General features: G+C 35.0%; 4 protein-coding genes and 3 pseudogenes across 4 annotated transcripts; 3 read left to right on the top strand and 4 right to left on the bottom strand.

Moving 5' to 3' along the window:
- Positions 1 to 30,270: 30,270 nt before the first annotated feature.
- Positions 30,271 to 31,375, bottom strand: LOC116139334 (protein PLANT CADMIUM RESISTANCE 2-like). Its single transcript, XM_031425015.1, has 4 exons — positions 31,149 to 31,375; positions 30,932 to 31,003; positions 30,616 to 30,828; positions 30,271 to 30,507 (listed from the first exon to the last, which is right to left on the bottom strand). The coding sequence occupies exons 1-4, from the start codon at positions 31,288 to 31,290 to the stop codon at positions 30,422 to 30,424; spliced, it is 513 nt and encodes a 170-aa protein (XP_031280875.1). The 5' UTR covers positions 31,291 to 31,375; the 3' UTR covers positions 30,271 to 30,421.
- Positions 31,376 to 43,181: 11,806 nt separating this feature from the next.
- LOC116139282 lies at positions 43,182 to 45,845 on the bottom strand (annotated as a pseudogene).
- A 6,703-nt stretch (positions 45,846 to 52,548) lies between these two features.
- LOC116139281 (protein PLANT CADMIUM RESISTANCE 2-like) lies at positions 52,549 to 65,265 on the bottom strand. The gene is made up of 5 exons (XM_031424961.1): positions 65,114 to 65,265; positions 53,426 to 53,646; positions 53,044 to 53,115; positions 52,749 to 52,961; positions 52,549 to 52,634 (listed from the first exon to the last, which is right to left on the bottom strand). The coding sequence occupies exons 1-5, from the start codon at positions 65,263 to 65,265 to the stop codon at positions 52,549 to 52,551; spliced, it is 744 nt and encodes a 247-aa protein (XP_031280821.1).
- A 20,206-nt stretch (positions 65,266 to 85,471) lies between these two features.
- LOC116139333 lies at positions 85,472 to 87,482 on the bottom strand. Its single transcript, XM_031425014.1, has 4 exons — positions 87,141 to 87,482; positions 86,996 to 87,055; positions 86,875 to 86,913; positions 85,472 to 85,657 (listed from the first exon to the last, which is right to left on the bottom strand). Exons 1-4 carry the CDS (start codon positions 87,452 to 87,454, stop codon positions 85,618 to 85,620), a joined length of 453 nt encoding a protein of 150 aa, XP_031280874.1. The 5' UTR covers positions 87,455 to 87,482; the 3' UTR covers positions 85,472 to 85,617.
- Positions 87,483 to 97,671: 10,189 nt separating this feature from the next.
- LOC116139332 (peptidyl-prolyl cis-trans isomerase FKBP17-1, chloroplastic) lies at positions 97,672 to 100,586 on the top strand. Its single transcript, XM_031425013.1, has 5 exons — positions 97,672 to 98,017; positions 98,402 to 98,524; positions 99,719 to 99,835; positions 100,002 to 100,172; positions 100,285 to 100,586. The coding sequence occupies exons 1-4, from the start codon at positions 97,691 to 97,693 to the stop codon at positions 100,083 to 100,085; spliced, it is 651 nt and encodes a 216-aa protein (XP_031280873.1). The 5' UTR covers positions 97,672 to 97,690; the 3' UTR covers positions 100,086 to 100,172; positions 100,285 to 100,586.
- Positions 100,587 to 104,144: 3,558 nt separating this feature from the next.
- LOC116139280 lies at positions 104,145 to 108,011 on the top strand (annotated as a pseudogene).
- A 5,700-nt stretch (positions 108,012 to 113,711) lies between these two features.
- On the top strand, positions 113,712 to 131,223 carry LOC116139279 (annotated as a pseudogene).
- The last annotated feature ends 8,276 nt before the right edge of the window (positions 131,224 to 139,499 follow it).

The raw sequence follows: 139,499 nt of genomic DNA, 5'->3' as shown, positions 1-139,499 counted from the left end.
AATAATATGCAAAAGATATAACAAGCATATATAATACATAGAACACTAAAGACGTCATTAATCTCTTGAAGCAGGATCCATCCCAGCTGAATACTCCTGGTGCTTCACATTGACGCCGTGTTGCTCATTATTAAATTTTAATGATGGAATCACAATGTAAAGCATAATATAAAATGAGAAAGTAAATTAATATTGGGCACATACATAAAATAAATTACCATCTTTTGAATATCTTAACTAGAAATCAAAACATTTAGACCACTAGCATAAAATCTCACATTGACCATAAGTCCATAAGATTTATTGTAACTTAAGGTTATAATGATTTTAATCTCACATTTCTAAAGCAAATAAAGCATTTCAATCCCAAAAATTAATAAATTTGTTATGTCTTTTTTTTTCTTAATTTTTCTACACATAAATATAATTAGAAGATTTGACTCTCTCCCTAGAATTAGTTGTAATGAATCGGGCCCTGGTAAACAATCGTGGCATTAAAAACTAAATATTGTTACTACCAGTTTGAGAGGGACAATAATCCCAAGAAAATGAAAGAAAAGGCAAGAAAATTATAGGGAAGAATCTGGCACAAGAAAATTTGTATATTTTTTCTCATTAAGAAACATAGTAGAGTTGCAGTCTTTTATACACACAATAGAATAACAGACTAACTGTTAGAGTCATGAAAGTGACTCTACTTTGGTGACAAAAAGACCCTATGTGTAATTGAATTGAAGTTATATTAAGACAATGAAGAGAAATTATGAATTTATGTTTAAAAATCATATTTTGAGTTTTTCTTACTAATTTGGCATGTTTGGATTTAAATTTGAGATTGTGTAAGTTGATATTAGGATGTGATTTATTTTCTAGGGTTGATGTTATCTCATTTATGCCATTCAGGGGTCAAATTGTCATAATCTTGGGGTTGATTTTGTCACTTTCAAACATGTAGGGACCAAAGTGATATTTTACATTTTGTTCTATAAAAAGAAGATGAAAAGTTTTCCGGCGAGCTCTGGCGACCCTTCGTCTCCCTCCGGTGATGATTCATCTCCCCACGCACCGATCCGTCATCAGCCACCGCAAACCGCCACCGTGAAACATAACGCAGCCGCGACGATTCGTCTTCCACCACCGTGACGTTAAGCCTTCCAGGCGATATTTCGCCATTTCTCGATGACGTTTCAGCTCCCCAAGAGTCGATCTTCACTCCCTACGGCTGGATCTACACTTCCCAAGCTTCAGCCGCAGCGAAAACCGCCGGAATCCGTGATTTTGCCGCTGCGCCTCTTCATCTTCCAACCCAGATCCTGCTCATTTCCGATGAATTCTCACCTCCTCAAAACCTGATCTGAACTCCCCATCACTAGCGCTTTCCATCGGTACCTTCGGATCCCATTTCCGCCATCGTTTTCTGGAAGACCTACCGGAAAATTAACGTTTTCCGGCGAGTGCGGCTGTTCGTATTCCGGGCTGTCCGTGGGTCGTTTTCACCCCTTCTTCACATCATATCGCTGTCGGTTACCTCCTCTCCGCCATAATCAGCTTCGTTTCCACTGTTTCAGCCTCCGTCATCACCACCATGAGCGGCTAAGTTCACGGTTGTCTGTTACGGTGTAGGCGAGATTGAGATTGACTCCATTGATCTCCTCATCAGCTCTCGACTAGTTGGATGAGCCCGAATGTTGGACATTGGTTAAGTTTCTTGTATTCAGATTATATTTGTTTTTGTTTCAGTTTGTTTGCGATGCTTTAATATTATTCTGATGCTCGACGTGTTGAATTGATAATGTCCATTGAGAACGTTTATTGATATATAACTTTTCGCATAATTGAGTGTCGGTTTGAGATTATTGAATGTTGATTATGACTTTAAATTGCTTCGATACTGATTGCAATCAAGTTGTAGTAGCGTTTAATATCATTTCTACTAGGAATGCATTTGTTGTGTAATTAGTTGATTGGATGATACAGGTTGATAGGTTATACTTGTTAACGTTGTACCAACTAGTGGTGTTTAAGGGTTTAGCGTTTTTTGGTTAGTCGATGATAGTCTTTAACCAATCGATCTGTAACTAAGACGACGGGGAGACAAGATAGATTATACCTAGATTGCCGAAAGCCATTTTATTGTTTACCTAGCTTTGTAGGTTTAGGAAATTGAAGAGCGAGGAGAGGAATTGTGAGAGTTTGTCTTAAGTCAAACCGAACCCGTAGCGGCAACACTTTTAATATTGTGTTTTAGTTAGCAATTTATTTAATGCTTTTAATTTCCTGCAAGTAATTAGTTTCCTTAGTTTTAATCAACCATTTTGTCAATTTCTCTTTCGTTAGCTCAAATATACATTAGGTCGTTAGTCTTGCTCTCTGTGGATTCGACCCTTCTTACCGCTAACTACAGTATTTAGGTTTAATTTTGTGACTGTGACGACCGGTCCGACACTAACTGGACTTAATGAACTTCAACAGTAACCGTTAGAGGTCAACTGAGTCAACTAACAGTCAACAGTCAACAAGTTTCATGTTCCAACATCTTGCCTTGAATTAGACCTCCTTGACTTCAATGTATTTCAGCTCTTTCTAATAGCTTTATATTCTAATATCTTGCCGTAAGTTGAACTTCTCTAACTGCGTTGCACTTCAAAACTTCTCTGCCTGCAGTACACTCCAGCTTCCTTGATAGGTTCATATCACAACATCCTGCCTTAAATTGAACTTCTCTAACTTTGGCACTTATAGTAACTCCCTCTCCTTTACACTTACAATGATAAGTAAAGACATTGGAACTGCTCAGCATCTTCAAAATATGATCAGTAGATAACTTTACAATGTACCCAACAGAGGTACCAAAATAATGGTAGCAAGAGCAAAGAACTTCAACCAAACTAAAACAACTATAAATTTCTTTAAAATACAAGTAGCAATTTGTACAACTCCAAAAATGCAATGCAGATAGCAAGCAGGTAGTAGTCTACACAATTCACCAACTAAACCAGCTGTATAATTTCAAGATGCAACTAGCAATGTTATACAACTTCAAACTTTCAAAATATAATGCAGACATCATACAGGTAGCAAACTTCACAATATAAAAGCTCAGACAATCAAATTATTGCACAGAAGCAGAAATAGAAGCATTTATAGTGAGTTTGTCTCTTAATTCAACAAATCTGAAGGCTGACAAAGCTTTAGTAAAAATGTAAGCCTTTTGATAGTCAGTTGGCACATATTGAACTTTAAGATTATTGGAGGTGACTTGCTCCTTTACACAGTGTGCATCAAGTTCAATATGCTTTGTTCTCCCATGAAAAACAAGATTAGAGGCAAGTGAGCCAACACTTTTGTTGTCACACCAAATAATTGGAATTTTTGATATGGTGACACCAATTTCAGAAAATAAACTACAAAATCACACCAATTGAGTGGACCCTTGAGCAAGAGCTCTATACTCAGCTTTAGTGGAAGATAATGCTACAACTTTTTGCTTTCTAGAAGTCCATTGAATCAAATTAGAGCCCAAAAAAACACAACAACCACTGGTGGATCTCCTATCCTTAAGACTACTTGCCTAATCAATAGGTGTAGCACTCTGGATTAAGTCTATGACTTTTGGTGAAGTGTAGGCCACAATTTGAGGTACCTTTGATGTATCAAAGTAAGTCTTTTGCAGCCTGCTAGTGTTATTGTGTAAGGGCTTTGAGGAATTGACTTAATTTGTTAACACTATAAGCAATGTTTGGTCTTGATAAGGTTAAGTATTGTAAAGCTCCTATCGTGTTCCTATAAAGAGTTGCATTGTCATAAGGTTTATTATCAGCAAGAGTTAATCTAGTTCCAATAGCCATTGATGTTGCACAGGACTTGCAATCTTGCATGTTAGTTTTGATTAGGAGATCTTTGGCGTATTTCTCTTGATTCAGGTAAGTTCTAGTGTGAGTTTTAGTAACCTCAAAGCTGAGAAAGTACTTAAGAGAACCCAAGATTTTTAAGGCAAACTGAGTATTCAACTTGTGGACTATTTCTTAGACCAACCTAGTGTCACTTCCAGTGAGGAGCACATACTAACCTGCTTTTGATGTTGATAAATGAGGAGACTAAAGTCTACCATTGAATGTATGAAACCGCACTACAGGAAAGCTTTCTTAAGCTTATCAAACTAGGCTCTTGGGGCTTGTTTTGAACCGTGGAGAGCCTTTGTTGATTTACAAACATGATGGGGAAGTTGGGAGCTGACAAACCCTTTGAGTTAAGTCATATAGACTTTTTCCATGAGATCCCCATTTAGGAAGACATTATTTATGTTAACTTGCTGGATATCCTAACCATTATTCACTACTAGACTTAAAATCACTCGGATAGTAGGTGATTTGACCACAAGGCTGAATGTCTCTAGATAGTCAATGCCTGGAGTTTGTTGAAAACCCTAAGCTATTAGCCTAGCTTTGAACCTTTGTATCGATCCATTAGGATTATACTTGATCCGAAATACCCATTTATAGGTGTAGCCAGAGTTAATTCCCAAGTATGGTTAGCCATAAGTGCATCAAATTTTGATAGCATGGCAACCCTCCAAGTAGGGTAAGAGAGTGCTTCTGTGATAGTATCTGGTTCTTTATTATTAAGAGACTAGGATACTATTAAAGTGGTGTTGTGAGCTTTGGTTTTGGACCTAGTTAGCACAGGATGAGTGTTTGATACAGAGACAAATTTGGCCAAAGGCAAGTCAACCATGAGAGGAATAGAATCATAAGACTTATTTAAAGTTATAGATACAGGTGAGAGGATAGGTAACTGAGGTAAGGTAGGCTGGCAGGACACTGCTGGTGTATTAGATATGTTTGTAGATGGATTGGACAATAAGTGTGCTAGAGGGATTGTAATTGGGCTAAAAGATAATATGTCCTGAGAATTTAATTGATCAAGTGTGATAAGACAACCAATAAATGTAGATTCAAACTCTTGTAAGGGAAGAACAATGCTAGATTTTTGTACAAAATTACCAAGAATAGCTAAACCAGATTCTTGTATAGAGTAATTAGGAAGTGCAAAGTTAGCCTCTTGTACAAGAGGAATATAATTAGACTCTTGATTAGGAAATGAATTAGAAATAGTAAAATGAATATGCCAAATTAAAGGAACAGAATGAGAGGATGACTTAGATTGTGTTGTCCTAGGTGAAGGATTTGAAACAGAACCAGTAGGTGAGTGATAAGGAAAATCAGTTTTATCAAACTTCACACTTTGACAAATGTAAATTCAACCTGAAGGNCTGATTTATATTAAGGAAAAAAAAAGCACGAATATTGATAGAAAATTAAAGATTGAAAAAATAGATGTGAAAATTAAGATTCTAAGTGTTGGAATTCAAAATAAATCAGGATACGGTCATATAATTTGATGTTTTTATTGCCAAGAATACCAGTTCAAAGTGTAAATTTATTATTATATTAGGGAAAAGAAAACCAAAATTGAGAGTATTTAATTAAGAGTTAGAGCTGTCAGAATCGAGTATAATTATTTAAGAGTTAGTCTGGTAAATTAGCTTAATCTTTGATTCACTTTATATATGCGATTTTTGTAATAACTTATGACTCTACTGAACTTTGACCAGAATGTTATTTTTATTTTTTATCTTTTTGTCATCTATGACTTTTCTCTTTAATACTGTAACGAAGTTTCCGAACTAATAATCACCTTCACCTGATATATATATATATATATGTTATTTTATATATTTAACTTCACTTTTTCTAATATTAAAGTTTGTTCTTTTTTTAATTTATCATCACTCTTTTACATAATTTTTATTACATCATGATGTGACATATGTTACAATCACACAAATTTTTAATTATTTTTAATTTTTAATATTATAATAGAATTTGTATGGTTGTAGCATATGTCACATCATGATTTTTACAAAATGGTATAAAAGAATAGTGTAAGTATAGCATTACTCGGAAAGGTAAAACTATCCTCATGAACTCAATTATTCTGGTGGAACTGTTGTTCCATTGGTGCTTGACTTGCCAAAATGTGTTACATGGTCATGAGGAGTAACGTGTGGATAAAGTTAGATTAGGCTAAAAAAGAAGAAGAAGAAGAATTTATACTAATATCTAGACATTATGGTTTGAAAATTCACTAATACGGATGTCTTAAAATTTTTTACATGCAGATCAAAGGTGAACGTCTAATAGCTTACTTTTGATTGTAAGAATTGTAAAGTGAGCGACTATACACTTACCTTTGATTTATACATTGAAAATTTCGGAACATTTGTATTGAAGAATAACTATATTATGGTGGATTACATTTTTTAGTTTTTACATGAATATTCTTCTTAAATTTATACATTAATCTTGATTAATATAAACACATGTGTGGGAATATTAATCTCACATCATAATAATATAATAAGAATGTTGTGCCTAAAAAGTCACGCTGATGTCAGCTCAACAAGTGTCAAAAGACAGAGTGTACTAGCTACCAAGCCCATACCGTCTCAAAGATATTTATACCAACCCTATCTCATTTTAATAGATGGATGGTGTGCTGTCGTAGGCAACCAAGATTAAAAACCTTCCTAACCTAACTACTGAACTGTAAATAGGGCAAGCAAGGGTTGATCCCACGAAGAGTGTTTAGCCGAATTTTTTTATGATGTGAATAAGGCTGGGAGTTTTTGAGTAAAACAGAAAACAATATTAGCAAAAAACAAAACAAAAACAACTCAAATCGAAATCAATTAATATAACGAAACTTGGTCTCTGTCAACATCCACCATCGGAATCTTACAACTGATCATTGATGCAAAATTAAATCAATTCATACCTGAATATTCACCGTTGGAACTATTTTCCTATCTCTCCTTAATTGTAATTAATTAGGAAACAAGCGATCTTAATTAATCTTATCACTAAACAACCCTAGACAAGTGCTCAAGATTTAATCTAATGGCAGCCTTAAGAATTAGAGAAATCGATGAAGCTAAACAACACAAACACAAGCGGTTGTATTTAATTTAGTTGAATATTCTTCTTAAGATTATTAATTTCTGACGCAGCAAATTATTAACCCTAATTGCTTCACAAGTTAGAGGGATCAAACAATTATAGATTTGATATCTAACTTAGCGGTAGATTGCAACAATTAATAAACTAGTAGGCCTCCCTAGTAATTAAACGAAACAATCATAAAATTAGGCACAAAAAAGCATCCAATACTCAAACACGAAAATTGAACACTAAGAAAAATATATTAGATCTCGCAGTTGGTTGATTCCGAGGTCTCCGTTTCCGACGACCAAGTTACAAAAGTTTTAGCCGCTCATGACCATTAACCAAAAAAACTCAAAAAGAAAGAAAAATTCCAGAGAAGAGAAGAGAGAGGCGTGGTCCCCCCAAACCTAATATGATCTCCCTCACAAAATATCCAGTTCCAGTCTTTTAATCCCACTCAATCTCCTAAAAGATATTCTAATATCCTAAAATAACATTAATCCTAATCTAATTCTAATTAATTGAAAATGCAATAAAGTCCTAAAATAGAAATAAGAAAGTGGTGTGTCCAGCTGTAACTTGTGTGCCACATGTCTTCAAATCTTCCAATGATAAACTGCCTCTTGGACTTGCATTACAAGGCGGAATGTTCCAGAACATCGGCAATGCAGATGTGTCCACTTCAAGCCCGATTACAACCTTGATGCAGCAAGTATCTCTCAAATCATAAAACTTGAAAGTTGTAGATCTCTTTCTTAGCGTTCCACAGCATTTTGAATCATCTAAATCGGAGCTCAGATGAGATAGTTATGCCTAGATTACAAAACAATGTCGAAACTGCTGAATTCACTTAATTAGTTCCGTTTTGCAATTGACGCTCCCATTTGCTTCCTAAACCAAAATAGCATAATAATCAGTACATTTTAGGCAGAAAATAGGTATAAAAGACTAGACATTAAGGGGGGTAAATATGACATTTTGCATTCTCATCAATGGACGGATGAAAGCTCTCCATGTGTCAAGGCAACTTGCAAAACACTCATTACATTGACCTCGAAGGTGTATAAATGAACACCTCTCTTCATGAAAAAGGAAGGTTGGGCAGATGAGAGCTAAACATAGATTTGAGCTTTATCATCTTTCTCTGTAAACAAAGTTTTTCTCAATCTTTGTATGCCTTATGGGTAATATCATAGAAATAGCCAGAGAATAATAAAATAACAGTGGATGTAGGATTCACTTTAAGCATCCGAACCACTTTAAAAACCTCTCTTGCCAATCTTTTATTTATGTTTTCTGCAAACATATATAATCTCAGCACCATATTCAAATCTTATGAATCCATCACGTGTGATTTCTAAGACTCTCTTAGTACTTTGCATGTGTGAGTCGTTGGTGTCAAAATCAAACATCAACAGTTTGGTGGCCCATGCAGGTCTCGAACCTGCATCCAAGTTCCCCGATTGCATGGCTCGATTACAGATCGCACGCATCAGAGCCCTCAGATCGCGTGGCCAGATCACAGATCACATGGATCAAAGCTCTCAGATCGTGTGATTAGATCGCAGATCGCATGCATCAGAGCCCTCAGATTGCATGGCCAGATTGCAGATTACACTCATCAGAGCTCTCAGACCGCGTGATCAGATCGCATATTGCATGCATTAGAGTTCTCAGATCACATGGCCAGATCGCACGCATTAGAGTTCTCTGATCACGTGGCCAGGTCGCAGATCGCACATATCAGAGTTCTCAAATCGCGTGGCCAGATCGCAGATCGCACGCATCAGAGTTCTCAGATTGCGTGGTCAGATCGTAAATTGCATGCATCAGAGCTCTCCAATTGCGTGGTCAGATCACAGATCGCAGATCGCACACTTAGATCGCCCAGATTGCGTGGCTAGGTCGCAAATCACGCGTTCAAGATCGTTGAGATCACGCGTTCAAATAATTTAGATTGCGCTTCCAATCAGCTAGATCGCGCTTTCGAGCGCTTAGATCGCTGATCTCAAGTTGTCACACAAGCTCCACGCTTTCTGATCAAACTTCTTCTGTTCTCAGATCAAGCTTCGCATTTTCTGATCAAACTTCTTGTCTGGTAGAATACCTGTGGCATTACGACTTGGCTACATGTCATAGCATGAGCCGTCCCACGCCACTTTACATGGGCACTCCCACAAAAGTGCAAGGCGGGGAGATTCCCAATATCGTCGAAATGATGACCTCGACCGTTGTCTTGCGAGAAATCCTCGTCGTCCACTGGTCAGTTTAGACCATCGTGAAGATCAGAAAAATTCCCCGAATCACTCAATGCCATCACACGGCTCCAGCTAGGGTGTGTCAAGGTTTTCTGGAGCTTCTGGTTGACTTGAGGAAGAGCCCAATTTGTTGTCTTGCCTTAACCACAACCGTGAGGGTTGAACCCATGTTGCGGAAAGTGATCCCCAGGCAACTCCACTACCTCAGATTGAGGAACTACAACCAGTGTTGGATCAACTTAAGGCTTAGCAGAATGAGCGTGGGAAGGTCGTAGAGACGTCTCCCTTTTCTCCAGCAATTTTAGCTACTTCTCTCCCATCGAGGTTCAGAATGCCCGACATGCAAGCATTCGATGGGAATTCAAACTCGCAAGATCACCTATACGAGTTCAATGACCTCATGAAACTCCACCAAGTTTTCGACTTGGCCAAATGTTGTTGCTTAGGAGTAACCCTGATTGCCCATGCCAAGCGCTAGTTCAGGTCACTTCCCGTGGGATCAGTCAGCTCATGGCCTCAAATGAGCTCGTCGTTCCTAAGACTCTTCCAAGCGAACATGAAGTTCTCCATGCCATTGAGCTATCTGAGCAACATACGGCAGGAGAGGGATGAATCCCTCTAATCTTACATAGAGAGATTCCACAGGGAACTCCATAAAGTGGCTTATACTCCCAAAGAGTCCGTTCAGACTCTTATTATCGCTGGAGTTCACCCATAGACAGATTTGTAGAAGGAACTACAATCCGAGGATGATGTTTTCCTCACCTGCTTCTACAACCTCACCCAAAAATACCTCCGAATTGAAAATTCTGTGGCCGCTCTCAATCGCCACGACCTCGATCCCTCGAGTGGTGCTCCCAACCAGAGGGGAGAATAGAAAGACTGATTGTAGATGGGCTAGTGATGATCAATGGAAAGGAAAGAAGCAACGATTTGAGCCCAAGAAATCTTATGTCACAGTTCCTCGTCACGATCGTGACAAGAATCAATACACTCCTCTGAACGCCTCAGCATCAACAATTTTGGATAAGTCAGAGGAGGCCAGCTTGCTCGGAGAGCCAGAGCCCATGAAGATCCCCCCCTCAGCTAGAAACAATAAAAAGTACTGCTGCTACCATAGGGATAATGGGCATCACACCGATGAGTGTCGAGCTCTCAAGCAGGCAATCGAAGACCTCATCAAGCAGGGGCACTTCAAAGAATATGTTAATGGCCCGACTCCCGTTTAGGAGAAAGATCAAGAGGAACCAAGGAAGAAGCACCGTGGTCGCAAGGGACTCTATTGTGCAGGGATCATTTTCGGAGGACCACACCTCACGGGGAATTCTCGAGGTGCCTAGGAGAGGTACACTCGGGAAGCCTATTATGACCTCGTGAGTGTAATGAGCATGGCACCGCTACCCGCTAAGGTTCGCAGGGAGGAGGAGATCACCTTCTTTGAGAAAGATGCGGTGAGATTGCATCATCCCCATGAGGATACTCTCATCACTGCGCCTGAAATAAGTCGATGTGAAGTCCATAGAATGTTGGTGGACAATGAAAGCGTCGTGAATATCCTGTTTCAGCGAGCTTTCGAGAAGATGCAACTGGATGAGGCAGACTTGAAGCTTGCCTCCATCCCTCTTTATGGTTTTACCGAGGATCATCTGATTCCTAAGGGAATGATCTCGCTCCTGGTCACGTTGGGAGAAACCGACGAAGTGACCAAAATAACAAAGTTTTTGGTGGTAGACTATCTGTCCGCCTTTAATGGAATTTTGGGACGACTTCTACTGAGAAATTTCAAGGCAGTCACCTCCATCTACCATCAGAAAATGAAGTTCCCCACCCCGACGAGGATAAGGGAAGTAAACAGATCTCAACACGAATCTCCCAACTGCTACATAAGAGAAGTGCAGATGACATGCAAGGAAAGAGGAATGCCAGTTGGCATCCCCGAACAGGCAATGAAGATCAATAGGATCGAGCCATAACCCGGCTTGGTAGAGGATAACATGGATCCTCGCATCCAGGAGTGCCCTCATAGCAAGCCAGTCGAGAATTTATCTGAGGTATCAATTGATCAAAATGAGCTGGCCTGAGTATTGAGAATCGAGAGTAATCTCAACCCTCAGCTCGCCAAAGACCTGACAAGTTTCCTCAGAGAGAATGTCGATGTGTTTGCATAGACTCATGCTGACATGATCGGGATCAGCCCGAATGTCATATGCCATGCATTGAATATTGACAGTGCGGTCAGGCCTATTCACCAGAAGAGAAAAGCAATGGACCTTGAATGCTATGCTACCCTGAAAATCGAGGTAGATAAGCTCCTTTTGAACGGGTCCATTCGAGAGGCTTTTTACTTGAGTCGGTCTTGGTAAAGAAGCATAACAACAAGTGGCGAACTTGTGTTGACTTCGCCGACTTCAACAAAGCCTGTTTGAAGGATAGTTTTCCCTTACCAAGAATCGACTAGCTCGTCAATGCCACCTCTGGACACGAGCTGCTGAGTTTTATAGACGCCTACTCGGGATATAATCAGATTCTAATGTATGCGCCAGATGAAGAGCATACCTTGTTTGTTATAGATCGAGGGCTGTATTGTTACAAGGTCATGCCCTTTGGCTTGAAAAACGCTGGGGCAACTTACCAGCAGCTGGTTAACAATATGTTTTTTGAGCAGATCAAAAAATCGATGGAAGTCTATGTTGATGACATGTTGGTCAAGTCGCATGTCACTTCAGATCACATAGCACATCTCGTTGAGATGTTCAACGTATTCCGAAGGTACAGAATGATGCTCAATCCTCTCAAGTACTTGTTCAGAGTATCCTTGGGAGAGTTCCTAGGGTATATGGTTAACTAGAGGGGGATAGAAATCAACCCTGAGAAGATCCAAGCTCTTCTTAATATGAAAAATCCCACCAACCGAAAACAAGCTTAGAGTCTAAATGGGAGAATAGCAACTCTTAGTCGCTTCATATCCAGGGCAATAGATCGCTGTTTGCCATTTTTTAATATACTCAGGGACAACAAAAAGTTTGAATGGACTCCGGAGTGCGAGCAGGCTTTTTGGAGCATAAAAGAGCACTTCGGAAAGCCACCTCTCCTGTCCAAGCCTCTCATCGAGAAAATTCTACTCCTGTACCTGTCCGTCTCTTAGCATGCAGTCATCGCAACTCTCATTTGGGAGGAAAGCAGAGTCCAATGGCCAATATATTACGTGAGCAAGCGACTGTTGGATGCCAAGATGTGGTATCCAGAAATAAACCGATTAGCTTATGCCCTGCTGATCACCTCCATAAAGTTGCGACCTACTTTCATACCCACACAATCCATGTTTTGACCAACTATCTGCTTAAGCAAGTCCTTCAGAAGCCAGAGGCTTCAGGTAAGTTACTCAAATGGGTAATGGAACTGAGTCATTTTGATCTACACTATAAACCGAAAGCAACCATCAAAAGGTAGGCTGTTGCTGATTTCATTTCGGAGTTCTCGTACCAGCTGAATCAGGAATCCGAGCAGCGAGCCAGCAAAGTCACCCAGGAAATTGTTCGAAACTTATCGACCTGGAGCCTCTATGTCAATGGTTCCTTGAATAGGAAAAGAGCCGGGGTAGGTCTTCTCCTCCCCAGTCCCAAAGGGACTCGTACCCATAGAATTCTTCAATTTGGGTTCCAAGCTACGAACAACAAGGCTGAATATGAAACGCTATTTGCTGGCCTACGATTGGCAAAAGAGTTGGGGTCAAGCGCGATTAGTATTCACAGCTACTCCCAGCTAGTTGTCAATCAGAGCTTGGGAGAATATCAAGCCAAGGAATAGAACGTGATTAGTTATCTGAAGAAAGCTAAGGCCGCACTCGAGTCTTTTAAGCATTTCACGATCAGATAGATTCCTAGAGACAGTAACTCTGTCGTAGATGCCTTGGCAAGAATAGCCTCATCGCTAGACTCGGATGTGTCGGAAAATATTCCTGTTTGATACATAGAGATTCCTAGTATCAGCTCACCCGAGCAGGCCGTGGCTACAACATAGTCAATTTCCTAGATGACTCTAATTATTCAATATCTCCGAGATGAGACTTTGCCCAATGACAAGACTGAGGCAAAAATCCTGTGCACCATAGCTGCTTGTTATACACTTATACAAGATTAGTTGTACAAGCGAGGGTTTAGTGCCTTTTTCTTCCGATGTGTAATTGATGAAGAAGTAGACTATGTCATAAGGGAGATACATGAAGGGATCTACGGTAATCACACTGCCGCGCGATCCCTTGCCAACAAAATTGTTCGCCAAGGGTACTATTGGCCCCTACTTCAGGAAGACACTTTCAACTTTATGAAAAAGTGTGACAAATACCAGTGGTTCGCGAACATACCGCGAGCTCCTTCCTACCAACTAACAACCATGACCAGCCCTTGGCCATTCTCCATGTGGGCAATTGATCTTATGGGGCCCATGCCAGCCAGAGAGGGAGAGGTCAAGTATACCGTGGTCGCGGTAGATTACTCCACCAAATGGGCGAGGCTGAACCATTGGCCGTGATCACTACCAAGAAACTCAAAGACTTTGTCTTAAAAAATATAGTGTGCCATTATGGAATTCCTCATACACTTATCTCTGAAAATGGGAAGTAGTTTGACAATGAGGAATTCAAGCAGTTTTGTGATGAGCTGGGGATCCATAAAAAGTTCGCCGCAATCGCAAGACCATAAGGCAATGGTCAGGTTGAAGTTGTCAACAAGACCATTAAGCACACTCTGAAGGCTCAGCTTAGCGCTGCCAAGGGTAATTGGGTCGATGACCTCCCATAAGTTCTATGGGCATATAGAACAACTTCGAGAACCTCTACTTGAGAAATGCCCTTTTCGCTAGCATATGGCTGCGAGGTTATGATCCCAGTGGAAGTAGGAACTGGTTCGCTTTGAAGAGACCTATTCAATGAAATAGACAATGAGGCACTTCTACTTGCAAGTCCGGACTTAGTTGAAGAGCACCGTGACAAGGCTCGGTTAAGGATAACATCCTACCATAAGCGTGCAAAGAGGTTCTTTGACTCTAAGGTCAAGAGAAGAGACTTTCAGGTCGGTGACCTAGTTCTGAAAGAAGTCCTTCTCGGTACAAGGGAACTGAGCGTGGGGGTACTAGGACCTAACTGGGAAGGCCCATACTGCATCGCCAAGGTAATACGACTAGGAACGTATCACCTTAAAAGGCTTAGCGGTTCCAAAGTACTGCAAGCTTAGAATGCTGAGCATCTTCGCCCCTATTACTAGTAATTCCGAACTCGCTCTTAATTTTTCATTTCCTTGCAAAAATTTTCCTTGTAAACTTTGTAAATAAGATCGCTCTTAAGCAAATTTGTCTTGTATAATCTTGTTCGTTGCAATGTTTTTACAAGTTTCCTGCTCATACATGTAACATTAGTCTTGTGGAGTACGCAAAATTATAAGTGCTATCACAAATGGCTAAAAAATATTTCTTTTATATATACATATATGTAATGGAGACAAGTACAGAGAGAGTTAAGAAATGCAAAAATAAAGTTAAAAACAAAGTTGTCCAGAAGCAGAAAGAAACGATTACTGGTGTCCACCTCCAAGCCTTGCGGGTGCGACCTTGATATCCTCTGGTTGGTCACTGACCCAGTTAGTGACCCGGTTAGCTACTAGGTCCTCTGGGACATATTCCTCCGACTGATCGTCCTCTGGAGGAAGCGCTTGTCCCTCCTCCCCCTTGATGTCATCGTCAGCATCCGCCATGGAGGTAAGGATGTTCTGATATTTGATTGGGAGGTCGAAAATGTCTATCCCTGGGTTCCTTGGTTGCAAGCTATAGATGGCCTGAATCGCCTAGTTAATGACTTTCCTCTCAATTTCGAGGCTTTGCCGCTTCATTTGATCAGTTAATGAAGCGACCTGCCCTTGGCCGTCTCCAGTGCTCTTTTCTACTTCTCAGTGTTTTCCCACAACCGAGCTCTTTCTTCCTCTGCCTTCATGGCTAGTTCAGAGTTTGCTTGTAGCTTATGGTCTTTCTCGCCACACTCTTTGGTGAGTCTGGCCGCTATCCTCCGGAGCTCCTTAATCTCTTTGCCTCTCTTCTCGAACTCGGCCTTCTGGGGCTCTATTATGTGAAGGGCAGAGTTCCTTTCTAATAGGTATTGATTCACCTGGATGTGTATGCTCTAGAGCTGTGAGGTCCTGCTTCAGCTTCGCATTTTCTTCCCTCAACTCATGGAGACCCCCAACAGAGTCCAGGTCGGTCTTCTATTGGGCCATGTGCAGGGCAAAAAGAGACTGCATGGGAAAGGAAACAAGGGTTAAACTCCATTTTTTTGAAAAACATAAAGGGTATGAAAACCAACCGATATTAGGAAATCCTTGACGAGGACGAGCTGCCTTACTTGGTTTTACAGTTGGAGCGCTGTAGCCATCAGGTCCACAGGTCGAGAGGCCATGAACTCCTCAATAGCCACAACGAATTGGCACTCCAATAGGTTATATACCACCGACTACAAGTGTTCCGAAAGTTGTCCCATGAAGTCTAACACAGGTGTGTCCACCCCTGAAGGAATTGGCATCTCGCTAACCGGGTCTTTGCCCGCTCTCCTTCAGGCGACCGTGCCCTCCCCTTGTCCTTTGTGCGAATGCTCCGACACTATCGAAATGCTAGGTGCGGACATCGGGGTCACCCCTAAGTGGAAGACCTAGTAAGGTTGCAACCTCCCGGGTTGCACCCCTAAGCCCTCTGGCTCGGACTCTGATTCCTCAGCCTGCAGCTGCTTTCTTTTCTTAGTTTTTTGGCCCATGGTTTTCTGCTTGGGGGCGCGAGCAACCGCGGGCCAAGAAGTTTCCCCTTGTCGTTTTGTGAGTGTTCGCGCACCCACTTGTACCCTTCCAGCAGGGGTATCACCAGGGATCACCTCGGCTGGCTTAGTCAAGGTGACTCGGGGAAAAACAAACCCCCTAGTCCTTATTGTCGGTCTCAAGACTCTGGGTGGCATAGTCGTTGCATGAAAGCATGATTAGTGAAAAAGGTCATTGCATGCAAAAGAATGAACTTCTAAAGTGTGAGGACACTTACGAACTAAGGGTTCCAAAGACACTTCGGAATTGAAGAAACTGTATTTCCTCAGGTTGGCGGTAGTCACGAGCAGTCTTGCGTCGCGATTTTGCTCAGGCAGATTACCGAATGCTACAATGCGATTGAAATCTGTCAGAGTCATCAACCTGGTCGTCTTATTTCTTGCAAAGAGACGGAAAAGTTCGTTAGAAAGCAAAGAGTGAAGGAAAAGAAAAAATTCGCAAGGTAAAATTGGGGAAAACCTAGTCAGTTCCCTAAACTAGCAGACGCCATCATATTGAAAAAAGAAAAATTTGGTTTCATAGGCCCCGACATTACTGGGGTAACCAAATATTCCTCCCTCGATCGTAGATTGCTTCGAGAGGTAAAAAGAGTCTTTATCCTTGCTCTTTTTCAGGTAATAGAAGATGCAAGCTCTAGCGCAGTCAATTGGCCGAGGCCATTCTCACCACATGCGATATAATAGCAACAACTATCATATATGCATTGGGCGTCAGTTGTAGCAGTGCGACCTCGAAGTGATTGAGGATTGACCTAATGAAGGGGTGAAAATGTATCAACACCCTGTATTTGAAGATCACCTCCGAGATCGCGACCATTCCCTCTGGGGGATTCCGAGCTGTATATGTTCTGTGCTGGTAGACGTCCACGCTAAATGCGTATTGGTCCACTGCCTTCTGTATCTTATCTCGGGTGGCCACTGATAAAATCTCTTGCACAGGACCTACTAGGGCGTCTTGCGCCTGCGAGCTCATCCTCTCGGCTGTTCTAGTCATCGAGGCATCCATTACTCCTGAGGTCTTAAAAAAGGGCAACACGCAGAGATAACTCAGTCTTCATACAGTATTCCATACGATGATGTGGAAGAACAAAAGAAACCCTAATGTACCTTCCTAACGCTTGGGGACCACCCCCAAAGATTCGTGCCCTAAATTCTTACTCTTTATGAAAGAAAAAACCATTTCCTCACAACTGCCCATAAATATGCACCACAAAGGTTTACCAAATAGTTCATACCCAACATTATCATCAAGACAAGCTATCAACAAAATAGTAAAAGAAAAGCAAAAGAGAAATCCTTCTTACCTCTTGGCTGCGGGAACAGACTTTTTGTCGTAAACAAATGGTGTGCGTCAATTAGAAAACTGGGAGATTGATTTCGTAAGAGCTTTGCTTTTTCTCTGAAAGTATGAGTTTTGTGACAAAGCTTGAGACGAGCCTGGGGTTTTATAGAGGGAGGAAGTGACGATTGATTTCCTTAGGTAAGCGACGCTTGGGCGGAATACATTTCTCGCCATTGATTGTGACCACTGTCATCAGTCTGCGAGAAGAAGTAACTGCCACACTTTGAAAATGCCAATCGACGCTTCCTTCCATTGGAACAACCAAGTGACGACTCGATTATCTCCTTCACATTAAATGCACCCTCATCCGCATTTAATGCTCTGAAGAGAATGTCGTTTCAGCGTGGCTTGCATTTAATGCGCGTGGCTGGAACTTATTGCGCACTAGACACGTCTGTCGGAATAAAGATTATTTTATTAAACAGATTAGCTGTCAAGCACAACGGATAATATCTGAAGAGGCTGTTTGGGCAGAACACTCTTTGCCGCTTATCGATTTCGAGACAATGCGATTCCTTGTCCTTGGTAAAAATATGCTAAGTATTCTCAGGTCGCAGATCGTAGATGAGAATTGAAACATACTGGTACGACATTGAGTGGGGCCTGATCTAGGTCGTTAAACTTGCAGAAGAAGGTCATCTTAGGTCGCTTGTGCTACCCTTAGAGACATGTGCTACGACCTCCTTGCAGCTCAAACAACTCAATCAAACGTCATTCGGGATAAGTCAAGTCGCGGCATAATCATGAAGTTCTCAAGGTTCAATCCTTAAACCTTAAAAATAGGGGGACTTCTGTTATGCTTGAAAAGTTAGGGTTGACGTGGACTCTCGTCAGCAAGAGCCAATCAGGATTTAGGAAGGTTTTGTGCCGTCCAGACGTTGCCACGTCGCGTAACGCAAGAGGCATGGTTCTGTTAGTGCAGCAGGTGAATGCCAGGCTTGCAGGTGGTTAGGGATTATCCACCTGCCCAAGCCCTACGCAATTTGAGGATATTTCTCGTGCAAATAACCAATGGGATGCAAAGAAGGATTTGCACAGCACCTACCCACTTGTAGACTCGTAATCATTACCTTGAACTCTGCCACTATAAATAGAGGATACCCCTCTCATTTACGGGATTGGATGACCTTAGTCTAAAACAGCTTACACACACACTCTCTCTCTCTCTCTCGATTATAACTCAGCTCGCCGCACGTGATTTGATTTTACCCATCTATGAATACAATAGCAATGGACGTAGGATTTGCTTTTGAGCATCTAGACCACTTTAAATATCGCTTCCCATTCATTGTCTCATTTCATGTTTCCTTATCACGTGTGATTTCTAAGTCCTCTTAACACTTTGCACGTGTGAGTCGTTGGTGTCAAAATCCAGCATCAACAAAGATAAATTATAAGCACATGATTGTAAATTTGGTTAAAACTAGTGGTTTATAATTTGTAACATATATCGATCTAATCTAGATAACTTTTGTTATGGTGATAATATCATATCTTTTTTTTATTTTTTTATTTTTTTATTTTTTTGCCAAGTGTGATAATATCATATCAATGACCAAAATGCATGTCTATTCATATTAAATATTGCATCCAATGTGTAACAAATTTCATTTCACCATACCTTGGTTTTTTTTTTTTTTCCTAATATTGTGTAAATAGAATATGATCTTACAATCTCTTATACAATTTTAATACATTCAACCCACTAAATTGATCAGTACTCATAATATCCCTACACATCGGTATTGTATAACATTAATTTATAAACTTAAAAGATAATTTCTCATTCAACAGACACACTGATAATATGATGCATTTGTTCCAATGAAGACTTTTTTTTATTCGCACGACGACATCAATTCTATCTTCTCATGCCACCTTTCCACAGTCGAAGCTGTTGCTCCCATCGCCACTCCCCGATTTTGCCTCTCCACATTACCTTGCCATCCTGTAAAAATTTCCAAGACTATAAGAAAATATCATAATTCAAAATTATTTGAACTATTTTGTTACATATTTATATATATACCAAGAGACATGTCAAATCCAGGGCTTTGGAGCTCGTGATATTCTTGACAAAGAGCACAAAAATGAACCAAACAGTCGTGACAAGGGCTTTCTTCTAGCTCGAACTGCTGCCTAATCTTTTTGTGATAGACGCAAGACGGCAGGAATTGTAGAAAGTAAAACCAGTCATGAAACCAAGTAGAAAATAAAGTACTCCTGTTGCACCACAAGCTGCAACCAAAACCAACCTTAGTTAAATTATTATTAATATTCATTAATTACGGCTCTTAATTAATTTAATTAATTAGTTCTACAATTGACTAGCTTACATGCATGTCCTTGGTCTACAATCTCAGCAACTCGTCCAAAAGTGATGTATGGATAATAATAAACAAATCACTCAATTTAAGCTGTCATATATTTTACTGCTCGTGACTTTGGCTTCGACACTATATTAACAAAAAATCGTTGGATTCGAATATTTTTAAACATAATTAACTTACAGCTTGACTAGTCTAAACATAATTTTATCAACAAGTTCTCTAGATTTAATTTAATAAATGCATTAAGAAGAGTGAGAAAGTAAAGCAGTTTGAGAGTAAAGAAAAATCAGAGAAGAGGAAAGTAGAAGATACAGGTTTTTACTTTTTTATTCAGTAAGTGGTAAAGTTGTTACACTATTCCTTGTATACAAACATGAACTGAGCTAAGTAAGTAGAGTGAGTTGAGTTAATAGTGAGCTCTTAGTGACTATCCTAGTCAGCAGGTCAACGGGTCAACAATGTTAAGTTTGATATCCTAACATCCTCCCGTAAACCAAACCTCCTTAACTCTGACAACTTCTGAATTTGCTCTTTCTGAATATGCTCAACATCCTCCCGTAAATCAAACCTCTTTCAATAGACATGCGGTCTTGATTCTGTCAATTCTGCTAGTATGCAGCTACTGAACTTTCAAAAAACTCACATTGAACCTTCAGTCAAAAAACAGCATACAACTTGCAATCTGTTAATTCTACTAGTATGCAGCTACTGAACTGAGGAAACAACATGCAAATTGAGCTAAAGAAACACATTGCATACTGAGTTGAAGAAGTATTATTCCACCAATTATATATCTGCTAAATAACTTTCAAAAACTCATCATTGAACCTTTTTGCACAAAATAGCACATACTTGACATATATTGCTACACAAAGTAATACTTTCAGAACATTCTTCAGGCACCCTTTAGAGAAGTAAAATCACAAACTCCAACAACCAAAACTTCACAAATTAGCATCACATAACCTGTAACATATCAGCCAAAATGAGTATACATTCTCACACAACTTGCGACTTCGCATACAACTTTTAGTATATTAGCCAGAACAACATATGGTCCTGCACCAGCAGCATAAATACATTCTACAATACAGCCACAACAACATATAATCCTGCACAAGCCAAAAACAACAGCATATAGCCCTACATAGGAATACATTCTTGCACAGTAATAGAACCATAATCCTTCACCAAAACACCATATATTCTGCATAGAGCTAACATATGACCAAGATTTAGCCAATCATTCATTCAAATATATAGAAGATTTATACTTTAGACTTAGAAGTAGAAGCACTATCACTAGGAGCCTGCACTTTAAATTTGTCTAGCAAAGCTTCAAATTTAGATGTTGAAAGTTATTTCGTGAAAATGTCAGCTCTTTGATGTTCAGTGGGAACATACTAAACTCTTAGTTTATTAGCTGTAACTTGTTCCCTTACATAATGAGCATCAAGTTCAATATTTTTAGTCCTGCCATGGAAGACAGGATTTGAAGCAAGGGAACCTGTGCTTTGATTATCACACCATATTATTATAAGAATTTTAGCTAAAGAGAATCCAATTTCAGTAAATAAACTACAGAACCAGGACAACTCAATAGAATCTTGTGCAAGGGCCCTATATTCTACCTCAGTTGAAGACAGTGCTACAACTTTTTGCTTTCTAGAGTTCTATTGTATTATGTTGGAACGAAGGTACACACAACAGCCAGTAGTAGATCTCCTATCCTGAACACTACTAGCCTAATCTGCATTGGTGTAAAATTCTAGATTCAACCTTGTGCTTTTGCTGAATTGCACTCCGAAGTTGACAATCCCTTTGATTTATCTTAATTGTCTTTTGTAGGCTTGCCAATGTGATTGAGTAAGGGCCTTCAAAAATTGGCGCAACTTATTAATAGAATAGGAGATATCAGGCCTAGATAGAGTGAGGTACTGCAAGGCACCAATGGTGCTTCTATAAAGGGTTGGATTGTCATGTGCTGCACTATCCTCAAGTGCTAACTTTGTGCCTACAACCATTGGAGGAGCACACAGTTTACAGTCCATCATTTGTGTTTTATTTAACAAATCCTTTGCATACTTTTCTTGGTTCATGTGAAGACCTGAGGTAGTTCTTGTTACCTCAAAACCAAGGAAATATTTGAGAGAACCCAAAGTTTTTAAGGCAAACTGTGTATTAAGCTTTTTGACAGTTTCTTGAACCAATATGTCATCATTCCCTGTCAAGAGTATGTCATCCACATATACCAAAACATACATTAATTTGCCTTGTCGCTGATATATGAACAAACTAGGATCAACTATAGAATGCACAAATCCCTACTTAACAAAAGCCTTCTTAAGCATTTCAAACCAGACCCTTGGTGCCTTTTTTAAGCCATAAAGTGCCTTGACCAATTTGCAAACATGATGAGGATATTGATTATGAACAAAACCCTCAGGCTGAACCATATAAATTGTTTCAATGAGTTCCCCATTGAGAAAAGCATTATTTACGTCAATTTGCTGTATATCCCAATCATAATGTACAATAAGACTGAATATCACTCAAATGGTGGGTGACTTGACTACAGGGCTGAATGTTTCAAGGTAGTCAATTCCAGGAGTCTGATGGAACCATTAAGCCACTAGCCTAGCTTTAAAACTCTGAATAAAGCCATAAAGATTAACTTTTATCTTAAACACCCAATTACAGCCCACATGATGAATATCAGATGTAGTCGGAACCAAATCCCAGGTGTGATTAGCTAGTAGGGCATCAAATTAAGCCTGCATAGCAGCCTTCCAGGATGGATGAGAGAGAGCCTCTGTCAAATGAATGGTTCTATTGTGTCAAGAGAGGTTAGAGGAACTAAAATGATATTGTGAGCCTTTGCCTTAGAACTAGTAACCATAGGGTGAGTGTTTGACACAAGTGAGATAGGTTTAACAAAGGATAAGTTAACTGTAAGAGGGATAGTGTCATAGGATTGGTCTAAGGGAATGGAAAAAAGAGACAAGGATGAATATGAAGATATGGGACTTGAAGTTGAGGGACTAGCAACATTTGGACTAGTAATATTAGGACCAGGAGCAGTAGAGATAGAGGGCCTAACAAGGTCTGAAGTTACTGCATCAGGAAGGGGTGAAGGTAATGTTGAAGTTGATATGGGGATGATAGTAGATGGACTAGACTGGGAAGTGTTTTGTGAATGCAACTGATCATATGCAGATGGACAAGCAGTGTGAGAAGTATTGGATGCAAAATCATGAGGCAAAGAGAATGTAGAATCAGGAACATGCCAAACTGAAGTAACAGGGGAATGCAAGGCAAAATCAGATAATAACGGAGTGTGTGTAGTATGGGAACTAAAACAAGAAGTATTTTGAAAAGGAAAATTTGACTCGTCAAATTTAACACTTTGGCAAATATATAATTGATTAGAAGAATCAAGACACTTATATCCCTTATGCTACAAACTATAACCAACAAATGTGCATTTGGTAGTGTGAAAATTGAACTTTTGTGAACTATAAGGCCTAAGAAAGGGATAAACAACACAGCCAAACACCTTAATGACAGAGTAGTTAGGAGCAACATGAAATAAAGTTTGAAATGGAGAAGAGTTATCTAAAACAAGAGAGGGGAAGCCTATTATTGAGATATAAAGCTGTTTGAAAAGTATACACTAAAACTTGAGAGGCATACAAGCCTGAGCTACAAGGTTAACCTGCTCTACAATCTGGCGATCTTTCCTCTCAACTCCCATTTTGTTGGTGGTGTGAGGACAAGGATGTTAAATAATATGCCACGATCTTTGAAATAAGGGACTAAACTGGACTAAACTTCAGTACTCCACCCCCCCCCCCCCCCCCCCCCCCCCCCCCACACCCCAAGTCAGTTTGAACACATTTAATGGAAGCACTAAACTGCTTTTTAACTAGCTCATGAAAATGTTTAAAAATAGTTGAAGTTTGATACTTAGTTTTTAAAGGAAAAATCCAAGTAAACCTAGTGTGATCATCAAGAAATTGGACATAATATCTAAAGCCTTCGGGAGATGTGACAGGAGAGGGACCTCAAAGATCAGAATATATTAATTCAAGGAGTTTTGATGCCTGAAAAGTAGACCTAGGATAAACAGATTGCTGTAATTTACCATATTGACAAGCTTGACAAAAGGTAATGTTGGTTATAGCATGGTGATTTAGTTTTAAGGTAGTGAGAATCTTAGTAAGTACAGAAATATTGGGATGGCCTAGCGTTCTATGCCATAACATAAGATCAATTTTTTGTATAGAGAAAGATTGAAAGGCAAAATTATTTTGTTTATTGGTAATATTTGCAGCATCAGTAGATACAACAATGGATACAGGAAACTCAGTGTAGTTATTACAAACTTTATTAACAGAAGACATATTAGCAGATACAGAAGAATTAGTATGAGTGTTACAAGCTTGATCAATAGGAGAAATACAAGCATGAGTGCATTTATTAGACTTTAAAGAAACTAACATTTGTTCACAGGGAGCAATGGTAGCCAAATGCTTATGCAAAGGAGCAGGGAAGAACTTAATGCAATTGCTGTGTAACTTGGAATGTAATGAAGGAACCAAAGCTGCGGTAGAATTAGGAGAAGAACATGCTGGAATTTGAAGCTGATATGGACCAGCCTTAAGCATTCCTTGAAGAAAAATTGTTTTGGATGACTTGTCCTTAATTAGGCAATGATCAGTAAAGAATTCAACAAAAACATCGTTATCAAGTGTGTGTTTAGAGACACTAAGTAAGTTTTTTGTTATATTAGGAACAAACAATACATGGCTAAGATGTAAGACTCTAAAAGGGCAATTTAAGACATCAGAACCAGTATGTGAAATTGTAAGTAACTCACCATTCCCAACCTGGAGTTGTTCACTACCAAAATAGATGTTGCTTGTTGTCAGTTGAGAGAAATCTGAAGTTGCATGATCTGTAGCTCCAGAATCTATATACCAGGCAGTGTCTTGAACACTAGATGGAGTTGCAATATAGTTGATAGCAGCAGGAGGCTGAGAGTAATTATGAGATTGGGTTAGCAAGGCTTGATTATGCACATTAGCAATAGTAGAACTGGATTGAGTGCTAGTGGGAGTATGTGATCCTCTAGAAAGTGGTGCAATCTGATTCGGATAGTTATTCTAAAATTGCATTACAGATCCTGGATGAGTGTTCTGTGTAAAGTGCGAGTGAGTGGCTGGGGTGTATTGTCCTCCAGAGTGAAGCTCAAGTGGTCTTGAAAAATTAGTGCTAAAATTGCTGGTTATCAGGGGATTATTACCATTATAGTTAACATCAAACATGTGGTAACAATTCAGAGCAAGATGCCCTAACTTCCCACACACTTGACAAATGAACTTGCCCCTACCTCCTGTTCTACCTCTACCTCTACCACCGGTATAATTTCCACCAAATTGATGAGAGTAAAATTGACTCTAAGGAGTGAAGAACATAGGCAGAGTTTGATGAGTAGGAAAATATGATGAGTTAATGAGGGTTGTTGATCAGATAACACCTTAGTGTGAAACTAAGAAGAGCTAATAGGAAGTGAAGGCATCTAATCTGATTGTAGCTTCTTGTTTACACTATCAATGGTGAGATTAGCAACATTAGCAGCACCTCCTTGAAATTCATAATGAACCATTGAAGTCATTGCAGAATTTGCCTTTTCTAGTCTCAACTCAAGTTTTTGAAGCACAATCTGAGCTTCTTGAATATATATTGGATCAACTCGAGACTCCAATCTAGTGGTAATGTTAACAACAACAACATCATATTCTGAGTCTAACCCATCCAGAATATAATTCAGTAGTTCTTCATCGGAGATAACAATGCCAATGGCAAACAAATTTTCAGCAAAACTCTTCATTTTGAGGAAGTAATCATGCATATTTAAATTGTCTTTCTTTGTGTTCTGTAAAAGACTTTTAACGTGAAAAGTTTTTGCCCTAGATTCAGTAAGAAATTCCTTCTCTAACGTAAGTCATATATCAGTAGCAAATTGACATTTGGAGATAACAACAAACATGGATTCAGAGATGGAAGACAACAACTAGCTAACTAACAACTTATCAGTCTTCTTCCAGAGAGAATAATCTAGATTAGGTTTCGTAATTACCTCAGAGTTGGATTCAGTTGATTGTATTCTAATGAAGGGAGTAGGACAGGGAATTAATCCAGTCAGATGCTCTTTAAGGTCATAAGCTCCGACAGCAAAGAGAATCTGAGATTTCCAGAATCGATGGTTATCTCTGGTTAATTTGGGCGAAATTGCTAGGAGAGTTGAGGAAGACATTGAAGCTAAACTATTGAAATGTACTGCATTAGAACCATGTTTAAGGCTTGAATTTCTGTCAGACTTGTTAATCGACGAAGGATTTGAAGAAGTATTAGCCATTCTTGACGTTTGTCAATGGCTCTGATACCAAGTGAGAAAGTAAAGTAATTTGAGAGTAAAGAAAAATCAGAGAAGAAGAAAGTAAAAGATACGGGTTTTTTCTTTTTTATTCAGTAAGTGGTAAAGTTGTTACACTATTCCTTATATACAAACATGAACTGAGCTAAGTAAGTAGAGTGAGCTGAGTTAACAGTGAGCTCTTAGTGACTATCTTAGTCAGCAGGTCAATGGGTCAAAAATGTTAAGTTTGATATCCTAACAAGAAGTGAGAAACATACAAAATCAAGGCTAAACTGATAAGCTCAGTTTAGTTATCTTAAGTGTTTATTCACATGGTAAACAATTTACCACTAGATATTTAGATTAACTAAGCGATTATTTACCTAATAATCCAAATTGGTAATAGATATATTAACTTAATTATTCAATTGCACATTTAAATAATAAAAAGAATCCACTAAGACATTAATAATAGAGAATAAACACATAATCAAGAGAAAAAGGAAGAAAAAAAACATGTTTTATTGATTATCGCAAAATATGTTTAGGGCTTTGAAATCAACCCCAATCACAAGAAAACTAGTTATCCATAGAAAAGTACAAATCTAGAATAATATTAATGATTACAAATTATAGAAGAGGGTAGAAAAGCTTATCAAAATTGGATTGATCAATGGTATTGCTGCAGAATTCTTTCAGTCTTCCCTTCTCCTCTCTATTCTTTCGTCTCTTCTTTCGTACATCAATTCCCCATCTCTAAAAATTGCTAAAGACTTCTATTTATAGTGTTAAGGTTCTATAGATACTTTTGAAACAATTCTAAGTGAATTAAACTAGGAAAATTCGAATAAAACTTATCAGAAAACACCTAGAATTCAGATTCCTGCTTACGGGCCGCAACATTCCATTTTTCATGCCACAGTGCATGTCCTTCTTCGTCTTTGATGCAAACCCGAGGCATCACTGTCACAGCAAAAGATTTTGAATGCCGCAACGTGCAAAGATGTCCAAAATTGAGCATAATAGCTCCCAAATCTAGCAAAGTTGTGAACATATAAATTGTAGCCCTTCGAGTTAGCTTTTCAGATCTTCAAGAATCATCCAAATCTAAGGCCTACACTCAAGTTATCATAACAATACTACAGCATGTTACAAAACTTGCGATTTGCACTCAAATCTTCTTGCTTTATTCAAAACCATAACTTCCTCGTTTTAATTTTGATTCACAAAGTTTGTTCCTAGCCATCACAAATTTGTTCCTAGCCATCACAAATTTCCTCACCGATATTATTCTTCATCCAAATATTATTTTTAAGCACCTATGCTCTAAAAAAACACCAAACATGCTTGTGACTATGAAAAACACATTTATAAAACAATTAAGTTAAATTATACAAATTAAACCCATTTCCCATAAATGATATCAATAGATCACTACATATAAGTGTATTTTAATAAAAAAAATCTCTTTATGAACACTTATATGATCAAAGATAAATGTTCACTTTACAAAGATTATTGGTATGTTTGGTAGGGTTCTATTCGAACTCAAATTTTGGGATTAAAAAAAAAATAAAAAATTAAGGAAAACAAAAAGGTATAAGTACTGATAGAAAAACAAAGATTGAAAAATATATGTAAGAATTGGAATTTTAAGTGGAGGAATTAAAATAGAATGCTTAATTATGTTATCAAGAATAGTAATTCAGGGTGTAATTTTAAATTAGCAAGGAAAAGAAAGAAAAAAAAATGTGAGTATTTAATTAAGATCAAAATAGAGTATGCATGTTTTTATGTCAAATTCATAGTGTTTGATTGTTGGAGTTGTTGATTACTTCAGCATTAATGTGCCACGCAGACGTATTCGGGGTTCCGCTGTCCGGTTAGTGGGCAAGGATCCTGCTCTCCAATGAGCGGGCAATTGTAGGGGCCAGCATCCCTAGCCCGTAGGCAGTTTTGGCCTTTTCCAAGTATAACTGTTGAATGATTTATTTAAGTTATTAATTCTGTATTTGGTTTGGGCTTAGGAATAAAGATCCTTGTAATATTAGGTTTTAATCTTTTAAACTTAGTATATAAACATATTTTTTTCTTGTAATGAGTGATAGCAAAATAATAGGGCAAATTTATTCATTGTAAATGAGAGAGGTGAGTCAATATTTAAATAATATTGACTCTGCTGAATGTAACCTGTTAATTGGTTTCAATATTGACTCTGCTGAATGTAACCTGTTAATTGGGTGAACTAAGGTATATAGCACGTATTACTTTTTTTCTTTACTATTTGTGTGTTTATTGTTATCTTGGTTTCGTATTAGTTTCTATTTTGTTCATAGATAACATAAAAGTTGAGATGATTTTCGGAAAAAAAAAAAAAAAGAAGCTAAATATGTGATCATTAAGCGCTCTCTAAATATGAAAAGCATTCGAAGACTTTATAAAAAAAAAAGCATCCAAATTAAAACAATACACTCAATTTATAATAGATTTATTTATTATTCAATTTTATAAATCGGAACAAGAGTAATGGAGCAACTTCTTGGTTGGTCAAAACTTAGCCCACTTGTATAAAAAAAGACAAAAACTTGTGCGACCAGACAATAAATATCCAAAACAATTAATTTATTGACAGAAGGGAATCCACTAACGAAAAGATTTCCAAATGTAAATGCTTCATAAATTCAATACAATGAATTAGATATAATTAACGTAGTCTTCGTCTGTCGAAGAAGAATTTGTGGTGTGTAAAGTTTTATGAATGAGCATTGAAGTATTATTCTAAAGAAATAATTTAATAAAAATTAGAGTGATTTAAATTCTTTAAATTAATAAAAATAATAATTATATGAATATTTTAACATGTGATTAATGTGAACATGATTATGTACCTTTAAACCGATCGAAGTAAAAATTGGATCAGAAATTAATAAGTCTTTACAAGTTGATGATCATCACACTTGACTGGTTTGATTTTAGCCAATTACAGATCGAGTTTGATAGCTAACTCAAGAGAGCACCAGAGGGTTCATCTGTTTGAAGTAATCCATTATGAAGTTTGTTTAGTATGTTTGTTAAATGTAGTTGATTTAATAGATTTTTGGATTATTGTATTGATATTTACTTGAATATTGGTGAAATTGATGATGAAATTGTGTGAAATAGATGATGAATTTGTATTGATCTTCTCATGGGTTCATGAAATTGATGATGAAATTGTATTATGTTATGCTATTTTGAAGAAAGGATATTATTTTGTCACTAGAACGTGTTTGTTTTCTTTCTTAATTTGATTTGTTTTTGTTTAACACACTTATGTTATGCCGCATGATTCATTACTGCCACTGTAGAAAAGGTTTTGAGTTTGTGAGAGGAGGAGCAAACCATCAGGAGGACAAGTATAAGATTTACCATTAAAAATAATTAATAAAAACATCTCCCCTATAATTTTTTGAAGTCTTGTTTTACTTGAGCAGTACAAAAGGTACTAATTAAAACGTGGATATGTAAGGATATGTACTGTTTTCAGATTGACTTATAGGAGATGTAATTTATATAAATCAATTTGTATAATTTGACTATAATTTTATATAAGTCAATTTGCATAATTTGACTATATAATTTATATAGTAAACACTGGCCCAATCCACTCTAAAACACTGGCCCAAGATCTGCATGAAGCCCCAAGGCCCAATCCACTCTAAAACGCTAGCCCAAGATCTTCATGAAGCCACAAGGTCCAATATGAAATTTTAGTTTTGGGTAATGGGTGACCGTAAGTCCACCGTACCCGCATACTGGGTACAGGTGAAGTATTCACTTACCCATTCAAACTTTTTATCCGCAAGTCCAACACTCTTTGGACTTGTACCTGTTGTGACCCAGCCCGTACCTGCACAACCCGCCCGTTTACTAGGTCTACTCGTGATTATTAAGATAAATTATACAAGCATAGGACTGTAAATTTCACCATACACCATTTTCTTTTTCTAATATTATGTAAACAGAACTTGATTTTAAAATCTCTTATACAATTTCAATATATTCAATTGAATTAAATTTATCAGTACTCAATAATTTTTAATACTTTATTATTATTTGATATCACTTTAAAAACTTTAAAATATATAATTTTTCGTAAGGACAAATAAACAGATAAATATGATACATTTGTCCAAAAGAAGACTGTCTTTCTCAATCACACAACGACATCCACTCTTTATCTTTCCATGCCACCTTCCACGTAAGGAGCTGTTGCTCCCATTGCCACTCCCCGGTTTTGCCTCTCCACATTACCGTGCCATCCTGTAAAATTTCCAAGACAATCAGAAAATCATAACTTCAATTCATAATTCGAAATTTATTGAACCATTTTGTTCATGTAATAGACAGAAACCATATTCATATATATACCGATAGACATGTCGAATCCACGGCTTTGGAGCTCGCGATATTCTTGACACAGGGCACACGGCTCGCAGCAAAAATGAACCAAGCAGTCGCAACAAGGACTCTCTTCAAGTGTGAATTGCTGCCTCATCTTTGTGCGATATAAGCAAGAGTAGCAGAAAGTTAAACCAGTGACGGCACCAAGTAGAAAATAAAGTACTCCTGCGGTACCACAAGCTGCAACAAAAAATTTCTGTTAATTTTATCTCATAATTAATATTAGTATTCATTAATTACTGTCCTCGATTAGTTTAATTAGCACTATAATTGAGTATCTTACAGGTATATCCTTGGTCTGCAATCTCAGCAACTCGTCCAAAAGTGATGCATGGACACCAACACGTCAAGCAACCTGTTAAGCAACAAACAAATTAATCACTCAGTTTTCAATTCAAACTCGCTTAAGCAATCAAATTATTATATTCTTTGTGATTTTGGCTCTGGTTCTATGATAAGAAATCGTTAGACTCGAAAGCTTGTAAACAGAAATAACTTACAGCTCGAGCAGTCGGAGAAGCAGTCGCAAAGTCCCGAGGACCAAGCGCCCAACCTAGGCTGATGCTGAAAGCCTTGAGGTACCGGGACTCCCGTTGCTGTTGCATACTCGTCAAATTTCTGATTGGGGTTTGATGAGTTCATGGTGAAGAAGAATTAGAATTTAGAATACTGTTGGATTGATCAAAAGGAAATGCTATAAGAAGAAGTAGAAGAAGAAGAAGAAGAAGAAGAAGAAGAAAGTGGATATGCTCAAGAAGAAAGTGGATATGCTCGCTAAGTGTCCCAGGTGGGTTTATATATAAAATTGTATACAAGAGTAATAGTGAAGCGTAACGACTGGTTCATTGTTTCAAGTCTTACCGGTTCTCACAAGTTAGCGCACTGGAATCAACCAGGACGAAGTCTTTTGAGACAATTCATAATAAATGTATCCAAAACAATTGAGTAGTTGACAGAAGCGACCCACTCAGAAAAGACTCCAAAATGTATATGGAAATAGAGAAGAAGTAATTAATTTGAACATGATACCGAAGTAAAGATTGGGTCAGAAATAATATAATATTATATATTCTTTGGAAGTCGATGGCGCCATCAGACTTGACTGCTTTAATTAATTATAGCCGATTACGGCTTCAGTTTGATGGCTACATTGGTTACAAGGCCCAAGCTCGGGGCAGACCCGTCATGGGTATGATAGGTAAAGTCCAAATTTGATCCGATGGGTTTCTTATAATCTCATGTCCGATCCAAATCCATCCATTTTTATAATATAAATTTTTAAATATTAATAAATTTTATTTTTTTATATTTTTAATTCTAGAAATAATTTTTAAATATTAATTTATTTTTGAATACTCGTCAAATATATAAATAACTTTTCACAAAGTGCATCCATCTATCCATATAGGATTTGGGAAAGATGAGTATATATATGTAGGATAATCTTGTAATTAAATATAGTATAAGGGTAATTTAGTATAATTAATACTAAAATTGTCGAGCTGGGCTAGGCTTGAAGACACACTCAGGCTCGGCCCGTACTCGAGGTCGGGCCTTAAAATTAGGCCCAAGCGCAAGCCCGCAAACATCAGGTAAAGCCCGACTTTTTGGGATGGGCCTGGCCGAGTACCCAAAAATATCGGGTCCATTGCCATCTCTAATGTAATTCTATCTAATATACAAAAAATGCAGTAAAACCTCTCTATAGTGATACTCTATATGTGAATAAATTCTACATAGTCATAAAAAAATTTATTCCCAATATGAGATAGTTATAAATAAGAATAAACTTCACATTGTATTTCCGTACTATCATCCTCATGATTATTTCCTTTCTCTTCTTGTCTAATTGTAGCAATAATTCCTTCTTCAGTTAAAGCACACATGATTTGTTGCTCATTTGGATGATTGAGGAAGAAATTAATATCTATTCGATTAGTGTAGTGAAGTTGCCGAATCTCATCACTCAATTCTACAATGACTCTTTGATTCTCCTTATCCACTTCATTTATAATTTGCAATTCATCGACATCAAGGGTTCTAATTTTCCAATGCTTAAAACAATTGGCAATTATCTATGGCTTCACATCAATTGAACATGCAGCAGCTACATTTACAATTCTATCAAGGATACTTATCTTTATTGGTTCTAAGATACAATATTCTATTTATTTCAAAAATAGACAATTGAAACCCTAATACTTAAAACATGAACTGAAATCCTAATATTGTACTACTAAAACATGAATTATGAAATAATTAATTTTTGTAACTGCACCTCTATTAAGTTATAACCTCTTCATAGTAATAAAATTAGTTAGTTCCACTATTATGACTATATAGAGGTTTTACTGTGTTAAGAAATTTTTTTTTTTTTTTTTTTTTGGTTTAGGGTTTAGGGGATTTCTCTCAATCTACGCTTTTGCTTCAATTTGGATTGACAAAAGAAATGAGGTACTTATACTGTGATTTTATTTATTACAATTCGTTAACTATATTAACGTGATTGCAATGATGACATGTTAGCATGATCTTGGGATTAAATTAGAGAATGTGTTTTTCTTAATTTACTAACAATGGTATTAGAGCTTTGGAATAATCCCTGTTTGTTACATTTTTTTTGTCATAATTAATTGTGTATTATGCCTTGATGATCTATGATACATACTGGTATTTTTGATATATAAGTTTGGAGTATACTGCATGACTTTATATGATTTTAAGAAAAAAAAAACCTGTAATAGTAAATAAGGCATAACTTTTAGTGTAAAACATATATATGTGTTTTTTTTTTTTTTTTTTTTAATCATTAGAATCCTTGTTGAAAGAGCTTTCTATTGATATATTATAGGCAAAAAACGGAGTTTGGATTGAAAAGTTTTGGGAATTGAACTATGACATTTGCATTTTTTTTACGGAACCGGGTTAAAACGATAGGTCAACGGGTCAAATCAACCTGCAAAGGTCAACCAAGTCAAATTGACCCAGTCAATATTCAACATGATCGATCAACGGGTTAGTCAAACGCAGTCAATGGTCAATTGAGTAAAATCGAGCCAAGTTGACTCGTTCAAAAAATAAATAGGTCAATCGGACTTGAAAATCAGGAAAAGATGACCCGATTCAAGGGTCGCGCGTGGGGACTATAGTCGATGTGTGTCAACACCTGGTAGGTTGATGCCGACGCATGCAGGCGCGTGGCGGTGTGTGTATAGGTTCTAACAGTATAAATTCTTTTAAAAAGAATTGAATGTATACTTAGTAAGAAATTGTAGTCAATCTAAGGGTATATTTTTAGTTATTAAACCATAAATATGTGTAAATAAATTCGTTTGTCAAATGTAGTTAACCTTTTATTTGATAAATGAATAGAATTTTTTTTGGTATTTGTTGCAAGAAAAATTGATATGTTATAGACATGTCAGGGCCGCTAAAACACTCGCTCAGAAGGAAATGATAATGAACATGATTTGAACTCTACAAACTCACTTTTTAATATTAAAAGACATAGAGGATGAGTTGGTGCAATTAGTGAACCATTTCATTCATGTGAATGAAATGATGCAGGATATTGTCTGGCAAGGAGGATTAATGAGAGATGAGATGAAATACAATGTTCTTAGGGAGACTCTTAATTATCCTAGTCTTATTGGTCTTCTTGATCTGGTTTGGAACAAGTTGGAAGATAAAAGCACTAAAGATGTTAATAAAAGTTATATATGTTTAGTTAACAAATTCATCAAGAATTACATAGATTGGGGTGCCAGAAAGACGGTTGGTGCATTATTAGAGTCTCAACTCATAAAGGACATCACAAGAGATTAGGAGTTCTCTTGCCTAGGATAGATTACGAGTTAGATAACGACCTTAGAATAAAGCTTATTAGATCCTTCCAAGTTTGTGGAATGTGGCATTACAATTACTTTTTTTTTTTTTAATGGAAATTTGTTTATTTCATGTCAATACATGTTGAATTCTACTTATGCAACAAAATTAGTTTTATTTACATTTGTAGAAATATACTTAAATCATCATTTGAATGAGAATCTTATGTTCATTACGTGTGATTTTTTAAGTTTTTACGTAATTTCATAAGAATCCCTTACATAATTAATTATATTAATGATAATTAAATATTAATATTTTACATGATGATTGTTGATAAAAAGTGAATAGTTGTTCTAAATCTAATATGAGATTATTGTTGTATAATTAATTAATGTTAAGGAAACATATGTATGTTCCGAGCATTAAATAACGTGTATTATCCAATGTGTATATATTTTTTTAGAAATGACATATGCAGCTAAGAACATTGTTGCTGAACTTAATAAAGGAGAAAAATTTAACGGTAAAACTTATGAGAAATGGAGCATGAAGATCCAATATGTCTTAGAAGAATAGGAGGTTCTTGAAGCTTTTACCAAGACCATGGAAGAGTCTGAAGAAGGAGCCATGACTCAGCATAGAAGAGACTATGCGGCTTAAGACATGTGGAAGAAAAAGAAGTCTATTGCTCACATCACTTTATTAAGCAGCATGGACAATGATCCCATAGAAAAGTACCAAGAGTATGAATTAGCAAAGGACATGTGGTCTGCCCTTGCTACAAAGTTTGGAGATATGTCCATTACCAAACTCCAGTCACTTACAATTAAGTTTAACACATATAAGAAAAAAGCCTGAAAATACTAAGAGAGTACACTTAAGGCACTTGTCAAACATGATTAGTGAGCTGAGAGATATAAAGCATGTTCTAACTAATGAACAACAAGTTCAAGCTGTCATAAGATCATTGCCTCAAAATTGAAAACACACGAAGATACACCTTTACCCATAATGAGGGCATAAAAAAATTTAGAAGATGCCACATGACATTTAGAACTCGAAGAAGATTGCCTTAATCTTAGTAAGGCAAATACTAACATATATATGACTGAGTTCAGTTCACATGGTGGGAAGGGATTTAAGCATAAATTCCAAGGTGGATCCCAAAGAAGAGGCAATAATGATAAGGCTCGAGGAAAGAAAAGGAAGTTTTATAAACACGGAAAAGGAAAGCATCCTGCCAAAAAGAAAAATATGGCAAAGGTGAAATGCTATTATTATGGCAGTAAGGGACATTTTGCTTACAGTTCTAGCGAGCCCAAAAGGTAAATTACTTGTTTGCATAAGTAAGTTCTATAAATATTTCCAATTCTTTTTTTTCTAACTGAATCTCATCTTTTGTGAATTATAGATTTAGCAGCCATAGACCATATAGCGAAAGACAAGAGTGCTTTTGTGGAGTTTCGACGAATGCCATGGGAAACAAAGTGGATATTTGTAGGTAACAATTCTAGAGTGAAAGTTAAGGGGATCAACATATGCAAGTTGATCGAGGTTGCTTAGTCGCAAAGAGGTCATTTATTTAATCACATTTATAGATGATTTCACTTGATATGGTCATGTCTTTTTGATCTCTCATAAATCTGAAGCTTTAGAATGGTTTAAGAAGTTTAAAAACTTAGTTGATAATCAATCAGATAAGAAAATAAAAGTTCTGCGAACCGATCGAGGTCATGAATATCTATCTAATCAGTTTAGAAATTTCTGTGATAAAATGGGAATAGAACATCAATTAACTATTCCAAGAACTTCATAACAAAATGGTGTTGTAGAAAGAAGAAAGAAAACCCTACTTGAAATGGTGAGGTCTATGATGGCACAGGAAAAATTTCCCATCACCTTTTGGGGTGATGCCTTATTCACTGCCACATATATACTCAATCGAGTATCCTCCAAATCTGTTACTACTACACCATATAAGTTGTGGACAAATCAGAAATCCGATTTGAGTCTCTTAAAACCATGGGGATATGTTGCCTATGTTCATGACTCTTCCCATAAATATGGAAAATTAGGTCTAATAGGGAAGAATTGTATCTTATTAAGATACTCAGAGCATTCCAAAGGATATGTGTTCATAGGGGAATAAGAAAGTGGTAACATTACTGAGTTTGTATGACGAGAAGTCACGTTTTTAGAAACCAATTTTCCTAAAAAGGGAAAGATTGATTAAAACTTATTTCTATATGAAACACAAGACTAAGGCAATTATGTTGTTGAAAACCAACTGGTTATATTACATCCCAATGGAAGTGGTAAGGAAGTTGATGAATCAGTTTCAAATCCTTTATCGTTCCCTACTAACGATTTGACTATGATAGCTGGTCCAAAGGGGAGTAACAACAATCAATCTTTAATAAGTTGATCAAATAGAAAACACATTCCACGTCGACGATATGAGATTGAAGGAGGAATTTTTATAGTTACTCCACAAGATGAAGAGTGGCCAAGGAATGTAAATGAGGCTCTCAAATGCCTTTCAAAGGAAAAAAGGATGAAAGCAATAGAAGAAGAAATTGAGTCTATGAAATCAAATTAAGTATGAGAATTACTTGATTTACGAAAGGAACACAAAGTCATTGAGAAGAAATGGGTTCTCAAAATCAAGCGTAAAGCTGATGGTAGTATTGAAAGATACAAAGCTTGCTTAGTCGTGAAGGGGTATACACAACAAGAACGAATAGATTATGAAGAATTTTTTTTGCCTGTTGTGCGGTTTACCTCAATCCAACTTATTCTAGCTATCATTGCTAACATGAATCTTGAATTGCATCAAATGGATGTAAAAACTACTTTTTTCAATAGAGAATTACAAGAAGATATCTATATAGAACAACTAATATGTTTTATTAGAGAAGGTAAAGAACATAAATTGTGTAGACTTTTAAAGTCAATTTGTGGCCTAAAACAGTCCTTAAGACAGTGGTACATTTGATTTCATAATGCAATAATGTCGTATGATTTCAAAATGATTGATGAAGATCATTATGTATATACAAAGAGATCCAATGACAAATTTGTTATATTATCATTATACGTTGATGATATACTTATAGTTGAAAATGATAAGGGATTTGTTAATGAAATCAAAGGTTGGTTATCATCTCATTTGAGATGAAAGATATGAATGAAGCTACATATATCCTTGGAGTCAAGATTTCAAGAGACTGCTCAAGGAAATTAGTCTCTTTCACAAGAGCCATACGTTAAGAAAATTCTTAAATAATTTCATATACAAGATTGCAAAACCATAGACAACCCTATCTCGAAAGACGAGACTTTGAGTTGTAAATTATCTCCAAAGACTCCACAAGAAAAGGAAGAAAAGAAGAATGTTCCTCATAAAAGTGCTATTGGAAGTCTCATGTACACCATGATGTGCACAAGACCTGACATCTATTACGTTGTTGGGTTGGTAAACATATATTAGTTTGACCCAGGATGGGTTGGTAAACATATATTAGTCCGACCCAAGATAAGCACATTGGAAAGTAGTAAAGAGAATCTTAAGATATCTAAAGGGAATAGTTGATTACTCATTACGTTATCAAGGAAATGATTTATACTTGAGAGACTACACCGATGCTGATTGGGGATGAGATTTAGATGACAGGAAATCTACTTAAGGATATGTTATCTTAGTAAATGGCTGGGCCATATCTTGGAGCAGTAAGAAACAATCATGTATAGCCTTATCTACAATGGAGGTTTGAGTTTGTAGCATTTTCAACTGTAGTGCAAGAATCCTTTTGGTTGAGACAATTCATGAATCATCTGGGAATAATTAATATTGCTATTAAACTAGTGAGAGTAAACTATGATAGTCAAGCAGTAATAGCATACACTAAGGATCCCAAATATTATGGTAACACAAAACACATAGATATCAAATGCAATTTTGTGCGAGATTTGGTGGCACAAAAAGAGGTGAATATGAAGTACATATCTACGCATGAAATGATTGCGGATCTGTTTACAAAGCCTATACCAGGAGATACATTTAATAGACATGTTAGATTAGACTTACGTAAATGTTGAATGTACTCATACTTTGAGATTTTCCAAAAATGTTCACATTTATCTTATCAATATTAATTAACAATATTGTCAATACTCAATTTGAATTATTATTGGAACATACATGAATGAGTATCTATATATATACACTTTGAAAAGCATATCAGACAATTAAAAGATTGACCTTCTCACACAAGAAATCGTCTCCATTATTTTGTGGGAATCAAGATGAGACAATTTTAAGCTTATTGTCTAGGTGATAATAGAGAGTCAAGCTTAAAATATTTAATGTCGTGTAAAATAAGATAAAAATAATGTCATAATGAAGTATGACCATAAGTGATAAATTATCAAAATTTATTATTTTATCTGTTTAATTGTCAGATTAGAGTTCTGATGAATTAACAATATGAAGAGTGAACTCAAGTTAGACATTAGGTATGTCTAAACTAAAATCTGTATGACATTTACAAGAAAAAAGAGACATGCACTCCGTGGGAAAGGAGGAAATGTCGTAGTATGTGATTCATACCATATGTGTAAAAATATTGACCAAGAGGGTAATGAAAGTCAAAACCCAACTTTAACATTGTGTGAGACCTTGAGATTATAAGAATAAAATTTTATAGAATACTCATATTTCTTTATTCTGTTCCTTCAAAACTTTGTTTAATGATTGTTATCTTAGAGTGTTGCCAAAAGATTAAGATAAATTCAATATGTTGGGATATTTATGAAAAAGCAAATTAAATAAAAGTTGCAAGAATCGAGAAAAAAGGAAGATTACAATTTTTTGGATTATCACACTATAATCATGTGTATTCATTGGTCAACTAATTATATTTTGCTTTTATGTAGAAACAAAATATAATTATGAATACAATAGATGTTTATTATTAATGAGATCGTTAGAGAAAGATGTGATAAATAATTTAAGGTGTTGCATACAGCATGCAATCGAAGTTTCATTATTCAAGAAGTTATATATTCCTAACAAATATATGACTAATATGCTCTCAATGTATGCATAGTCACACGACATATTTACTAAAGTATGAACCTTAAAGAAGCATATAGAGAAATAGTCTCATTATGTATGAATGAGAGATTCGATATAAGTGGGACACCTATGATATGACCCACTTGTGACAACTATATACAACAGTTGCAAAGAAGACAACTACCACATATATATATAAATAAGTTTTATTTACAGAAAACTGTAACTCTATCTAATATACAAAAAATATTATAAAAGTTTTTTGTCCTGGATTTCTCTCAATCCATGCTTACGCTCCAATTTGGATTGGCAAAGGAAACGAGGTATTTATGCTATGATTTTATTTATTGCAGTTTGTTAATTGTATTAACGTGATTGCAATGATGAACGTGTTAACATGATCTTGGGATTAAATTAGGGAATGTGTTTTTCTTAATTTACTAACAAAAATGATAAAAAGGGATATTATATAATAATGATTATCAAAGTTTAAATATTTAATAGACCCATTGTTAATTTGGTTTGGCATGACCCGACGTGATAAATAAAATTTGGCTACGGTTTGATATCCAATTGGATTAACAAGTAAAATTGAATATAGCAAAATAGAAGAAATCTAAGATTTATTGAACCCTATTTAAATCAAATGGTATGAAAGAATTTGAGAATATAAACTAATACATACTACAACAATTCTAACTATCCAAGGTAATACTAAATCTAAGTATACAAATTAGAGGCAACTGTAACTCTATAAGGTAATATTCTTCTCAAATTCATGCACTCTCAAACATTGTTTTAAAACCCGAACCGAACGGCAACTCGTTTTGTTGCCCGAGTCACGGGTCAACCAGTCCAACTGGTTGGACTGGCCGATTGGACCGGTGACGTCAACAATAATTTTATTTTTAAAAAAATTGCATATTAGTCTTTTAAATTTAGGATATTACAAAAATACCCCTAAATTTTTTTTATTTAAAAAATACCCCAAAAATTACCAATTAATCCCTAAACTTTTGACATATCTCCAAAACACTCCTAAAAAATTCCAAAGTAATCCTTATAAATTTGAAATATTACAAAACCCCCTAAAACTTGAACCCAACCGGAGAAGCTGCCAGGTCCCAGTCAGACAGGTTCGATTGGCCTGTCCAGTCTGGATTTTAAAACAGAGCTCTCAAATTCAAGAAGACTAGGGAGAAGTTGGTAGACTTATATTTTAATGTTGGATTTTTACTTAATAATTTAAGTTTATCAATCACACCCCCACAGTTTCGGAAAAGAATAATCAGGTGAAATGTATTGCACTTTAAATCAAGTAACCCCCATATATTTAAAATAATAATCAATTAGCCTCCGAAACCGTAACGTCGTCTAATTTTCTATTAACCACGGTAAAAAAGGGAAAGATAATTATACCCTTGATTTGTCCTTATTTGTCAAACCTAACGGTTAGACTTAAATATCTATGTTGGTTCTTCTATGATAATTTTAAGTTTTCTCGAATCAAATGTAACTTAACATATTATCAAATGTAAAGGTTTAATAAAGTTCCTTAAAAATAAATCCACCCTCACGTGTATCAACGCTGAAAGCTTACCCAATATGACTTGGAAACTACATTAATTCTCGAATTAGTTTTGGATTTGGAATCACTAATTAATTCATAGATTATGTTTCTAATACCTTTTAAGTTACTGAAAGTTATGAAACTAATTCTGAGAGAAGTTTTGGAATCATTAATTGACAAATAAAAAACAATTCACACTGAAGACTTGATTGGTAAAAAGAAAAAATTAAAAAAATTTAAATGAAAATAAACCTCCGAAAAAGAATATTGAATTGCATTCATTGATAAACTAAGAACAAGTTTTAAAAACTGCTCACTTAGTTTCTAATTCATCTAATCATATACTAATTCTAGTTAGTTTCTAATTCATCTAATCATACTGATTCTAGCAGGAGACAACTAATTATAATAATTCAGAAACACAACAATTTGAAAAAAAGGAACAAAAATTAAAAATTAAATTTGAGATTCTAGACCCCATATTTCTGGAACTCCCATTCGCTATTATCCAAAGGGCAGACTTGGCGAGTCTTGAGCCAGTGGCTGATGCAGTGAAAGTGGAAGGCATGATTGCACAAACCCCAAACAACTGTGCACTCGTCACTGGTGGGGCTTCGGAAATCGGCTTGGCACTCAATGCAATTTTCCATGATTTTGTTCCTACAGATGGCGCAGTTGTCCGCCACAATATCCCATGCCCAGAAAGCTACAGGACTCCACTTCTTGAGTTCCAATCGCTTAGGCCTGGGGGTTTGGGTTGAGCAGGAAGAACAACCCTCCGCTTGTTTTGGTGGCTCCGCGGTGGCTTCAGGGACGTCCTTGGTCACGAGACTTGACATTGTGGGCTCGATCCGCTAAAAAGTTTATGTTGAGAGAGAGGTAGAGAGAGAACGAACGTTCACAGAGATGAAGAGAAAGAAGAGTTTTGATTAAGGATATGCTTAATGATAAATTTTCTTTTATAAAAGAATAATTCTTATTATTTAAGGTAATCCTAATTATAAACGAATTATAATATCTTTTAAATAAAAATACTTTAATTTGTATGACAAAGTTTATAAAAGAAGTTTGTACGAGAAGTATATTCCTAGATGTAAATCGCTAATCTAAATTCCTATTTAAAAACTATATGATCCTAATTATATCAGGTAATATTAATTTTCCTGATCTTCTTAGTTATGGGCGTTAGGGGGTGTTCGGTTCCGGGTACCCTACACTTTTTAAGGAACCAGAACCGGAACCAGAATCGACGGTTCCTAGAAATTTGGAACCAGAACGGAACTGACGGTTTCGGTTCCGGTTCTGGGTACCCTATAAAATTACAATGACCCCCCAAAAGTTTTTAAATGGCAAAAAAACCCTTAAAAACTTACAATACCCCCCCGACACTTGTTAACAAAAATTAATTACAAATTATAATTCAAAATTACAAACTCCATTACTTTGTAAAGGTAGATTCACAAAGTCAAACCAACTTATTTAAATGTTATGAAATATAAATATAAATGTATTCATATACTTTTTCTACAAAAGTTTTTATTAACCCCTAATATTTAATTTATTTATATTAGTCTCGGTTCCTGGTTCCGATTCTAACTATGGAACCAGAACCGCACAGTAATGGTTCCAAAATTTAGAACCGGAACCTACCAATTGACGATTGGTTATGAGTAGGAACCGAAACCAAACCCAGCACCCATAGGATTAGGTAAATCTCCCAGCCCATAATATGCAATGGAATTTTAATTTTTCTCAATTGCTTTTACTTTGAATAGGACTGGTATTTAAATCTTATTTATATTTGGATATAAAGCTAATAAAACACTTATTGCAATTGAATTATAATTTAAAGAAATTCTCAGAATAAATTAATTAAAACAAATGGAAATACAACATTAATTTATTTATGTCCCATTACAAGAGCATAATAATCAATACATGCATGCCGAAACTAGGCAGAGATATAAACGAATTCAATCTGCATGGACATTCAATTATATAAAATCAATGACCATCCCCTCTATCTTTTCATGCCATTTTCCATAACTGAGGCCATTGTCACTCCCGACTTTGCTCCAAATTGCCATACCATCCTATACATTTTTGAAGAATAAGAACAAAATCCATCCATCAATATTTCTTGGCGTATATAAGAAAAATAAAATACCAAATACCCTTATGAATAAAATTTAATTTAGAGTTAATAGTAAATTAATATTAATTACCAAGAGACATGTCAAATCCACGGCTTTTGAGTTCACGATACTCTTCTTGCAATGCATAGCAATCGTAGAAACAATGAACCAAACAATCGTTACAAGGGCTTTCTCTATCATGTATTTCTCCTCAATACTTGAGCAAAAACTAGCGTAGTAGATGTATCCAGTGTTCTGAAATCAGACCGGATCAATCGGTCAGAGTGGAACTGACATCCTATTCAGTCCAATTCAGATTGTGGGGGGTTTTTGCTATATTTCAAACCTGTAAGGATAATTGAATTTTAGGGGTGCTTATAAGACTTCAAAACTTAGGAACTAAGAAATTTTTAAGGCTGTTTTTGCAATTTTTCAAATATTTAGGGACTATTGTAATTATATGTGTGTTTGTTGATGATCTGGTCGACGACCAGTGGATGGTAACCCGGGAACAGGCTTGATAGGGTCAAAGTCGGTCTGGCTTTCATAACATTTGATGCATCCCGAAAACATAACAAGTGAACTACATGCACAAAAAATTGCCCCGCTCTACAACAAGCTGCAAAATCAAACTAACAATTCAATCTCCAACTTTCTATAATTATATCGTTTTCTTGTATGACTAACTCAATTCAATTTCCTTAACAATCTCCGCAATTCTTCCAAAGGCTGTGCATGGACAACAACACGTCAAGCAACCTGATAACATGTGCTATTGTTTCGAAGGTGAGAGTAGAAATTGTTGGAAAATAGATATTATAATCTTGGAAAAAAGAATTAGGCCTGGTTAGGAGAAAAGGAATGTTCTAGCTTGAGGCGGAGCCAACGTTGGCCTAGGGTGGGCCAATACCATCCGAAAATAAAATAAAAACCATAAGTTTTTAAACTTATAATTACACCCTAAACATGTATATGTTTTATAAATTGCCCAATCCAATAGTAATTTCTTAAACAAAATAAATAAGGCCTATGTTATAGAAATTTAATTCAACTCATTACATGTAAAAAAGCTGTAAAGTATTAAATAATTATCATTTTTTTTTTTTTTTTTAACGAGAAATGAAAGTTACAGGAACTGCAGTCCATGCAGCAGTCATACAACCAGATCGGAGGCAGTATTCATGGCCTCAAATTGAAAAAGAAAAAAATAAATAGTATATTCTGGATTTTGGTATCCTGATAAAACTATTAATGAAAAAAAATATAATGTGCAATTAGTTTTTATTTGACCACCCTAATCAAAATTTCTGGATTTGTCCCTGCATATAACCTGGCATACCAAGGGCTTTCTGTTCGAAGGGTTGACTTTGGGTTCTTCATAATAACCAGGTACCCCTTGAGGCCTTGAAGATCAGGCGCCCAATTTTTGACGATGATGCATGGGGATGATTATTGGACGTTGATCGTTGGAGTTAAAGAAAGGGGTAGAGTTGAAGAAGGAAAAATAATTCTCAAACAAAATTGACAAAAAACTGTTCGTATCAAGCGGCAATGGTGGTTAAATAATAATAGTGAGTGTATCGAAAGCTGTAATTAATGGCCGAGTCAATATATCCTATCGCGATTAATGCACGTAAAGATTCTGTAAACTATGTAATTTACGCGGCAAATTGAAGTTAATGTTCAAATAAAAACATTTATATTTAGTACTATATTTTGACTATATTTTTTCATTATTTGTTCAGTAGGGTTTTGGTATTAATACTTTACATATTATGTAATTGACTCTACTAAATGTTGGTGAGAAAATGTTGAGAATAAGAAAATTCTGGAATGTTCATATTGCAAATGGATTTTTTTTTCCTCTATTGTTTTTACTTTGAATCGGATTGGTAATTAAACCGTCATATGTATTATTTGGGATGTAAAACTAAAACACTTATTTGTAATTGAATTATTACGTTTAACTTTAAAGAATTCCTCAATATATTTTATAAAAGAAGTATTCGCCTGATCATCATTTTGTATTCAAACATGCATGGGAATCCATTTATTCAAGTCTTATTACTAGAGCATAATATTAATCAATCGTCTCCGTGGTGGTGTGATTATATAAATTAAGTTTAAGAAATCCCTACTTAAATAGTAATTAAGCAAGCGATTTCATCTTGTATATGAAGATTATAGAATTTCTATCTTTTCATCTATCTTCCATAACTGGGGCTGATGGAGCCTTACCACTCCCCTATTTTGCCTCTCCAAATTGCCATGCCATTATACATTTTTTAAGATCAAACAAGAATCAAATTAAGGCCATCACCATTTCATTTCTCAGTCTTAGAAAAACAATGGAATTTAATGTAGAGAATTATAAGTTGATTAATTACCAAGAGACATGTCGAATCCACGGCTTTTTAGCTCGCGGTACTCTTGAACCAAGCACAGCCCTCGCAGCAAAAATGAACCAAACAATCGTTACAAGGGCTTTCGCTTAACATGTATTGCTGCCTCATTTTGGAGCGATAGCAGCAAGAGTAGAGCATCCGCAGCCAGTCAGCGCTGAAATTAAGAAAATAAAGTGCGCCATCACGCACAAGCTGCACAATTAATGAGACTAATTTCAATCTCATCTTCTTAATTACCTTTAATTATAAAGTTTTCTTGTATAACTTACTACATGAAGATCCTTTATCAACAATCTCCGCAATTTTCCAAAAACAATGCTGGACACAAAATGTCAAGCAAATGTATACAGTAACAACAAACAGATTGAAAATTTTCCAGAAAATTGTTGTTTTTGGACGAGGTCTACTCGACAACTGGACTTTGCGTCAGAATACAGCGTCTCTACCGATGAATCCATGCGCAATCCTTTATTGTCTTATTGGTCAGTTTGTATTGTTGAAGTTAATTTGAATTAATTCTATTTATTTAAGCCTACAACGGCGTCAAAATTGTAACCTGTATCCTACATTGGTGTGCAATTGGTTAGCTTCATCATTACTTCAATTTTATAAATTAATAATTGGATGAAGAGAATGAACTTACAGGTTGAGCAATCGGAGCAGCAGTCACACAACCCGGAAGACCAAGGGCCTTCTGATGTGTACTGATGATGATGATGAAGTGGGGGGGGATTTCACATAATAATGGTGTGTGAAACCAGCTGGCGGAATGTGATGATGATGATGGTGATCAAACGTCTGATTTTGGTTTGTGAAACCAGGCGCAATGTGATGATGATCAAACGTCTGATTAGGGTTTGTGCATACATGGTGAAGATGATCAAAAGATTAAGGAAAGGAAAGAAAATGATTCTGAAAACAAATTGATAAAAATGTGATTAATATATAGTTATAATTTGTAAAAATAATAGTTCGATGATTTCTAAGTAACGCTGTAATGACTTAGTCAAGATTAGTGAGTTGCTGCAAGCCGGCCAATGATAAACAAGTAAACTATATATATTGCGGCAATTTTGAAAGTTAATTGCAGATTTAAAAATATAATATAGTTTTTATTTTGACTATTTGTTTTCATTACCAGTGTGAGTCGAATTTAATATCAAATTGGTTCAAACTTTGAATTTGGGGTTTTGATGTTTAATTGTTAACGTATTGTGAAATGATCTATTGTTTGTTTGGTGGGAAAAAAGTTAAAAATCGTAAAAAAGTGAGATAAGAGATATCTGGAAATTGTCAAATTAGAGGTGGTTGGGCACAAATGAAACTGGAATCTTTTGATTTAATTTTAGTGAAGTCTTAACTGATATCCTTTATTATCAATTATTAAAATTGTAAAAGTGGAATTTTAATAAATTCATCTTCAGTGTTTTAAAATATAATCCGATATAACACATAGTGATCCAACACATTATACTTAATTTAATGAAAAATAAAATCACATTTTTTCGTAAATTATATGACATATGATCTACTAAATTGCATTAACTATGATTTTTTTTTTATTGTGTTAAAGTTGAACTGAAAAAAAAAATTAAAATAATTAGCAATGGGAATTAACAATGAGAGTATTGAGAACTCTGGGTTTATCTTTAACCCCCTGAAGTATCCAAAATTAAAGTAGCCCAGGTATACCATAATACACACACACTCCTCTGCCGTCAATTGGCTGTTATAAGTAACCAAAGACCACTTTTGACCACTAAATTGACCAAAATAACACTAAATGCCAAAAAATAATTTATAATCAATGTTGCTTTCGATAGTTGGAGGCTTCTAAAACAGTCAACTTTGAATAATTATAAATTTAGGAAATTTTATATTTTATAAAAATTAAAAAGAAAAAATATGAATGAAACCCTAACCCCTCATGTCCATCCATCCAACTTAGCAGCCCAATCACCCCTCCCCACGCCCGCTAACCCACCCAGCCCGCATGAGCCACCTGCATGCTGCCCATCCATAACATGTGTCTCTCCATACAACACCCACACCTTACTTAGTTTATGTCAATTTTAGTTTATAAGTTTATGTCACGGTTAGACAGTCGGAAATACCATATCAGTTTATAATTCACTCTATTAATATATATTTAAATAAAAATAATTTAGAGATATTAAAAGACATACATTGAAATGAAGAATAAAAAGTCTCTCACTCTAAAATGGATTTATTTTTTTTTCTTCACTTTTTTCATCAAATCATAAGCTTAGAGTCAAATTACCTTTTTACCCTTCAAACCATTATTTTTAACCGCTAAAATTGGTGGTTGGCGAGGTGTTTGTGTAATATTGTGTATCTTTGGATCCACTGACAATTTTGGATACTTCAGGGGAGATAAATAGTTTAAACCATGAGAAGTTTCAGCATGTCTGGTATTGTCCATCATTATTTGGAAATTAAAGAATAATTATTGAAAATAATATATAATTAATTAAGAGATAATATTGGTGGCTCCTCTTAATTAACATTTAACATATGATTTTCTCGTAATTGACATCTGTGACTACTTGTATATGTTATAACAGACAGAAAAATAAGGAAAATAATAAATAAATAAAAGAAGAAACACGATTTCTCGTCTCTTTTATCAAGCAGGAAGATTCGAAAACTTGGTTTGTTTCATCTGTGAAAACATCAAATTGATTAAGATCTGCATTTTTAAATGTATTTTTGTTTTGATAAATATAACCTTAATAACCTAATAATTTCTATATATACTCATTCTTTATTTTATATATTTGTTTTTAATTTTTAACATTCAATTCTTACATAAACCCTAAATCTAAATTTTCTAAATTATTGAATCATTTTTATTTTATTTTGAATAAATCTTTATTTGATGAAAATATATAATTAAAGCCATGGAGAAAGTTTTCACATAATATGATGAATCTAATTTTGAAAAAGAAAATGTAAGTTTCAAATTTGAAATTGAGAGAAAGGGGTATAAACAAAAAATCTTATTAAGAAATTAGTAAAAAAGTAGTGTGAACAAAAACCCTAATTAAGTTTGAAATTGGAGGGAAAAAAGGTGCAAATAAAAACACTAATTGGACCTAATTAAGCACAGCTATTTTTGGTATTAAATAGGGTTTAAAGAGAATTTTTGAAAATATAATGTGTATTTAGGGGTGGTAGATAGTGATCAATTTGATGAGGCTAATTTTTTAAAAAAAAAAAAAAAATTAGATTGGGCTTTTAAATATTTTCTAAATATTGGGCTTCATCTTCACTTTGACCTGTCAAAGAGTGCTGTTATTTAAGCCCATTAATTCTCTTTGTAAGCCATATTTTAAATAAAATTTATCTAAAACATTAAAATTTTCTATAATATATTCTCAAATAGCCCTTATACTGATTCTCTACTAGAGGTGGAACAAATAGGCCGGGTTAGGCGGGTCAACCCTAACCCGGCCAATAATAAAGAGGGTTTAAACCGGCCCGCCTTGATAGCGGGCCGGGTTGAACGCAACCCGCCAGCAACCCGCGAGCCGTCGGGTTGCCATTTTGTTCTCTCTGCAGGAGGCCCGCCAACCCGGCGGGTTGCATGCGGGTTGGCTGTTGCCAACGGCCAACCCGTTGGGTTGACCCACGGGTTGGCCGAAAAATAANATTTTTCTCAATTGCTTTTACTTTGAATAGGACTTGGTATTTAAATCTTATTTTATATATGGAATATAAAGCTAATTAAAACACTTATTTGCAATTGAATTATTAATTTAAAGAAATTCTCAGAATAAATTAAATTAAAAACAAATGGAAAAACAACATTAATTTATTTATGTCATTACAAGAGCATAATAATCAATACATGCATGCCGAAAAAAAAAAAAAAAAAAAAAAAATAAAAAAAAAAAGAAAAATAAAATAAAAAAAAATCAATGACCATCCCCTCTATCTTTTCATGCCATTTTCCATAACTGAGGCCATTGTCACTCCCCGACTTTGCCCCTCCAAATTGCCATACCATCCTATACATTTTTGAAGAATAAGAACAAATAGCCATCCATCAATATTTCTTGGTCGTATATAAGAAAAATAAAATACCAAATACCCTTATGAATAAAATTTAATTTAGAGATTAATAGTAAATTAATTATATAATTACCAAGAGACATGTCAAATCCACGGCTTTTGAGTTCACGATACTCTTCTTGCAATGCATAGCAATCGTAGAAACAATGAACCAAACAATCGTTACAAGGGCTTTCTCTTATCATGTATTTCTCCCTCAATACTTGAGCAAAAACAGCTAGCGTAGATGTATCCAGTGTTCTGAAAATCAGACCGGATCAATCGGTCAGACGTGGAACTGACATCCTATTCAGTCCAATTCAGATTGTGGGGGGTTTTTGCTATATTTCAAACCTGTAAGGACTAATTGAATTTTAGGGGTGCTTTTATAAGACTTCAAAACTTTAGGAACTAAGAAATTTTTAAGGCTGTTTTTGCAATTTTTCAAATATTTAGGGACTATTGTAATTTTATATGTGTGTTTGTTGATGATCTGGTCAGACTGACCAGTTGGACTGGTCAACCCGGGAACTAGGCCCTTGATAGGGTCAAAGTCCGGTCTGGCTTTCATAACATTTGATGCATCCACGAAAACATAACAAGTGAACTACATGCACAAAAAATTGCCCCCGCTCTACAACAAGCTGCAAAATCAAACTAACAATTCAATCTCCAACTTTCTATAATTATATCGTTTTCTTGTATGACTTAACTCAATTCAATTTCCTTTTTCAACAATCTCCGCAATTCTTCCAAAGGCTGTGCATGGACAACAACACGTCAAGCAACCTGATAACATGTGCTATTGTTTCGAAGGTGAGAGTAGAAATTGTTGGAAAAATAGTTTATAATCTTGGTAAAAAAAGAATTAGGCCTGGGTTAGGAGAAAAGGAATGTTCTAGTCTGTGGCGGAGCCAACGTTGGCCTAGGGTGGGCCAATACCATCCCTGAAAATAAAATAAAAACCATAAGTTTTATAAACTTATAATTACACCCTAAACAGTGTATATGTTTTATAAATTGCCCAATCCANAGACTGACCAGTTGGACTGGTCAACCCGGGAACTAGGCCCTTGATAGGGTCAAAGTCCGGTCTGGCTTTCATAACATTTGATGCATCCACGAAAACATAACAAGTGAACTACATGCACAAAAAATTGCCCCCGCTCTACAACAAGCTGCAAAATCAAACTAACAATTCAATCTCCAACTTTCTATAATTATATCGTTTTCTTGTATGACTTAACTCAATTCAATTTCCTTTTTCAACAATCTCCGCAATTCTTCCAAAGGCTGTGCATGGACAACAACACGTCAAGCAACCTGATAACATGTGCTATTGTTTCGAAGGTGAGAGTAGAAATTGTTGGAAAAATAGTTTATAATCTTGGTAAAAAAAGAATTAGGCCTGGGTTAGGAGAAAAGGAATGTTCTAGTCTGAGGCGGAGCCAACGTTGGCCTAGGGTGGGCCAATACCATCCCTGAAAATAAAATAAAAACCATAAGTTTTATAAACTTATAATTACACCCTAAACAGTGTATATGTTTTATAAATTGCCCAATCCAATAGTAATTTCTTAAAACAAAATAAATAAGGCCTATGTTATAGAAATTTAATTCAACTCATTACATGTAAAAAAGCTGTAAAGTATTAAATAATTAATCATTTTTTTTTTTTTTTTTAACGAGAAATGAAAGTTACAGGAACTGCAGTCCATGCAGCAGTCATACAACCAGATGCGGAGGCAGTATTCATGGCCTCAAATTGAAAAAGAAAAAAATATTAATATGTATAATTTCTGGATTTTGGTTTATCCTGATAAAACTATTAATGAAAAAAAATATTAATGTGCAATTAGTTTTTATTTTGACTCACCCTAATCAAAATTTCTGGATTTGTCCCTGCATATAACCTGGCATACCAAGGGCTTTCATGTTCATGAAGGGCATGTACTTTGGGTTCTTCATAATAACCAGGTACCCCTTGAGGCCTTGAAGATCAGGCGCCCAATTTTTGTACGATGAATGCATGGGGATGATTATTGGACGTTGATCGTTGGATTTAAAGAAAGGGGTAGAGGTTGAAGAAGGAAAAATAATTCTCAAACAAAATTGACAAAAAACTGTTCGTTCATCAAGCGGCAATGGTGGTTAAATAATATATAGTGGATGATTTCAAAGTAAAGCTGTAATTAATGGCCGAGTCAATATTATCCTATCGCAATTAATGCACGTAAAGATTCAGTAAACTATGTAATTTACGCGGCAAATTTGAAGTTACTGTTCAAAATCAAACATATATATTTAGTACTATATTTTGACTATATTTTTTTCATTATTTGTTCAGTAGGGTTTTGGTTATTAATACTTAACATATTTATTGTAATTGACTCTACTAATTGTTTGGTGAGAAAATGTTAGAGATAAGAAAATTCTGGAAATTGTTCATATATGCAATGGATTTTTTTTTTTTTTCCCCTCTATTGTTTTTACTTTGAATCGGAATTGGTAATTAAACCGTCATATGTATTATTTGGGATGTAAAACTAAAACACTTATTTGTAATTGAATTATTACGTTTAACTTTAAAGAAATCCTCGATATAATTTTATAAAAGAAGTATGCGCATGATCATCATTTTGTATTCAAACATGCATGGGAATACATTTATTCAAGTCTTATTACAAGAGCATAATATTAATCAATACGTCTCCGTGGTGCATGTGATTATATAAATTAAGTTTAAGAAATCCCTACTTAAATAGTAATTAAGCAAGCGATTTCATCTTGTATATGAAGATTATAGAATTTCTATCTTTTCATCCTATCTTCCATAACTGGGGCTGATGGAGCCATTACCACTCCCCTATTTTGCCTCTCCAAATTGCCATGCCATCCTATACATTTTTTAAGATCAAACAAGAATCAAATTAAGGCCATCACCATTTCATTTCTCAGTCTTAAGAAAAACAATGGAATTTAATGTAGAGAATTATAAGTTGATTAATTACCAAGAGACATGTCGAATCCACGGCTTTTTAGCTCGCGATACTCTTGAACCAAGGCACAGCCCTCGCAGCAAAAATGAACCAAACAATCGTTACAAGGGCTTTCGCTTAACATGTATTGCTGCCTCATTTTGGAGCGATAGCAGCAAGAGTAGAAGCATCCGCAGCCAGTCAGCGCTGAAATTAAGAAATAAAGTGCGCCACTCACGCCACAAGCTGCAAATTAATGAGACTAATTTCAATCTCATCTTCTTTAATTACCTTTAATTATAAAGTTTTCTTGTATAACTTCACTTACATGAAGATCCTTTATCAACAATCTCCGCAATTCTTCCAAAAACAATGCATGGACACCAAAATGTCAAGCAACCTGTTAACAGTAACAACAAAAACAGATTGAAAATTTTCCAGAAAATTGTTGTTTTGGAACGAGGTCTACTCTGACAACTGACTTGCGTCAGAATACAGCGTCTCTCCCGATGAATCCATCGTCGCAATCCTTTAATTGTCTTATTGGTCAGTGTTGGTCATTGTTTGAAGTTAATTTGAATTTAATTCTATTTTTAAGCCTACAACGGCGTCAAATTGTAACCTGTATCCTACATTGGTGTGCAATGTGTTGCTTCATCAGTTACTTCAATTTATAAATTTAATAATTGGATGAAGAGAATGAAACTTACAGGTTGAGCAATCGGAGCAGCAGTCACACAACCCGGAAGACCAAGGGCTTCTGATGTGTAATGATGATGATGATGAAGTGCAGGTGTGGATTTCATCATAATAATGGTGTGTGAAACAGCTGGCGGAATGTGATGATGATGATGGTGTCAAACGTCTGATTTGTTTGGTTGTGAAACCAGGCGCAATGTGAGTGATCAAACGTCTGATTAGGGTTTGATGCCTACATGGTGAAGATGATCAAAAGATTAGAAAGGAAAAGAAAATGATTTCTGAAACAAAATTGATTAAAATGTGATTAATATATGTATTAATTTGTAAAAATAATAGTTCGATGATTTAAGTAACGCTGTAATGACTTAGTCAAGATTAGTGAGTTGCTGCAAGCCGGCTCAATGATAAACAAGTTAAACTTATAAATATGCGGCAATTTTGAAAGTTAATTGTTCAGATTTAAAAATCTAATATAGTTTTTATTTTGCTATTTGTTTTCATTACCAGTTGAGTCTGATTTAATATCAAATTGGTTCAAACTTTGAATTTGGTGTTTGATGTTTAATTGTAACGTATTGTGAATGAATCTATTGTTTGTTTGGTGGAAAAAAGTTAAAAATCGTAAAAAAGTGAGATAAGAGATATCTGGAAATTGTCAAATTAGAGGTTGGGCACAAATGAATCTGGAATCTTTGATTTAATTTTAGTGAAGTCTTTAACTGATACCTTTATTATCAATATTAAAATTGTAAAAGTGGAATTTTAAATAAATTCATCTTCAGTGTTTTAAAATATAAATCCGATATAAAACATAGTGATCCAACACATCATACTGAATTTAATGAAAAAAAAATCACCTTTTGTAAATTATATGACATTATGATTACTAAATTGCATAACTATGATTTTTTTTTTTTTTTATGTGTTAAAGTTGAAATGAAAAAAAAAAATTAAAATATAATTAGCAATGGGAAAATTACATGAGAGTATATGAGAACTCTGGGTTTATCCTTTAACCCCCCTGAAGTATCCAAAATTAAAGTAGCCCAGGTATACCATAATACACACACCTCTTGCCGTCAATTTTGGCTGTTTAAGTAACCAAAAGCCACTTTTGACCACTAAATGACTAAAATACCCCTAAATGCCAAAAAATAATTTATTAATCAATGTGTGTTCGATAGTTGGAGGCTAAAAACAGTCAACTTTGAATAATTATAAAATTTAGGAAATTTTAATATTTTATAAAATATTAAAAGAAAAAAATATGAATGAAACCCTAACCCCGCACGTCATCACCATCCCAACTTAGCAGCCCCAATCACCCTCCCTCACGCCGCTAACCACAGCCAGCATGAGCACCTGCCGCATGCCCATCCATAACATGTGTCTCCATACAACCACCACACCTACTTACGTTTATGTCAATTTTAGTTATAAGTTTATGTCACGGTTTAGACAGTCGGAAATACATATCAGTTTATAAGTTTCACTTATAATATATATTTTAAATAAAAATAATTTAGAAGTATTAAAAGACATTACATTGAAATTGAAGAATAATAAAGTCTCTTCACTCTAAAATGGATTTTTTTTTTTCTTCACTTTTTCATCAAATCATAAGTTAGAGTGAAATTACCTTTTCCCTTCAAACCATTATTTTAACCGCTAAAATTGGTGGTTGGCGAGGTGTTGTGTAATATTGTGTATCTTTGGATCCACTGACAATTTTGGATACTTCAGGGGAGATAAATAGTTTAAACCATGAGAAGTTTCAGCATGTCTGGTTTGTCCATCATTTTGGAAATTAAAGAATAATTAGTGAAAATAATAATTAATTAAGAGATAATATGGTGGCTCCTCTTAATTAACATTTACATATGATTTTCTCGGAATTGACATCTGTGACTACTTGTATATGTTATAACAGACAGAAAAATAGGAAAATAATAAATAAATAAAAGAAGAAACATGATTTCGTCGCTTTTATCAAGCAGGAAGATTCGAAAACTTGGTTTGTTTCATCTGTGAAAACACCAAATTGATTAAGATCTGCATTTAAATGTATTTTGTTTTGATAATATAACCTTAATACCTAATAATTTCTATATATACTCATTCTTTATTTTAATATTTGTTTTTATTTTTAACATCAATTCTTACTAAACCCTAAATTCAAATTTTCTAAATTATTGAACATTTTATTTATTTTGAATAATCTTTATTTGATGAAAATATATAATTAAAGCCATGGAGAAAGTTTTCACAATATGATGAATCTAATTTTGAAAAAGAAAATGTAAGTTTCAAATTTGAAATTGGAGAAAGGGGTATAAACAAAAAATCTATTAAGATTAGTAAAAGTAGTGTGTGAACAAAAACCCTAATTAAGTTTGAAATGGAGGGAAAAAAGGTGCAAATAAAAACACTAATTGGACCTAATTAAGCACAGCTATTTTTGGTATTAATAGGGTTTAAAGAGAATTTTGAAAATATAAGTGTATTTAGGGGTGGGAGATAGTGATCAATTTGATGAGGCTAATTTTTAAAAAAAAAAAAAAAATTAGATTGGGCTTTAAATAATTTTCTAAATATTGGGCTTCATCTTCACTTGACCTGTCAAAGAGTGCTGTATTTAAGCCCATTAATTCTCTTTGTAAGCCATATTTTAAATAAAATTTATCTAAAACATTAAATTTTCTATAATATATTCTCAAATAGCCCTTATACTGATTCTTACTGAGGTGGACAAATAGGCCGGGTTAGGCGGGTCAACCCTAACCCGGCCAATAATAAAGAGGGTTTAAACCGGCCGCCTTGAAGCGGGCCGGGTTGAACGCAACCCGCCAGCAACCCGCGAGCCGTCGGGTTGCCATTTTGTTCTCTCTGCAGGAGGCCCGCCAACCCGGCGGGTTGCATGCGGGTTGGTGGTGCCAACGGCCAACGTTGGGTTGACCCACGGGTTGGCCGAAAAATAATTAAAAAAAAAAGTAAAATTAATTTATTTTTAAAATACCCTTTTACCTTGAAATATAGCCGTTGGAGAGGTCTTTTTTGTCATTTTCTTTCCCCATTTTTTTTCTATAAATTGGCCCTAACTCTCAATTTTTCTACAACTCAAATTTCTCATTCTCTCATATTCTCTAATCTCTATTCTCTCAATTATTCATTTTTCTCTTAATCTTTTTGTTATCAATTTGCTCATTTTAATTTTATTAGTTTTTGCAATTTTCAATTCATATTCCAATTTTCCAAATTCCAATTTCCATATTCCAATTCTCTTCTTTAATTTATTTCTTCTACATCAAAATTTTTTTTTCAACTACAATGGAGAGATATTCTCTCCATCAATTTCAATGAGAAGAAAACTACTATCCTAGTCTTAGTCTGCTGATTTTACTATGAATGCAGGAGATTCAAATAATCCCGCTGTCCAATCCCAGTCTCAGAATCCGATACACCTCAAAATATGCCGTCGATCTAAAAAGGTCCTGTGGTTCTAGAAGTCGTCCTGTAATCGTCGTTCTGTCCAACTATCTCAAGTTGAGATGGGTCATCAACTGTCGTCGAAACCGAAGACAGGCACACATCAGATGTTGGGCACATTTCGATAAGTTTTACGAGACAGAAAATGGTGTTCAAGTCAAGAATGCAAGATACAATATTGTGGAAATGTTTATAAAGCTGATTCAGGTAATGGTACTAGTACTTTAAAAAGGCATGTAATAAACAATTAATCACATGAAAATAGAGAAAGCAACAAACTCATATAACTAATATGAGATAACTTGGTGTTATAATTCTTATGTATATAGGGAACAGTTAGCTTTATATTGCTGCAGCTGTCAACCTATTATATGACAGAAGATAAATATTTTGAAAGATTTGTTCAAAAATCATTTTTCCAGGATTTAAAAGTTATTCTAAAACAATGCAACTAGAAAGATTAATAAAATTGGTTAGAAAAATGAAATTAGAATTAAAAAATAAATTTCATACTTGTCATATTAGTGTGACTCTAACTGCCGATATTTGGAGTGGTAGAGCTAAACAATATTATATTTGTGTGACTAGTCATTATTTGATAATGAATTTAAATTAAATAAATCTTTATTAGGATTTGATTAATGTATGTGGATCATAGTGGTTTAGAAATCTATAATAAAATGTTGAAGTTTTAGAAGATTATGATATTATTGATCAAGTGATAAGTTTAACTTTAGATAATACAAGTTCAATAGTAAAGTATAGATTTTTTTCAAATTAATTATCTTTTATATAAAAATATGAAGTTTTTTTACCAACGTTGGGCATGTCATTTATTAATTTAATTGTGAAAAGTGGTATGAAAACAATTAAACATAATATTGATAGAATTAGGGAATCTTTAGCTTGGATTACTGGTAGTAAAAAAGAAATGCTGAATTCAAGAAGCTTGTACAAAATCAAATATGCTCCTAGAACTTTGGCATTAGATATGCTGTTAGATGGAATAGTACTTATTTAATGCTTAATTCATGTTTACTTATCCTAATATATTAGTTATTTTGTAGCAAATAATAGAGATCCTTATTATTGATAGAAAATGATTGGAAGAAAGCTAAAGTATTTCATTCTTTTCTCAAACGTTTTTACTAAACACTTTACAACTTTCTGGTGTGTATTATCTACTAGTCCATTGGTAATACATACAATTTATAAAAATTTCTGAGTTATTACAAAAAACAAAGAAATGAAATTTTTAATGCACCATAAAGGCAATGCAATTTTTTTTTGAAAATATGGGAACCCATTCTTTTTTATTGTTTAGGTGCTATATTTGATCCTAGAATTAAATAGCACGTTTAGAAAATGGTTTTTGACAATTTTAGTGAAAATTTACAAACCGAATCAATGTCAATCAAATAGGAGAGGTAAAAAATAGTGCTTGCGAAGTATATTCTAATATGAAAACAGGTATGGGAATCCGCAGTAGCAAAGAGGCGAAATATCCAGAGAAGCTGTATCAGAAGAAACAACAAATGAAGACTTATACTCTTGGAATGCACTGAATAGGGTGGAGAGGACCCGAATCCGAAGTATAGCCTCCTCTTCAGAAGCCCACCACCACCAACAACAACAACTAATATACTGTCCTCCATGGAGTCGCAGAGTAATGAACTTCAACAATATTTGGCAACCCTCGAAATGTTTCCAGCAGGTCACTTTGATATCTTAGGTATTGGAGAGCCAGAAAATATATTTTCCGGTATTATCAAGACTTGTCTTGGATGTTTTTGCTGTTCCTGTCTCAACCGTCTCATCCGAACAAACATTTAGTGCAAGTGGAAGGATTTTAAATGAAAGGAGGACTAAACTTGCTCAAAAATGATTGAAGTCCTCACATGTTTTCGAGATTGGGAACGATTGCGCCATCAAGATCAATACGAGGTTATCGACAATACTTTAGTAGAATCATTTCAATTTTGTAATATAGATGATACAAATGAGGGAGGTCCTAGTGAACCACCCTAAATTAGGTTTGTAAAATGTAATTTGTAAATTAATTGTCAATTAGCACTTTTTTCTTTACCAAGTTTTTTCTCCCATTGGATTTTCTTGGTGTGGTTTTTAACGAGACAATATGTTGTAATTTCTATTTTATTTGATAAATGAATAAGTCTAATTTTTCTTATATATCAATTTATTGTATTAAAATTAAATAATATTTGAAATGTTAACAAAAAAAAAAAAAAAAAAATTGAATTGAATTGAATTATTGATATTTGAAAAGTTAACTAAAAACAATTATATTTATAATTATTTATTTGAAAAGTTAAATTAAAAAAACAAAAAAAATAAGAAAATCGGGCTAACCCGGCCCGGACCGCCGCTTAACCCGACGGGTTAGGGTTGGCGAGCCGGGCTGGGCCAACCATTTTCTCCATAATGGCGGGCCTAACCCGGCCTGCCTTTGTTGGCGGGCGGGTTAGGCCCGGCCCGCCAACCTTCGTAACCCACCGCGGGCCGGGCGGGTTACTTTTCCACCTTTATTCTCTACACTTTCCTTTTTATTCCAAAAACTTGGGTGCATTTGTTTTAGCATTTTTGATAGTATTTTTGAAAAAGTAAGAGTTAGGTGGTTATTACAAGGTATGATTTAAAAATTAAGAAAAACACCCCATAGGTTTGTTAATTTACTAAACACCCCTGTAATAAAACATTAAAAATTAACAAAAACACTCCCACCGACCAATTAAATACCGGCCACAACCATCGGAGGGTAGCCGAAGTCATCGTATCGACGCACAATCGGCTGGATCTGACTGATTGTGCTCCAATATGATTTTTTCCAGCCAAATCTACAGTGGATCTAGTCGAAAAATGTTAGATCTGGCCATTGACAGTCAAATCTAGTCGCGTTTGATCGTCAACAACGGCCATATCGTAGCTATCGTTGACAACTAGCTACGGCCAAAGATCTGGCCGTTGATCTGGCCGAAAAAAGCTAGATCTGCGCATTACTGGCCAGATCCAGGTGGTAGTGCGCCATTATACCAGATTTAGGCCACCTTCCAGCGGTGGTGGTCGGAATCTGGCAAATGTGGGTGGGTGAGGGTGTTTTTGTCAATTTATAAACTTTTTTTGGGGGGTGTTTAGTTAAATTAACAAACCTAGAGGATTTAAAAAATTGAATAGTATTTCGGAATAGGAAAACAAATGTGTATTTTGGATAAAATAGGGCAAAAATAGGGAAACAAATATACTCTAATTTTATCTTTTTATCACCCAACATTTTATCTTTTTATCATCCGTCCATTAGAGAAGATTTATGTCTTTCCAATAAAAAAATTGGCTTCTCATACGGCTCCTCACTATAATTTTTTAATTATTGCTTTCTTATGCGCATTATTCTGTATGCATATTATCAAGTTAGTTTACACACCAAATTCCATGATAATATTCAGTTATGGAACGAACAAAAATTAGCATACGTAGAAAAACAAAACGTGATATTAATTTGTAGTGGGATGAAAATAAAAAATGAAAAAGTCTAAGATATATCTTATCTTTTTACTTATCATAATAGGAATAAAAAAAAAAAAATTATAATTAAAAGAAAGTTGTGAAGATAATTTAAACAAAAAGATATGTATGGAGGAAAGTTGTGTGTGTAGGAGATGTAATATTTTCATAGAGTTTAAAAAGGAAGGATAATTTGAGCAAAAATGTAACATATTTATAAATTAAGTTATATTAATAAATTTTGTTACAAACAGGACTTATGAAGATATTAGTACTTAGTAGGCCTTAAATAATAGCCCTATTCTCAAATACAATAACAGATCACGGAGGAATATGGGATATCCATTACAACACCAAGATCCATCTCTTATTATCTAAGAGCCGAATAATTATAAACTATAAATTCCATTGAGGTAATCCTTAAATAATATTATAAACTATAAACTCGATCGAGATAATTCATAAATAATATTGTAAACTATAAACTCGATCAAGATAATCCATAAAGAATCATTTATGTGTCTAGTTTAGCTAAAGCAAACAAAATGTCAAAGAAATAAATCACATAAGAAAAGCTCTTACTAAGATGTTGTAAAAGAATAAGTCAAATAAGATTTAAAAGTGTAAGTCTTATTTGTGAAAGAACAAAATTAAAATATAATAAGTAAAATTATAACAAATAATAAATATTTAACTTTCGATCTCTTAAGAAGTATTTATAAAAGATGTCAAAAATTAGTGTATATGATATGAAATTATACGTCCAAATATAAAATATATAAAATAATATAATTTTTGTACGATATATGCACAAAATGTACACAATATAATTAAATACTAATCTTAACATAATTGGTAAAATGACTAATTTGAAATCTCTTTTTGTTTGAGGATAATAGTCTCTGTTAATGCTTGAAAAATGAATGTCAATAATGCCCCATTTATCTTATTAGGATAATAAATATCCAGAAAAAAAAAAAAATTGGACAATGTGAATTTAAATTAAAAAGAATAAAAATCAAGCTTTAACATTAATTTCCCAACCCCGACCTACATTGTGCACCCAACACCCTTATAAATTTCTGAGTCTCTTTTTAAGCGTCATCTATCAAATATTTTAAATTAGAAATAGATTTTGAAATTAATTTACCAAAAACATCCCACTATTAAGGTTGAAATTGAATATCAATAATATTACAGATTTGATTCAATCAAATTTCAATTCTCAAGATTACAAACCAAATTAATTTTTACTCTTATATGTTTTTAAGAAAGTTGTAATCAACTAGGTTTTTTTTTTTTTAGTTTCAAATGCCTGGTTAATTAGTTCTACATTTCTTGAGAACTATATAAATTTTCTATTGATACCTTCTTTGTCCTTTGCTAATACAGTATATGAAGTGACTTTGCGATTTTGCCAGTATCCCGTCTTTGCTTTTTGTTTACAGTCAACAATATGAAGGCACTGCTTCAAGATTTAGGAACATGTCCACCTTTGAGGTTTATGCAAGGTCAAATTTTACTCCTATAACTAATATAGTTGTCTTGTTCATTGCTTTTGGAAACAAAAATTGATGCACCAACAATTTGTAGGCGTGAATTTTAGGTTTTTTTTTTTTTTTTTCAATAATTCTGATTCTCTGTTGTGTTTGTTTCTAAGCAAAGTCGGTATTTTAAGAAGGAAGGGAGTTTGAATGTTTGGGAAGACAATTTTGGAATAAAAAAGATAAATTTATAAGTTAATTTTTATAACAAATTTTATTTAAAATTGGGTTTACAAAGAGTCTAAGTGAGACTTAAATAACAACGATCCTGTGAAAATATATTTATGACAGGGTTGAGCCTATTTTATTTTATTTAGCCCAATCACTTAACCATGACATGGAAATAATGTTTGTGGAATAAGTGGGTAGATTTAAATAATTAAAATAAAAACACACAATTAATACATCTATAATATGTATCATTGTTAAATTAATGTTATTACATTTTCTTGAATTCAGTCATAGTATTTATATACTTAAAAAACCAAGCCCATGCCAGAGAATATTTATTTTCCCTACATATCGTCAAATTAAAAAATACAGAAACAATAACTTACAAACTTAAACTTCCTTTTCCAAGAAAAAAAAAAAAAGAAGGAAAATTACATTATAAAAAATAACAGTACAAGAAACAAGTTAATTATAATAACTTTATCATATTATCATAATAAAACAACACAATGAAAGTTCATTGTTTACTATTACAAGAAAACAATAACTTAATTATAAGATCATCGAGTTGAATCATTCTAATCATTAGAATTATTTGATGATTGTTATATCAAATTTCACACATACTTCATAAACTTTATTATATATTACTCAGATTTCTGTAAATGGAGATTCAAAGCTCAAATGAACATGGATCCACTATTTTTTCATGCCACCTTCCACCATCGGGGCCTTTGAAGCCATTGACACACCAAGGTTTTGCTTCTCCGCATTTTCTTTCCAGCCTTTACAATTTTAAAGAACATCAACACAAAATAATAATAACAACAACAATAATAATAATACAGATCACATCAACCGGATCATCCATAAATCCACATGTGAGCGATAAAATTTAAGGAGAGAAAGAATTTGGCACCAGAAGACATGTCGAATCCACGGCTTTTGAGCTCGTGACGTGCTTGATATAAAGGGCACAGCTCGCAGAAGAAATGAACCAGAAAGTCATCACAAGGGCTTTTCTTTAACATGAATTGCTGCCTCAGTTTGGAGCGGTAGCAGCAAGAGTAGCAACAAGCACATCCAGTCAGCGAAGAAACTACACAGTAAAGTGCTCCATTTACGCAACAAGCTGCAAAGCAATTTAATTGGTCACGGATGATTACGAAATTTCAATTAATCAAAGATTTGGAATTATCCAATCAAAATTAAAAACATTTACTAATGTTTAAGTATTTTTCTTAAAGAAACGTTTGAACATTTCAAGTATAGCATCAGCAGGCCAAGTTTTCAACTACGAAGATACATTGAAAATTTTCACTTTTGGTTGGTTCACCGAACCAGGAGTACTTCTCACCAATTTCATTGTACGTTGACTCGATCCTCCTTGCATATAAATACCTTTTCACCATTTTAATTATTAAGATCACAGTACTGTAGACGTAAAAATCTACCTGTACGGAAAGAGAGACTGATCCTGTGAGGTTGAGGCTACTAGCGATCTGCTGCAGCTGCACACATAAAGAAACAAACGTGAAGCGACAGAAAACACCAGGGTGGTGTTTTCTGTAGGTACTCCGACGCTCAAGTCAGCAAGGCTGAATGAGGCTAATTTAGTGAGGGCTAAGGAGTAGAAATGTTACCGGAAGTCTAGTCGAGGACTGTGACTACGGCTGTGATGCGAAGTTCTAAAGAGTAGGAACTTCAGGGTCTGAGGGTGTAATGTCGATGTCCCTTGTGAGAGGGCTGAACTCTATTTAAATAGTGACTGCATGATCTCTGAGTCTTGGTAGGACTGGGAGTCCTTGTGATGATCGTCTTCTTCGAAGATGTAGCCTTTGGCTCCCTTATCTCAGCAAGAAAGGGAGTTCGAATGTGCCCCAGGTACGGACCTAGGAGGAGTTGGGATAGTAATTGACTTCGTCCGCAAAGTTTAAGTAAGAATGTACTTCTAAGCGACTGTGGGCTCCGAGTTGATCGTAAGCCCAACAGGTGTTCAAGGGTTAGGAGGCTTGGGTCTAAACGGTAAGAAGCTGAGAAAACATACTGAATGGGCCTCATTTGCAGAACTCTGATTTGGGCCCATCGGAATTGAGCCCGAGCTTCCAACTTGGATGAAGGTGTCTTCGTCTTTGGGCCTATTTGGGCCAAGGCCATTTTTTGGCCCTAACAGTTTGTCTCCCACTCTCTGAGTTAAGGAATGCTTAACGTAGAGAGTAGACATTGCTCGGAGGTGTATTTGGTTGGCCTCCTCTGTCGACCGGCTGAACGTTGCCGTGTTAGTTAGTGAGGCCTACGATATGCCAGACCGGGCGGACGGAGGTGGCATGTGGTCATGAATGTACTCGGTGCCTTTAACCGAGTAGGAGTGTAAAATCGACCCACGGGGTGCTGTCACTCGGTGTATGGAGTTGAGCGAGCAAGTGTATGAGCAAACTGTGGTGAAGCTGTACTCACTCGATGTGTCAGACCGAGTACGTAAATGAACAGATATCTTGTGAAGCTGTACTCAGCAGGTGTGTCTGAGCGAGTATACAAATGAACGAGTTCTCGTGAGGGAGTATTTGCTTGGTGTGTCTAACCGAGCGCGTGAATGAATGATTATCTTGGGAAGGTGTATTCGCTCGGTATGCCTGGACAAGTGGATTCCATTCAGCCCAGCGTGGGGTGGATTGGTTGAGCCTGAGCGAAGTGACGTACGCACGCTTACATTCTGTGCGTTACCGGATCGTCCATTCGGGATGATCAAGTAAGTTGGTTGCCTTCATCTTTGTTGGTGCTTGTCTCAAAGCTAAAAATAGGGTTGCCGGTTTCAGGTTGGTCACCCGGTCGGGACTACCTCCTGGATGGGTACAATGACAAAACTCGTTGGCTTTGTCGCATGTGATTTGGTGTGGTTGGGTTTGCCAAATCGGTCAGGTAGGATGCGCGACCCATCATGGCTTTTGTACGGGATTACGATTCCCTTGGTGTCACAGATCTCCACCACGTGTACGGTGATGATTTGGTCTTCGTTTTAGGCAAGAAAGCGAAGTGTCACTCTGTCCCGTAACCAATGGGGGCAGCCACGTGTCTCCCTCTATCAGGCCTCTTCCATAAAATCGAGAGAGCGGACTGTTCATCTTCATTTCGTGTCTTTCTCTAACTTTCTTCAGTTTTTCTCCCTTTCTCTTCTATTTCCTTCATTCGTTTCAAGTTTTCTTCAGTAACGGTGGTTCTCTTTTGCAGATTTCGGCTTCAATCACGATAAACGCTGTATTTTTGTACCGTTTGTTTGTTGCTTTGTTTTTTCTCTTTCTCTCTCTTTTTTTTTTTTTTTTTTTTCTCTCTCTCTCTCTCTCTCTTTGCTCTCTTACAAGTTTTTTGGTGCGTTGAGTTCTGGTAGACTTGGACTTGGATTTGATCGTTTTTTCCTCTTTGAAAGATTTTGAAAAGTTTGGAGAAGAGGTTTTATTTTGAAGAAGCTTACAATTCCGGTTGAACAGAGCTTGAAATTCCGGTTGAACAGAAAAAGGTGTTGTCAGTTCACGGTAGTCTAGGCCAAGCATCAATCAGATAGTGGTTGGTTTTAAGAAAGCAAGTAGGTCGATCGTTCAGGGTGAGCGGTGATCAGTTAGTACCAGGTTTTAAAGATAGCAGGTCGATCGGTCAGTTGGGCTGAGTGGTGATAGTTTTGAAAAGAGTAGGTTGATCGGTCAGAGTGAGGGTTGATCAGTTGGTGATAGTTCTTGAAGTGGATAGGTCGGTCAGCTTATCGGGACGAGTGGTGATAGATTTGAATAAAGTAGGTCGGTCGGTGGTAAAGGGCAAGCAGGGATCAGATAGTGAGTTTGAGTAGGCTCTCAATTGGAGAGGTCGGTCTCTCGGGGCGAGTAGGTAAGTTATCTAATGTCTAGGTTAAGGTCGGGCAACTCGGATGGGGCTGAGACAAGAGTTGGGGATGAGTATGAGAATGCCCCGACCATAGTGATGACGCCTGAAGGTGGAGGCATCCCAATCGGTTTACCGATCGGGGAGAACGTGGCTACCGCTAGGCCGAGTGGCACCGCCTCGAGTGATGAATCGGACAGGCAGGGGGGAAGCAGGGAAGACTACAATAGAGTTAGTGATTCTAACAGGCTTCCATCGATAATGGTTTAGAGGACGAGCCGAGTTAGCCTAGCAGTGGGATTCTAAGCCGGGATTATCTGCCCGTACTTAAGGACAATGATGTATGGCGGATCCGAACGATGTATCACATTCCAGATTTGGTCGAGATCAGGGCGCTGCGATCGTACGAGCGGGTCAATTGGGAGGCAAAAGGTTAGGTGAGTGTCCATGAGAAGTGGTTTCACGATGGGCTGAGGTTTCCCATTCCTCGCCTTATCTGGGAGGTACTGAACCATTTCATGATTGCCCCGTCCCAGATTATGTTGAACAGTTGGAGGTTGCTGATGGCATTGGAGGACCTTTGTGTGCAGAACCAGGTGATGTTTGGGCTGCACGAGCTGCTGTATTCGTATTTTCTGAAGGAAAACAATAAAGAGAAAGGTAGATAACTTATCAACCTTAGGCATGATCGGTCTCACCTAGTAACTGACTTTCGATCGAGTGACAAGAATTAGAAGGATCGGTATTTTTTTGTGAGGTGTGAGGCAGTCTTTGGGGAGAGAGGCCATGGCGAGATTCTGTGCACTTGGCGAACCACTGGTGATTAACTTTGTCTTTATCTTGTATTTTAATTACTAAATCTTATTGTGTTTCTTCTTTGCAGAGCTTGAATTCAATCGAGCCGGACAGAGTGGGGATGGCTTGGACATGCAGACCCAGAAGGTTCTAGCCATTCCCAAAGCGCAGAAGGATTGGCGGGTGGTGTTGGAGGAAGCTAACCTCAGGACGAGTCATCTCTGGGCCGGAGTAGGAGAGATTCAGCGAGGTATTCTCTTCCCTTCGTTGAAGTAGACTTGGAATGTGCTGCTAACTCACTACTGCACTCAAACCTTGTATGGTAAATCGAGGCTGAACCTAGTACCTGTTGGAGAGTTTGTAATTGCAGAAAAGTTAATGAAGAAGTTGACCGTCCCAAGTGTTAGAAAGTCTATTGCTAGGCGTCGGGAGAAGCGGAAGAGGGAATCCTCGGCCAGAGAGGAGAGGAGAGCGGAAGATATGGTGGCGATTCCACCAAATCGTCAGCCCGTGGCTGGAGTTGGATCATCCAAGACCGCAGTCTTAGATGAAGAGATTGAGATGATTACCTTTAACATTCCAGCTTCTCTACGTTGACTTATTCGGATGCGGCTTCTATGAGCCAGTTGGCTGACTTATTCCTGTTCCCAGCGGACGAGACCCATTTGAACCAGATGAGTGCGGTCACGACTACTGACTGGGGGGTATCCCATGCTTTCCAAGTATGAGCCAGAGTTTTACTTACTGTGTTTCTCGTGGTCATATACTGATCAAATTGTTTTGTTATGCAGGCATTCACGAGCAGCTTCCACCTGAGGAAGTCCATCATGGCATAGGAGAAGAGGATGCATGATGTATCCAAATCAAATGCTAGTTTATGCCAGAGAGAAGCGGTGGCCCAGAAGGCTGAACAGGAGTGCTAGCAGCATCTCAAGGAAGTCGAGAGTGAGTTAGAGCGGCTAAGGAAGGAGCTGGCCGAGAAGACTATAGAGGTCGAGTCTCTAAGGGAGCAGTGCCTGAGCATTGCTGATGACACTATCATTAGGGCCCGGGGAGAACTTATGCTTGAGTACAAGGCCGGGAAAACCTCTTACTGGGACTCGAATGAGGATATCCAGTTCATGCGGGAGATGATAGAGGAGGAGACCGCTGAGCATACGGAGGAGTAGATTGATGAACAGGTGCTCGATTTTGCTAGCCAGCCAGTGTCATCGATTATTGAGGATGTGAGCGATCAGGCTGTAAGGGCGAGTGCTGGGGCTGGTGATAGGATGATCGAGTTGGAGATGGGTGGGATGACTCGTACCGATGAGACTTAGCTTTTTTTTTTTTTTTTTTTTTGCTCATGTATTTTTGGGGTTTGCGATGCCCTTCCCTGGCGTGTATGCCTTACTTTGTATTGAAAACTTAGCTGCTTAAGGCTCTTCTTATATTATACTTGTGATTCTATTTTGGTGCTTTCCTTGTGGATGAATGAGTTGATTGCTTATTTGTTTGTAGATGCATTAGGGGTTGAACCGACTGCTTGTGTTATGACCTCAATGCGGCCAAGTGGCTGAGTCATGTGGACTTTTTATTGGGTTGGGTCGATGACTTATCGATTTTGGGGTGCAAGTCCCCTTCAATCGGTCTGGGCCGACTGAATGTGTAAGTATATAAATTAGTTTGGGCCAATCGAGGGTGTAAATTCATGAATAAGGCCGGGCTGATCGAAGGTGTAAACTCGTGAATCGGGCTGGATCGATCGAAAGTGTAAAAAACTCATGAATCAGGCAAGGCCGATTGAAGGTGTTAAAAACTCATGAATCGGGCAAGGTCGATCGAAGATGTAAACTTATGAATCGGGCAGGGCCAATCGAAGGTGTAAAAAACTCATGAATCGAGCAGGGCCGATCGAAGGTGTAAACTCATGAATCAGGCAAGGCCGATCGAAGGTGTAAAAAACTCATGAATCGGGCAAAGCCAATCGAAGGTGTAAAAAACTCATGAATCAGGCAGGGTCGATCGAAGGTGTAAACTCTTGAATCCGACAGGGTCGATCAAAGGTGTAAAAAACTCATGAATCGGGTAGGGCCCATCGAAGGTGCAAATTGTTGAATAATGCTTCATTGAATTCAGGCCATGAGGCCGACTGTCTGTGAAGGAGGTGGATAGGCCCACTCATCCTTTTTCAAATAAAAACAAAAAGAAAACAAATATGTAGATGAATGAGTTCACCTAAAAGTAGTAGCGTTTGAAATAGACTGCATTCCAACTGTTGCTGATGTCTTTGCCTTTGGGAGTTTGGAGTCGGTAGGTGCCCTTCCCTGCTTTTTTGGTGATTTTATAGGGACCCTCCCAGTTGGGACCGAGCTTTCCAGAGTTGATCTCCTAGTGTTTTGAAAGACCTTGCAAAGGACCCAGTCGCCTGTTTTGAAAATCCTGATCTTGACGTTGCGGTTGTAGTGTTGGGCAGTGATAAAAGCTTGAAAATACATATTTTGTTAGTGATTCAATTAGATTATTTGTGGAAAAATGTGTTTAATTTGTGAAATTTAACTTAATTATTTCATAAATGTCTTTTATGGGATACGGGTATGTTTTGAGTGTTTTCAGGTTCTTAAAGATGATATTCGGATGAAGGTTATATCGATGATGGAATGTGGGACATTAGAGCTGTAGATTTTGGATTGAGACTATTCTTGAACCGTTGGAAAGCTGATTCAAAGGGCTACAATTCATATGTTTACCACTTGTCAAGATTCAAACGTTATCATGCTCAAAAACCACCATCTTATCAAGATTTCGAGTTCTGGGGCACAATCAACCATGCCTAGGCACAGTGCCGCGGCACAACTGTGAATCTGGACTTTTTTAGATTAAATTTATGACATGTATTTCCTGTTTTAAGAGTTCTAAAGTGATTAGGATAGTGGGAATCATAACCCTAAAACCCTAGGAGTATAAATAGATGTCTTTAGCTGATTTTTAGAGATGAGAAGGGAGAGAAGTTCAGCTGCTCTTTGGAGATTGCGAATTCCTGCAATTTTGAGTCACCAATTAGAGAAGTTTTTCTAGTCTTTCTTATACTCATGTTTATGAATGCAATGGCTTTTATTATTAAAAGTATGAACTAATTTTATTTTCTAGGGCTAAGATGTAGCCCAATTTTATGAATATACATTGAATTATTTGTTGCTAATTTTTATTAAGTTTTGTTTTAAGTTTTATTATTGCACTTAAAGCTTTCAATTCTTAAAGGTCCTAGAGTTGAATGATTTTATGGGTTAGGTTGAGATTGAGAGATGAAACCTAATTAGTCTAAGGTAATAAAACCATAGATTGAGCGAACGCTAGAGATAGGTTACTGCGATCTATGAGGTTCTGGCAAATTCCATAGAACTTAATGATCTCCAATTGCTTAAATCTGATTAGAGATAATTCGGGTTAGTAATTAGGAGTTAATTTGTTAATTGTTCGAGAGAAAGTTAGCGAAATATTAGGGAGTTTGGTCTTTAGAATAAGCTTAATTGGGTTAACGATAATTGTCAAAGCATAAGATTAAATTGGTGTGAAATCTATGCCCTAGGTTTAGTCATATTGATTTCCTACTAAAGTGTTAATAAAAGTTTGTTTTTATTTTGTTCCTAAGTTGTTTTATTTTTCATTGAATCATTCTGAAAATCTAATTAATAAAATAGCAATAAGATAGGTTAGTGTGGTACTTGGTATTAGTAATTCCCTTGGGTTCGACATCCGTATTCTTACACTTTATTACTTGCACGATTTCGTACACGTGCGAAAACCAACAACAGGCGGCTTGTTGCTGATAGACTGTGTTATGGATTTTCGCCCGCTTGCGTAGCTCATCGACGGTGTCCAGGTTCTGGCAAAGGTTCTGGTTGTTGATTTCCTCATTCGCCTATTGTAGTCTGGTGGAAGGAACCGATATTTCAGCTAGGATGACTGCTTCAGATCCATATGTGAGGTAGAATGGAGTTTCGCCCATGGATGAGCAGGATATACTTCGATAGGACCAAAAGACTCCAAGTAGTTCGTCTGCCCATGCACCATTGGCTTTCTGCAGGCGCTTTTTTAAAGTCTTCATGATGGTTTTATTTGACAATTCTACCTGGCCATTGGACTAGGGGTTACGAGGGGTAGAGAAGCTTAGCTTGATCCCCCACATGTCGTAAAAATCCCTGAAGCCTGAACTGATAAATTAGGATCCATTGTCGGTGACGATTTCCTTCGGTATCCTAAACCTGCAGATGACATGTTTCTAGATGAAAGCTTTTATCTCTCGGTCTCTGACTTGTGCGAATGCTTCAGTTTTGATCCACTTGGTAAAGTAATCAATCACAGCCAACATGAAGACTCATTGCTTGGGCGCAATAGGGAGCTTTCGTACTATATCTATTCCCTACTTCATGAACGGCCAAGGTGTGAAAGTGGAGTGGAGTCGTTCTGGTGGGAGGTGTGAAAGTGGAATGAAGACGTGGGCAAACCTCTGACAATTGTCACAATTTTTCACATAAGCTGCTGAATCAGTACGTATGGTTGGCCAGTAGTATCCAACAGTGATCACCCGATGTGCGAGGTTGCGTCATCCTGCATGGTTTCCACATTCGCCTTCATGGAGTTCAGTGAGAACCCGTTTGGCCTCTTCTGGGCTTATGCCCTTGAGGTAAGGACCGGAGAATGATTTCCTAAGGAGTTTACCCTTATAAATGGTGAACCTGGCAGCTCTCACTCTTAGGCGACGTGTTTCATTCTTGTCAGTTGGGAGCTTATTGTGTTCCAAGTACTTCACTATCGGGTCATCCCGGAGTCTGCAAGTTCGATGTCCATTGCTTCTTCGGGCGACTTGTTTGTTGGTTGTTCCTTCTAGTTGGCCGGCCATTATAGGAATAACAAAGGGATGAATGACTGGGAAAAACATTGAAGGGCTGAGCCGAGGTTAGCAAGGGCGTCAACATGAGTGTTCTTCGCTCTTGGGACTTGGGCGATGGAGAATTCTTTGAATTCAGTCTGCAATTCTTTGACTAGGTTCAAGTAGGCTGTCATCTTCGAATCGCGAGCTTGATAGGTGTCTTGCAGCTGGTTAACCACAAGTTGGGAGTCAGACTTTACCTCTAGCCTCATTACTTTGATTTCTTTGGCTAGGGAGAGTCCAGCGATGAGAGCCTCGTATTCAACTTCGTTGTTGGTGCACTTGAATCCACATCGTATGGCCTGTGGGATGACGTCTCCCTCTGGTGTAGTTAGTACTAACCCGAGCCCGCTTCCATTCAAATTGCTTGAGCTATCAACTGAGAGAGTCCACTTTGAAGGCGACCCACTATTCATACATAATAACTCTCTTTCTGCTTAGACGGTGATGTTCTGGGTGAAATCAATAATAAAGTTTGCCAGTGCTTGAGACTTGACAGCAGTACGTGGCTGGAAAGATATGTCAAACTCACTAAGCTCTATTATTCATTGCGTGAGTTGGCCTGATAACTTTGGCTTGTGTAATATCTCCTTGAGTGGAAAAGAGGTGAGCACGACTATGGAGTGACACTAAAAGTATGGCCTGAGCTTCCTAGATGCATGGACGAGGACGAGGATGAAGACAAGGCCAAGGGCCAGTTTCTCCAGCTAACTATATCGTGTTTCTGTGTCGAGGAGTGACTTACTTACATAGTAAACTGGTAGCTGTTTCGTATTATCTTCCCGAACTAATATTGCTGATATTTCCATCTCTAAGACCGCCAGATAGGTGTAAAGCTTCTCCCCATCCACAGGCTTGGAAAGGAGCGAAGGGGAGGTCAGCTATCTTTTCAATTGTTGCAAGGCTTCCTCGTAGAAAGGGATTCACTCGAACTTCTTAGATTTCTTAAGTGTGTGGAAGAAGTGGTGGCACTTGTTAGCGGATCTGGAGATGAAGCAGCTCAAGGCGGCTACTCGTCCTGTGAGGTGCTGGACATCTTTGATGCAAATTGGTGATAGTATATTGAGGATCGCTCTGATTTGGTTCGGGTTGACTTCTATCCCTCGTTGAGTTACCATGTATCCCAAGAATTTACCTGACGAGACACCGAACGAGCATTTGACTGGATTCAGCTTCATGTTATACTTCCTTAAGATGGCGAACGCCTGACTGAGGTGATCGAGGTGATGCTCAGCCATCAGGGACTTAACGAGCATGCCATCGATGTAAACCTTTATGATGTCTCCAAGGTGTTCAGCAAACATTCTGTTGACTAGCCGTTGATAGGTAGCCCCAACATTCTTGAGACCAAACGGCATCACCTTGTAGCAGTAGGTTCCCCTATCTGTGATGAAGGTTGTTTTCTCCTGATCATCGGGGTGCATCAAAATTTGGTTGTACCTTGAGAAGGCATTCATAAAACTTAGGAGCTCGTGGCCTACGGTCACATCGACCATCATGTCAATATATGGGAGCGGGAAGGAGTCTTTAGGGCATGCTTTGTTTAAATCTGTGAAGTCAATGTAGACCTTCCACTTTCCATTCTTTTTCTTTACGACCACAACGTTTGCCAACTAGTCGGGCCGGGTAGTGGACCTCTTTGATCAAACCATTATTCAGTAACTTATCAATCTCCTTATTGATGATCTGGTTACACTCTAGTGCAAATTTCCTACGCCTCTACTTCACTGGGGGTGATCCAGATCTACTTTGAGGTGGTGGACGATTACTTATGGGTTGACTCCTGTTATGTCAGCGTGGGACCAAGCGAAACAATCCTGGTTTCATTTGAGGAATTCTATGAGTTTCTCTCTTGTCTCGTGCCCAAGGCGAGAACCTATATGGGTCTTTATTTTTGGAGTCTTCCAGGTGTATCTATACTTCATCCAACTCTTCCATAGATGGTTGATCTAGCTCGGTTGGAAGGGTTGAATGAAACTGTAGTTGCTATAAAACATTACCTTTGCTTTTGAAAGCGTTCTTGTAACAATCTCTGGAAGCCTTAGGATCACCCTTGATTTCCCTTACTCCCCATTTTGTTGGAAACCTGATGGTTTGATGGAAGGTGGATGGAATAGCTCGCATGTCGTGGATCCAAGGTCAGCCCAAGATAACGTTATATGGTGAAGGACAGTCAATCACTAGAAAAACGGTGTGCTTGTTTACTCCGCTGGCCTAAACAGGAAGAACAATTTCTTCGATGGTGTATTTCTGCTCGGAACTAAACCCAACCAGTATGGTTGGTCATCTATTGATGTTTGTTTCTTCCAGACCCATGGCCTTCACTACTTCAAGGAAAAGAATGTTTGTCGAGGACCCCCCATCTATGAATACTCTCTTGACTAGGATATTGGCGATCTAAAGAGAGATAACTAGAGCGTCATGATGAGGGGCGACCAGGGTGATTGGCTCGTCATCTTCGAATTGAATTATCTGGTGGGTGTGTGATCGAGAAGACAGATGGATGGATTGGATTTCATGGTGGTTGTTGACTTTGGCGTATCGTTTGGCTAAGGAATAACTGACCCCACTGATCTCTGACCCTCCTGAGATGATTCAGCAGAATCCTTTTGGCGTAGGTTCTCGTGGAGGTGGAGATGTTTCTTTCGTGCTATTCTAGCTGATGGTATTCTTCCCTTTATCTGTTAACAGATCGCGAAGATGTTCCCTCTTCAATAATGCGGCAACTTCCAACCGCAGGGCAATGCAGTCAGCGGTATTATGTCCATGGTCGCCATGGAACTCGCACCACTTAGTCGTGTCCGTCCTTGCTTTGGCATTGAGCTTGCCTGGCCACTTAACGCTAGATTTCATTCCTTTCATGATTGCCACGACTTGGGCTGGTTTGACGTTGAGGTTGTACTCTAGGATTCTGATCGACTCGATTCGGTTGGTCTGTTGTCGGTTCTAAGTGGCTAGCGGTCATATAGTTTTTTGACTTTGTTCAGATTGCGTGGAGGGGGTTGGCGACAAGGTTCAATCGATCTGAGCTCTAGCCTCCTATCATTCTGTCTTGGGTCATACCTTGCATGACTCACCCGATTTATCTCATCTTCCTCCCACCTTATTTGAATCATCGCTCTGGCTAAGATGTCTTCCATCGTGGTGCAATCGACCTTCGTCAGTTCTTTATATAGTTCACTATCCGAGAGGAGACCCTTCTTGAAGGCGTCTATGACTGTCTCGGGGTGTAGGAGGGGATGAAGATTTTTTCTTTGTTGAATATGCTAACATACTCTCTCAACAGCTCCCCCCTTTTCTGGTATACTCTGTACAGGTCGACCGATAGTTTCTCAAGTTTCTTGCTACTGGCGAATTGCTCAATGAAGGTATCGGTGAACTGTGTGAATGAGTTGATTGAACTGTTTGGGAGGTTAGTATACCACTGAGGAGCCGGACCAGAAAGGCTTGAACCAAAACTTTTACACATGCAGGCTTCCCTTAGCATTCGGGGTATCAAGACGGTGAACATCCGCTGCTTGTACGAGGCTATGTGATCATCTAGGTCGGTTGTACCGTCATAAGGCTTCATGCCGGGGATAGTGAATTTGTGGGGCATGTCGGCTAGCACAATCGCATCCACGAAGGGTGAATCAGCATAATCGTAAGGATTGCTCTTTTTGGTAGGGATTAGCATTCCTGGTATGTGCCTCATCACTGCCTCTATGTCGGCCAGTCTCTTGGCCAATATATGTTTCATGGGAGAGGTGGATAACACTAGGTCATCCTGATTGACTTGGTTGGCCATAGAATTCGCACTCGATGCATTTTTAGGTCAATCTGCATGGTGTAGCCTGGTGGATTATTCCTTCATGTATCATTGGGTAGCCTAGATCCCCATTCATTCCCTCCGGTTGGGTGACTCCCATTATAACTGATCGGGTGCTTTGCCCTACATGAATGGTTAGGGGAGTTATTTGGTACTCGCTCGGTCCGTTGGGATGGATGGACTCAAGTGGGATGGTTTGAAGTGGGTGGCCGCTCGACCCCGAGGATCAACCGAGCTGAGTGGAGTTTGTGAAGGGACGTCTGACTGAAGGTGGGGGGATGGCGAGGATGGTCGGTTCTTATTGCAGTGGGCTTTCTGTCACTTGGACACCTTGATCTTGCACCTGAGACAGATCAACCGAGAGGGGTTCCATTGGTAGACCCCGTTCTCGGTAAGTTAGGGTTGAATCATCGACCAATGACGAACATAGTTGACGTGACCTCTTATCTGAGGTCATATGTCCGTGCTTTGGAGTTTGGAGAGGTTGCATAGATGGAACTATGGCGTGGAACCGATAGGGTGGTACCTGACAAGGCATAAGCTCAAGATCATAAAACTAACTTACCTTCTCTTTTAGAGATTGGTTCTCGGCCTGAATGGAGGGGTTCTCGGCCTAGATAGAGGTGTTTTCGGTTCAAATGGCAGTGTTCTCAGCTTCCAATGCTGCCACCTTGTTTGAGTGCTGTTACATGAGGGCAGTCAGAGACTCCAGTTTGGCCTCGAGGCTAGGATTAGCATTATCAGAATTGTCAGCCATGGAGAGTTTCTTCACATAGCAGGGTTTGTTAAGACGAATGATTTCTAGAGGCTCCACGGTGGGCACCAAACTGTAGACGTAAAAATTTACCTGTACGGAAAGAAGGACTGATCCCGTGAGGTTGAGGCCACTAGCGATCTGTTGCACTTGCACACGTAAAGAAACAAACATGAAGCGACGAAAAACACCAGAGTGATGTTTGCAGTAGGCACTCCGACATTCAAGTTAGCAAGGTTGAATGAGACTAATTTAGTAAGGGTTAGGGAGTAGAAAGGTTACCGGAAGTCTAGTCGAGGATTGTGACTATAGTTGTGATGCGAAGTTCCCAAGAGTAGGAACTTCAGGGTCTAAGGGTGTAATGTCGATGTGCCTTGTGAGAGGGCTGGACTCTGTTTAAATAGTGACTGCATGATCTCCGAGTCTTGGTAGGACTGGAAGTCCTTGTGATGGTCGTCATCTCCAAAGGCGTACCCTTTGGCTCCCTTATCTTAACAAGAAATGGAGTTTGAATGTGCCCCAGGTACAAACCTTGGAGGAGTTGGGATAATAATTGACTTTGTCTGCAGAGTTCAAGTAGGAATGTACTTCGTAGGTGACTATGGGCTCTGAGTTGATCGTAAGCCCAACAGGTGTTCAAGGGACAGTGAGGAGCTGAGAAAGCATACTGAATGGGCCTCATCTACAGAACTCTGATTTGGGCCTATCGGAATTGGGCCCGAGCTTCTAGCTTGGATGAAGGTGTCTTCGTCTTTGGGCCTATGTGGGCCAAGGACATTTTTTGGCCCTAACAAGTACTATGTTATATAATTAATGATATTAGATCAATATTTATGTAAAATTAAAAAAAAAAATTTATGCATTTGGCTAATCTTACAATTAGACCTGGCAAAAAGAGTCCCTACCCACGGGTCAGCTCGTACCCGAGTAAATAATATAAGGTACAGGTCCTTAAGATTGGACCCATACCTGGCCCGGCCCGTTTTGTAAATGGGCAATCCGAGTACACCCACGAGTACCCGCGGGCACCCATTTGAAATTTAAACAAATAAAAAATAAATGCCAAATCCCAGTCTCCACCTTACAAACTCAACTCCATCTTCTCCATCGTCGCCGCTTCAACACTTCTCTAGTAGTCCAAACATATAACCACTCTTTCAATAATTGACCTTTCAAATGGCTCGCACAAAACAAACAAGAAGGCAGTCCACCGTAGGCAAGGCGCTACGTAAGCAGCTAGCCAAGAACCGCTCAAAAGTTAGCTTTGGTGACGGGAGGAGTGAAGAAGACACACCGTTTCAGGCCGAGAACTGTGGCTTTGAAAGAGATCAAAAAGTATCAGAAGAGCATAGAGCTTTTGATTGAGGTCTGCAGGTTTTTGTTGTGCTAGATAAAGAGGATAGCAACAGAAATTGCCTTTTTGGGTTCTTCTTAGGTTGTGCAGATTTTTGTTGAGTAGGTTTTTGTAGGCAATGGAGTTGTCTAGCTGTGCATATGTTGGTTTATGCTGGCCATTTATAGGGTATGTGTGCTGTTTGTTTTTGCTGCAGTCTTAGGATCTTTTTCTTCTCCTTTTGATTGCTTAGTTGCTGGGCTCCAAGGATGGTTTGACAAATGGATCTATTGATTTGGTCTAAAAAATGGGTTTTTTGTAGGATTAATTTGTGTTGCTTTATTTGAAAATGGGTTGTTTGCTTTGTATTGTTTTTTGTCCAAAAATTGGGTTGCTTCAATCATGTTGATTTGAATTCATTTAGATGTGAGAAATTTAGTTTTACTGAGTTCGGATTTACTTTATTCATACTTGGAAGATGAAAAATGAACGAGAGAAACTTTTTGTTTTCAACCAAGAACGAACAGGAGTGAAATTAATTGAATTTGGAGTAGATGATTATGGGGGTGTAACTATAAAATATTAAAACTGCATAAACTATGGGGGTGTAATTGCAAGAATTGGAAACTAGAATGAGTAGTGCGGGCACCCATAGGTACACTCGTACCCATATAGGGTAGGGTACAGGTCTAATATTTTGGGCTTATTTAGATCGACCCGTTTTGGGCCCGTACCCATAAGACCTGTACCCATTTAGACCCGGCCCATACCTAGCCCACCTGCTCGTTTTGCCAGGTCTATTTACAATACTATACTAATAGACTTAGTTAACTGACATTCAAGAATGTTGTGACTCCAATTCTTGAGTGAAAAGAATATAATTAATCCACAAATAGATAATTAGAAAATAATCTCTATAGCTACAGAAGTAATATATAATTAATAAAAATTATCAAAAAGTTGGGTTTTACACTTTATTTATTAATAGCATTCGTTAGTGTTTTTGTCATCTTATGATCTTGTTTTGAGTCCTAGACTATCTATTCCTTTCTGCCAGCGTGGGCACACTCTCTAAAAGTGATCACCTTCACAAGTGTGAGCACTTTAGAGTCTGTGTGCTCACGATGCATCTGATAGATATTTCTCCTCAATCACACATCACGCACCCGTTTTGCTTTTTGGACAATATTATTCCTTATTGATATTTTGTTTTGTGCCTTTCCATTTGTTCACTTTCTATTTGTTGTGTGAGAAAGGAATATTGCTTTTGTTTGTGGTCCCAAATTTCTTATGCAAAAAGAAAAACACAAAAGTTTTACTTTAACTTTTTTGTCCCCCAACCCTTGTCACCTTGTTCTCTATATATTCATACTTTTTAGGTTTCTTTCGAAAAGAAACCTAATTGCTTTTGATTCATTAGTAAATATCCTCTGGGGTTTTTATTTTTGTCTAAGGTTTCTTACTATGCTTTGGTAGGCTTAGAATTACCTTCTTCACCTATCCTTGTGTGAGATCTTTTGATGTTGTTTCCATTGTGACGAGAGCTTGTGTGTAAGTTGATGTCCTGTCTTCATTGTTGAATCTTGAGAGGAGCTTTTCTTCAACATGATGTTGCTATGTTTGTGAAGTTTGCTGTGAGGACTTGAAGTTCAACCAAAGAAGATAGATTGTTGTGTAGAAAACAGGGAGTGTTTTACAACTTTGGTTATCCTACTTTGTATTTGAACTCATAAGTTTTTCACAGTGGATTTTCTTCCCTTGAACGTGATCCCATGGATATAGGCTTGATATCGAACCATGTAAAAATGAGAGTGTTCTTTACTTGCTTTGATTTGTGTTTCATTTAAGTTTTTCACAACTCATTTGCACTAAAAATTGAACAAGCAACTCATTCCGCATAAGTTTTAAACACTTGGTAACCCTTTAAAACTTTCATTTGGTATCAGAGTGCGTTCTGAAGAGTTATTTCAGTTGATCCTTACTAGTTTGTTTGATCTTTAATCTGAGTTTGTGCATGTTTGTGATGTCCTTCATTTCGTGTCTAGTTGAGTAGATGGCTCATCTTGATTTGTGTGATCACCATGTTCTGTGTAACCACTTTTGTTGTCCTGTCACTATGAGTTTCTTTGGTGAAGGTGGATCTACTCATAGACCACCATTGTTGGAGGGAACTAGGCTCTCCTTCTGAAGACCTATGATGAAAGCCTTCTTAAAATCTATTGATAAAAGGGCTTGGAATGCTTGTGTTATTGGTTGGAAAGAATAGCAAGTTATGAGTGAAGAAAGTGGTAGCAAGGAAAAACCCCTTGATCAATGGACCAAAGCTGAGTTGGAAGAATCTAATTTCAACTCTAAAGCTCTCCATGCACTCTTTAATGTTGTCAGTATTGGTCAAATGAAAAATATAGCCAATTGTGAAACAATTAAAGATACATGGGACGGACTCCAAGTTAAGAATGAAGGAACTAACAGTTAAAAAGACCAGACTTAGGAGACTGATTACTGATTATGAAAATGTTTTTATGCATGATGATGAGTCTATCACTAATTTTCATGGTCAGTTGTGTGATATTACAAATCAATGTTTTGCTTTGGGTAAGATCTATACTTATGCTAAACTTGTCAGGAAATTTTTGTGTTCTCTACCTATGAAGTTCATGTCCAAAGCAACCTTTATCGAAGAATGTCGAAACCTGGATGAGATGCAACTAGATGAACTCATTGTATCACTTCAGACTTTCGAACTCAATTTGAAACGATGGGAGAAGAAACCGGGAAAGGGTCTCACTCTAAAACATGAGGGAACATTTGAACCTACTGTTAATGTTATTTCTAGTGAAGGTGAGGAAGATGAGTGCACTTTGCTTACAAAATTTTTTGCTAAATTCTTGAAAAAGAATATGAGAAAGCCTAAGTTGAGTAAAAAAGGTAAACAACCTTTTGTTAAGAAATCCACTAACCAAGTTGGTCAAGTTGCCTTCTCGGAATGATTTTCAAGAGATAATAACAAGAAAAACAAAGGCATCAGGTGTTATGAATGTGAAGGGTATGGACACATTCAGTCAGAGTGTGCGAACAATCTAAAGAAAAAGGGAAGCCATGGTTGCCACTCTAAGTGAAAGTGATGACACTGAGAGTGGATGTGATGACACGAATGAGGATGAGAATTTCCTAGCCTTCACAGCAAACCAAGAGAACAATAGGAGTGTGTCCTCAGAAGATTCAAGTAATGTTTATAAATAACAACAAGAGGCTTATGACAAAATGTATGAGTCATGGGTAAAAGCGATCAAAAAGATCAAATCTTTTGAATCTGAAAACTGTACCTTAATTGAAGATAAGAAAGTGTTGAATGATAAGTTGAATGCCTTGTTTGTTGATTTATCCAACAAGGAACTTTTGTTAAATCAAGCTTTAAATGAACTAACTGAGGCCAAGGCCATTGTTGAAAGATTGAATGCAAGTTCTTATAAACTTGATGAAGTTCTTAGGCAAAGGAAGTCTTTTGGTGACAAAACTGGATTGGGTTTTTCTCCTGGAGCAAGTTCTTCCAAACCTGGTGTGACCACTTTCATTAAGGTGAGCACCTCAAAACCAGTTGTGACCACAACAGTTAACATAATTTCAAACCTAAATTTTGTTGCCGCACCTTCCAATCAGACCTTGAAGGTAAGAAAATTTACCCCTGTTTGTCATTTTTGTCAAAAGAAATGCCACATTAGACCAAATTGTTTCAAGCTCATTTCATACTTGAAAAGGTGCATTGGAAATCATGTTTTTCCCTATCAAAAAACCCCGCATCAAAACAATTTTTTTTCAAAAATAGAAAAATATGGAGAGCTAAGCCTAGTACCGACTGTTTGGTTGCTTATACATCATTGCTTGCATTTCAAAATGACCAATGGTACTTTGATAGTAGGTGTCAAGGCACATGACAAATAACAAAGGTTTGTTGACTGATCTTGAATTTGTTGAGGCGGGTCATGTGACCTACGATGATGGCAAAAGAGGTAAAATCCTTGGCAAATGATCTATTGTAATTCCTGGTTTCCTTGTTCTGAATGATGTGTCCTATGTTAAAGGTCTTAAAGCTAATCTCATAAGCATAAGTCAAATCTGTGATAAAGGTAGTGTTGTGAAATTTTCAAAAAATGTGTGTCAAGTTTTGAATGATGATAGTACTTCTATTCTTGAAGAAAAAAAGATCAAAGGATAATTGCTATCTTTTGACTAACAAAGTTTCGTGTTTAAGTTCCAAATCAAATGATATTGATGTTTGGCATAAAAAACTTGGACACATAAATTTTAGAGATCTTGTGAAACTCTCCAAAAAGGATATTGTAAAAGGTTTGCCAGAGCCAGTGTTCCCAAAAGGTAAAGTTTGTGGGCATTGCCAACAAGGTAAGCAAACTATGCCAACAAGATAAGCAAACTAAGTTTCCTCACAAATCTTTGTCTCAGTTGAATACCTCATTTGTTTTAGAACTTCTTCATATGGATTTGATGGGGCCTATACAAACTGAAAGTTTAGGAGGTAAGAGATATGTCTTTGTGTGTGTTGATGACTTTTCTAGATTCTCTTGGGTTGATTTTTTAAGGGAAAATCTGATACATTTGAAGTCTTTCAAAATCTGATTTAAAGACTTCAAGTTGAACAAAATTGCGGGGTGAAGAAAGTTGTGAGGATAAGAAGTGATCATGGAAGGGAGTTTGAGAACACTGATTTTTCCAGTTTTTGTGATTCGCAAGGTATATGGCATGAGTTTCTACTCCAAAAACACCTTAACAGGATGGAGTTATGGAGAGAAAGAATAGAGTTCTTCAAGAAGGGCAAGAATTATGTTAAATGACAAAAAATTACCAACAAGATTGTGGCCTGAGGCAATCAACACTGCATGTCACATTGCAAACAAAGTTTTTCTAAGGAAAGGTACCTCTCAAACTCCATATGAGTTATGGAAAGATAAGAAGCTTGATCTATTATACTTTCATATTTTTGGGTGCAAGTTCTATGTGTTGAATGATAAAGATCCCCTAGGAAAATTTGATTTCAAAAGTGATGAAGGTGTTTTTCTCGAATAGTCTTCAAATAGTAGGGCATATAGGATTTTCAATATGAGAACTCAATGCATAATTAAATTATTTAATGTTGTTTTCTTTGATTCAGAAGATTTCTCACAATTTTCTATAAAGATGATATTGATGGCTTAACATCACCTTCTAATGTGATCATTGACCGTGACAATGTGCCCACTCCAAGTCCTCCAAAAGATGTGACCACATCAAAATCTGAAGTGAACACCTCTGCAGCTCAACAATGATCTCTCCCAAAGAGACAAAGACTTGAATTGATTGTTGATTTATCTGATGAAATCACTCAACAAAAGACACCCAAAACCAGAGAACCACCCTCATAGATTAAAAAGGCTCATCCACCATCTACAATGATTGAAAATCTGGATGAGGTAATGGTCACTAGACATAAAAAATTGAGTGAAATTAATAGCCTGTGCTATGTTTCCCTTTCAGAACCTAAAAATGCAAAGGAGGCTCTTGAAGACGACTGTTAGATTACTGCCATGCATAAGGAGCTGAAACAGTTTGAGAGAAATGATGTATGGAAACTGGTTCCCAGATCTGAAGGGATTAATGTTATTGGAACGAAGTAGATTTTTAAGAATAAATCAGATGAGTTTGGAAACATTGTGCGAAACAAAGCAAGACTTGTCACACAAGGGTATACTCAAGTTGAAGGAGCTGATTTCGATGAAACTTTTGCACCTGTGGCTAAACTTGAATCCATAAGATTAATGCTGGGAGTTGCCTCCTACATGAAGCTGAAACTTTACCAAATGGACGTGAAAAGTGCATTTTTTTAACAGAATGCTGATGGAAGAAGTCTATGTTGAGCAACCAGTAGGATTTCAGGATCCTCATAAGCCTGATCATGTGTTCAAACTTAAGAAAACACTCTACAGTTTGAAGCAAGCACCGAGAGCATGGTATGACAAGCTGACTTCCTTCATTCTTGATAATAATTTCATCAGAGGTAATACCGACAAAACCTTCTTCATAAAGCATGAAAGAGGTGAATTTTTGTGTGCTCAAATTTATGTAGACGATATTGTTTTTGGTTCCACTTCACATACTCAATTGGAAAAATTTATTGCTTTAATGAAAGATGAATTTGAGATGAGTATGGTAGGAGAACTAAGCATGTTTCTTGGTCTTCAAGTCAAACAAATTGATTGTGACATGTTTGTCTCTCAATCTAAGTATGCCAAAAACATGCTTAAAAGATTCAATCTCAAATCTGCCAAGCATGCCAACACTCCAATGAGCTCTTCAAGGATGAAAAAGGTAAAAATGTTGATAATAAGTTATTTAGAAGCATGATAGTGAGTTTCTTATACTTGACAGCAAGTAGGCCTGATTTGTGCTTTAGTGTAGGTGTGTGTGCAAGGTTTCAATCTAATCCTACTGAGCTTTATCTTAAAGCTGTTAAAAGGATTATGAAATATGTTGTTGAAATATCAGACTTTGGGCTTTGCTTTTCTTATGATTCTAATCCTACTTTTGTGGGTTTTAGTGATGCTAATTGGGCAGGTTGCTTGGATGATAGAAAAAGCACATCTGGAGGATGTTTCTTTCTCAGCAACAACCTGATCACCTGGTATAGCAAGAAACAAAATTCAATCTCACTCTCCACAGCCGAAGCTAAATATATCACTGTAGGGAGTTGCTGCACAGAGGTTCTTTGGTTAAAACAAATGCTATGTGATGATTTGATCAAGAATGCATAACTGTCTTTTGTGATAGCACTAGTGCAATAAACATTTCTAAAAATCATGTTCAGCACTCCAGAACCAAACACATTGACATTAGGCATCATTTGATAAGAGACTTAGTTGATGAGAAAATGATCACTCTTGCACATGTTAACACAAACTCTCAACTTGCTGACTTGTTTACTAAGACTTTAGACTTGCAAACTTTTGTAAATTTGAGGAAGTCCATTGGACTTATTCAAATTGAGTAGTGTCTCTATCTTATCTTTAAATGCCATGAGACAAATTTCCATCTTTTTATTGTTGCAAGTATTCTTTTAATTTGTGTTGGCGATTGAGATTTTTTTTTTCAGTCTTGTGTTAGCATGCTACTGAAATGTGTCCACCCTGTGCTTTCTTATTAAAAGCTTTTGTGTCTTAAAATCTCTCCATGAGTTTGTATTGCTTGACTTTGTCACCAAGTGAAAGAGCTACCTTGCTTGTACTGTTAAAGTCATAAGTGAGTAATCCTCTAGGATGTAGTGATCCCTATGTCCTTGGAAGTCTACCTTTAGAGGGCTCCCTCCTTGTAAGTGTGAAAGCTACACTTGATTGCTATTTGAGAGATTTTATTCTATTTAATGCCTAAAATATTCATTAAAAAGGAAATAAAAAAGAACTCAGTTGAATTGATTTGTAAAAAGAGCATGAGGGAAGGGGGAGACAAAATATGTTTATTTGACCAATGAGTCAAGCTTCCATTTGAGGACACCACACACACTTATGATAAAGAATCTATGCATTATTGCTCATCGATTGACAAAAGAAATAACCGCTCATGTGTGAAAGTGACTTAATTGAGATTATTTCTTTGGCATCCCATAGATTGGTGATCTTTTCTCTTATGTCACACTGATTGACAATACTTGTTTTTGTAAAAATTTGTTTATGAAATTGATCTCATGGTAATTTCCTTTTCATTTTTATTTGTTTTGTGTATGTTGTCTTTTGCCTTGGTCTGAAGTCACCACTTTGAGAGTTCTTGTGTGTACATGCCTGTAGCTTTCTGACTTTGATTTCTCTCTTAANAATCTCTATGCGCTACAATTGAAACTATGAAATCTTTATACTTTGTGATCACAATGCAAACACTCATGCAGTGCTCCAAAGTATGTGACAAACAATTCAGAAATAAATAGTTCTACGAAAGCTGAAGGATTAAAGACTTGAATAAATTATAATTACGTCCTCAGCCACAAGATCGTGAATGAGTCCAAAAACCTACAGTTAAACCAGAAAGCAGAAGCAATCGTTACAAAGAAAACATTTCATTTTCAAATTTGTAGTCATCAAAAGAATATAATAGACACCTACAAAAGAACTGACCAGTATACACTCAAAACTCAGCCAAAGGTACTTAAAGATAAATGAACTAGTTAATACAAGACAACAAAACTATAATATACAAATCAGACATCAAATTACAAACATAAAATCCTCCTCCACAAAGGCTGTATATAATCTAAAATCAATGATCTGCCAATCCTTTCATATTCCACTCTTATCCATGACTTGATTCTAAAACGATCACAACAAAATTATAAACCATAAACCCATTTTCAGGAAACCATTATAGCAATTAACCCTAGCATAAACTGGAAGATTTCATTGCCGTTTTGTTTTTTTTATTGTAATTGTAATCAAACACACATTTATATAAAACATATGATCATCAAAAACATTAACCAAAAAATTTAAAAATATTTTCTGATTTCAAATCTGTGCATGTTTTAAAGTAAATTCAACATCTTTAATTCATAATCTAAATCGTCACCAACCACATAAACATAAAAAATCTAAAAATGAACGGATAAATTAATAATAAATAAATATAATATACCTAAAAATTGGATAAGAAATCAGAAGTAAGCAGATCAATTCCAAAAAAAATGGAAAGCGTTAAAATTAAGGCGATGGGAGGAGAAAAGACAAGAGATTGAAATTCCAATGGATGTAGATTGGATTTCTTTATTAAAGAAATCCAATCTACATCCATTGGAAATTGAAGGAGTTGTTTGAGATATATAGGCGGTGTGAGAATCGGCAGGTTTTAATAAAATAAAAATATGAAGTACAGATAAGGTGGAAATGGAAATTGAAATTGAAATGAAATGCACTTTTTGAAAGGTCATTTTGGTAGTCAAGATCATTTATCAGGGAAGAAAAAGTTTATACTACCAAACATAATCATGAAGCAAAAAAAGACTCAACCAAACACTTTTATATTACCACTGAAACTTTCAATAAAAAATTGCACAGAAAATAACTATATGAATCATTATTTAATACTTAAACATCCACCAACCAAAGAGAACTTAACAAATAGTTAAATATTTAGTTAGAGATGAACACAACCCTTTAAGTACTTTCGCAAGGCTAATCCCTTCGAAGTCAAAATAAGCAAAACGAAGAATAGTTCCAATCAGAGTAAAACATACCATTGATTCCACTCTTTGTGCTCCCACTGCTCCGTGTTTCTAACAAAACAAAACAGATCAGCACACTATTAAACTAATTTTATAGATTATGAATCACTAAATGAAATCCTTTTATTCTTACTTTGAACTATGGGTGGCAACTCTGTAGCAGTGGCTTTGATGGGTTGAATACTCTTGGCAACTGAGATTCCAAGCTCAGTTCAGTCAACAACAACCAAACGGAGGTTCTAAAAAATGAAGGCAAAAACAGAGGACGGCAATCGGACCTTGAGACAATCGGAGGAGGAATAAGAGAAGTCGGCGGCGCGTGAAAGAGAAACGGTGGACGTAGATCTAAGGAGAGAAGAGAAAGCCATTTGTTGAAAATAACAGTGCCACTTTTCCCAAGGCTTCTCTTTTTAACAAGCAGAAACCCTAATAAAGAGGAACAGAAAAGAAAAGAGAGGGCTGGCTTTTGAGTTTTGAGAGGAGGCAAGCAGGCAGTGGCCAAAATACGAAATGAAGTGTTTTTAAAAGCAAAAGAAAACAATTGTTTTTTCCTCAGTTTTGGGTTAAGAGTTGCAGAGAATCTCAAATCCATAATAAGGAAATTAAAGTCTAAGATGTCAATAAGACCTCTAAGCCAACAAAGTGAGGATACCTATAATAATGACACCAAAATTTCAATTTATTTCAAGCGGGAACATGGGCGTTCAAAATTTATCATACATTTGACAATTAAAATCTTAGTTGCCAAAAGAAAATAATTTACAACTAATTAATTAGTTGTGCAACAGTAATTTTAGTCACAAATTAAAATAATATTTTTTTCATTTTACTAGGAAAGTTGGGTTAAAAAAAAATTCATCAACTTTTAGCGACTAAATACATTTTAGTTGCTATACATGAGTTTTTGCAACTAGTTGTAATATGCACAAAATAATTAGTTGTCAAATGTACCCGGGCCCTTTGTAATTATTGTCAAAAGCTTAGATATTTCGGTAATTGTATTATTTTGTAACTAATAAAAATACTTACAAATTAATTAATAAATATTTGCATCTAATTTAGCAACTATTCAATAGTTGCAAATAATTGTTTTCTGTAACCATAATTTTAGTTGCAGAATCTCTTGTTGTAGTTGCCAATTGTGTTCGCGTAAGAATTGGCAACCAAATAAATTAGTTGCTGATGTGATATTTTGGGCAACAAATCACATTAGTCGCAAAATATTAATTTTAGACGCTAAAGGCGAGAATAAATGGGCCCTAAAATTTTATTCCCTTTGGCCGACTAATTAAAATTTAGTTACTAAATGTGGGGTATCTGCAACTATTTTTGCCTAGTTGCAAAAAAAATGGTTGCAAAAAGTGCTTTTTCTTGTAGTGAGTATACTTATCGCTAGCTATTAGCGATTCGTGCACTTGTGAGTATTAAATTTGCACATCATTAAGTCGTAGGTAGCTTAATGTATGCAATGCTATGTACAAGATATGATATAGCTTATGCTATAATTGTTACGAGCAGATATCAGTCAAATCTAGGAAAGAAACATCGGTCAGTTGTAACATTGATCCTCAAGTACTTAAGAAGAACTGAGGATTTGATTCTAAGTTATGAATGTTCAGAATTAAACATTCAAGGATACTCAGATTCTGATTTCCAATCAAATATTGATGATAGAAAGTCTACATCATGGTTCATTTTTATATGTAATGGAGGTGCTGTTAGCTGGAAAAGTTTCAAACAGACAACTACAGTAAACTCCACTACAAAAGTTGAATACATTGCTACTTCAGAAACAGCAAAAGAGGTTGTTTGGATGCACAAGTTCGTATCTGAACTAGGTGTGGTTCCAAACATGGCTTACCCAATAAGCATGTTCTATGATAATACTTGAGCTATTGCACAGGAAAAGGAACCAAAAATCCAAACATATTCAACGAAAGTATCACATTTTGAGAGAATTCGTTGGAGTTGGAGAGATTATAATACTGAAGACACCTTCAGCAGAAAATGTAGCTGATCCACTGACTAAGGCGATGACACAAAAGCAATTGGACCATCATCTTGAGAAGATGGGTATGAGATACAACAACGAATAGTTTTAGTGTAAGTGGGAGTTTGTTAGTGTATGCCCTAAAACCATTCGTGTTGTCGATTTCAGAGCATTTTATCTTGTATCAATATTTTATAAGCTTCCTTTATTTTTTCATGCATTTAAAATAAAGTATGTATATGAATTATCTAGATAATTCATTTAATAAGTAAATGAATTTATCAAAAGGTTCCCTGCGGAAGCAATATTATTTGGGCAACAATATTGCATAGTAGGCATACTAAATGTTTTCAAAAGATATCATGAGTTGATATAAGTACGGATGACGATGATAATCATGTCACTAGGGCATTAGTATGGATTAGCGGTTGGTGAACTATTTTTCGAACGTGACCGAATAACGACAAATCAATTGGAAAATCACGTAGTCAATGATTTATCATTTGGTTATATCAGTACATGATGTAGTCCTTTGACTTGAGACATCGCAATCGGATGCATATAGTTCATATGGTGTATAAGTAAGAGACTAGTCATGTTTCGTATGATAAAGCTTATTTGGTCATGCATCGTTCATATGCATAAACAAACAATGGTCAAGACAAGAACCATTGACTCGAAAATATAGGATCAGGAGTACTGCTGACTCCATCCGATACGAGTTCCTGGACAAACGTGGATAAATGTCGGAAACCAAAACCTTTAGCCAGAGTATATCATTAGTCATACGAAAGTAAGTTCGTGATCACAAGTTCCAAACATATTGATTAACGATTCAAAAGACTATCGAGTTTAGGATTTTGGTGTTCCATAAATTCATGCTCGATCAAGGTATATCAATGGAGGGACTTTATCTGTATGGCACATATGATCTGAAAAAAGGTTCAATGAAGTATTTTTTTATCATGGTTTAGGGACTATGACACATTGCTAAATGTTTACCATAGTCGTTGGGCCTCCAGACAAGTTTTTAGAAAGATCCAAAACCGGCTCACAACTATTCCACAGTGGACCTACATGGTCAAACCAATAACCTTATGCAATTAGAGAAAAAAGAGGATAAAGAAAAGATTATCCGAAGAAGGCTAGCACCTTTCGGGTGTAATAATGGAATTTCTATGTAAATCGTTACATAGAATTATTCATGACATTTTAAAGGTTAAAATGGTTAAGCTATAATTAATTGGATTTAATTATAATATCTTAAAGGGTTAAGATAAATAAAATAAAAAATGGGTCAAATTACTAAATGCTTGAGTTCAATTAAAAATAAGATTTTCATAAGGGCATGCAAGTAAAAACTGGTAATTAAAATTTTGCCCTAGTCTATATAAGTGAAAGGAAAATGGATTTTAGAACATAATTTTCTTTTCTCTTATCTATCTACCTCTTGGCTCTCTCTCTTGCCTTGGTGGTGTTAAAGTGTGGAGGATTCATCCTTTTGGATCTTGGCTTCATCAAACCTTGGCACTAGGAGAAGGTTTAACCCATTACTTGTTCCATGTACGTGTTTTTTCATTCCTAGGTTCTATATCTATGCTTGCATGCTTGTTTTTCATGCTTGCCATCTTATTTCCACCACTACTTCATATCTTTCAAAAAATGTAGCATTTTCATATATTTATAAAATTTGATTGTATTTTGTATCCCCAATTCATTTAGCAAAGGTTAAAGCGACGCCGGAATTGGCAAAAATTCTCCAAAAAGTTGACACCAACTTAGATGATCTACATGCTGCCAAAGAAAAATTCAAAGAAGTAATTGACCAAATGTTAGACATCATACAATCTGTCATGGATATTATTTATGATATAAACACAAGAAAGTATGCATTTGTTGTAGAGGAACTGAAAATCTTAAGGAAAATAAAAATATATTAAATAAATTTCAAGTTACTGATTGCTTAATATTAAACTAACTACTTGATTCTCTATATGCTACTTTATTTTGCTTTCACTCTTAATCTTTACCAAATCCAACAATCCCCATAATAATACCTGTGGGAAAAATATGCTTAACAATTATTATGGCTGAAAATAAGTAGTTTATGTCATTACCATAAACTTGTTTACAAACTGTTTCAAAAACATCCAATAAATATACCCGCGCAACATGCAGGCTTCCCATCTAGTTTATTATCGAGTTAAGAATGTTTAATAACAAAAATCCTCTAGATGTTTAAAATAACAAAAAAAATTCTTACCTTTAATAATTTTTTTGTAAATTGTTATTATTATAGGTGGATAAATATTTATCGAACTATTCAGGCTATTCATTTAACACTTAAAACTTAATTGCGAAAAATTTATGTCATTTCAAAAACTTCAAAGTTGTTGTTCAACCTAAAACTATACACATGGTTAATGGAAAGCATGTTGTCGAATGTCAAAGATCTAATCATCAACAAGGAAATGACACCGAAATCACCAAAACGAGATCGACATAGTCATCACTTAATGAAACCTTGAACTTGTTGGATGTGATTTATACTTTGCACAGGGTTAACACCGACACATTCAGGGGTCCCGCTCCTTGGTGAGTGTCATAGTGGAAAATCTAATGTGAGAAATAGAGAGAAATAGTGAATTACCGATACTTTTTATTATCGTATTATGCAGATATAAAACTACTCTATTTGAATACTGGACGTAATTCCTTTATTGGAATGAGCCAGTGTAAATCGACTATTTTTTTCTTACTTCTATGTTTTCATTATTGTGTTTTGACTGTGATTTCAACTGAACTTAGATTCGAACGTCTCTAACTCAAGTCCACATTCGAAACGTCAACAATACTATTAGTAAATTTACATGTATTAATCTCATTAGTATGTTAGTATAACAAGTAATTAATTAATTACTCTTAATAATATGTGATAAAGAGTAGTACTATTAATTAGTTCTTTTTTTTTTTTTTTTTTTTTCCAATATCATTATCCTACTTATTAATTGTTTATATATATTACAAGAGTTACCATATATATAACATGGTAAAGTAAAAAATTAAACTTTATTTATCTACATAATTATCTAAACCTTATCAATAATTAAAAACCATTGGCCTCAGCTCATCCCAGCCTCTTCTTTGAAATTTCACATCTCCTTCTGGTTCGAGAAGCTTAATGCGATGAAGCATAACTGGATACTGAAGATCAGTTGTCAAGGTCTTCAGATGGCCGGCAAAGGACAGCTTATATCCTTGATCCATGCTATACTCATCAGAAGAGGCTTAATAGACTTTTCACTGCTCGCCGCCATTGCAGTTAAAACTCCATAGCTCATCATCTTCATTCTATTATTATTATTATCTCCTTTGCATTTGTCTTCTGCCTGGACTGATCTGTTGCAGTCCTCTTGTAAGAAGTATCACGTTTAAAGACTCTGCATAATGTCCAAACTTCCTGCATGCCACAAGTGCACATTTCAAAATACATATATTACAATAAAAAAAAAAAAAAAATTAAATAATCACAAGATCGATAATTCTATCATCAGCTTGAGAGTAAGCTTAGGTTGGGGTCCATGTTGATACATCTATGCTTCACTAATCATATTATAAAATTTCAAGACGTCCACACTTAATAATAAGAAAATTTTCAGGTGCGATATCTCGAAATTTTTAACGTGTGAACAAAGTGAATACCTAATCGTGGCTTTGATTTTGCATTTAGTGAAACTAATTATATATTATATATATATATAGCCAACATCTTAAAATTTTTATATGTGGATCAAAAAAGAGCGTCATCACTAACATCACAAACCCTGAAACTAAAGCCAGCAATTGGATACTCACTTTTGTCCTACAAGTTAAAAAATTTATGATGTTCACACCTGGAAACTTTTTTGTACATATATAATTAAAAATTGAGAATAATATTGCACACAAAGTAAACTTAGTGATTTAATCTTACAGCTTCTGGCTAGCATTACTGCTTATAGATCTGACCATTAACAGAGATTTTTCGTGGTGTTTTGGTGCAGTGGCCGGAAGGCGAAATTCGTGCATCATCCAATCGGTCTTAGTACCTTTGCCTCCATTCCTATGTAATAACCAAGGACTTCTTGAGGCCAATAATACAGTCATGATGAGGAAACTCTAAATAGGATAAATAGCTTGTCAATCCCAGTAGCTTTCCAACCCTGATCCTGTGCTGTAACCTATTCGTCTCACCAATTTCATATTTTTCTTCCTCTTCTACAGAAGAAGTACCCACTCTTCCTCCATTGGTTCCACCTCCGTAAATATAAAATATTACAACTTATCAACCCTCAAAACATATACATACATATATATATAATAGCTAGCTTACTTGGAAGATCCCATGGATCATATTATAGATATCAATCTCTTTGATGGTGATCAATAAAAAAGCTTTCTTTTCCACTTTCCTTTAAGATAACCCTACTAGTTCTTCGTCCATCGGATGAAATCGAAACCCTGGAAGCTCCACTTCTCTTCTGGCCTTCATTCTTACAAATTTCAAACCATCCGCCATTTTCTCCACCTCCATTATTTTTTCCTCTCCTCTCACTCTTATCCCGTCAATCAATTTATACAATAATAATATCAAGAGGCAACATTAATATATAATCCATTTAATCTGCTAGCTTCAATGATTTGACTGTCTTTATAGATTTTTAATTAATTATATTAAGTCTAATCAAACTGCTCGTACGGAGAATTGCATGGAGATTTGTTTGGTACATTTTGACTTAGTAAATTTAAAGATTGAATAATGAAGTTATTATGACTTTAATATATATTATTTGAAAATATTAATTTGCCTTAAAAGTCTTAGATGGACAAAACTTCTTGGACTAAATTGGATTTTCATTTATCCATGTGAAAAATTAGCTAGTTTTTTTCATCGATATGACTCGTAATAATATCAATCTTATAAGCAACCGGAGGAATTCTCGAAACCATATTTTTGTTACACAATTTGTGATGGTATAATTCGTTACATTGAATCTCAACCATTCAAAATGTAATTTATATTTTTTTATAATATTTAAAAAAAAAAGTAATAATTACCTTAACTTTTAAATAATATCTTAATTATAAATATATTATCAATTTGTATTTATAGTATTACATATCTACCCGCTAATCAGGTGCGAACGTTATTATTTTTTAATAAACAAATTTGTAAAATTATCAATAATTTTAAAGTCTGTATGTAAAAACTTAAAAATTATACACTAAAGACAAAATTTTTCATATTCGATATTTGTTTTCCTATTGAATTTGTTCCAATTTAACAAATTTACGCATTAAAACCTTTAAATTTTTTATATATACTATACAAAAAATATAAATGAATCTGAACATTTTCTCACTTGACATGGTCAATTATTTCATTATTATTTAATCTTCTTAATATTATTTCCATTAAAAATTGTAGCTCATCAGTCCACAACTTTGGCCGGGTAAAATAAATATTGTAATATTTGTCATTTGATCTAGCTAAATCATACATTAATTAAGTATTAATTCTTGAAAAACCTTTCACTATCAATTATAATTTTATTTTTCAAAATTTTTGGGGGTATTATAAACAAACTGGTTCTTCCCATATTAATTATGATTCAATTTTGACTTATTATATATGAAGCCAAGAATTCAAGATTGAATTCAGTGATTTTTAGTATTATTATTAGCTCCCTTACCATCATAGTGTAAGGTACATACGATCATCTTCGATTAATTCTCAGCCATGTTATTAGTGATTACAAGGAAAAGTGTTTTAGAACGCTAGGTTAGCTATTAGCCGCCAACTGAATCGACTCGATGCTGGTCTAATCTCTCGCTATGGCATCACGAAATCTCATCCTGTATCCTATACATAATAGACGCCCCTTCATCCGACCCAAATACAACACTACATCAAGTACCTAGGTATAGAGTTAGCGCATATCTATGTTAAATCTACCATAGATGTACCGACTTCATATATCAATAAGAGTCCTACTTGTAAGTATGTATTTATTATGAATTGGAGAGCCTCATTTTTACAAGGCAGAAATCCGAAAACGAAGCAAACATGGAGCAATGGAAAACGGTGGGCAACGCAACTACCCAAACAAGTAGTACGAAAGCTTATTTATCATTGTCTTAGTGAGCCAAAAAGAAAAAATGATCCAAGAAAATGTTGTGGCAAGAAGCCACTTTGTAAAGTCGGGCAACACTATGATAAATCTGATTCGGAAAAAAGGGCGGTATTTGATGAAGCGTGTGGACAGGGGATAGATGCTGTAAAAAAATAAAAAAACAAAACCATGCAAAAGAAATGTTCTTTTACCGCCAGGGGGCAGTTATATAAAACCCTACTAACGGGAGAGGCAACAGATTGTAAGCAAGGGAAAAAAGAGGCAAACCTTAAATCAAACAGAAAAGTGGGTTGTCGGGAGGTGGAGAGAAGCTAGCAACGTGCAAGCGAAAACTCTGGTAAGACACTGAGACAATCTTTAACAAACGAAAACAATTGGTACAAACTGTATTGTTGGAGACAGGCGCAGCGAAGTGTCAAGGAGTTACGGGGCGTAAGGCGACAAGGCGAAGTGAAAGGGACAGCGCAGGCAAAGTCCTAAGTTGCGGAAAAGAAAGATCGGATGGATGGACGAGAAGGTAGGAGAGGAGGGCGGTGGGGATTTGGGTGTGTCCTTGCATTTTTGAAGAAAGTTGAAAGTATAAAAAATTTTTTGAAAATAAAAGAAACGAATAGTAGATGGAGTGATTACCATTACAGCACCACGTCTAGCTCACGGTACGCGTGCTTACCCCTTCGGGGGTCGATCCCCACAAAGGCTTCCAAAAATTTAAATGTAATATGTTTCCTGTACTTTACCAGTCAACATTTTTCTTTACCCCCCTCCCCCACTACCCTTAGTCCCCTTGTTCTTTCATTTCACTTCTATTTTCTACAAAATTTTCTTTTTTTCTATGTGACTTTTCTGTATTTGTTTTCTTTCTTGTTCCCCTTACTTTTCTACCTATTCATCCATTTCTTCAACACACCAGCTCAGCACAAATCCACACACACTCCCTGAAAAACTTCCTTATACAATTATCAATCTCGTTGATAAAATAAAAAATTATAAAAATACTTAATCTCTTTACCGTTAAAGTTTTTCATTTCAAATATCTATGTGTTTTAAAAACTGAAGAATTGGAAATATAAAATTTTATAATGAAATTGACTTTTTTCATCTTGCAACAAAGAAAAATTACTTGGTTTTATGAACTATTTAGAAACATAAAAGAACGAGAATTTGTGAAACAATAAAGCAATCTGTTTTGTATGAGGATAAAAATTTCATAGTCTTTGTCCCATAATGTTTTTATGGATTGTAATATTCAACAAATATTTATGTTTGATAAAAAGTGATTAACTCATAAAATTAAACTTATTCACCGAGATTGAGACATTTTTTCTTATAAAATTAGGGTGAATAACATATAGTAAACCATTAACTTAGATATTTTTCACAAGGTTTTGATAATCGGACCGCCCCTTGACCGACTCATAAAATTAAACTTATTCACCGAGATTGAGACATTTTTCTTATAAAATTAGACTGAATAACATATAGTAAACCATTAACTTAAAACATTTTTCATAAGGTTCTAATATCAAACTGTCTCTTGACTAACTCATAAAATTAAACTCATTCATTGAGATTGAGACATTTTTCTTATAAAATTGGGCTGAATAACATATAGTAAACAATTAACTTAGACATTTTCCACAAGGTTCTGATAACCAGACTGCCCCTTGACCTGGTCATGGGACCAGTTCCGATTTTTGTCGATTTTTGGCGGTCCAGCAAGTTTGAAATTTAAAAGAAATACCCCTATAAAATTCCATAAGTCTTTGTAGGTTTAAAATATATCAAATACACCCATGTGATCTAGGCAAGAAATCGCAAATCAGACGGCGACGAAGACAATGATCGACAGCCAATCGGAGTTTGGGGTGATGGGGGTTTTGATATGGAGATGAAGTTAATGTTGATGGTGGTGTCATGTGGGGTGTTTGGCGCCGAATCAAGGAGGAAGTTGCCAATTTTCACAAAGGAGATAGCGGTGGTGACAACGATTGACGACTAATCATACCTCGGGATGATGGCGGTTTTGATGTGGAGATGAAGTTGATGCCGATGTTGGTGTTAGGTAGGGTGTTTGGCTCCGAAATCGGTCGGAATCAGGGTGATTTGAAATCCAGCAAAAACGTCCCTAATTACATTAGTTCCTATAGGTTTAAATTTTAGCAAAAACACCCCTAAAATTGAAAATTAGTTCGTACAAGTTTGAAGTTCAACTAAAACAACCCTATAATCTAAATCGGATTGGAGAGGGCGTCAGTCACTGGTCCAAACAGTGTGGCCACTTTGATCGGTTGCTCCAGTTCGGTTTTCAGAACACTGGTTTTTCCAAAGCTCACTCGCATTCAATTCCGAGTGAGCTTGGGGCTGCTTTCACCCCTAACTGTTACTCTTTGATTTTCTGTTAATATTGATCATGTTTACTCATATTGGAAGATAGAGAGGAGAAGAAAAAGGGAAAAAAAAAAAATTTGTACTTTTGGTGTTGTAAAGACGAAAATGTCCCTATGGCGTTAAAGTTGCCAACTTGATGATAAAAACAAGGGCGTTTTTAATACTTTTTAAAACCGTGAATGCATTTTAAACGTAGCTATCCCTTCGGGGTTAAATAAAAAAGATCCTCATCTTTTTATTCGCTTGCTTACACTCTCTTCTTTTTCAAGATGACACGATGATCCAGTGCTTCGCATCAGTACCACCGCTCCATGCTTCTCACCATCACTCCCTCCATTTTCTTCCTTCTAAAATCACTGCCACGTTGCCATCTTCTTCTTCATCTCCATTCTTATCAACAACAACAACATCAAGAAGAGCAGTTCTATCTTTCCCCATCATCACGACCACTTTGAGTGCCTTAACTTTACCATTCTCCTCTCCTACTTCTTCAAACGCCGCATCCGCCGCCACCGTCGAGCTTTCCGAGCTCCCGAACTCCGGCGGCGTCAAGGCGCTCGACCTCCGAACTGGGTCGGGCCCAGTTCCCGTTAATGGTGACCAAGTTACGATCTTTAGTAAAATCTTTCAACTTAGTAGTGTTTCAATTTCTGCTTTATTTTTTAAATAAAAAAATTAGAATATCTAATTGTTTTTTTGTGATTTACTCTTTGTGTTGTACTTCTGTTTAATTTAATTTAATTTATTTTATTGCATATTTGATATTGAATTTAAGCATGATTTTTAGTTTTTGAATGTAGGGATTCAAAGTAAATTTGATTGAAATATTTTCGATAACTGTTTTAGGAACATATTGTTGGATACAGCTGAGAGTTTTGAATTTTATTTTAGTTTTGAAAATTATTTTCGGATTAGAAATCAAACGAGGTATGAATGAGTGTTACAGGATTAGATGCTTAATTGGGTGTTTTTGAATGTAATTGGAAAGGTTGCAATACATTACTATGGAAGGTTGGCAGCGAAACAAGGGTGGCGGTTTGATTCAACATATGATCACAAAGATGGAAGTGGTGAACCGATTCCTTTTGTTTTCACCCTTGGGTCTGGCAAAGTAAGTTCTTTCACATTCCTTTATTGGGAAATGGCTATGGTACCATTGCTGGAAATTGATTATCTAATGCAAAATGTTCTAGTAGCATAACATAGTGTGATTGTTATTGAAATATTGTTGTAGGTTGCTAAATCATTTTGTGTGCCTAAATATCATAACATGATTGTTGGAATACTTGCCATTGTGGTTATTGTGCTTTGCCTCTCCCACATTGTGTTTTATTCATGTTGTCTATCTGCGAGAGTATTTGTATTGATGGATGAATGGCTACTTTGAGACATAATTCATCAAACTGATTTCACCTTTTAGTTTGAAAAATAGACCAAACTTCTGTGGATTTTTGACATTAGTCGTAAATCTCCTTGAAAATTCATTAGAGACCATGATGTTTGTCTATAGTTAGCTCAGCCTTATGAGACTTGGATGATTTTATACATTTATATATTTTTTATTTGCTAATTTTGTAGTGTCTTTATTGGCAAGGTTTTTTTTTTTTTTTGTTTTAATGAAAAGGTGAATTTCTTTTGCTTTCATTGAGGTTAGGCTTAACTACTGGTAGACTTGGTTACAGAAATAGGCAAGGAATTTTCTTTCAGAATAGTATTATGATTAATTTGATAAATTTTCAAGAGATATTTTTCAAATTTTTACGATTGAAGAGAGGTTGCTGCCTATCTTTTAAACAAAAGTGTCAGTCTATATTTTTGTTAAATATTGGGGGACGGGTGAGTAAAACTTCCTTCAATGAAAACTTGACTTCTTGTGAAATCATACAGATTTTTGTTCCCTGAAATGGGAGAAGAGGACTCATTGAATGATAAGTGATCTATTTTCATTGCGTGTAGTTGATGCTGATAGTAGATTTTGGGTGAAAGGGAAGAACTGGCATGTCTCCTATATGGGAGAGCCTGGAGTTGGTTTCTTCACACTAGGACCTTTTCCACACAAACTAAAACCATTTTGACAATTGGTCGTAAATCAGCTCTGATATATAAGCCCTTCGCTTGTTTTCTTCTCTTCTTGTGTGAGATTCATTGCCTGCTCATTCACAAATGTATTCAATATATAGGTTAATAGTGTAACTTTCTTTGTGACTTGCTTTACCTTTATTTTTTAGAAAATGACATGAAAACTGTATAAGATAATTAAATAAGAAATTTTATGATATTATATGTAAATCAAAACTTTGAGCAGGTAATTCCTGGGATTGAAGCAGCTGTAAGGTCAATGAAAGTAGGTGGAATCTGTCGAGTCGTCATTCCCCCATCGCAAGGATATCAGAACACATCACAAGAACCACTGCCACCTAATGTATATATTTTCTTCTCTTAACTTCACACTTCAATATTACTTCTTTTTTGCTTATTCTTTATGTGCCATTAAATTATGCACTGCTTATTGACTTCGCTTGGAATTTGTTTTTGGCTTGATGTTTGCAGACTATCTATATTGACTCTCATTTTCTACTATGCTATAGTTTTTTGACAGGCAGAGGCTGTTTACTACCATTTTCAATCCGACCCGTCTTGCCAATGGGGAAGGCTCCACATTGGGGACTTGAATTTTTGATATTGAGCTGGTCAGCCTGAGGCATTAGTGAGATCAACTTGCATGATTCTGAAAAATTGCTTCTCATGCTCGATACAAGGTAAGCAATATTAAACGCTTTAACTTGTAGTTGAAAACCAAGATTAAAGCATCCGCATATTTATATAATATATATATATATTTTTTTTTCAGATTATGATTGTTGGTTGCAGAAATCCTATGCAGAAACAATAGTTTGCAAGTATTCTGTGATATCTGGCCGATGCCAATGATCTTTAGCAAACGAGTAAACACATACAAACTATACATTGTCTGCAAAAAGAAAAAGAAGGAAATTACAAAGCTCTTTATCGAGCACGAAAAAAATGATTCATTATTTTGATTGAATTACTGTCTTCGTTAATATGTTGAAATCTTTATAGTATGCATCACACTAGAAGTTGATTGAATTATTTTTATAGCTAAAGATTCATTTATCTTTTGTGTTAGTGAAAATTTACATGCAGGTTAAGTTTGTTTTTTCAAGTTACGTTCATTTTTTATTTTTTTTATTTTTTTGTGAGGATATGCGTTAAAATTGTCGAAAATAGTAAGTAATACATGTCATTACTCTATTTTAAACAACTTTCAATAAATGATGAGTGTATGTGAGTGTGTTTAATCATAGCATGTCAGCATTGTGATGTGGGATGTCAAGGTTGGATAGACATACATACAACCATCTTGTAGAAGAATTTTATTTTAGATTTTAAAAAATATTAACCTTAGAATCTATTTGAGCAAAAAATTGAGATGTGAATTGCTGGAGAAAACTAAGGCTCCGTTTGGTTGGTTTTTGGAAATACTATTATTAGTATTCCTAAAAAAGTTAAACAGTAAAATGCCCAAAAACTCACAATATTATTCAACTTTTTTTAAACTCCCTAAATTTGTTAATTTAGTCCATACCCGTAAATATTTTTTTTGAAATTGCAAAAATACCCTTAAACCTACATTATACCAGATTCTGGCCACCACTGCCAGAAGTTGGTCGGAATCTGATATAATGGCGCACTACCGGTTGAATCTGCCGGTGGTGCATCGATCTAGCCTTTTCCGGCCAGATCCCTGGATCTGGCCGGAAAAGGCCAGATCTAAGGCCAAAGATCTGGCCATTGACGGTCAGATCTTAGCCGTAACCAAACGTCAACGACGGCCAACATATGTCGTCGTTGACCATCAACGACGCCATATCTTTGCCATCGTTGACGAGCAAATGTGGCCAGATCTGGCTGGCAAAGGCCATATCGGCGTACGATCGCAAGATCCAACTGGTCATGCCCGATACGCAACTCTGGCCACCCTCTGGTGGTGGTGGCCGGCTGTGATTATTCAATGGTAGGTTGGGAGTGTTTTTGTTAACTTTCAAAGTTTTATTATAGGGGTGTTTAGTAAATAAACAAGCATATGGGGTATTTTTATTAATTTTCAAATCCTACATCGTAATACCCGCTCAATTCAATTTTTTTTAACTTTTTTCAAAAAACTTTTCTAAAAATGCAAAAAGTGAACCGAACGGAGCCTAAGCTATGACATATATTTCTTCTTTCTAAACATAAATCTTAAGGGTGTATTTGGTTTAGGGATGTTATATTATGAATGTTATATTAAATCAATTTGGTTAGATTGAAATAAATTGGTGGGTATGTTATATAGATTACTGAATTGTCCTTCTTTTTTAATATTATTATTTAGATTATTAATTATAATCCCTCTACATTTGAGAATTTAGTTAAAATACTCACATAATAAAAATTTAAAAATTAACAAAAAGACCCTAGCCACCCAAGCCGCTTCCAGTCGTCGGCCACCGTCGTCAACAGCCATGGCCAAAACGATCTAGTTGGTTGTATGTCAATCTGGTTGTAGATCTGGTCGGAATAGTTGTCGATGACTACGTATGTGGTCGTTAACTACCATGGATCTGGCCGTTTTTTGCTAGATCGGTGCACGGTCAATCGAATCCAGTCGGTCATGTATTGTTCCAACGTCGAATGCTAGTAGTTGGTAATGGTGGCCAGCAGTTGACCGCCAACGATGGTGGCAAAATCCTATCACTAGTCTTGGATAATTGTTTTAAAGTTTAAAGTGTATTTATGTACTAAAAATTATATATATAAAAATAAAATAGTCTATGAATATTTTTGTAAACTGTTTTCAAAATAAAAATATTATTGTTTAAAAATTTTAATAATTATGAGTGAAACTGTGATAAAATTAAGATTAAGAAATAAATTTTAATAATTATGAGTAAAATTGTAATAAAATTAAGATTAAGAAATAATCTTAAAATACGTAACCCTACAAAATCTTCCGTACAAAGGTGAATTTTACATGTCAACATAGAGTTGTCAATTGATGAATCTTTTGAAGTTGATATATATATATATGTATATATATATATATATATATCGAGAAATCATATCCAAGTTCAGATTTTGATGGAAAATCTGACACCTCAAATTTCCGCTCAAACAAGACGTACGTGTACCACAGTGGATCTCATCCTTCATCTTCAATCCATTTGATGTTTTTTTCTTTTCTTTAAATGAATTAAAACAAAAAAAAATTGAAATAAGAAGCAATTAATGAATGTTGGTTTTGGTTCATGTGAATGTGTGAATATATAACGTAACGGGTGGGGCAAAGTGACACACACCAATCTCCATTTCTTTGTGACCAGAAATTTGTCACATTCTTTGCATTATTTTTTGCACTTTTTACTTTACCAAACTCTTAAACACCCCAATTTATTGTAATTAATAGTTAATAGGTAATGTGAAAATATTTTCTCAAAAAAAAAAAAAAAAATTTATTTGTTAATTGAGGTGTTTGAATCAATTTACATATACAACGATTAATCTTAAAAAAAATGCTCCCAAATTAATGATGATTTTATGTTAAAACCATTTTAATTTGCCCTTTACTTGGATGGGTGGGTCTCATTTCTCATTTTGCTAAATTTACTCTAAAATAACTCCACCATTCTCACTATTATTTTATGTGGATTGGTGGATTAGGATGAATAATTATTGATGAATTTGTTTTCTATATTTAATAGATTTAATTTTATTTTGATTTACGTGGATAGATAATATGGAATAAGTAGGCATTTAGATTTAGTTTCATATATTTATATGAATTTGTATAGACATTTATAAAGGCAGACCTCATTAGATGACCGCGAATAAGAAAAATCAAGTTAAATCTTTATCGTATTAAAAACTGAATAACACTATTTATATTGTTTACCAGAATAATCAAACGAAAATGTGTATCTAAAAAAAGTTATAAGATTTACATTTGAGAATTATCAAGTATATATGTTATTCTTATTTTAGTTGACACGTCATATTCTAACATTATTATTAAGCTAACATAGGGCAAGGGCATCACAATATTGTTTAATTACTTGTAATCAAAATATTGACCCACAAACGTTATAAGATCAAAATATCCATCTGAAAATATTATATGATCAAAGTATTGATCTAAAAATGTTACGAGATCAAAATCTTGACCAAGAAACATTACGAAATCAAAATATCAACCCAAAAATGTAATAAAATCAAAATATCGACCTACAAACGTTACAAAATCAACATATTGACTCAAAAATGTTACAACATTAAAATATTGAGTTGAGATGTTACGAGTTCAAAATATCAATCCAAGAATGTTACGAGATCAAAATATTAACCCGAAAAAGTTGCAAAGATCAATATATTGATCGTGAAACTTTACGAAATCAAAACATTGATAAAAAAAAGTATCTTTGGATGATCGCGTAGTTTGATAGGGACTCTCAGATGTATTACTTAAGAGATTCTGAATTCGATTCTCTTCTTGATTGTTAGTAGGGATAGTTATTGGAGTTCTTATCTGATCAATAATTACAAGATTTTGAAAGATTAATTGAGGTCCATATTGAAGTGACTCAAACATCCATAATCATAAAAAAAAAGAAAAATGTTACAAAATAAAATACACTATCATTAGCCATTAGCCCCCACGATGCTTCGTATTTTTGTGCTCCACATTGTATTCCAAAGTATGTGAATTCTCCCTTTTCTTAAGTTCCACTCAATTACGCCCACCTTTCTCTTTCTTAAATCTCTCTCTCTTCTTCTTCTTCTTCTTTAAACCTCATTAAACCTCAAACTTTACTTCCTTTTTCTTCTTTTCTCCTCCTTTAGCACTCAAATCAGAGTGGGAGAGAATCATTTTTTAACCCAAAACAAAGAACCCAGATCTTAATTTCTTTCATTTTGCCCCCAAAATGAGTCAGAAGCCCCTGATCTACGCCTTCGTCTCTCGGGGCACCGTGCTTCTTGCAGAATACACTGAGTTCAGCGGCAACTTCAATTCCATTGCGTTTCAGTGCCTGCAGAAACTCCCCGCTTCCAACAACAAGTTTACTTACAACTGCGATGGCCACACGTTTAATTATCTTGTCGATAATGGTTTCAGTTAAGTTTCTGATTTTGATTTAGATTTGGTTGATGGGTTTGATTTGTTTTTGTGTTTTTGAGGTCGTGTTTGGTTTTATGAGGATGGAGATGATTGAATTTTAAATGGGTTGTTCTGGATTTTGTATTTATATGTTTGTTTTGAATTTAAATTGGAATTTTTGAGAAGCTGAGCAGAGATTAGGGTTTGTAGTTGAAGATTAGGGTCAGGTTATTGTGACTTGAAATCGTAAATTATGAGGACTGAGAGAGTTGACAATGGTGAATTCTTGCTTTTGATAAGCATAAGCTGATTAAATTGATTGAATGAGTATATCCCTGTTTAAAGTACAAAAATGGAACCTTTCATGTAGAAAGGTGGGTGAAAGAGGACGATCTTGTTGAGATTTTATGTGGATGGTTGAGAAGAATTTGTGGAAATTTGTTTTGTAGCCTATTCTTTGTGTATAGGTTTGAGGTCTGGATTTTGAAAAAGGGTTTTGGGAGAAATGTGGATGTCGGCAAAAAGGAGGATTTGGATGAAGATTAACTTCTGCATTAAGTGAGCAACAAGTATGAAGTCCAATCAACAGCAAACCAAATGAGCACCAAGTGAAAGTCTGAAACCTAGATCAATAAGAGAATGAGTTTGGAAATCAATTATTAGTTAGGAGTATTTAATTGTCTGTCAGCATAACATGTAAAAAGGGTATTGAAGAGGAAGCCAGTAAGAATTCTTGCTAATAAAGCAATAGATATAAGGGGGATGCTATCAATGGTTGCTAGCTTCAATGATTGTGACTATGCTAGCTTCAATAGCTGTAACAGTCGCTGGTTACCGTCATGTTGTGTATACAAACCTTTTTTTTCTCTATTTTATTGCCTTCTCACATAAGATTAAAACCTTTCTTTTTAATTCAATTACAAAATTGTCCGTTTACTTTATTGGTTCTCTGGGCAAGTCAATTAGGTAATTTTTTTCAGTGGTTAGTGAAAGAAATGATACCCTTAGGCACAGATAAGCCTGCATTCTAGCCGTTTTGTGTTTAATGATTTTTTTAGAACACATATTTCTCTCCCGGAATCTCTTTAAGCCTAGAAAATAAATAGATTCTGCAATGTTTGGGAATAATGAAGCAAAATCTGACTTTGGACAATCAATTGAAGCTCTAAAATATATTTAAAAGAAAATGAGATTACTTACACTTAATTTTTTGAGTTTTGGAGGAGGAAAGTGCCATCATGGATGGAGAAGACTAGGTTTGAAAAGAAATATTAGGATTATGGGGACATAAGTGGAGAACTTTAAGGCCATTTATTGGTTGGTGAAGCCATTTCTCTCTCTAATTGCAAGGAAAGAATGTAAGTTGGTGTTTGTAGTGTAGAGAAGAAAGAAAAATGAATGTTCTGTGTAATAAAAGTAAAAATATATTTTTGTGTGAGAAAGTAGCAAAATAAAAGGCAAATATATATATAACATTAAAGGGAGCCAGCAATGTCCCAATACTGAAGTTGGCGATTGTCGTCACTATACCTCTTATATGTAGATACCCTCATTTTAGTACTTTTAACTAATTGATCATTGTCTTATAACACACTTTCTACATGTTGTGTTGGCTGTTAAATATTCTTAACTTATTGTTGTTTACAAAATTACTCCTTTCTATGAAGATGTTTAACTGATTTGGTCCTTAAAAGTTCGTTCGTTTCTTTTTTTTTTTGTTCTTTTTTTTTTGTTCTTTTTTTTTTTTTTGGTCAATGATGTGGTGTCATATGGGCAGTATATCTCATCATAAGGTGAACAGACTTTCACCCACTAAAGTAAGAATCTTATTACATGTTTTAGTGCGTTGATGTTACTCATCTTATATTGAGCAATACTGCATTATCGCATCACAGTATTAGCATAATGCCTTAAAACCCTATCACATGACGTTGTAGAGTTCTTGCGCTGCCCATTGGTTTGCCCCAGGTGGATGGTGGCGTTCACTACAACAATTCTGTATTTACACATATACACATGATTAATGTTTGGTCCTATTGCAACTTGTAGTGTGGTAAGAGTCATACTTTGGTGAAGATATCAACTTGAAAGTTATCAAAGAATTCAAACTGTTCATTTAATTGCCTTGACATAAATTTAAGTTTATATTCAAGTGTAAGCTTAAGATTTTGGGACTAAGAAATAGAAGAAACAAGCCCATAATACTGCTTCCACAAAAGCATTTGTAGCCCAAAAGCTTGAATAGAAAAATAGTTAACAAGCTACATGCAAGAGAAGGACCATGTAAACAATCTTCCAAGTTGGCATAAAGCTCCAAAAGTGTAAACAAGTTGGAGCCAGATAAATGTGTTCTCTCCAAATTTGTTAAAATATTCTGGGGAAAAAAATAAAATATGGAAGTATTTTTACAAAATTTTCTAGAATTCTCTTTCTTTGTTTTCTCTTGATGCACAAAAATATCCCAATACTCTATTCTTCTGATCTAGATGGTATTTATACAAAATTAGAGGGAACCATTTAATTGGTCTCCACTTTGTTTTACAATTCACACTTTCTTTTGCTTGATGCTAACTTAGAAGTTTCATGAGGCACTCTAACATGATTTGGTAATCAGTTTTTATTTATTTATGTTTTTAGACTTCAATTGCATTTGTGGAAGAAATGTTATTTTGGGTTTAATTCTTATACTTCTTGGGCCTAAAATGTTGCATTTACACTAAAAACTTGCATTTACACTAAAAACTATGAAAGTTTTTTGTTAGTGTTTTGCCTATTGTTATATTGTTAGTTTACTTCTATATAATGTTGAAATTGAAGGAAAATTTCCAGGCTTTTCACCTTGTGATTTGTTGCCAATATGACTGTTCTATGTTATGGTGGTTCATCTACTGTATACTTTCTCTTTGGAAGTTTCATTAACGTCCCTTGATGTAGAGTCTAATTATAGGCAGACCTATCTGATTTGAAGAATAGTTAGACTTCTCAAGGTCAAGAGGAGATTTCTGATAGATTTTGTGAAATTTCATGAGTTATCTTTAACAATTTAATGATGTTTTATAACAATTTTCATAATTTAAGGGAGATAGTAATTTGTAAGAGTCTCGTCTTTTAGTTAAATTTCAAGGGAGTTCAATGTAATTTCCTTTTTTTTTTTTTTTTTTTTTTTTTTTTTAACCTTTTTTATAATGATAGATTGACTGACTTTTCCATATTACAGCATATTGTGTGGTTGCAGTGAATCAGTTGGAGACAAATACCTATTGCATTTTTGGAGCGTGTCAAGGATGACTTTGTTTCAAAATATGGTGGTGGAAAGGCTGCCACTGCTCAAGCCAATGGCCTTAACAAGGAATTTGGGTATTCTATTCTGCTTAAATATGAAATACACATGCTGGGAATATTTCTTGTCATTGAAGTTAAATATTACCATTCATTGCAGTCCAATTGAAAGCTCATATGCATTACTGTGTTGATCATCCGGAAGAAATAAGCAAGCTTGCAAAGGTGAAAGCTCAGGTTTCTGAAGTCAAAGGTGTTATGATGAGAATATCGAAAAGGTAGAGATGCTTTGTTTATTTGTGTAGAGATTTTCCTGGTTTTTTGTTGCTGGAAAATGTAGTTTTAATATTGTTTCCGATTACCTTGATGGCAGTATTTTTCTTAAACTTTTTGCATCATCTGTTACAACTTTCCCAAATTTTCTTTTTGTGGTGTAAATTGTAAAATAATCACAATTTAGCTAGAGGATGAATGAAAGAAATTGAGAATGTATCTGAACCCTAAACAGTGTAGATTGAAATTCAGAAAAGAAGTGACAAAACTCAATAGGAAATTAAGCGGTTGGTGTGACACCTTGCAAGTTACACTTTAGGTATCATATGATTGTATTTCTAGATTACGTTAGGACATGCATCAAAGCATGGGCCTAATATAGCCTGTGCATGTTGTCTCTTAGACATTGTTGGTGCATACCAAATTTTTGATAACCCTGAATGTTTTGCAAGTTAATCCTGGGTTGTGTTGTGCACAATCATAGGGTCTTTGCACTTAGTCTGGATCCTTGATACTTTGGCATTTCCTTCTCATAGTTTTAAACAAATGACATCTATACAAGACTGCATTGTAGGGGTGAGAAACTAATCAACATGTTTTTACCCGTGTAATGAGATTAGGGCAAGTGTGGTGATTTCAGTAATTCATCTCTTTGACAGTATCTCATAGCATCACTGTTGTTATCATTCTTTCTCCATACCAAGTCAAACAGGTCCTTAATTGCATCCTGACAAACTGAAATGATTACTTGATCTTCTTTTTTCTTCTAGAACTCATTCCGTTAAATACTTTTATGGGGCATGTATGTTTGTCATCTTCTCTTTAGTCATTTTGTGTAGTTTAATAGGTGAAATCTTTTTGCATTTGTGCTCGTCACTATGAAGGTCTTAGGTCCCAAGTATTTTGCACTGACTCATGTAGTTTTGATTGTGATTCATACCTTCACACACAACACTTAACACATGCAAAAGGAGGAAAAACTCAGTCATGTGGTTGTGATATGGACGAAGATGTTGTTCCATGAATAAGATGATATTATGCAGTTACTTGTGTTAACTTCTATTTAGGATCAATTGATTGCTGCATACTTAATGCAGAGTGCGACGACCTTTTGTTGAATTGCAATAATCTGTTTTACTCTCTAACTTACTTTAGATTTCTCTCCACATTCATTTTTATCTTGCGATTCATGAGTATTCCATGGATAATCCTCACAGAAATTAATTGTGGTTTGATGCAGTTTTAGATCGAGGGAAAAGATTGAGCTGCTGTGGATAAGACCGAGAACCTTCATCATCAGGTTAGTGTCTCTCTCTCCTTTGTACATGTATGTGTTTGTATACATTGTCTTTGACTTAGATCTCCAAGAACTTTAACGAGTAATTTCTTTCCTATGAGATAATGGCATTCTTTTTCAAGAATATATCATTCGAAACAACTCTTTAACAATTTTGCTGGAAAAATCACTTCTCTTGCAGGCACAAGACTTTCGTAATTCTGGGACCCAAATCCGGAGAAAATGTGGCTGCAAAACATGAAGATCAAGCTGATAGTTCTCGGAATACTGATTGCCTTGATCCTCATCATAGTCCTCTCTGTTTGCCACGGCTTCAACTGTGGAAAAAATGAGTGCTGTTCTTCAAGATGCTTGCTTTGTTTGTTCCAAAGCTTTTGTTATTAATATTGTGAGAGATAAAACATATATATGTCAAAATATATGATCCTGAATTTGTATTAATAGTAAAAAGTTAGCAATTTGCCAACATTTTTTACAAGAACAACCTTTGCATGTGAATGAGACCTCAACTTTTGTTGAATCTTGAGAATCTTTTTGGCAGAGACATCTTCTTGTTTGCATGAAGCTTTCTGAAAAAAATGTTATTGTTGTAGTAAATGTTATTTGTTTTTCTACATTAACACATTCTAGAGGAACTTGTTTGATGAACCAAATTTGGGCCAAATTCAGATAGCTTTTGATAAATAGCTTTAAATTCCCTGAATTTATGGTAAAACCAATTTGATATTTTTTTACAATTTACCTTGTGAAAGAGCTTGGTACTTTATATTAGAGTCACCTAATTTAAAAGTAAGAAAATATGTTCACTAAAACAATGTTTTAAAACCCAACCCAAGGTAAACTTGAAATGGTTGGGTCTTGGATTGACCAGTTTGACCAGTGGTCAAACTGGTTTCTAAAAGTTTGAAATTTAAACAAATATTCTTAAAATTTTGTAAATCCTATAAGTTTGAAATATTGCAAAAACACCTTAAACATCATCAAACATCATCGTTTATGTCGCAAATAGAGTTTGTTTTTGGCAATAACACACTCTCCATCATTACGAAAACACTTCCCTCACCTCTTAACTAAAACCCATCTCACCCCTCCCTGATTCGCCTCCCCAATCGTTGGCGACAGTAAGATTTTTTCGACGAAATTGTTTTGCGACTTCTGATCGATTAACTCATCGGAATCTACATCTTGTTACTATTGCACTCATCAGCAGTTTCTCTTCAAAATCCCTAACATTCCAGTCTTCAATTTTCGCGGATTGATGTGTAATTTCTAAGATTTTGAATAATAGTAAAATTTGTAACCCAACCCGACGAAGGCTCCGAGGCTCGATTGAACCGGTTCAACTAGCCTGGTCGACCGGTTTTAAAACAGTGCACCAAAATATCAAATACCCTGGTATCTCAAACTTCCATTGACCATTAGCAAACTTCACTCACAGAACCAAAATCATTTACAACTAGTCGACGGCGGACTTTCATACAATCAACCAATTATAGATGATCCTATTAGCGGATGTGACATACATATGCCCTATCTTACTTGCTCAAGGCTTGAAATCCATTATCAAAAGACAAAAAATAACATCATAAAATTATCTCTTTATAATTATGTTGCAAGAAGTTTACCCAGAATACAATCCTCAAAGATGAAACTAGAGCCTAACAAAACCTTCTGAATCACAGAAGAAACTCTAGTAATAGACAAAAAAGAACCACAAAACCAACTTCACCATTCCCACTTTCATTTTCATTCAAAACTTTTCCAATTCTATGATGTTGATACTGATGATATAGTATCATGTCTAAAGCAAAAATTTCCTAAACCCTAATATTTTCACCATTATCATCAATTACACTAATCATTAATGATAAAACTTCCCTATTAAACACTAACATCTCCTTCTCTTCTCTCATCTTCTTCATCACTCCCATCACCATTAGACATCCCATTGCTCATAATATTTCCTTTCACCCCAATTTTAAACCTCACCTTCCTCTCTCTTCCTCCAATCACCCCCCAAACTTTGCTTTCTAGACTCAACTCCCCACCTACTTCCCCCTCCCCCCCCCACCACCCTGAATTCTCCCACAAACTTCTCCTCTTCTCACAAACACCTACTCTCAAATCCGGCAAAGCCGGTAACCATTTCGGAATATGCAATTCTTCTCATCTTATCTCCTTTCACCACAAGCCACCCTTTACTCAAAAGTTGTTTTTTTTTCCACTCTTGGAACAGGTTTAGCAAATGGGTTTTCATCCCTGTACTTAACAAAACATTTAAGCTCCTTCAAAACCCTAGAACTCAACAAGCAAGAGTTGCCCTCAATTTTTGAAGCATCAACAAAGCCCTGTATCAAATTGAGGTCATGGAGGGTGTTTACGAGGTCAAAAACGTTGGATTCAGTGCGGCGGGATGCATGGGAGTAGGATGCAGCCAACTGCCAAGCTCTTGAAGGTACTTTGGTGCGATCAAAGTTAGGGTTTCAAGGGATGAGTTTTGGGCGCCTTTAAACCCGAGTGATTTGCAGATCTGGGAAACTCCAATTCTCATTATGGAGAAAGAGAACTCATCTGGGGTGCTTGTAATTTCTTCGTTTGGTTGATTTTGCTTCTGGGTTTTCTGGTTTCGCGGGAAATCTTTGGTTTCATGGTGGTTTTTGGGGAAGAGATGATTGGTGAAAACCCTAACCCCTAATTGTGAGTTTAAATGGGGTTTTGTTTGTTAAATATGGGGGGTTTGGGGGCTTTTATAACTTAGTTAAATAGTTATTCAATCGAGTGAATAAAAGTCACCCTGAGGTAGAGAAATTGCCTCAGTCCAGTAAAATAGGAAAGTGACACTGTAGTCCCTGAATTCGCGCATAATTCCTATTTTAACCCCGAATCACTGCATTGGGCTATACATTTAAATTTCATTACTGCATTGGAAGAGTCTTAGTTTTGAGTTTGGTTTGGCCAAGAAATAAAACAAGTTTTAAGATAGAGGATTAATGTGAATGAAATTGATGGGCATACTATGCTACTATGCTGGTAAATTAACCAGTCCCTTTCATTGATTTCAATTCTTGTACCTATGTATAGCGACTTCAAAGTAGTGAGGAATGTGAATTTTAGTAATAGCAATTTGTGCTGGTAAATGTTACTATAACATTGTCTCCTCTAAGGTTATGTATTTGTTTGTGGTTTCATATCTTTTTGTTTATGATTAATTTTTGTGTGGAAAGAGTTTATTTTTTTAATTTCTATTGTTGTCGTTGGTTCAGATGGAAGGTCCAGATATGGATCATTCTTTAGTTGAAAGAGTCGGGCAAATGAACCCATAGAAGGTACTATATATGGGATGTATTATAGTTGTTTTATGATGTTTTTCTTGGGAAACGTGTTGATAGTTTTGATTTTTTCTGCTTTAACTTTTGAGTAATCTACACATACATCATTTTCATACAACATATATGGTAAGATAGATTGGCTAATTTAAAGTTAAAATTAAACTTTCACCCAATCACATCTTGCCAGATAATATTGTATGAGAATATTATATATGAATGATGTATGTATAGTATTATTCTTAACTTTTATACCTGTGCTAATTAGCCCCAAAATTTCCTATCAAAGGTTCGATATGCATGATGCTGCCTTTTTCTTTCTTTAATGTCATATGTCTTCAAGAAGCGTTTGGTTAGGGGGTATTTGACATTATTGGGGGTAGTGATCTTATATTACTTGTTAGCATGTTTGGTTGTCAAGTAATATAATACTTGATTACCCATTTGGTTGTCAAGTAATATAAGATATCGGTAATCTTCAAATACCAATAGTATTCTATTCTGACTATTGGAAGTAACCTGATTACCTCTATTTTCTTAGGTATTTTAAGATTACCAAGGTTATCTTTTTTTGTTACAATTTTATCTCTTATTAATAAAAATTTTGGACAATTATGCCCCTATTTTAAAAGAAATTTACATTAATATCATATTTCAATTTTACCCTTGTTTAATTAAAATTTTGGACAATAATGCCCTTATATTTAAAAAATTTACAGACCACCACTGCCACCCAGCCACCACCACCTACAGTAGGCCAACCACCACGGACCGCCGTTGGAGTCCCTAAAAAAGAACGAGATTCGGTGGGAGGCTTTAGGAGGCTTCGATATGGCAGTTTCCGGCCATATTGATGGCCGAAATCAGCCATATCAGGCCAGATCTGGCCATTTCCAGCCAGATCGATGGAACTAGCCGTTAACGGCTAGATTTGGCCTAATATGGTCGTTTTCGACCATCAATATGGCTAGAAATGGCCATCTCGGAGCCTCTTGGTCCCGGTGAGCTACTCACGGGGACTTTCGAAGACTTCCGAAGGTGGTTTACGGTGGCGGCAGGAGGTGGGGGAGATTTCGTCATAAATTAAAGTTTTATATAAGCGGGGGTGTTTTATCTAAATTTGAAATATTGGGGGTTAAAAAAAATTATTCAAAAATTAATAATAAAAATAATGTTATATTAAATTTTAAAATGGGACAATTTAGTAATTTAAATAACATACCCACCAATTTATTCCCCATAACCAAACATATTAATATAACATACCCACCAACTAACCAAACACATTTTCCAAAAGATTCCCAGTTATCTTCAAGGTAATCTATCTTTCCAATAATCCAACATTCCAAGTACTCTAATATTCTCCGAACCAAAAGCCTCCTCAGGGTAATCCACCTGTTCATAACAGCATGGATACATTGATAGTTGCAGCTTTGTCTTATGATTATGACGAGGTGTCCTAAGTTGCCAAGTTGATTAACTCTTATAGCTCTAGATAAATTAAGAATGTTGAAAGACAATTGCTTATTGGTTTTTTATATCTTTCATCTTTTGAGTTTTGAGCCACCGTTGGGACTTTTTTTTTTTTTTTTTTTTNTAAAAAATATTAACCTTAGAATCTATTTGAGCAAAAAATTGAGATGTGAATTGCTGGAGAAAACTAAGGCTCCGTTTGGTTGGTTTTTGGAAATACTATTATTAGTATTCCTAAAAAAGTTAAACAGTAAAATGCCCAAAAACTCACAATATTATTCAACTTTTTTTAAACTCCCTAAATTTGTTAATTTAATTAAATACCCGTAAATATTTTTTTTGAAATTGCAAAAATACCCTTAAACCTACATTATACCAGATTCTGGCCACCACTGCCAGAAGTTGGTCGGAATCTGATATAATGGCGCACTACCGGTTGAATCTGGCCGGTGGTGCATCGATCTAGCCTTTTCCGGCCAGATCCACGTTGGATCTGGCCGGAAAAGGCCAGATCTAAGGCCAAAGATCTGGCCATTGACGGTCAGATCTTTAGCCGTAACCAAACGTCAACGACGGCCAACATATGGTCGTCGTTGACCATCAACGACGGCCATATCTTTGGCCATCGTTGACGAGCAAATGTGGCCAGATCTGGCTGGCAAAGGCCATATCGGCGTACGATCGGCAAGATCCAACTGGTCATGCGCCGATACGGCAACTCTGGCCACCCTCTGGTGGTGGTGGCCGGCTGTGATTATTCAATGGGTAGGTTGGGAGTGTTTTTGTTAACTTTCAAAGTTTTATTATAGGGGTGTTTAGTAAATAAACAAGCATATGGGGTATTTTTATTAATTTTCAAATCCTACATCGTAATACCCGCTCAATTCAATTTTTTTTAACTTTTTTCAAAAAACTTTTCTAAAAAATGCAAAAAAGTGAACCGAACGGAGCCTAAGCTATGACATATATTTCTTCTTTCTAAACATAAATCTTAAGGGTGTATTTGGTTTAGGGAATGTTATATTATTATGAATGTTATATTAAAGAGAAGATAGGTTGACTTGAAGATTATTGGGAATGTTATACTAAATGGGTTTGGTTAGATTTGAATAAATTGTTAGGTATGTTATATAGATTACTGAATTGTCTTTTTTTTTTAATATTATTATTTAGATTATTAATTTTAATCCCTTACTTTTGAGAATTTAGCTAAAATACTCTCATAATAAAAATTTATAAATTAACAAAAAAACCCTATTCATTCAAGCCACTTCCAGTCGACAACCATGGCCAGAACGATCTGGTTGGTCGTGCATCAATCTGGTTGTAGATCTAGTCGGAATAGCCGTTAATGACAACGTTTGTGGTCATTAACTATCATGGATCCGACCATTTTTTATTAGATTGGTGCATGGTCAATCGAATCTGATCGATCGTGTGTCGTTCTAGCATTGGATATTGGTAGTTGGTAGTGGTTGACTGCCAATGGAAATCCAATCACTAGTCTTGGATCATTGTTTTAAAGTTTAAAAATTATTTATGTACTAAAATTTTATATATATAAGAATAAAATAGTTTACAATATTTTTGTAAACTGTAATAATTATGACTAAAATTATAATAAAATTAAAATTAAGAAATAATCTTAAAATACGTAAATAAAAAATAATAATATATATCAACCACAGTAATTGCTATTAATTTTAAAAGATTATATATTATTTTATACCTAACACCCCCTACAAAATCTTCCGTACAAAGATGGATTATACGTGTCAACATAGAGTTGTCACTAGATGAATCTTTTAAGTTGGATATATGTATGTGGTTATCAAGAAATCATATCCAAGAGCAGATTTGATGGAAAATCTGACACCTCAATTTTCCACTCAAACATATACCATAGTGGATCTCATCCTTCATCTTCAATCCATTTGAATGTTTTTTTCTTTTCNAACACATAAGCAAACACAATAAGTCAATAACATATAATACAAAACTATAAATACCAACCAAAATAAATAAATACATAATCACTAATAGTAATACACATAAACAAACACAATAAGTCAATAACATATAATACAAAACTACAAATATCAACTAAAATAAACAAATACATAATCACATGTTCAACAAAAAACATTTTTGGGCAACAAATGTTCATCCCACGGTAGGGGTGGTAGAGTCTCTTGATTCCACAGTCCCGGGATTAATTAATGGCACATCAAGATCATCATGCATCCGGATCATCATACACATCATCATCTACAAAACAATGATCAACTACTAATATTAATAAATGTAAATATATGAAATATTATGTTAACATGTTACTTGTAAACTCATATCCATATAGCCAAGTCCAAGTGCATATCAAAGAGTTTGCATTTTTTGGTCGAAGTGAGCTTCGATATTTGTTGAGCACTTTACTGCCAACACTAAAAGCGGACTCCGAAGCAACGGATGTTATTGGTATTGCCATGATATCACGAGTCATCATGGCAAGTACCAGATAACAATCACAATTGTTCTTCCAATGATCGATGATATCCAAATTCTAATATTTGACGCGATCAAACCTCATCTAATTCGAATTTCTTAGTGGAAATAAAATCACTCTCATAGATCACTCTCATAGTTGTCAAAATCCTGTACCATTTAAATAGTTAAGTGTCAAAAGTTAAAATTAAAAATAAACAATACTTTATTTATCACAAGAATATAAAAACTAAAAAGTATAGTGACTTACAGAAGAATGATCTACACGCCCACCAAGAGTAGGACCACTCGCAGGAGAAACAGCTAAAGGTGAGGCAGGAACTTCTTTGGAACATTGAGCCTCGTAAGCTTGAAAAAGCTTTTGCAAGTTATTCTTAACAACCTTCAACTGTCGTGTGGCAGTAGTTAAATCATAAACTTTCTTGAAAGCATGTTCCACAAACTAAAACTTGAGACGTGAGTCAAGAATAGTTGCAATCGTCAACACAAAACTATAAGAATCCCAATATTTTGCAAATTTTGGGATCATTTGTTCCACCATGCTTTAAACAACTTCATCCTCACTCATCCTCTCTTCAATTAAACGCAATTGAATTTCCCACACACATTTCAGGTACAAGTTTGCTATAGGATATTTGGAACATGAGAATAAAGTCGTAATATCATAAAATGGTTCCAAGAACTTGCATATCCTTGCCCTCCTATCCCATTCTTCATCTAATGGACAAAATTTATAACTGGGATCTATTGTTGATAAAGCCACAAACACAGGATGATATATTAACATCGTTTCAAGCATTAAAAATGTCGAATTCCATATAGTGGAAACATCCAATCTCAACCCCATTGAGCTTTTCCCCCCTATTTGTACAACAAGTTCTCCAAACTTGATTCTTCTAGCCTTAGTTGCTTTAATATATTTCACACTATCTTGAATCTTATTGAAAGTGACACTAGTAGCTTTTAACCCTTCTTGAACAATAAGATTCAAGATATGTGCTGAACATCGCACATGGAAAAATTCATCCCTACATAACAAAGCATTCTGCAAACAAAGCTGGTTCCTCAAAATATCCTCCATCCTATCATTAGTTCATTACTACTTGCATTATCCAAAGTAATTGAGAAAACTTTCTTTTCAATTCCCCATTCTTGCAAGAAAGTCATAATATTATCTGCCAAAACAATCCTTGAGTGTGGAGGAGAAATATGGCAAAAGTTCAGTATTTTACTTTGTAACTCTCAATCCTCATTTATATAATAAGCCGTCAAAAAAATATATCCCTCAGTTGTACCAAAAGTCCAAACATCAGAAGTTAAACATATTCTACTAGTAAGCCTCCCTAATTCAAGCTTAGATTTTTGCTTCATCCTTTCATATATTTTTAAGCAATCCACCTTAATTAGCGGTGTTCCTAGAATAATGCTTAAGCTCCTTACACACATATGAAAAGACTCTCATAGTTCATTGATTCTTCACATATGAATATGAATAATTATGTTGAATAATTGATAATGTCATATATTCATGATAAGTCTCTTGACTAATCTTTCTACTTTGCAATTTATGATCATGATCAATCAATAATTGCCCTACATCATGGTTGACACGTTTTGGACAATCTTCCATGTGACACTTCAAATTTTTAGTCCCATGTGTGGCACTACCATATGCATAAGTTTTATTGCATGTCTTATACCTCGCCCTCTCATTCTTATCTCATCAAAATATGTCTCAAAGTAATTCTAAACTTCTGATTTTTTACGTTTACTTCTAGAACTAGTTGCAAGAATACTAAAATTAGAAGAAGGTGGCATGACCTTAGAAGCATCGTCACTTGCTCTCACGTTAACCATATCCGTATCCATAGTCTCAGCATCCGCCATGTCAATGCTTGAGACTACAAAAAAATAATAATAATAATTTGAGGGGTTATACCATTTCAATGACAAGTAAAGGTTATTTAGTTGAACTCATTCCAGTTTTGAGATTTTTTTTACTAATAGTAAGAAAAATTGTAATAATAAGCTAGTTAATGCATAGTTTTGTTTGTATAAAAAAAAAGAACTCGGGAGCTGAAGATTATCCAAGCCTAATTGTTTTACAATTAATTCAATTAAAAAATTATAGCAAAATTATCATTAGTTGCATGACAGTGTAGACAGACATATGTTAATAAATAAATAATATATAGAAATCTAGGTAGGACAAATGATTTGCCAAATACATTATATAATTGTGAGAAGAAAAGAACCTTCTAGGAGACTAGGACTACGACTCCTTGATATCCTTCTAGGTACCTGTTACAATGCAGAGACAATGGAAGCCAAATATTAGACATCAAGCAAGGAAGGTTTTTACCCCAAAACAAAAACAAGTTATACTAACTAGTAACCCTCCGCGGACTAGGTGATCCAAGTGTTTTCTTTGTGTAGTCTCCAATTCTTTCTGAATTTCAGACCTTAAAGCATTTGTAAAATAGTTTTTCTCCTAAGTCCTAACTGATACCACACAAACCATATATTGTCTCTTAGAGATTTTTTTTCTTCAACAACTAAACACATAAACCAATGTAAAGTTCCTAAAATCAAACCAACGAATTTCTAATCAATCAAAATTCAAGTTTTCCTAAATAAACTAAATTAGAAAAATAAAAAATAAGATTGAAAAAAAGACATAAAATGCACAAAGCAACCATTGCTACGGTGCTACCACCAACAACACTATAAAACCCACACATCTCCAGTAACAATTAAATACAATTTGAAACCCACAGATTTCCAGTGACAATCAAACACAAATTAAAATCCACAAATCTCCAGTAACTATCAGACACAAATTTAAACCCATAGATTACTAGTGACAATCAAACACATTAACAATCAAATTAAAGTCAAGAAGCAAACCTTTGCCACTGAACTGTTGAAGATAGAGGAGAGGAGAGGAGAGGAGAGGAGAGGAGAGTGGGGTGTGCAAAGATGATAAAGGAATGGGCAACGACGGTAAGGAGACAGGGCTTGAAAATGAAATTAAAGTCAAGAAGCAAACCTTTGCTGTTGAACTGTTGAAGATGATAAAAACACAAAAATAAAAGCCAGCTCGAAAACAAAATATCAGAGAAGAAACTGACCTGGAAATTGATGAGAGATTCTGATGCCTTTGAGAGTGACGAACTGACGGTGGAGTAGAGTCTGGAGAGCAGATTGATGAGCGATTCAGAGTGAGTTCGAGTTTGGCAGTGGAGTGGAGAGTAGATTGATGGTGGAGTGGGGAGCAGATTGACGGTGGAGTGGAGTGGAGGCGTAAAAGTGTTGAGGGAAAAGTTGGGGATTTCAAATATTGCAATTTGGGGGAAAAGGAATGATAAAAATTCTTTTAATTTCTTTTTTTAACACAAACAGGTACCCACGAGCACCCGCAAGTTTACCCGCCTAACCCGTTGGCAAAACAGATCAGGTCAGGTACGATCAAAGAAAACAGGTCCAATTTCAAGCACTTGCACCTTATATTTTTTTCTTGGGTATAGGGTGGACCCGCAGGTCTAGATCCGTTTTGCCAGATCTAGTTACTTTACACTTGTTATTGATAATTTTTCTTATGATTGTCATTTCCATTTAGTTAATACAATACAAATTTGTTTCAAGAATTACAGTGCTCTTTCTCTGCATTTTTTGCCTATTGTGTTGCTAGGATTGTGTGAAATCGGTAGGGACTTCCATCAAATTGGTATTAAAGCCTTGTTTGGGTAATGACTAAATCGAAAATGGAACAAAAGGTTGATGGATTGGAAAAAGAGATGGGAAAAGTGGAGAAGGAAATGGGGAGTGTGAAGGAAGAACTGGGAAGCATCAAAGGTTACCTACTTGAGCTTTAAGAATGGATGAGGTTGAAGGAGGAAAGGGAGGCTAGTACTAGTCATAATAAAGGCAAGACGAGTAACGGTGAGCACTCAAACAGCTGCGACAACGACGTGGTTGATCGGACTAAGGAAACAGAAAGTTCAAAGGATGAGAGGAAGAATAAGAAATTGGAGTTGCCAGTGTTCAATGGAAAAGATCCTTACGACTGGACTTTCAAAGCTGGTCGGTATTTTATAGTCAATCATTATGAGGAAGAAGAGAAAGGGGAAGCTAAGGCAGTATGTATGGAGGGATGTGCTTTGAACTGGTATCAATGGGTTGAATTGAGGGCGCCAATCAGTTCGTGGGAAGCCTTTAAGGCTACTGTGGTTGCAAGGTTTAGACCATCCTTCAAAGGTTAGCGTACGAAGCGCTGGTGGCACTGAAGTAGACTAGCACAGTTACAGAGTATAGAGAAAACTTTGAGGCACATGCTGCGCCTTTGTGTAAGGTAGGGGAAGAGCTCTTGATGGGAGTATTTTCAAATGGGCTCAAAAAAGAGATAAGGGCTGAAATGCATCTAACCTAGCCCACTACACTGTTCACACTAATGGATCAAACCCATTGAGTGGAGGAGAAGAATTGAGTTTTGGAGAGGAACAAATCCAAAATGGTTAAGGCCCAAAATCCTAAAGTGGATCAGTACCCCGGGTCACCCTAAACCCGGATCCATGGCGCCCAAATACGTGGAGTCCATTTCCACGAAATACCAATTTAGGGCAAAATTTTGTCCCAAATCGATTTGACGACAAAAGAGAAAGATCGATGGAAATGGCAACTCTGGGCTTTAGAGGTGAGAATTTCTGGTGAATGACTGACGGCGAAATACAACATAAGAGGGACCAAGTGCAATGAAAAAATTTGGCCCAACCATAGATGCAAGGGCAAGTCACTACAGATTTTATTGGTGACAGATGAGGAAGCTCCGAAGCAGGAAGAACCCACCCCTGAAACCGATGAAGAAACCCCCATGGCAGGTAACCCCTTAGCCTTGTCAATGAATTCTATTGTGGGTATGACAACGGACAAGACTCTGAAGCTCAGAGGTCTGATTGGAGCTGAGATAGGGATCATTTTGGTGGATAGTGGGGCTTCCCAGAGCTTTATTTTAAATGAATTGGTGCGAAAGTTGGGTTTGGAAGTTGAGAAGGGGAAGCCGTTTAGGGTTATGGTAGGAAATGGATTTACAGTCAAAGGGGAGGGTATTTGCAGGAATGTGAGTATGAGAATTCAGGAGGTTGAGTTAAAGCAGGATTTCTTCCCATTTGATCTAATGGGACAGATATGGTGTTGGGTATCGCTTGGTTGAGCACACTAGGAGATGTGTGCTTTAATTAGAAAATTGTGACCATGGCTTTTGTTAGTAACGGGAAGAAGATAGTGTTACAGGGTGATCCCTCCCTAGTCAAGATCGTAGTCTCACTTAAAGCGATGCTCAAGACGTTGCAGAGTGGGGAGGCTGGGTATGTGGTAGAGTTTTGCTCCATAGAGAGTAGAGGTGAGGAAAAAAATGAACCAGTAGAACTTGGGGTTGCTGCCATTGTAAAGGAGTTTCACCGCCTATTTGAACATCCTAACAAACTACCTCCTAAAAGACCCATTAATCATTCCATAGTTCTCCAAGACAAAAGCCAAACCTCCTAACCTACGACCATACAAATATTCCTATGCCCAAAAAAATGAGACAGAAAGATTAGTTGGGGAGATAACGGTGACAAGAATCATCCAACCAAGTACCAACCTTTTTGCCAGTCTGATGTTGTTGGTAAAGAAAAAACATGACAGTTGGCGCTTTTGTGTTGATTATCATGCCCTCAACAACCTTACCATACCAGACAAGTTTCTTATCCCTTCCATTGACAAGCTGCTAGATGAATTGGTTGGGGCAATAATATTTTCTAAACTGGATTTGAAGTTTGGTTATCACCATATTAGAGTAAAGGAAGAAGATGTGCCGAAAATAGTCTTTAGGACTCATGGAGGCATTATGAGTTCCTGGTTATGCCCTTTGGATTGACTAATGCGCCCCCCCCCCCCCCTCCCCCCAAAAAAAAACCTTCCAAGCCTTAATGAATCCATATTCAAACCAATCTTGAGAAAGTTCATATTGGTATTTCTCGATGACATATTGATCTATAGCCCTAATCTAGAAACTCATCTCGATCACATGAGACATGCCTTCCAAATCCTTACCGAGAATGAGCTGGTAGTTAACTACAAGAAGTGTATATTTGAGCAGCAGAAGCTGGAGTACTTGGGTCATCTGATTTCCTCTAATGGGGTCGAGGCTAATCCTGCGAAGATTGAATCAATGCTATCATAGCCTATTCCACACACTATCAAAAGTCTGAGGGATTTCTTGGGGCTAATAGGCTACTACTAGGGGTGAGCGGTTCCGGGTACCCTGCACTTTTCCGGGGAACCGGAACCGGAACCGCACAGTACAGGTTCCCAAAAAAAGGAACCGGAACCGGAACCGCACAGTACAGGTTCTTCAATTCAAGGAACCGGAACCTAAAATGCAGGTTCCGGGTCCTTTACAGGGGACCCTGTAAAAAATCAATTACCCCCTATAGTTTAAAAACTAACAAAAACACCTTATAAGTTTACAAATAACACCCTAAAAAATTTTCGTTATTCATTCATTTGTGTCCAATGTAACTCATAACCGTAATCTCTAAGCAACGCTTGAATTCATCAATTCATCACAATTCACATAAAATTCGTCAATCAAAACCAAAACACAAACAATTATTCATCACAATTCACATAAAATAACTTCACCAAAATCATATTAAACAAACAACAATTCTTAATACTATACTAGCCTTGCCATTGCCAGGGGTCTATTTGATAAGTTAATAAATTATTAATGTTTATAATATTAATTTAATGTTATAATTGGTTAATTGGGTATTTATAATATACCAAATATAATTTAGTAATTTAATATTAGAAACAAGTATGTTATAATAAATAAGTGTCATATTCTACATGTAAATTGTAATGTTATATTAATTAAGTGATCATACATGTAAATTGTAATGTTATAATTAATTAAGTGATCATACTACAATGTAAATTGTAATGGTATAATTAATTAAGTAATAATTATTTAATTATAATGTAATATTATAATTAATTAAATTGTTAATCATTTAATTAAGTATTATAATATTGTTATAATAGAATGTTATAATTAATTAAATAAACTATACCATAAATTATATATAATGTTATATAATAAAATTATAATAATTAGTTAATATGTGCAAATTAGTAAATTACTAATGTTTATAATAAATGTCATAATCAATTAAGTAATAATTAATTAGTGTATGTTATATTAATTATATGATCATAATATAATAGTATAATGTATGTATAAGAATTAAGTATCATACTACAAATCTATATAATATTTATATTAATTCAATTTCAAATCATTTAATTAATAATAATGTTTATAATGGAATGTTATAATTGATTAAGTAATCATATTACAAATATATAAAGTAATGTTATAATAATTAAATTTTTAATCGTTTAATAAGTAATAATAGTATAGTAAATTACTAATGTTTATAGTAAGTATAAGTATAACTAATTAAGGAATATGCAATCATTTAACTATATAATGCTATAATAAGTAAGTGATTATAATTAATGTAATATAGTATATTATAATTTAATTGAGTAATTATTTAACTATAGTAAGGTTAATAATAATTTATAAGGTAATGTTATAATTAATAAATTTCTTATCATTTAATTAAGTATTGTGCTAATGTTTATGTAGTAAATTAGTAATTACTAATATTTAAAATATAATATCATAACTATAATCATATTAAGTAATATATTTATTAGTAATGTTATATTAATTATATGATCATACTATAATAGTATAAGTAATGTTATAATGAATTAAGTAATATACTACAAATCTATAATTAATATTATAATTAATTAAATTTCAAATCATTTAATTAATATACTAATGTTTATAATGGAATGTATAATTGATTAAGTAATTAATTACAAATATATAAAGTAATGTTATAATTAATTAAATTTTTAATCGTTTAATTAAGTAATGTAATAGTATAGTAGATTACTAATGTATAATGTATGTTATAAATTCATAACTAATTAAGTAATATGTAATCATTTAACTATTAATGCTATAATTAAGTAAGTGATATAATAAATGTAATATAATAATATTATAATTTATTGAGTAATTATTAACTATAAGTAATGCTTAATTAATGTTTTATAGGTAATGTTCTAATTAATTAAATTCTTATCATTTAATTAAGTATTGTGCTAATGTTTATGTAGTAATAGTAATTACTAATGTTTAAAATATAATATCATAACTCATAATCAATTAAGTAATTATTTAATTATGTAATGTTATATTAATTATATGATCACTATAATAATATAATGTATGTTATAATGAATTAAGTAATACACTACAAATCTATAATTTATATTATAATTAATTCAATCAAATCATTTAATTAATTACTAATGTTTATAATGAATGTTATAATTGATTAGTAATCATATTACAAATATATAAAGTATGTATAATTAATTAAATTTTTAATCGTTTAATTAAGTAATGTAATAGTATAGTAAATTACTAATGTATAATGTAATGTTATAAATTCATAACTAATTAAGTAAATGTAATCATTTAACTATATAGCTATAATTAAGTAAGTAATCATAATTAATGTAATATTATAATATTATAATTAATGAGTAATATTTAACTATAATGTAATGCTAATTAAGTGTATAATGAATGTTTATAAGATAATGTTATAATTATTAAATTTTTATCATTCAATTATATTGTGCTAATGTTTATATAGTAAATTAGTAATTACTAATGTTTAAAATATAATATCATAACTCATAATCAATTAAGTAATTATTAATTATGTAATGTTATATTATTATATGATCATACTATAATAGTATAATGTAAGTTTGTAATGAATTAAATAGTCATACATAAATCTATAATTAATATTATAATTAATTAAATTTCAAATTATTTGATTAATATACTAATGTTATAATAGAAGTGTATAATTGATTAAGTAATTAATTATAAATATATAAGGTAATGTTATAATTAATTAAATTAATCGTTTAATTAAGTAATGTAATAATATAGTAAATTAGTAAATTACAATGTTTATAAGTAATGTTATAAATTCATACAAAATTAATTATTATCATTTAACTATGTAATGCTATAATTAAGTAAGGATCATAATATATAATGTAATATAATAATATTATAATTTAATTGAGTAATTATTTAACTATAATGTAATGTTAATTAATGTTTATAATGAAATGTTTATAAGGTAAGTTATAAAATTAAATTTCTTATCATTTAATTAGTATTGTGCTAATGTTTATGTAGCAAATTAGTAATTACTAATGTTAAAACAAATATCATAACTCATAATCAATTAGTAAATTTAATTATGTAATGTTATAATTAATTATATATCATACTATAATGTAATGTTATAGTGAATTAACTATTAAACAATCATATATAAATTTTAATGTAATATTATAATTAATTAAATTTTTAATCATTTAATTAAGTTGTACTAAGTTTATAATAAAGTCAATTAATTAAGCAGTAATCAATAATGTAATACTATAATTAATTATACTATAAATCAATAAGTAATGTTATACAATATAATTAATTAAGTATCATTTAACTATAATGTAATGTTATAATTGATTAAGTATGATATTTAACTAGTAATTAAATTTATAATGTTTATCAATTTTCATATATAATTAATAATTACTAATTTATTATAGATATACTTAGAACTTGATAATTGAAGTAAAATAACTATATATTATTACTCAATCAAATATACTATTTTATTCAAATAATTCTTTTAATAACATTAAAAATGTAAAACGCTTTTAATTGGATATAATTCAAATTATTCACTTAATTGATAAACTTTAATATTAATGATTATAATATATTAAAGCTTTTAATATGGTGTAATTATATGTAATAAGTATAATTGTATTCGTTATTATTATTTATTAGGTTATTCTAAAAATTAACTTTTTATTTTAAATTTTTTTATATGTAAAATAATAGAAACTCCCTCATTATTTACATTTCACAAATATTTCATTATAATCCAGGTTCCAAAATAGGTTCTAAATAGGTTCCAAAAACAGGTTCCAATATAGGTTCTAAAACAGGTTCCAAGCAGGTTCCAAAACAGGTTCCAAACAGGTTCCAAACAGGTTCCAAACAGGTTCCAAACAGGTTCCAAAAAGGTTCCAAAACAGGTTCCAAACAGGTTCCAACAGGGTACCCCCTATAGGTTCCAAACAGGGTACCCTTTTACAGGTTCGGTTCGGTTCCGGTTCCTCGGGGTAAGAAACCGGAACGGAACGCCCAAGTAGCGGTTCCAAAAAATTGGAACCGGAACCTACCCGCACAGTGCAGGTTCTGGGTAGGTTCCGGTTCTGGTTCGGTTCTTACCCCGGTTCGGTTCTACCCGCTACCCGTGCTCACCCCTAGTACTACAAAAGATTTGTTAAGGATTACGTTCCATTGCTCAACCATTGACTCATTGCTTCGAAAAGATCTTCAAATATGAGTCATAGCCCAACAAGCTTTTGAGCACTGAAAACTACCATGACATCGGTTCTCATCTGGCTATCCCAATTTTAGCCTATCATTTGAGGTCCACAGGAACGCCTTGGGCCAAGGATGGGAGTTGTACTGGTTCAAAATAGCGCCCAATTGCTTTCCTTAGCAAGCATTTTCTAGTCAGTCAGGCAAAAGTCGTATATGAGGGAGAACTTATGGCAATCGTGTTCGTAGTTCACAAATGGAGCCACTACCTTATCGGGCATAAATTCATTATCAAAACTGACTAGAGAGTTTGTATTTTTTGACAGATCAGAGGGTAAAGACAGTTGAGCAACAAAAGTGGATTTCTAAGCTCCTAGGCTACTCTTTTGAAATCCATTATCAACCGAGCAGCTCTAATCAAATGGCCGACACCCTATCTAAAAGAGAAGAAGGCATTGAGTTAGCTGCTTTTTTTGTCGTGACCTTCTCAAAATTTGATGAACTTGTAGCTGAAGCATAGCAAGATGCCAAGCTCCAAACCATCATCGAAGACCTCCTGTTTGACCCCAATAATCTACCAAACTATAGCCTTTGTCGTGGTTGTCTACTCTACAAAAACAGGTTGGTCTTACCAAAATCCTCTAAGTTTATTCTTAAGTTGTTCAATGAATTCATTCCATTGCAGTCCAAGAGGTGGACATTCTGGTTTTTTCAGAACATATAAGAGGGTGATAAACCTAGTGTTTTGGGAGGGAATTAAGAGGGATATTCAAGAGTCTGTGTAGAAATGCTCTATTTGTCAGTTGAATAAAAAATCAGCCCTAAAACCAATGAGGTTACTCCTACTTTTACCCATTCCCACCCAAGTGTTTGAGGATGTTAGTATGGATTTTATATGGGGGTTACCCAAAGCCAAAGGTTAGGACACAATCATGGTGGTAGTGGACATATTCACCAAATACAATCACTTTCTTCCCTTGTGTCACCCCTATAATGCCAAGGATGTGTTGCTCTCTTTATTTCAAAAATTGTGAAACTTCATGGCTTCCCAAAGTCGATTATATCTGACTGAGACAGGGTGTTTATTAGTCAATTTTGGCAAGAATTATTTTAGGCAACAGGCACTAAGCTAAAGTTTAGTTCAGCATATCACCCTTAGACCAATGGACAAACAGAGGTCGTCAACCGATGTTTGGAAGCTTATCTACGATGCTTTTGTAGCACTCAACCTAAGCAGTGGCCACAGTGGTTGGCCTAGGCATAATTTTGGTACAACTCTATGTACCACAATTCAACCAAAATGACACCATTCAAAGCACTTTATGGCAGGGATCCACCCACTCTTCTCTGCTTCACAGACTGCCCATCATTGGTCGAAAAGGTGAACCAGCAAATGGCAAAATGTAATTCCATTTTGGATGAGCTAAAACATAATCTAACTGTCGCCTAGGGCCACATGAAGACAAATGCCGATTTACACCGCCAGGATATCACTTTTCAACTAGGAGATCAGGTGTTTTTGAAGCACCACCCATACTGGTTTAAATCCTTGGCCACCAAACTCAATGAGAAGCTAAATCCTTACTTTTATGAACCATTTACCATTTTAGAGAAGATTGGACAAGTCACCTACAAACTGGAGCTACCGCCAACATCTAAAATCCATCCTGTTTTTCACGTATCTCAACTTAAACCTACACAAGGACATGGAGCTCTACCATCCTTCCTCACCAAGGACATGGAGCTCCTGGTGCAATTTGAATCAGTGTTGGCAGTCTGCACATTAGTGGATGGCTCTCAAGAAGTCCTTATTCAATGGAAATTATTAAGAGTCATTAAAGGAGGCCCCCAACTCCTTGAATTGTTGGGACTATCTGTTAAATTACACTTGTTGTTGATAATTGTTCTTATGATTGTCATTTCCATTTAGTTAAGACAATACATATTTGTTTCCAGAATTAAAGTGCTCTTTTTCTGCATTTTTTGCTTATTGTGTTGCTGGGATTGTGTGAAATTGGTAGGGAGTTCCATCACTAGCCTAGTAAAATAATGTTTAAGTCAAGTAAAAATTGTGCATGGATTAATGAGAATTTTGAACTAATCTTCTTTGTCTAGGTTTTTTGTCCTATAAATCTTCTGATGAAAATTTCAAGTCAATGAAAGCTGATGGTCTTTGTTAGCATACCATATCTCATATATGTTAACAATATTATTTTATAATATATTGTTAATGTAGCATATTATTGTTTTCTTGTTTAGATTGACTAATGGTTTTGTAATGCCTATAGATATAAGTTTTGTTTTATATGTGATATCAATATACCATTTATCTTAATTTCTCAGTGTCTTTGTTGCATATAATAATTTTAACTTTGGCATGGTCGTAACGATTTTAACATTCATTCCATGGTCTTGGTGCATGACATTTTTGGTTTGAAAGTATCTCAGCTATATCCATGTCGTTTGAATATTTTTGCCTCTGCTAGGATGATTTCTTTCCATTCTATTTGTCTTGCTTTCCTTCTAATTGTTCTGATCGATATGGATATTTTAGGGACATCGTATTGATAGAGAGTCCAACGGCCTACTTTTGATGGGCAGAAATATAGGGAGCCTGTAAAGCGAAATCGTCATGTAAAGTACTAAATCCATTTTGCAACCCAGTTGATTAAATGAGATGGTCTAGATCATTTTAATTGTTTGAAATTATGTCATATACTTCTTGAGAGTCTTAGCCTTTGAATAGTGCATGTTAAGCAATTAGCCTTTAGCATGTTAAGCAATGTATCAAAAGCATTGGGCATCGATCTCCCGAGAAAAAGCAAGGGTTAATTCGTGCTCCTTTTTCAAAGGTAACTGCTTTAGTAGATAATGAATAGCTTCTTTTGGGATTTGAGGTCATCTGCGCAAAGCATTAATGTGATTGTATATTTATTTGTTGTTGATTGTAGGTGCTTCATGATGACTGTAAGACTGAAAGAATCATATTCGCTTAGCACTCAGGTCTCGAGGCTTCCCAAGACGCCATAACTGAATATCGAATGCTAAGTCCTATGATGAATGGATGCTCATGGATTGAATTGCAACTACGTACTAGCTGAAAGCATCAGGTACCATGAAACCAACTGAATTGGAATGAGTTGAGTAGCTTTGACAGCCCTATTAGGTACTCTTGCATAAAAAAATATCTTTTTTTGAGTGGTGACACAAATATATTGATTTGAGAACGGAAGCTGATTTTCCATGTTTGGTTGATGAGAAAACTAATGAAAGGAAAACAAACTTGATTGACCTTTATTCTGACTATATTTCACCCAAAGGAAAAATAAAATTCATGGCTTCTGATGTATACGTTTCTTCGCTGAACTGGATTTTATATTTTCTCATTTTTGAATGAACTTCTGAGCTTAAGTTGAAAAAACAAGGGAGACAAGTATACAACTTCTAAGCTTTTAGCTTTTGTATCCTGCAGCATAGTTCTTTTTTTTTTGGATAATTCAGAAATAAGTTGGATTTCTTTGGGAAAAAAGGTATTGTTTAAACAGTACCTAATTTGATAACTTGGTTTCATGCAGCTCCGCGTCCACTGTGCTGAAGCTCTAGGCACTCCTATTGTTGGTGACTATAAGTATGGTTGGTTTATGCACCGGAGATATGGAAGCAAATGCCTCATGCCAATGTCAAGCCCACGAATGGTACACCGTAGAAGTTGCAAAGGCCAGAAGGTCTAGACATTCAGAAGGGAAGTGTCTTATCCAAGGTCCCCTTGTTACATATCTATTGTAGAGAGCTTGTTCTTCCTAACATCACAAAGTTCCTTGATGTTCAGAATCAGAGCTCAAAAAACGTGTATCCGATGCTTCGCTCGAAGCCGGATTTCCTTCACTTCATGGCATTGATGCCCTCTCAATTGAAAATTAGTCTGAATATAATGTCCTCATATTTAGTATAACATATGGTTGTTTGGATTTTAGAACCTAATTACTGGTTTTGGAAAGTTTTTGGTGAATTTCTGATATAGAATTAATTAATTCCCAGCAATAGAATTCAATTTTTTGCATTTTAGACTCGACACAGGCCCATCTAGGCCCATTCAATTTTTGTATTATAGATTGGACATAGGCCCATATCAATCTTCAGTAAATACTTTTCGGAAATATTTTTGCATTGTTGAGTTGGCTTAGGCCCATCTAGGCCCATATCAATCATCAATAAGAACTTAATTTAATCCTTCTATTTTGAATTATCAATTTTACTTTTTTAGAAAAATATACAATAGATGAAGAATATTAAAAATGAAATTAAATGGCAGAGGTAATTAAAAATTAATTTTTATTTAATTAATATTAAAAGGTTTCTTGATTAATTTAAGCTTATTATTTGCTCTTGGCATGCAAAGGGGTTGCTCAAATCTTTATTTTAATGCTACCAAATGTATATGATAAAAAAAAAAAAAAATTAAAGAAAAATTAATTTATCATCAAAAAACAAGTTAGAGTTCGATCAAGTCAGTATGATAGACATTGCTTAATTAATTATTTTTAACTTATTTACAAATATATATGCATAACCTGACATCAACTTAATTAATTATTAAATTAACAAATAATTTAATCATCTATTTTTGACCTTAATTTCCTAATAATAATAGTGCGAACAGAACAAAAAAAAAAAAATTGAAATATGCTATGTAATATAGTATAATATATCATGAGATTACGTTTGGAGAACTGATTAATTAAGTTAATTAAGCCAGATTATATGACAATGCATGTGATTAAGTTACCTTAAAAATAATTAAAATATTTGTCAACTTCATAACTACTATATATTAGTAGGGTATTGCATGTGGATTAATAATATTACTAAAATAAATAAATAAATAAGTTACAAGAAAATGTCAATACATGCATGTAATTAAATAATTCATATTACTAAAGATGGAAATTCAAATCCAATATTTATTAATTAATTTTTGCATGTATCAACATCAGAAACATAATGGTTTTAACTTATTCAATAATTAGATGAGTTTATTTTTATTTTTCAAGTTTATCCAATCTTAATTCACTTTATTAAAATGTTTTCCATTTTATGTAAATAAATAAACTTTAAAAGAAAGCTGATAGTAAACATCATGGTCAAGTAGTTTGATTAATTAAGTTTATAATTGATTAAGATATCAGATCATGTTCAGATTTTTAAAATACTATTTTATTATCTAAATTTATGTTCCGTTTTTTATTCCAACATCGTTACGACCTCACACCGTCACTATTAATTCTCTTATCTGGTCATCACTTACCAAAACTCTTCAAATCTTACTCTCACCAACCCCATCAATTGCCAACAATCAAACAATTAGGGTTTGCATATTTATAGCTCCTAAGTTAGATTCTGATCAATCTCAATCACCAAAGTCTAACCTATTTTTTATTATCAAAATACTCATTCACATCCCCTCTTCAGAAACTCTAATAATCTGAATCAAGTTTGCTCTTTGTTTACTGTTAAAATATATATAAATTTAAATAATAAAATAATATTTTAAAAATTCAAAGTTTCATTCGATGATTATTTGGGTGGAAAAAACCGAGAACTCAATAAATAAACTTTAAATGCTGATGGTAAACATCATGATCAAGTAGATTATTAATTAAGATTATAATTAATTAAGATATCAAATCACGTTCATGAAGCAGACAGCAGAGGAGAGGATAATTTATGTGAGTGCAAATAGAGTTAATATAGAAATGACAGGCTTGATTTGAAGTGGGTGTGAGTTGTTTGTTTAGTGCCCACAATGATAATTGCATTTTGAACTATTGTTAATTTTGTCATTTCATAGTGATGGATTGGTGAGAATCTAATGAGATGGAAATTTGTGGGTCAGCAGCCTAACTTATTGTCTATCTTCTTATGGACGTTGAAATAATATGTCAATGTAAAGTTTGTAATATTATAATGTGAAAATTATTAATAAAAAATATAAAACTTTGTAAAATGAATTTGTACCGTATTGTATAATAGCCACGACCGTTTTGCTATACGTCAAAAGCTAATAAAATCAAGTCTTGTTATGAGTAAAAAAGTAATATTATAAATTTGCTATATATATGTGTGTGTGTATAACCTATTCTATGAAAGAAAAATTTTGTAGAAATAAATAAATAAACTTACACCATAATGAGAAATCAAGCTAACTATAATACAACATTATTTAGGTATCCAGTGATGGGTAACCCAACGGTAAGGGTAAACTAAGAGAGTTGCAAATGAATAGAATTCACAATCCCAAGTTCGATTTTTTGTTGGACATAAAAATAGTATATTTCTTCATAATTTACATGGGGAGTCATGGTGGTGGGCTACTGTGGGCTAACTCTTCTTAAGAATTAATCGAGATGTGCAAAAGTTAATCCAAACACTTCACTTATTAGAAAAAAAAATAATTTCAAGTGTATTCTGTAAGTACTTTTAAGTATTTAATGTATTAGTTTCTTGTTTTGAATTTCAAATTTTACTTTGATGTGTTGATGCAATGTTGTATTGTAGGAAAACCTTATATAATGATTACGAAACAAAATTGTTTATAATAAATATAATATAAAGAATTTTTTTTTAATTTTTTTTTTGAGAATTTAAGGGTTATCTACTGAACTATAAATTAACTAAGACTTTTTGACAGCATGTAATGCATGTCGCATTAGACTATTTCACAACTTTTATAATGCAAGTGTTGTCAAACAATAGATTTACATATGGCAATTGTGCCTGGATTTTGGGGTACCCGGCTTGGCTCGACCCATATGGGCTGGGTATTACTCGCTATTTGTGGGGATGGGCATTGGTCTGGGTATGGTTTTAGGGCCCGTCCTCGAGTGCCGGTTGAGCTCGGGACAGCCAGCTTGCGTGCATCTTAACCAGCCCTCGGGATTAGTTAAAATACACGCAAGCTGGCACGAACGCTTTAGTCATTAAAAAAAAAAAATTGCGAAATTCCAATTATTTTATCATATTTTTCTCTTAGTGAGTCCGCCTAAAAGGCCAAATTACAAAACCTCTATAGAATTAGTCAAATTCACTTTGGATTGAGATTGTAGAACTCTTCTATAAAAAAAAGTCTTCGCATTCAAAATTTGGAAAGAGAAAGAGTTCAAGAAACGTTGGCATGAAAATAAATTGAAAGGCATGCGTGTTAGGCACATTTTGTATGAATATATATACATATAAATGTTTTTAACTTCCAAGTAATTGGCCAAAGAAATTTAAATATGTGATGAGTTTTCATTTTGGAAACTTCATATTTAGAGTAGGGTTGAAACCCGAAAATAATTTTCGAGGGAGCTAAAAATGTAAATAGTCATATAAAAAAATTATTTGTTTTCTTAGAAGATAAAAAAACTATTGCTCAACCCGTTATCTTAGAGTACACCTTTGTTTACGGCCTGTAGTACTACTACTACCTCCTTGAAACTCCCAATATTATTAAAATAACTTTTTATCTTTTAACAATCCGTCGTCGTTTGTAATTAAATTATCTATTCATATATTAAATTTTCCACGACCATAATTGAAAGATTGAAAGCGATAGAGATTGGTCCACAATAGAGAAACATTTGTTTTTGATAATTAATCAAAGGAAGTGATGCACGACACAACACGATAGGGTATGAGTAGTGGGTACAAATTTTAATTTGGCTGTCGTGTATGCTTAAGTCAAGTTAAGAAAAATTCTAAAGACAATGACAACCCAATCCGATCCAATCCAAATCCAATCAAGTTTAAGTTTGGTTCTCATTCATTGTTCGAAAACTACAGCTCATAAACTATATTGTTTGCATGCCACCAATACCGCAAAATTAACCAATTATATACCTTATAATTTTATCAGATAAGTATCGATAGAGACAAATAAATGCTTCTTTGTTTTTTCTATGATAGAAGGTATTTATACCAGTTTATATGTATTTTAATTAATTATTCAAGATCTTAGAATTATTGATCGAGTAAGAGCTCCAGTGACTACCTTTGTTAGTAACTGAAAAGCGATTCAAACTCAAGACTTCTTGAATAAAATACCTAAGAGTCTCTATCGAATTACTCAGTCACTTAAAGGTAGTTAAACGTTACAAATTTGTAGTTTTATATATAATGTTTTTAATATTTTGTTTATTATTTTATATAATCTTTTGCTTCATTTTTTCGGTTTTTTTTTTTATTTAATTGTTTAATATGAGCTGTATCTGCTATTATTAAAAAATATTATATATTGTCTATGATTTTAAAATATCTTCCTAAAAAAATCAAAACCTCCTTAATCAATGTAAAAAAAAAATTACATTTACAAAAGTATAAAAAACCCTCTTAATGATATTTAATATTTTTCAAAAGCATCAGATATATTTTTTTCTTTTTTATAACCGAGATGTCTAAGCCAGTCAACTAATCCCTCAAAACTATTGAATATCCCATAAATCTTATAGTCTAAAATAAGTTATAAAGTGATAAGTGATCTTAAGGTTTGAATAAAAAAAATCAATAAAATGAGTAAACTTTATTGACCATTAGACTAATCCGTTGAGGTTAATACCTTTTATATTAAGGGATCTCACCTAGATGAAATAAGCCGATTCTTTTAATAATTTTAGGATAAAACGTTAAAAATTTTAAAATATCTACACTTAATCTTTACCATTAATTTTTAATTTCTTATATCAAATTACAGTTCATACATACACCATCCTAAAGCTCTCTTTAATTTAATAGTATTGCTCTTAGTCAGCAAGAAAATTAATAATATCATTACGGGTAGGATTTGTTGGCAAAGCATTAATTAATTTAAGATTATATAAACTAACAACCCCTCTTAGGCGCCGGCCGCGCCGCCATAGTTAAATAAATAGAATTAATTAAAGTGGTGTCAAATCATTTGATCTTAACAATCAACCTAATTTACTCTAATTGGGGTAAGTTTTATATTTAAAAATTCGGTGCCTATTCTCAACTTATTTAAGCACATGTCCTAGATTTAAAGTATTTGGAGGGACCCATTTTTGCATGCTTTTTTATTTATTTATTTTTAATTTAAGTAGAAAAAAAAGAAGAAGCACTTTATGAAAAAATGACTTCCATTCAACCATAATTTAGCTACCCACTTTAAAAAGCATCCTCAAAGTTGTATAAAAGTGATTCTGTTTCATCTCATGCTTACAAGATTGTATTGATTTCTTGTAGGAATTGAAACAAGAGTTGGGATATTTAAGATCCAATATTTTTTTTAGGGCTCAATGCAATTTTCCCCCTTAGCTTTCTTCGAATAAAATGTTCTCACTTAAGTATCTGAAATAACTATCTAACACCGTTATGTACGCCTTGACATACCTTTTGCTAATGATCTGTTTGAATTAATGAAATAACAATCTGACCCTTACTTATAGCTTGACGTACCCTCTGTTAATGATTCATTAAGTTAAACACTGAAATTCTAACATACCCTTTAATCACAAACAATTGTTAAATTAAACCACTAAAACTCTAACTATTTTCTTTACTAATGATCTGTTAACGCCCAAAAAATAGATATTATCCGTTTTGAACCACATCCTCTTGATTTGCTTTTAGCTTCAAGCAAACGTCTTTCACAAAATATGTCTATTTTAGTTAAGAGGACTCAAACTTATAAATTAAATACAGGTTCTATTCACTAGGGACATGGGATTGACATTAATACATAAGGGATAAATTATCATGCAAAAAACTTTAGGGGGTAAACGAAGTAATAAGAAGCCAACCTAAAGGAAAAGTGGATTGGGAAGCACTTAATTTTTTTTTTTTTTTTTCCTCCTTTTGAATCATCATAGGATCTTCCGAGTGTTTGGCAGATAAAACCAACCTTTGAAGATGAAAGGTAAAGTGAAGAGAGTGTGGCTACTAGGTAGTGCCATTATTGCTAGAAATTATATACTTTGAAAGTAAAGTTAGCATCTACGTTTTCGTAAGTGGAAACTTCTCAGAAATTTTAAATGGGAAGACGAAGACGAAGATGAAGTGCTATCTTACTATATCAGTATTTGCTTCTTAGATTTGGTATTATTACCCAATAATGCATATATATTTATACCTTTAAATGGTTTATAAATTGACTGGTTTATGGTAATTATGTTGTTTGGGTTTGTTGATATCATAAAATTTGTTAAGTTTAATAAGTGAAATGATCATTTTACCTATAGTTAATATTTTTACGTTAAAAACATTGCTTAAATTATAAAAAATAAAAAAAATAACCACTTTTCTTGTCTGATATTTTCTAATATAATAGTGATTTACATTCATACCTTTCTTTATTATATATAGTTTCTTTAAGAAGTGGAACTCCAATCTCCAATAATTTAATAGTGCAATTAGTTGCACCCATCATGTATGTCACCATCGTAACTATATGCATATACAATTATAAAGAAACTATATATTTTTGACATATATACGTTAGCTAGATATTCTAGCTAACTCTTTTAACTTTGATCGACTCTTGTGCTTTGCTTCTTCTTGTTTGTTTTCGCTTATTTTGTAGTTACTTTTGTTCTTCTTCTTTTGAAAGTTATAATTCAACTTTCATATTCCACTTTCGAGTTAACTAGTTAAAAGATTTGATTATGCTTGTATTACAATCTAAAAATTACACTAATTGTACTGTTCAAAATTATTTATTACGTCGTTATCGTTAGACGTCATCGTAAAAATCAAAGTCTTCATATAATTACCTAAATAAAAAACATTTCTATTCACCTTCTCTGATAAATTTGATTTAAGTTTTTGACATGATATTTTGACGTTTTTTTGTTTTCGACAATTTAAAGGGATTTTTTACTACTAATTTGGCGTTTCTTAATACTGTTGCATTGACAAAGATAACAACTATCATCAGTAATATCCATTAACTATATATATTAACGTAATTATGTATTTAGTTTTAAGTATAAATTATGGAAGATCATGAAAGAATACTTTTAAATAAAGTTTTTAAAAAAAAATGTAAAGGTTTGAAAGAGTAAGCACCGTTGGGAATTGAAATGTGGAAGCAGCATAATAAAAGGAACGAAAGAAATTAAAGGTAGGAAAGTGGGTTTGAGAATCAATCCATCTGTCTACATTAAATTTGCTTTTTTTTTTTTTTTTTAATATATCTCCTTTCACTTTTGAGAGAATTTAATTAATTAAGACATGTTAGATACATATAGTTTGGGGGCATGCTGATGGTGGGTGACCCTTTCCATCTACATTATTTTTGGTCAATTTACCCAATGTAATGGTTGGAAGATATCCCATTAATTCAATTTATTACGGGGACCAAATTAATTTGATTGTTGAACAGTTTATATGTACGTACTATCGTGCGTCTCTGTTCAATTATATAATAATACATATCCATTTATTCTAAAATCAATAATTAATTATGAGAAAAAATAAATTGAGTTATTGAGAATTTATTATGTATAAATTATAATCATTTTTTTTCTTTTCATACAAAAGTCAAGTTGATTATTATTACTCAAGAAAAAATCCAACAAAATATCAATAATTCTAAAGTGTTTTTCTCTCTTTTATTTAATAATTTTTTTAAAAATAAACGTTTTTTTTTAGATTTTTTGTAATTTTTTTCTAAAATTTATATCAAAACATGCAAACACAAAAAAATATTCTCTAAAATGATAATACGCGTCTTTATTCAATTATTTTTCTTAGATGTTACTAAATAATTTGACCTTTTTTTTTTTTTTTTTTTTTAGTTAGAAGTGTCCGGACCAGTTTATGTTCATTCAACTCATCCTCGGAACCTGAACCAATCAGCTGGGTAAGAGCTCTAATGACCCTATTAGCAACCAAAAGAGATTTGAACTCAAAACCTCTTGAGTAATATCCTAAGAGTTCCTATTGAACCACTCGATCACCCAAAAGTAGTTAACAATTTCTATTATCAGTATTATGTATGCTATATTCTTGAATACTATTATTAATTTTTTTTTATTTGAAGAATAATTATTGAATCATATCAAGAAAATGGCAACCCTTAATCATGATCTATATCCATTATTGCACTTGAAAAGGATTAAATAAATCAATGACTCGATGACAAATTTGTGAACCTATTTTGTCAACTCATTAATGCAAAAAATATGGTTGGATTGGATGTACCAATTTATTCAATTTATTTTGTCAACCAAATAT

The sequence above is a fragment of the Pistacia vera genome, unplaced genomic scaffold (assembly GCF_008641045.1).
Source record: "Pistacia vera cultivar Batoury unplaced genomic scaffold, PisVer_v2 Contig35, whole genome shotgun sequence".
NCBI classification, from domain to species: Eukaryota; Viridiplantae; Streptophyta; class Magnoliopsida; order Sapindales; family Anacardiaceae; genus Pistacia; species Pistacia vera.
The sequence above is the reverse complement of the archived record's forward strand: the minus strand, read 5'-3'. Positions and strand labels throughout refer to the sequence as shown.

Bases quoted from the DNA above. Each gene is read 5' to 3' on its own strand.
- LOC116139334 (XM_031425015.1), bottom strand. From the start codon at position 31,290: ATGAACTCATCAAACCCCAATCAGAAATTTGACGAGTATGCAACAGCA. The intron at 31,004-31,148 runs GTAAGTTATTTC...GTTGCTTAACAG, and splicing joins CTTCTCCGACTGCTCGAGCT to GTTGCTTGACGTGTTGGTGT. The intron at 30,508-30,615 runs GTATATATATGA...GAAATTTTACAG, and splicing joins TGGATTCGACATGTCTATCG to GATGGCACGGTAATGTGGAG.
- LOC116139281 (XM_031424961.1), bottom strand. From the start codon at position 65,265: ATGAAGATGAACAGTCCGCTCTCTCGATTTTATGGAAGAGGCCTGATA. The intron at 53,116-53,425 runs GTAAGTTTCATT...TACTGTTAACAG, and splicing joins CTGCTCCGATTGCTCAACCT to GTTGCTTGACATTTTGGTGT. The intron at 52,635-52,748 runs GTAATTAATCAA...AAAAATGTATAG, and splicing joins TGGATTCGACATGTCTCTTG to GATGGCATGGCAATTTGGAG.
- LOC116139333 (XM_031425014.1), bottom strand. From the start codon at position 87,454: ATGGATTTGAGATTCTCTGCAACTCTTAACCCAAAACTGAGGAAAAAA. The intron at 87,056-87,140 runs GTCCGATTGCCG...TTGGAATCTCAG, and splicing joins CCTCCTCCGATTGTCTCAAG to TTGCCAAGAGTATTCAACCC. The intron at 85,658-86,874 runs GTATGTTTTACT...GTTTAACTGTAG, and splicing joins CACAAAGAGTGGAATCAATG to GTTTTTGGACTCATTCACGA.
- LOC116139332 (XM_031425013.1), top strand. From the start codon at position 97,691: ATGATCCAGTGCTTCGCATCAGTACCACCGCTCCATGCTTCTCACCAT. The intron at 98,018-98,401 runs GTTACGATCTTT...GTAATTGGAAAG, and splicing joins TTCCCGTTAATGGTGACCAA to GTTGCAATACATTACTATGG. The intron at 98,525-99,718 runs GTAAGTTCTTTC...AACTTTGAGCAG, and splicing joins TCACCCTTGGGTCTGGCAAA to GTAATTCCTGGGATTGAAGC.